Below are 144,179 nucleotides of genomic sequence, written 5' to 3'. Positions count from 1 at the left end.
ATGGAGAGCGCCAGTTCCCAGTATTGGGAAGTACTATGAGATGTTCCAGTATCAGGATAATGTTCTGGTCCCAGAAGGCGCAGGTTCCAGATAGAATTCCTATTCAGTACCAGTATGGGCCGGATACCATTACAGTTCCTTGGATAATACCATTCCCAGCATCACCAGTGGGTACCTGATAACGTCCCACTCCCCAGGATTAGTAGGCGAAGGGTTAATATCCGGTGCCCAAGACCAGCAGGCATTTGGTGCCACGGCAGTTCTGCAGAACCAACAGGCGCTGGGTGGTGTTGCTGCCAAGGATCAATAGGCACTTGATCCGCTGCACATTCCTGGGCAGAGAGAGGAGCGGGCAGTGCGGGCAGCTTGGTGCCCAGGGGAAGGAGGGCTCCTCGGGGACATGGGGACAAAGCAGCACTGGGATCCTCTGACAGAATGAGCTGCACTGCCGGGGGCTAAGGAGGGGGTAGGTGGGACTGGGGAGGGATCAGCTTACAGCACTAGGTGTCAGGTCTCCAGGTGCAGAGAGAAAAATGCCTCAACCTGGAGGGTAAAATATCAAGTGGGCAGAGACCTCAACCCAATCAAATGCCCCCTCCCCTCCTAATTCCCCCTAGAATTCCTCTTGGAATCAGCGCATTCCTCGGAGCTAATGAGTAACACTCTAATTAACCTGAATTCCTCCTATACAGAGACTCAGGCCAACCGGGGCTGCTTCTGCCGCTGCTGTACTACAACTCCCAGCATCCCTTGCCAGTAGAAGTCATTGCAGATTGTAAACCAAAATACATGGCCACATCTGCCCCATGTACCCAACTGGCACCCATATACCTCACATACAGGATCTTCCAAAATACCCCTCCGTTTTAAATCCAGGATTCGGTTCTGGATTCAGCCAAGATTCTGCCTTTTTCAGCTGGATTCGGGCTAATTCATGCTCCTGGATGCTTAAAGGGGTAGTTCACCTTTAAATTAACTTTTAGCACAATGTAGAGAGTTATTCTGAGACAATTTGCAATTGGTCTTCATTTTTCATTTGTTGCAGTTTTTGAATGATTTCACTTTTTGCTCAGCAGCTCCAGTTTGGAATTGGATTCTCTCCTCACTTTCTATCTCCCTAGTGTTCTTTCCCTTTCCATTCTGCCCTTCCTTCCTCTCTCACTCCCCTGGGGGTTCCTATCTGTGCCCCCAGTTCATTTTCCCACACATTATATCCGACCCCAACTTCCCCGTTCTTTACTTATGTGATATTAATGTTTTACAGCCAGTGACTAAGGATAATATTTACATTTATCCCCTTGCTCCCTCTGCCCCAAGCTACTTAAAAATGCCCCCTTGAAGCAAAACATGGAGTAGTTGCCCAGCTTGAATAGTGCAAATATGGACAACCAATCTCTTTGGTCACATGCTCGCCAGCTTTTGACCCATTGGCCAGCTATTTGGGGTAATTGGGTGATGCTGAAAGGTGAGGTTCCTCTTCATCCTCAGCTTCTGCTGGAAGGCTTTGTGCCCAGACCGATACTTGGCTATTTATGATTCCATCCACCTTACATAGATATTAGTATCCACCTTGACTAAAGCACCAGTTCCAGCTGATGAATAACTGCCCCGCAGGGGAATGCTGCTGCCCCATGTGTCACCGTGGGGATGGGGTGATGATGATGATGATATATTGGGTTATTTTTGCACCAAACATGCCTTATGAAATTATGGCCAAACAGTTCAACCTTGGTCTCATACATGTTCCCATTCGGCTGTGGGAGACTGGGGGTCGCTTACTGCAAGGTTTAGCCACCGGGGGCTTTTTTTCCTTGTGAGTAAAGGTTTTCCTCCTGCCCCCCTGCCCCACAAGCCTGACATATTAAGAACCCCAGTGATGTCCATGTAGGGAACAACCAGTACTTGGCGGGAAATCCTTCAGCTCCTACTGCTGCCGGCCCCTTTGGTGGCCCTCCTGCCTCTTTTCTCCTTCTCATCAGTCTTGGAGGGACCTGCTCCTGCCCTTCCTACAGTCACTGCGAGTGGGGAAAATAAGGAATTTATTCTTCATCTTTATATTCGGTCCCTCTTGTATTCATATCCCAGCCTCTCATTCCAACCACTGCATGGTTGCTCAGGTAAACAGGACCCTAGCAACCGGAGAGCTTTTGAAATGCCAAACTGGAGAGCTGCTGAACAAAAAGCAAAATAACTGAAAAAGCACAAAAAATGAAAACCAACTGCTTATTGTCTCAGAATATAAATGTCTATGTCATACTAAAAGTTAATGTATATCAGGACAAAATTCCCTAATATGATTGGTTGCCATGGGTTACTGCCCCTGGGCAAATTTGCCTAGTGTTGATGACCCCCAGGAAGATTTCTGTAGCTGTAGAAGGTACCAGCCCTCTGCCCAAACCAAGCTCCTGCTGCAAAGTTCGCTGCTGTAGGGACCAACCGTCATCTCATATCACTGAAAAAGACACGGAATTCGGGTAAAACTGCAACTTTTTATAAATACCCCCACTTTCAGTTTGTAGAGCATTTAGGCCCAAGAAACCCCTCGTGCCGGAGCCTGAATGGCGGGGGGGTTGCAGATTAAAGAGGCCTTTGGACAACAAAGCAGAAATAAAACCAGGAATTCCACTTCAAAGGCAAAGTTTGCAGGTACCGGATAGAAATAACGGCAGCTGAAATAAATAAAAATCATTTAATTAAAGGGTAAGTAAAGATAAAACATATTTCCAGAAGCTCCCATGTCCCTCTTTGAATGGATATTCTTACCCTGGCGCCGCGGGGCATTACATGCGCTGGGTCTCAGGGGCTGGGGCAAATTGGGTAAAATATCAATTTCTGGTTATTGATAGAAATGAATAATGAAGATTTCCTGTATAAGATCTGGGGAAATAGAATTGAATGGATTCGATCATGGCAAACAAGTTTTTCTGTCTTGCAGTGACCCGTGTCTCATTGGGCAGCTTCCGACAGGCCTCCCCGACCTATGGGAAGGGGCCGTAGCTTGTTACTGCTCATTGTTACTATGGGAGGGGCTGTAGCTCGTTACTGCTCATTGTTACTTATGGGAGGGGCTGTAACTCGTTACTGCTCATTGTTACTATGGGAGGGGCCGTAGCTCATTACTGCTCATTGTTACTATGGGAGGGGCTGTAGCTCGTTACTGCTCATTGTTACTATGGGAGGGGCTGTAGCTCATTACTGCTCATTGTTACTTATGGGAGGGGCTGTAACTCGTTACTGCTCATTGTTACTATGGGAGGGGCCGTAGCTCATTACTACTATGGGAGGGGCTGTAGCTCGTTACTGCTCATTATTACTATGGGAGGGGCTGTAGCTCATTACTGCTCATTGTTACTACGGGAGGGGGCCGTAGCTCGTTACTGTTCACTGTTACTATGGGAAGGGGATGTAGCTCATTACTGCTCATTGTTACTATGGGAGGGGTCGTAGCTCATTACTGCTCGCTGTTACTATGCAAGGGGGCCATAGCTCATTACTGTTCACTGTTACTATGTGAGGGGCCGTAGCTCATTACTGCTCATTGTTACTATGGGAGGGGGCGTAGATCATTACTGCTCACTGTTACTATGGGAGGGGCTGTAGCTCATTACTGCTCACTGTTACTATGGGAGGGGGCCGTAGCTCACTGTTACTATGGGAGGGGGCCGTAGCTCATTACTGTTCACTGTTACTATGGGAGGGGCCGTAGCTCATTACTGCTCACTGTTACTATGGGAGGGGGCGTAGCTCATTACTGCTCACTGTTACTATGGGAGGGGCTGTAGCTCATTACTGCTCACTGTTACTATGGGAGGGGGCCGTAGCTCACTGTTACTATGGGAGGGGGCCGTAGCTCACTGTTACTATGGGAGGGGGCCATAGCTCACTGTTCCTATGGGAGGGGGCCATAGCTCACTGTTCCTATGGGAGGGGGCCGTAGCTCACTGTTACTATGCGAGGGGGCCGTAGCTCATTACTGCTCATTGTTACTATGGGAGGGGGCCGTAGCTCACTGTTACTATGGGAGGGGGCCGTAGCTCACTGTTACTATGGGAGGGGGCCGTAGCTCACTGTTACTATGGGAGTGGGCCGTAGCTCACTGTTACTATGGGAGTGGGCCGTAGCTCACTGTTACTATGGGAGGGGGCCGTAGAGCTCACTGTTCCTATGGGAGGGGGCCGTAGCTCACTGTTACTATGGGAGGGGGCCATAGCTCACTGTTCCTATGGGAGGGGGCCGTAGAGCTCACTGTTCCTATGGGAGGGGGCCGTAGCTCAGTTACTATGCGAGGGGGCTGTAGCTCATTACTGCTCATTGTTACTATGGGAGGGGCCGTAGCTCACTGTTACTATGGGAGGGGGCCATAGCTCATTGTTACTATGGGAGTGGGCCGTAGCTCACTGTTACTATGGGAGGGGGCCGTAGCTCACTGTTACTATGGGAGGGGGCCGTAGCTCATTACTGCTCATTGTTACTATGGGAGGGGGCCGTAGCTCACTGTTACTATGGAAGGGGGCCGTAGCTCACTGTTACTATGGGAGGGGGCCGTAGCTCACTGTTACTATGGGAGGGGGCCGCAGCTCACCGTTACTATGGGAGTGGGCCGTACCTGCCCCCCCAGTAGCTAAATCAAAGGCCGAGCCAAGGAAGCCGCACATCAAAGGGCTCAGACTTCAAAGTGCAATTTGTATTGTGAATCCCGTGCCCCATTCACAGACAGGGGGGGTCTGTCGGCTCAGACACAACATTGCAAAGAATGTGATTACTGAGCAGAACTTTATTATTTCAAGCAAATTGTTTGTACAGAAGAGAATTTTACACAGACACATCCCACTCTAATGCTCTGCAATTCACAATCTAATTTTCCTTGTGACTCCCCCCCATTAAATGTAATAGTCATTGTAAAGAAAACAACAAAATGGCCATTGGCAAAGACTTTTACATCCCAAAATAAAGAGGAAACCTTTAGGGCGGTGCCAGGGAGCTAAAACTGAGCCCCAACCCATCCTTCCTATAGCAACTGTCTGTGTGGCCAGTCCCATAGAATACAATAAAACCAATTCAATGCAACAGTAATGAAGCACCCACTGTCTGGGGCGGGGGGAATACAGCGCTGTGGAATATGTTGGTGCTTTATAAATAAATATTAATAATATCAGGGGCAGGGCTATGATGAATCATAAACAAAAAAAACCCAAATGCAATTAAAGGCAGTAAGTTTGCCCAGGTGCAGTTGCCCATAGCAACTAATAAGATGTTTGCTTTTAAACAGGTGACCAGTAAATGCTTGCCATTGATTGGTTGGTGATTAGACCGCTAGCAAACTTTGCTCCTTTTATTACATTTCCCCATTTTCTGTTGTGAGAAAAAAAAAGGTATCTTATGATTGGCTGTTATGTATTACTATATTTTTCTGTATCAGTCCCTACTATGGCTAATGGCCCACGGAGCAAGGCCAGCTGGAAGAAAAGCACCCATAATCACCTCCGTGGCAAGTGCTTGTCATTCTAATGAATGGGAGGAGACAGAGGGGGGGGTTAATACTAGGGGGCAATTAGATTAGGGGCAAACGTCCAAAAATATTTTTTTACCTGATTCCCTTAAGAATCATTCCTCAAGTGGTGGATTCTGGGACTTACCGTTCCTCTGCTCTCATTCGTGGGAGGGGCACAGACTGTCCGAAAGCATAAGGACTTCAAGTCCCAGAATCCTTCACTTCACAATGGAACAAGGCGAGGGAGTGGTTTTATCTAATGGGAAACAGATCATCAGACTATCGTGGATTCCTTTCAATCTGTGGAATCAGTTATGTCTATGTAAAAAAAAATATATATATATATATACTTTGTTTTGAAAGTTCAAACAATGTTTATGGGACTTTTCTATATAAATCCAACTAAATGACCTCAGGATATACTTTCCCTTTAAGAGCAGAGCATCAGGGAGTTGGGGAGAGTCCCACACAAGGATTAATTTGCACCCAACACAGTAATGACTGATGAACACTATTTGCTGATTGGTTGCTATGGGTGCAGAGGGGGGAGATAAAGATCCCAAATGGGGGTTTTATGATAAAAAAAAAAGCATTCCCTGGTACAAACCAGAGAGCGGGACATTATTCACCGGCTGCTTTTGTCTCCCTATTCTTGTTTTGTATCCTAAAGGCTAACTATCATGAATATATATAATAATAATATTTTCGATAATCTCCCCAATATGTTGGCACTATATAAATGAAGGATGCGGATATAACCACTGACGGACATATCCACGGCAAATATTTGATTTAAACTTAAGTGATGCTTCCCTAAATGTACAAGAAATCAGACCCGGGGGGGGGGGGGGGGGGTAAAGGGAGTCCAGAGGCCCAAGTATGGCTTAACTGAGCAGCAGTGGCGTAACTATATATATATATATATACAGCAGACCCCGGAGTAGCGAGGGGCCCAGACCAAAGAACTAAGCTATAAATAATGGACGTTATGTACAGGGAATACTGTACCAGGCCAAAAGTGAAAGGCATAGGCCAGGCCTCTGTTTGGTGCCTCACAGATCTGCATTCTCCAATCATACTGGTGTCTGTGGCTCTGCACATGCTCAGTATGCTCCCAGCTGCTGTAGGTCACCTGTTGGGTCTGGATAAAGATTCCATGAGATACAGGACTTCAATGGGACATATAACCAACAGTCCCATCAGTAAATCCGTATCCGCTACATGCCACCTAAAGGATTCTGGGAATTCAGCCATGGCCAGAATACCTCGGGGTAATAAAAAGCACTGGAACCAAAATAATATTCCCTTTTAATCCAATCTTGTTCCAGATCCATTTCTGTTTATTCACACAGACATTATATCAACTGTATCGAGAGAGTTTAATGCACCCCCCCCCAACCGGTAATGGAGGAATTGCTGTTATTTCGGCACTAATTACCCATTATGGGGAGACAAATGCCGTGACGCCAGACTGGGGGGTGTGACTGCAGGTGAAGGAAATGAAGCAAATCAGGGGTAATCCCCATAGAGACAAACTGTCGGAAGCACTAGGAATGTACAATAGTATTTAAACGATGCCAGTAATTAAGGCTTCCGCTCGTTTGCAACTGTAACCACTCTGTTTTTAGACTTCAATTCCCAGAATCCTTTGCCAGGCAATGTTTGCTCAGGTTGGACATCCACGTTACACCGAAGGATACAGAATTTTAAGATATTCCCCGAAAGAAGGATCTTTCATTATAATAGAGATGATGGTGATACCTGCAGTGGTTATTCATAAACTGGGGGCAATAAAGTTAGGGTGGCCATACACGGTAAGATTTGCTTATTTGGGGAGGTCGGCAAACATGTGGATCTTCTCCCGATATGCTCATGTAAGGGCTCTGGCACACGGGGGAGATTAGTTGCCCGCGACAAATCTCCCTTGTCACAGGGACTAATCTCCCTGAGTTGTCATGACCCGCCATCCCACCGGCGAACATGTAAGTCGCCGGTGGGATGGCGGGTCATGACAACTCGGGGAGATTAGTCGCCCGCGACCATGGAGTTTTGTCGCGGGCGACTAATCTCCCCGTGTGCCAGAGCCCTAAGGGGGAAGACACATGGGGCTACTAGTAGCAGCTACTAAAACAGACAATGCTGATCATTTACTGATAACGGTCTCTACATGTGTTTAGCAGAGGCAATTCTCAGTATTGTCTATGGCAGGGGATTTTCTGGCATTTTGTAGCCATGGCAAGTAGCTGCTACTATCCATGTGTCTTCACCCTTAGGGAACCAGCTGGGCTATGTATGAAGCCAATAGCCTGCAAGCCTCACCAATGGACAGCTCTGATTTATAGCAGTCTGGGAGCTCAGTGACACAGAAAAGTGCAAATAGAAAGGAGAAAAGGGGTTAGGACTAAAGACAAATAAAACCCAAAGCTGAAAATGGAATTAGAGAAAATAAATATTAATCTCCAGTTGAAAGCAACAGACAAATAGAAATGTTTCTGCCTCGGTATAACCAACATGGACAAGGTTGTGCAGGTCCCAAGGTTTCCCCCATTGGGCAGGGAAGTATAACAGTCCCAAATGGCAACTCCATTATTTGCCCTTTTTCTTACCCACTATGAACCAGTGGCAAATTCTCTCCCACAAACAATAACAGACAAACTTAAACACAACAACATAGAAAACTGCCCAAAATGCTTCTTTGGAAGGTTCTAATAACAAGGATGAGAACTTCTGCCAAGAACAAAAGGAGAACTATTTTCAGAGCCTCGGACATTCTAACTCCCCTCGGGCTGCGCATTCTTAGCCAAATTCTTAAAGCTCTGGCAGTTGTACATCATAACGTACATAAAATCCTTAGTATTTCTTTAAAAAAAAAAAAAAAAAAAGGAAAAACCCCCGGTTTGAAGTGCAGGATCAGAGCAAATGTTGCATTTTCTGAACAGACAGGGTCCTGAAAAGCTGAAAGTTCTTAGTTCCGGGGAGCCTTCAGTTCCAGCTCATTCATAAGGTGCTGAAGGATCGCTTCCATTTTCTCAACCTGGGGAGAGAGTGGGACAGGCATTTCAGGTCAAAAGATCTACTATGGGTTAATACATAGAAAAGCACAGTTTTTTTTTATTCCTTCCTTGTCCTGATTGATTCAGTTCAGTATTCGGACAAATCATTTGCAAAGGATTCGGGGTTTGGCCGGATCCCAAAATTGTGGATTTGGTGCATCCCTAATATACTTATACACAAATGACTATTTGACTTGCCTGGGAAGAGGCCAATGCTGATGACACAGGGAGAAGGACTCCACCCTGCCAGCTCAGCCTCCCTTTCCCCTGAATGGGGTATATATGTGTGGCAGTGCTGGAGAGAGGTGAGTTTTAGCAAGAATATTCTCACGTGAAAAGCACCAATTCCTGGGAAATGCCACACGTCTGAGAGATCTGGGTGCTTTTTTTGGCGAGAAGAACATGCACCATCGGCCACAGACTCTTTCCAAGCAACCCAAACAGCTCTACCCCCACTGCGCCTCTACCCCATCTGCGGTCCTACCCCTACTGAATCTCTATCCCCACTGCGGCTCTACCCCTACTGAATCTCTACCCCTACTGAATCTCTATCCCCACTGCGGCTCTACCCCTACTGAATCTCTATCCCCACTGCGGCTCTACCCCTACTGAATCTCTATCCCCACTGCGGCTCTATCCCTACTGAATCTCTACCCCTACTGCAGCTCTATCCCCACTGCGCCTCTACCCCTACAGCGGCTCTATCCCTACTGAATCTCTACCCCTACTGCGGCTCTACCCCTACTGCGGCTCTATCCCCACTGCGGCTCTATCCCCACTGCGGCTATACCCCTACAGCGGCTCTATCCCTACTGCGGCGCAGACAAATGTGTTCCCCTCAGCTAACAGAAGCCAAAGGCAAACAATATCACTAACAATAATCACATTTGCACCTCTAACCGTGTTCCAAAACTGTCACATCCCCTGTCCCAACTCCCCCATGAACCGGCTATATAAGGGCTAGTTACCCTATAGGTCCCAGGCCATCAAACATATCCGAGCCCTTAAAAACAAATATGTGAACATTCCATTCTGATCCGCAGATTCCTGCCATTGGGTTTTGAAACACCTGATGGTAGCAATAGAACAGCTGCAGCCTGTAGGGCTTAACATATTTCTCTTTATGTCCTTTCCTGCTACTGGGTTACAGCATTACCCAAACATCACCCAGTTACAGCCCACCCCCCCCCCCCCAGAGATGGAATTCTTGTTAAATCCTTATCTGACAATAACATTTACAACCATCTCTCCAGTGTTTAAATAAGGTGGCCACACATAGCAAGATTTGCTCATTCAGCGACGTCGCCAAACAAGCAAATCATTCCCCCAATATGCCCACCTTGGGTCAGCGATATTGTGCTAATGTGATAGTTGCATTGCAATGAAGGGGATAGGAAACGTCAGAGCAAGGCCACATCAATGATCCGATGTGGCCCCAATCAGACAAAAAAATCAAGCCTGTTTGATTGACATCTGGCCAATTCTTGGGGTGAGGAAAACATGTTTATTTCAAACCCCATCAGTTAATAGAGCTTCACTGGCAGAATCCTACATTGTAATCTGTTTTTCCCATGGGGCTAGCCATATTCTTCATTTCCCAGGGTGCTACAGCCATGTGACCTGTGCTCTGATAAACTTCACTTACACTTGCAGCGCTGCAGTAAAGTTGGAGTGATATCCCCCCCCCCTCACCCCCCAGCAACCGATCAGCAGAACAATGGGAAGGGAGCAAGATAGCAGCTCCCAGTAGGTATCAGAATAGCACTCAGTAGTAAGAAATCCAAGTCCGGCTTGGGACTCCTCCAGTTACATGGGAGTAGGAGAAACAATAGGTTAGCTGTAAGCAGTTCTAATGTGTAGCGCTGGCTGAAAGCTCAGACTCAGGCACACTTTACTGCTGCGCTGCAAGTTGGAGTGATATCCCCTCCCCTCACCCCCAGCAGCCGATCAGCAGAACAATAGGAAGGGAGCAAGATAGCAGCTCCCAGTAGGTATCAGAATAGCACTCAATAGTAAGAAATCCAAGTCCGGCTTGGGACTCCTCCAGTTACATGGGAGTAGGATAAACAATAGGTTAGCTGAAAGCAGTTCTAATGTGTAGCGCTGGCTGAAAGCTCAGACTCAGGTACAAGGCACTGAGATGGCGCCTACACACCAATATTACAGCTACAAATACATTTGTTGGTTCAAGAATAAAAGGTTAAATGGCAGAGGGAATTATTTGCTGTGTAACAGGGTCATTTAGAGATAAAAAGTGCCCCATAAATATCATGGTTGCCCAATACATCGCCTTTAGATGCACATCAATTATACGTCACATTGACTCACTCGTATCCTGAGGTCCTGGCAACAGCAGCACTCATCTCTCTCTGAAAAAGGGACACAGATACGTGAGCTTACATGATTGGCTTGTGTTCCATTACTAGATTTCCTGAGATAATTTGCCAGTCACAAAACATATTAGAGACATATTAAACAAAGATGCAAAGAGAGACCAAAAGAAATGGCAAAATTGTTTTGACCTTGCCCATTTTTGTGACCACACCCCCTAAATACCACTCCCATTTTACAAAATTTGGCAGGTTATGTCACGTTTGAACACATTTCCTGCGAGTCTCAGTTCCCCCAAGAGACTTGTTTGGCTTATTAGTAACAACTGTATCTCAGTGCAGGGGGTGAGTATTCTGGGCTCTGCCAAAAGCCTCCTTATCTAATTAAGTTTGAGAAACGTTGTATCTTTTTTGGTGCAGGAGATCAAAGGGAAATGAGGGAGTTTTCAGTAAGAATCCGGGACTGCGGCCTGAGGTGTTACAATCGTGACTGTAGGTAATTACAAGGCAGATGATTACAAACGGCACTTGTTATAACTGCCAGCTACAAAGGCATAATGAGGGCGGGCAGTATCCCCCTTACAAGATTTACGTTCAGACGGATATTGTGGATAGTGCACCCCATAATCCTCCCAGACCTACCTTTGCACTGGCTCTTATTGACCCCCGAGTTGCTCTGCCTGGCCATTCCTTCATTAATTAATTTATCTTGTACCAGCAGAGCCCCCGTTTCCTTCATTATTTCCACAGCCACAGAGTGTACCCCGGCCTGCAGGGCCATCGCGGTGACAGTAAGCTGACATCCCAGCAGTATGTGCCGAAGAAGCCGAGTGGCGGCTGGGATCCATTCCGCATCGAGAGGCTTCACACCTAGGAAAACAGGTATCAAGGTGTAAGCGGCCTGCTGAGCAAACAAGTGATGTAGCAAGTTATAAGCACCTTTACATGGCACCGCAAGGTGGGTGCTTACCTGTGAGACGACATTTAATGATCTGGACTGGAGGATCCAGGAAGCTCTCCTTTATGGCAACAAGGGAAGAATATGGCAGGCTTTCTGTATTGCCATAATCTGCATAGGCTACTTCAGCCTCTGTTTCTGAGGTGCCCAGCACTATGGCTCTGTACCACTGCCCGTCCCCTGGAATAGACACACAAGGCACGACCTAGTAAGAAGGGTTTTAGTCCACTGTCTGCATAAAACTAGATTTTGAATATATAGGCCAACCCAGGTACAGCTTATTGTGTGCCCAGAACATTCCTTCTCTGTATATTTGTATTTATACATATGGGTAGGGGGTGCCATAGTGTTTCCCTTAGACAGTACAGTATGGGGGTACAGCTTATTGTGTGCCCAGAACATTCTTTCTCTGTATATTTGTATTTATACATATGGGTAGGGGTTGCCATAGTGTTTCCCTTAGACAGTACAGTATGGGGGTACAGCTTATTGTGTGCCCAGAACATTCCCTCTCTGTATATTTGTATTTATACATATGGGTAGGAGGTGCCATAGTGTTTCCCTTAGACAGTACAGTATGGGGGTACAGCTTATTGTGTGCCCAGAACATTCCTTCTCTGTATATTTGTATTTATACATATGGGTAGGGGGTGCCATAGTGTTTCCCTTAGACAGTACAGTATGGGGGTACAGCTTATTGTGTGCCCAGAACATTCCTTCTCTGTATATTTGTATTTATACATATGGGTAGGGGGTGCCATAGTGTTTCCCTTAGACAGTACAGTATGGGGGTACAGCTTATTGTGTGCCCAGAACATTCCCTCTCTGTATATTTGTATTTATACATATGGGTAGGGGGTGCCATAGTGTTTCCCTTAGACAGTACAGTATGGGGGTACAGCTTATTGTGTGCCCAGAACATTCCTTCTCTGTATATTTGTATTTATACATATGGGTAGGGGGTGCCATAGTGTTTCCCTTAGACAGTACAGTATGGGGGTACAGCTTATTGTGTGCCCAGAACATTCCCTCTCTGTATATTTGTATTTATACATATGGGTAGGAGGTGCCATAGTGTTTCCCTTAGACAGTACAGTATGGGGGTACAGCTTATTGTGTGCCCAGAACATTCCTTCTCTGTATATTTGTATTTATACATATGGGTAGGGGGTGCCATAGTGTTTCCCTTAGACAGTACAGTATGGGGGTACAGCTTATTGTGTGCCCAGAACATTCCTTCTCTGTATATTTGTATTTATACATATGGGTAGGGGGTGCCATAGTGTTTCCCTTAGACAGTACAGTATGGGGGTACAGCTTATTGTGTTGTTGGAAATGTTCTCAGACTGGCCACACATGCCAGGATGGACTGACAGATTAGTCAAAATCATCCAAACTGCCTGTATGGGCAGCTTTATGTGCCAATCAGTAGTACAGGTAATAGACATCAATTGGTGCCACATTGGGCAACAAAACTTTCAGACCCAAGAAGCTTCTCCTACTGACCTGTAAATCTGGCGCAACAAGCATCCCCGACGGCCGGCCTGAAATTCTGACAGTCAGACTGGATGCTGCAGTAAGCGGCCATCTCTATCATTGTCTGCTGGAGTTTCCCAACATCCACTGCAAGGACAGAAATGGTCTCAGTGCCGCCACAACTGCACCTAGCATTGGCTATTTGTGTCCTTGCTAACTAGAAGTAGCGAGCATGATGGGAAGTAATGCCAAGGAGCCATTTTTCCTCCCTGTTTCACCAATAGCAATATCCCACTCACCTCGGTTCTCTTTGGGAAAGGCGTAGAACAAGTCGGGACTTATGACACAAAGCACCAGTGCCTGTGCGGCTTCATGTAACGGCAGCTCTATGGAGGTCCAACAGCGAGCCACGCCGGCTTCTATACAGAACAGAGGGATTCGTCATGCAAATACCAGAACATTGAGCAGATTTACATTAAACTGTGTGTTTGGTTTGCCCCAAATGTGGCGTCTACAGCGGCTACAAAGAGCTAATGAGCCGTGTATCAGCATTTCCTTGCGTGGGAGCAACAGGAATTCACCTAAGACCCTCTCCGTGACTGACAGGTTGAATGGATGCACCAACGCACACCCTACACTCCCCCCTCCCATGGTCCCAGCACCTACACCGCCCACACGCAAATCGTGAATTTTTCGAGCCAAAAGTATTGTTTTAACTCGAAAAATTTGAATTTCACGTACGTTTGTTTCCATGAAGCCTCTTTATTTTTTCCTAAACAGGAAGTGCTCCAGCAGCCATTTTAGCAGCATTCGGACTCATTCTTGGAAAATAATTTGTTTAGGTTTCACTTTAAACTGGGTGAAAACAATGATGGGATTAATTTCCCATTGACAGTGTGTGAAATAGAAAACAATGATGGGATTAACTTCCCCATTAAACTGGGTGAAATAGAAACCAATGGGGGGATTAACTTCCCCATTAAACTGGGTGAAATAGAAACAAATGATGGGATTAACTTCCCCTCGAAACTGGGTGAAATGGAAAACAATGATGGGATTAACTTCCCCTTGAAACTGGGTGAAATGGAAAACAATGATGTGATTAACTTCCCCTTGAAACTGGGTGAAATGGAAAACAATGATGTGATTAACTTCCCTATGAAACTGGGTGAAATAGAAAACAATAATGGGATTAACTTCCCCTTGAAACTGGGTGAAATGGAAAACAATGATGTGATTAACTTCCCTATGAAACTGGGTGAAATGGAAAACAATGATGTGATTAACTTCCCTATGAAACTGGGTGAAATGGAAAACAATGATGTGATTAACTTCCCCTTGAAACTGGGTGAAATGGAAAACAATGATGTGATTAACTTCCCTATGAAACTGGGTGAAATAGAAAACAATAATGGGATTAACTTCCCCTTGAAACTGGGTGAAATGGAAAACAATGATGTGATTAACTTCCCTATGAAACTGGGTGAAATGGAAAACAATGATGGGATTAACTTCCCTATGAAACTGGGTGAAATGGAAAACAATGATGTGATTAACTTCCCCTTGAAACTGGGTGAAATGGAAAACAATGATGTGATTAACTTCCCTATGAAACTGGGTGAAATAGAAAACAATAATGGGATTAACTTTCCCTTGAAACTGGGTGAAATAGAAAACAATAATGGGATTAACTTCCCCATGAAACTGGGTGAAATAGAAAACAATAATGGGATTAACTTCCCCATGAAACTGGGTGAAATAGAAAACAATAATGGGATTAACTTTCCCTTGAAACTGGGTGAAATAGAAAACAATAATGGGATTAACTTCCCCATGAAACTGGGTGAAATAGAAAACAATAATGGGATTAACTTTCCCTTGAAACTGGGTGAAATGGAAACCAATGATGGGATTAACTTCTCCTTGAAACTGGGTGAAATAGAAAACAATAATGGGATTAACTTTCCCATGAAACTGGGCGAAATGGAAAACAATGATGTGATTAACTTTCCCTTGAAACTGGGTGAAATAGAAAACAATGAGGGGATTAATTTCCCCATGAAACTGGGTGAAATAGAAAACAATAATGGGATTAACTTTCCCATGAAACTGGGCGAAATGGAAAACAATGATGTGATTAACTTCCCCTTGAAACTGGGTGAAATAGAAAACAATGATGGGATTAATTTCCCCATGAAACTGGGTGAAATAGAAAACAATAATGGGATTAACTTTCCCATGAAACTGGGTGAAATAGAAAACAATAATGGGATTAACATTCCCTTGAAACTGGGTGAAATAGAAAACAATGATGGGATTAATTTCCCCATGAAACTGGGTGAAATAGAAAACAATAATGGGATTAACTTTCCCTTGAAACTGGGTGAAATAGAAAACAATGATGGGACTAACTTCCCCATTAAACTGGGTGAAATAGAAAACGATGATGGGATTAACTTCCCCATGAAACTGGGTGAAAGAGAAAACGATGATGGGGTTAACTTCCCCTTGAAACTGGGTGAAATGGAAAACAATGATGGGATTAACTTCCCCTTGAAACTGGGTGAAATAGAAAACAACTATGGGATTAACTTCCCCATGAAACAATTTATGATTGACAGGTCAGATTTTTAAATACGTTTATAACAGGTTATGGACGATTTAATTAATAGAAGTCAATAATAAAAAATCAGTGACGGGATCTCATGGGACCTGTAAGTAGAGAACTAAAGGCATGTAATTGCATGGCCCCCATCTGATGTGACTTTCCCTCCTTCTACATATCTGACCAATCAAGCCCTTGAGCAGTTCCAGGCTTTCCCCAATGGTGCAGGTTCTGTTGATGATTAAGTGGGAAAGAAACCCAGACCCACAGAACATGCACCACTGAACAGTGCAGCCGTATTATTCTTACCTTCCATCTTGGTTCCTTGGGGGGGTCCATTGGTCTTGCTTGGCGAGTCTTCTCTTGGGGGGGTTCTCACACAAGCTTCTTTCTCCTTGGGAGGAGCAGGACTGGCCTGAAGAGTCTCTCTCTGATCCGGAACCTTGGGAGTGTGCGTTTTGGTGCTCTGAGGACCTTTATCCCCTGATCCATCCATAGAGATATTTTCAGCCCTGCCTGTAGGTTTCTGCCTTGGGGGGTGGCTATCCCCGGCTTCTCCAGCCTCCTGGGCCGTATCATGCACAGCCACCTTCTCTGCAATCAAAGCTTCACTCACACTGCTCCCACTCTCACTGGCCACGAGTTCCACCCTGTAGCCATTGTCATTCTTGCCGACAGCTTTTGCTTTGAGCTTCACTCCTGCTACGCTGCTCTGAAAGGCAATAATGGCGTCTCTGTCCCACTTCTCTCCGATGGGTTTCACACCTACAAACACACAATGGGTTACAAAGAACATCCAGTGAATAAATGGAAGATTATTGTACATAGGTGCATTTCTGACTGCCCAAACACTGCATATGCCGACATGTTCTCTCCTTCTCTCTCTCTCTATAGGGCACATTTACACCAATGACCTGTTTGCAATTTCCCTTTTCCTTTAGGAAACACGATGATAAGGTGCCCGAAGGAGCAGCCATTGAGTGCACTACCACTAGGTGTCAGAGCTGAGCAAGATTTGCTGTAGAATGAACAAGTGAGCTTTATTTCCAACAGAGATAATGAAAAGACATCAGCAGGGTTGGACTGGGGGGGTGCAGGGGCCCCTTAGGCAAAAGCCCCCAATGGCCCAAGCCACTATCATCCCCCCCCCAACACCCTCTGACCCCCTCCCCCAGGCACTCCTAAACAACACTTACCTGCGGCACGTCTGGGGAAGGAGATGGCGGATAGTGGGATTGCGGCACCCTGGGGGGGATCAGTTCTGGGCCGCCGGGGCCCACCAGGTTGTTTCCCGGTACCCCGGTGGCCCAGTCCGACACTGGAAATCAATAGCATAATAAACTTCGCTTACACTGTATAAATGATGTAATTCTTGCTTCCTTCAGTCATGGAAGTACACAACTACAGCAAGCCGCCATTTTGTTAGTAAGGAAAGCTTTGCATCATTCCAAAATCTTGTCTATGTGCCAGAAGGGGGCACCTGATGCCCAAGTGCTGGCTACATAATTAAGATGGTGAGGAGGGAGGGGGAAAGTGAGAAGTGCAGTGACATCTAGTAAGTGCTGAATGGTAAGTGAAACTGTCTGCCCCGCCTCTATGTTATGCCTAAGGCATAGAGGCGGGGGCAGGGAAAATATGATTGACAACTGGGATTTTTAAATGCCTCTAAAATGGGAATGGATGTGTTAATAACAGGTCCCCTTTAACTGTTGCATGGGGCTCATTACTAACCCATGGGCAAGCCCTACATTGCCTCCAAACACTATTCCCTAACATACACGCATCAATGCTCATTTCCCAAAAAGGTGCTCGTGACAAGGAAGCCCAAGGAATTGAGTAGGGACTGAAGCATCTGAGAGAGCAAATGGCAAGTCTACCCCTAAAGCTTAGCAACTCCAACATTAGTTCAGGACTCCAAGAGGGGGAGCTAATATTTAAAGAAGGAAAGGAAAAAACTAAGTAAGCTTTATCAGAAAGGTCCATGTAAATACAGCCATAAGCACTCACAGAGTGAGTCCTCTATCAAAAGAAACACAGGATTTCTTGTCTCCTGTTTTGTAAACATGTTCTTCTGTGTCAGACGTCCTCTCTTTCAGGGCTCCTTCAGGTTTGGGGCTTGAGTCTGCTCAGTTCTCTCCCTTCTTCTGCACCCCCCTCCCATAAGAACTCACTCCCCCCACCCTTAGGAATGTGTCATCTGAGTTTCCAATAGCTGTAACTGCAGCAGGAAGCTCCCAAGACCAAGCAAAAATGGCAGCTGCTATCAGGGGGAGCTTCTTGGGCTCTTTACTCAGGTATAGTAAAGCTTTCTGCTGAATATAGTGTTCTAGGTGGCACTAATGTGGCAAATCTATTGGCAAGATAGAACTCTATTCATTCTGTAGAAAGCTTTACCATACCTGAGTAAACAGTCCTAGAAGCAACCTCTGATAGCAGCTGCCATTTTAACTTGGTCTTTGGAGCTTCCTGCTGCAGTTGTAGCCGTTGGAAGCTCTCTGCGACAAATTAGAGAGGCTTCAGATGGGGTTTTTTGCCTTCCTCTGGATCAACTAGTTAGGCAGGTTATATATAGGCATTACGGTTGAACTTGATGGACGTATGTCTTTTTTCAACCCAACTTACTATGTTACTATGTTAGATCACACATTCCTAAGGGTGGGGGGAGTGAGTTCTTATGGGAGGGGGGAGCAGGAGAGGGAGAGAACTGAGCAGACTCAAGCCCCAAACCTGAAGGAGCCCTAAAAGAGAGGAAGTCTGACACAGAAGAACATGTTTACAAAAAAGGAGACAAGAAATCCTGTGTTTCTTTTGATAGAGGACTCACTCTGTGAGTGTTTAATATAGCAGCTGCCATTTTAGCTTGGTCTCAGTAGCTTCCGTGCTGCAGATCTGACTGCTGGTAGCTCAGATTACACCAGCACAGTTGGGAGGGGGAGAGAGGAGAGATGGGAAGGGGAGAGAGGAACAAACTGAGCAGACTTGTGCCTTGCTTTGAAGGATTTTTTGAGAGCAGGGAGTCTGAGACTGAAGAACATGTCTACACAAAAGAAGAAATCCTGTGCTTCTTCTGACAGATCATTTAGATCAGCTTTTCTGTTTATGGCTTTATTTACATACAGCTTTCTGATAAAGATTTCATAGTTTTTACCTTTCCTTCTCCTTTAGGAAACCATAGAGATCGGATTATTTGTGCAAGAAGCCTTATTTATCTGCACAACTGACCCAAGAATAGTTGCTTGGTTCTGCAAAGTAATACATTTAGATACAAACATCTTGAAGATGACGGGTTAGCAGAGAATTCGGATCACAGTGGCGCCCCCTGGAAAGGCCTCAGGTATTAAAAATTATTATTTTCCTTTCCAATAAACTGGCACGAGGGTTATACATGCAAAGCCAACTTGTAGTTTGCCGTTTGGCCCTTCTCGCTCCCCTTCCTGCCGATCTGCACTGAGGAGACAGGTTCTATGGAATGTTTTGCTGGAGCTGACAGGCACTAATAATTATCTTGCCGACAGGAGGAAAGAACAGAGATCTCATTATTCCGAGAGATTAACTTCTCTGAATGTGGCTCAGTGCGAGCTGTCAGCGAGGGGGGAAACAGATCTCAGAGATGAAGGGCTGCTCCTAAATGACGTTATTCTGTCTGAAACAGACAATGGGGTAAGAATGTATCCCTGTCATTTATGCACATGTACTGAAATAAAGGGGGAGTGAGACGCTGAAACACCAGCACTAAAGCAGCGTTGGTTCCTAAATGATATACTGTGGGTCCGTCAGGGTGTATATACTATTGCGTACAGAGCTGCTGACACACAGAGTAACCCTGAGACTTGAGTAAATTCACTGCTCAAATATCAAACTCAACTTTAGCTGCTCTTAAAAAGGATTCTGTCATGGGAAAATATGTTTTATGCACTTAGTATTGCTCCTCCAACAGAATCTGTTTTTTTTACTATATTACTAGACATATTCTTACTTTCCCAGGTGCCCACAGTCATGTGACTTGTGCTGATAAACTTCGGTCACACTTTTTATAGAGGCCTACATTGTTTGGGGGTATAGTTTGCCTTTAACTTGCAAAGTGCTCCCTGAACAGCAACACCCACATACCTTACAATGTCATTTATACTAGGAATATCAAAAGGCCACACTAGACCTGTCCTGTCTCTCTAATTACTGCCCAGCTGTAGTTGGTCCCTCGTTGTTGTTGGGAGATCTCATCCAGTCATTTGGCTTAAAAAATAATCGGTTTGCTGATATCCAAATATACTTTTCAATCCCTTCATTTAGGCTGATGCCACACATGGCGTTTTTACGCTGCGTATTTTCTAATTCTCTCAGCGGCTGAAAAACGCCCGATATCATCATCCATAGAAATAACTTGAAAAGACTCGAGGCAAACCACACAAAGCGTAAATCCGCTAGAAAACGCCTTAGCACGGATTTTTCAAGCGTTGGCTGAAATACGCCAGTATTTGCAAAGCAAGCTATTCCTATGTATACACAGAGGCAGCTGCCAGACCTAGCGGAAATACGCAGCGTTTTTTACTATTTTCCACTATTAGCACCATGGAAACGGGATTTGCTACGTCACCAGTTCTAGGCTGAAAAACAGCATAGTCAGGGGCTGCGTGGCTTGTGCGGCGTTTTTAGGCTGAGAAAATACGCAGCGTAAAAACGCCACAAGTGGCATCAGCCTAAGAGCTGAGACTCCTAGAAATCACCAACTGGATGAACCAACCCTCAAACTGAAACCCAACAATTACTTTACTGATCATCTTTCTGCCTAAACATGGTCCCAATCCCCCCCTTTATTATCTTTATCAATGGCATGATCATTAACCCTGTCAGTCCAGTACATTTTTGACCCCTCCCAATCCTTTTCTGACCATATTAACACCACAATATGGTTGGATGTTTCTCCTTCAAACCAGGGAATTTCGGGTTATTGGTAAGAATGATAAACAGTTAAGTTTTTTGAGTTTCCATCAGTGCTAACCTGTTAAACTGCATCTGATTGCTTGGAAAGGAAGCTCCAGTAATTGGGATGGGATGTCGCAGAGCTCGCCTGCTTCCAGCTCCTCTGTGTTTCCATAGTCCATAAAGCGCACCTTGGTGCCTTTCTGTTCAACACCCATCACCATGGCTCGGTACCAATTCCCATCACCTGCCCAAAATTTGGGAAGCAAAGTTATTCTCAAGTGACCCCTCCCAAAGAGGGCAAGGGGCAAACCAGCTGTACATTAAATTATAATAACATTTTGATTCTGGGAATGTGATAGGGACCTTAGATTGTAAGCTCACTGGGGCAGGGACTGATGGGAATGGGATAGGGACCTTAGATTGTAAGCTCACTGGGGCAGGGACTGATGGGAATGTGATAGGGGACCTTATGATTGTAAGCTCACTGGGGCAGGGACTGATGGGAAAGGGGATAGGGACCTTAGATTAGTAAGCTCACTGGGGCAGGGGCTGATGGGAATGTGATAGGGGACCTAGATTGTAAACTCACCTGGGGCAGGGACTGATGGGGGAAATGTGAAAGGGACCTTGGATTGTAAGCTCACTGGGGCAGGGCGATGATGGGAATTTGATAGGGGACCTTTAATATTGTAAGCTCACTGGAGCAGGGAACTGATGGGAATGTGATAGGGACCTTAGATTGTAAGCTCACTGGGGCAGGGACTGATGGGAATGTGATAGGGACCTTAGCTTGTAAGCTCACTGGGGCAGGGACTGATGGGAATGGGATAGGGACCTTAGATTGTAAGCTCACTGGGGCAGGGACTGATGGGAATGTGATAGGGACCTTAGATTGTAAACTCACTGGGGCAGGGGCTGATGGAAATGTGATAGGGACCTTAGATTGTAAGCTCACTGGGGCAGGGACTGATGGGAATGGGATAGGGACCTTAGATTGTAAGCTCACTGGGGCAGGGGCTGATGGGAATGGGATAGGGCCCTTAGATTGTAAGCTCACTGGGGCAGGGACTGATGGGAATGGGATAGGGACCTTAGATTGTAAGCTCACTGGGGAAGGGACTGATGGGAATGTGATAGGGACCTTAAATCAAAAGCTCCATTGGGGCAGGGGCTGATGGGAATCAAGTATAAACTCTGTAATATGAAGGCACTATATAAAGGATAATAACAAGTATCCTATTAATCACCATGTTTTGTTGGCCCTGTTTTCTTACAATATTGAGCCAGGTGGATAGAAGGATAATAAAACTAAATAAGGGCTACAGAAGCTAAAAATGAAAAAGACTAAGCCTGAAAATACAAGCTAATAATGTATAATAGAACCTGGGTAAAACAAAGTATAGGAAGTCATTCTACATTCAGCTTCTAGAATTTCCATTAGAAATTGACGGTTAAATGGTCAATTAAGTCTGGTAACTGCGGTTAATTTCTGAGTTCCTTATGATATTTCTGGGCTGCGGCAATATAACAATTGAATAGGTTATAAGCATCTACAATGCCGAATTAAATATACAAACATAAGCACCTGAAAAGAAGGCGCAACAAATCTTCCCTGCTTTTGGGTTATATTGTGTTGCCGAACCCTTCTGGCAATGCTGTCCCAGCGACCGGTTCAATTCCGTAAGAGACTTGGCATCTGAAAAACATGAACCAATATGTGACAGATAACTTGAATAATTTCCTAATTTCACTACAGATAGAATGGCTCAATCATTTTACTGCCAATAGATTAGCCACAATCGTGCAATATTTACCCTGCAGAAAGCTTTACCATACCTGAGTAATCTCCCTCTGTTTGTTTAAGATTGGAGCCGCAATTATAGCTTGGTCTCAGAAGCTTTCCTGCTGCACCTCTAGATGCTGGTAGCTCAGATTATAGAGTGTAGTTGGGAGGGGGGGGGAGCAAATTATGAAGGGAGGGGGAACAAATTCTGATGGGAGGGGGTAAAGGAGAAGGGAGCAAATTGAGCAGAATCCTGTCTGTGCCCTGAAGGATTTTTCTGAGAGAAGAAGTCTGCTACCAAAGGACATGTGTACAAAAAAGAAGACAAGAAATCCTGTTTCTTTTGATAGAGGACTCTCTAAGTGCAGCTTTTCTGAGTGCTTAAGGCTGTATTTACCAGACCTTTCTGATAAAGCTACTGAGTTTTTACCTTTCCTTCTCTTTTAAGTATATTGCTGGTCAGATCTTGCTACCAGGAGTCATATCGCCTACAGTCTGCTTGCTAGGGCTGGTAGGAAACCAGGAACCTGATGAGATCGGTACTGCTTTATGCCAAAAAACTCATGGCAATTCAGTGGATGAGCCCCCGACCCCCTACGGTAAAGGCCTGGGTTAAATTAAGGACAGACTTTTAGTAATAAAACTTACATACTTGGCCAGACACTGTCCCCAGAAATTTGATGTAATTTAGGGACTTTGGCTGGAAGCCCACCCAGACTCAAGCCCCAATGAGATCTGATAATCACATGAGATTTGATAACAATCATATGCCTTATAGATCTTTATTTAAAATAAAGTGCACCTAATGAAACTTCTAAGCTGAGCTTAAATGATGAAGCAGTAAAGGGAAAAAAGCAGAGTCGCTACAGCAATTCTGCTCTCTTTCTGTTTTATCCTTTTCTGCATTAGTACTACAGGTACCTGGTCAGTTACACCTTTAAACATGGAGGCAGTGAGAAAAGTTTTGCTCAACTGTTGTGTACATATTTTTACATAAAGCCGGGGCACCTATAACAGGCCCGATTGCGTACCTTTCTCATTACAGAGTTGGCAGAAGAACTCTCCAGGACTGTACAACATGCACACAGAAACATCCACGGCACGCCCGAGAGGCAGCTCTGCTGATGTCCACTGTCCGGGTTTAGCACCTTTAGGAAAAGAAAAGTCAGCATTTGTCTGAATCTCACAGTACATTATATAGTCCATAAGAATATCCAGGGGCATTTAGCATGACTTACCACTATCATCCATCAGCTCTCCACCAGTGCCAGCTAGAGCACCGCTTGAACCTTCGTCCATGCCAACACCTGCCTCTTTATCCACAGCTAACCCTGCCAATATGAGTTGTCTGGCAATGTCCAGCTCAGGGTTTACAGATCCATCCAGCAGCTCCACCATTAAACTTCCTTCACTCTCAGTAATAACTCTAACAGTAATCATCTTGTTTGCCACGAGTGATGCCATTTTAGTCGTGGCTTCCTTGGTCCAGGTCTTGGAGGCAGGTCTTACCCCTGCAGAGACAGCGCAACGGCTTGTTCTTGGAGTTTCAACAGACTAAAACACTGTATTTCATTCAGGGAAGGGAACACCAAAACCCTACTCACCTTCCAGGCTGCACTGAATCGCTTGTAAAGGAAATGCCAACATTCTGGCCGGAATGGGCCGCAGCCTGGAGACCGGCAAGTGCTCCACATTCCCAAAATCGACGTAGCCGACTAGGGCTGAATCCTCCGACACCCTGTCCAGGACTGTGGCTCTGTACCAGCGATTGTCTTCTGAAGAAAGAATAAACATAGAAAGCTTCAAAGTGATTGGCAAATGCTAAATGCAACCTAAAGCCCACGATCACCTTGTGAAAATGAGGATAATTGTGTTTCTTTAGTGATAAAAACATGCATTTTTCTTTCTCTGCCTGCAATTCGCCTTATAAGATGCAGCTTCAGTTTTACCCTCGAGGGGGGGGGGAAACATTATAGCCCGTAACAAGAAGGGTGTTCCTTCCCATCATAATGAATGAATAAATAAATATATTTTCTCTGCTTGCACTGTTACACTTATGTGTTGAATTTGCACATACACAACAGTATTGGCTAACTGTATAATGGCTTGATGACGGGCACTTTTTCCACTTGTTGAAATTGAAATTGTATTTAGATTTGGTGTGGACACTATTGTTTTATCCTTGAGAAAGGTCCTACGTCGGATTCTTTTTAACAATATGTCTTAAATAAACTTTTGGCAAATTTTAAGGGTGTGCCGGCCACGGAATATTTATTGCCATATATATATATAGTATAAAAAAGACCAGCAACTCCGGGATTTCTTTTGAAAAATCAAAACATATATTCAAAGTAGCATAAACAGCCTGGTCTTTTTTTTATACTATTGGAACCCTTTACCGATGTTATGTAGCGGTGTGCCATCCTTTGTGTATATATATATTTAGCACTCACGGTAAGGTATAAAAATAAAACAATTTATTAAACAAAAAAGTCTACGCGTTTCGATCCATATAGGATCGTCCTGATGACGATCCTATATGGATCGAAACGCGTAGACTTTTTTGTTTAATAAATTGTTTTATTTTTATACCTTACCGTGAGTGCTTTCTAAGAGACTATGGGCCTGATTCACTAAAGGGCGATAAAACGTGCGCTATTTTTATTGTGCGCTAAAATTTTTACCGCGTCTTAATTTTGGCGATTTTTCACACGATTCACTATAAGCATACTCGTGCTTTTTTACGCGCGATATTGCATGCGTTATTTAACTCGCGAAAGGCTATTTCAATGTGGTATTTGCCGGTACATGCGCTAAATACGCGAATAATCGCCGCATACGAATGGTAGCATAGAAATAGTGTATAAAAATTGTTGCCGCATATAAATGGTGTATATAAATATTAGCCACATATAAATAGTAGCATATAAATGGTATCATATAAATAGTAGCATATAAACGGTATCATATAAATAGTAGCATATAAATAGTAGCATATAAATGGTATCATATAAATAGTAGATGCTTATAAATAGTAGCCACTAGTGATGAGCAAATGTGTTCTGGTTTCTTTAGTGAAAAATTAGCAAATCTTTCGAAAGATCCACGAAACGGCAAAAATGTTGTGCGGGCAAAAAATTTGTTGCTGTGACTATTATTTTTTGACACTTGTATCAATTTTTGGATGTGCGGTGAATTTTTGCGTGGCAAATTTTTTCATGCGTTTTGCCATTGGCGGATTGTTTTGAGAAACGCATGAAAAAATCCGCCGCGAAAAAAATTCAACGCACGTCCAAAAATTCTCTGCAAATCCATGCCTGGCGAAACATTTCATCACTTGTAGCCAAATAGAAATAGTCGCGCAAATGAACGCACGCCATGTTAGCCATACACGCCAATACTTGCAGAAAATTACTGTATTAAAAATGAACATTTCGCTGCAAACTGGCGGCTGCGTCACTCTAGGGGAAACACAGACTTGAATAAATAACACTGTAAGTCCATATTTTATTGCAAAAAATCATTTACTGTACTTTTGTATAATTTTTCGCCTGCCTGTAGGTGTTAATTTTCGCATAGCCGAATGCGATATTTAGCGCGCAAAAGTTATAGTGAATCATGCGATCGTATTCTTTTCAGCGCGGAAATTAACGCAAAACGGTAAAACTAGTGCGAGAAATACCGCATGCGAAAATGGCGATTTTCCGCATGCGATAATACTACGGTGAATCGCGCGCAAATTATTTTGCGTTTTTTTAACGCGAAAAAGCGTGCGATAATTTTTATCGCCCTTTAGTGAATCAGGCCCTATATATGAATTTATGGTAAGCACCCCGGACATTGGCTACTAGTTTGGTAAGTGCCGATATTTGGATACTATATATATATATATATATATATATATATATATATATATATATATATATATATATAAATATCCTTGGCTAAATTTATATATTTTGTATCTATATTTAGAAAACAAACATGACTTTTTACCTGTAAATAGAGCAGAACAAATCTCCCCGGCAATTGGAGAAAATCCTGGACTGACGGGTGCTGTTTTGTAATGCTTTTCCATGCTCTCCATTAACTCTGCCAGTTGCTCTGTAAAACGGTAAGATTTGGGTGAAAGCCGGCAGGGCGGTTAGTCAAAATACATCTCATACATTCTTTATCTTTAGTCAAATCGTTGTGGATGAGCCTTGGCTCTGTCTCGCTTCCTTTCATTGCTGCTAATTTGGGGCATCTGCCCAAACGGAGGAACAATGGTATCTGGTTAGAACCATGTATGGCCTAACTGCTCAAATAGCCATTTGTTTGGCCCATGGGCCGATCTGTAAGCTAACACAAAAACTGAGCCGCTATAAATAACAAGTCCTTCAACTATATACCAACTATTTACATCAGTTCAGCTCCATTCAAAGGAGAAAAGGCACAGGTTACATAGCAGATAAAGCCCCACTATATTCTACAGAGCTTATCTGTTATATAACCTGTGCCTTTTCTCCAGCCTGAATGGCTGCCCCCGGGGCTACACAGCGGGGTATTTATATAAACTATAGTAGGGTTTCTGTAGCAAACACCCCAGCTGTACCAGTGCAGGAACGGCTGCCCCCGGGGCTACACAGCGGGGTATTTATATAAACTATAGTAGGGTTTCTGTAGCAAACACCCCAGCTGTACCAGTGCAGGAATGGCTGCCCCCGGGGCTACACAGCGGGGTATTTATATAAACTATAGTAGGGTTTCTGTAGCAAACACCCCAGCTGTACCAGTGCAGGAATGGCTGCCCCCGGGGCTACACAGCGGGGTATTTATATAAACTATAGTAGGGTTTCTGTAGCAAACACCCCAGCTGTACCAGTGCAGGAACGGCTGCCCCCGGGGCTACACAGCGGGGTATTTATATAAACTATAGTAGGGTTTCTGTAGCAAACACCCCAGCTGTACCGGTGCAGGAATGGCTGCCCCCGAGGCCCTAAATTTGGCGTCAGATCAGGGACCACTTTGGCTCGTTAATGTGGCCCATGGTACGACGGCACCTATGCCTGCTGTTGTAACCACCTAAAGTGAACATATCGGTATAAGATGCGCTCTTTAAGCGACCTCCCTAGTTTAAAATGGAATGTATAAAAACAGAAACTAAAAAAGAAAAAATAGAATTGCACTAAACACATGAGGGGTGACACCTACGTCCATTTTGCAACTGCTGGCAGAAGAACCTGCTTGGGGTCTGGATATCTGTGATCACTGCATTGAAAATATCGCCAGCAGATACCGACACTACTTTCAGGGTTGGTGGAAGCTCTGTGGAAGTTTCTTCTGGATTTGCAGCTTTGTCCAATATGGAATCTGTTGTGAAACAGGAAGAATGAGATTCTGGAGCAGTGAGGAGCCATTGGGAATATAATATACAGGCATAAGGCTGATGCCACCCAATGCTGACGAGCCCCTATGCTGGCATTAGCCATGTTTCTTGCCTGCACCTGGAACCACTGTGTCAAAATTATGCATAATTCCCCTTACATAAACAATGTTACAAAGTTGTTGTTTGCAGCAGCAAACCACAACTTCTGGATATTATACAGGCCCAGACTGGCAATCTGTGGGTTCTGGCAAATGCCAGAAGGGCTGCAGTAAGATAAGATACAACAGACATTCACTATTTATTGGCCTGCTGGGGGGGGGGAGCTGTTTGGGCCTCTGAGTACTTGCCATACCAAGGCCTATTCTGAATCCCAGTCCAAGACTATTATTGTCCAAGATAGCAGCTCCCAGTAGGTATCAGAATAGCACTCAATAGTAAGAAATCCAAGTCCGGCTTGGGACTCCTCCAGTTACATGGGAGTAGGAGAAACAATAGGTTAGCTGAAAGCTGTTCTAATGTGTAGCGCTGGCTGAAAGCTCAGACTCAGGCACACTTTACTGCTGCGCTGCAAGTTGGAGGGATATCCCCCCCCCTCACCCCCAGCAGCCGATCAGCAGAACAATGGGAAGGGAGCAAGATAGCAGCTCCCAGTAGGTATCAGAATAGCACTCAATAGTAAGAAATCCAAGTCCGGCTTGGGACTCCTCCAGTTACATGGGAGTAGGAGAAACAATAGGTTAGCTGAAAGCAGTTCTAATGTGTAGCGCTGGCTCCTTCTGAAAGCTCAGACTCAGGCACACTTTACTGCTGCGCTGCAAGTTGGAGTGATTACCCCCCCTCACCCCCAGCAGCCGATCAGCAGAACAATGGGAAGGGAGCAAGATAGCATCTCCCAGTAGGTATCAGAATAGCACTCAATAGTAAGAAATCCAAGTCCGGCTTGGGACTCCTCCAGTTACATGGGAGTAGGAGAAACAATAGGTTAGCTTCTCCTTTAAATAAGGTTAATAAATAGTGCTAATGCAAAGCCAGAGTAAGGAAAGGCTGCAGTGCAGAAAGGAAGGAATCCCCTAGATCCAAACTCCCTATTTTGCTTTCTTCTCCTCCCCTACCTGCCCCAACCTGCCGGCCACATTCCCATGCAAATTGCCCCTCTCGTGATGTCAGAGCAGACACAGGCATAAATAGCATGTAGGAAACAGCGTCATGTCACACACATTCCAGGGGTAGGGGTCAGCGCAGCCACACACAGTATATTCATCATTAATGTTGTTTCTATAAAAGTCACAACATATCCCTGGATTACATTTATTTTGACACAAAGACAATAGCATGGGGCAGGGCTGAACCCAGACTTTTATTTTTCGGAATATTTAGGAAAGTACAGACAGTTACAACTGGTCCTTCAGAGCGATTCGGCAGCTTATCTGCCCGTGTTTGGGCAACCCCAATGGCCTAAAATTGGCCAAATCTTGATCGGGCAGGTTTGATGTAGATGTGGTCCTCAGTTCAATGGCGCCTATGCTCGCTGATGTCATTCGATCATTCGGTCCTAGTTTCATTATAAAGATATATAGTATTTTTTTGCAATTGGACAGTGCTGTGTTATGGCCTCTTGTCCTTTCTCTACAACCCTCTAAACATAGAGACTGAGCAAAATAAACAGAAGTTGTTTTAGAAATGTGCCCTTTTCATATTAAGAAAGAAACAACAGAGAGAAAGGTCTCATCATGTCCAAGATTCTGTTTAAAGGTCACAACCGGCCTCCTCCCGAAAATTCCTGTCTCTTCTACAAACAGCACTCCGGCCTGCCACTTAGCGCTTTGATTCATCTAGTATGCCAAAAAAGAATTTTCATAAACAAACAAGTTAAAGCAGAAGAATAACAGGCCCTCAGTCATTCTGCATGTTAGTGGCGCCCCCTTGAGGTTAAACTATAAGACAGCAGCTGCCATAGAGCCAAAACAGTAAATGTCCATTTTCAACAACATAAGGAAAACCTTATATTTAGCCATTTTCTCACTTTCTCCGTGCACTTCAGGTCCAGTGGGAAGCACAGGGCCCAAAGACACAAGACAGCCCTGGATTTAATATCTGCCTTATGGAAATGCTACTTCCAGGGACCCATTTGCACATTGTGCCTAAACGAGCAACTTACTTGCCCCTAATGCTCTATTCTTATTTATGACAACGCAACAGCTTTGTGGGTTACAGATAAGAGAGATTTGTGCAGATTTGTTGCACAGGCTCAGTAAACAGAGCTATAATGTGTGACGCTAAATATTATAAATATATATAAATATTGTGAGTTTGGTGAGGTCGACAAGTGAGCGGATCTACCCCCGATATCGGGCTAAATGGATCATTTGACCCCAGGGCGGGCATAGGCACCATTGATTCGGGGACCACATCAACTCCCAATTCAACTGAAAAATCAAACCTGCCCGATTGAGATCTGCCCAATTGCAGGCCAGATGTCGGTCGGGGAGCCCAGTCATTGGTGCCCATACACAGGCATATAAGCTACTGAATTGGTCTAAAGGACCCATAACGACAGCTGGAATCGTCCCATATATGGCCACCTTTAGCCATTACTTTCTCTCTGGAAAACCGCAGCCCCTATCTTGTTCATTGCACACATTGTAGATAGACAATCTCATACTAGTGCATCGCTTTAAAGGGGTGGTTCACCTTACCTTTTAGTATGTTATAGAATGGCCAATTCTAAGCATCTTTTAAATTAGCCTTCATTATGGGTTTTTTTTGTTTTTTTTTATAGTTTTTGAATTATTTGCCTTCCACTTTTCCATCTTTCAAATGGGGGTCACTGACCCCGGCAGCCACAAAACTACTGCTTTTTGAGGCTCCAGTTTTATTGTTATGGTTGCTATTTATAACTTATCTTTCTATTCAGGTCTACTCCTAATCATATTTTAGTCTCTCATTCAAACCACTCCCTGGTTGATAAGGTAACTTGGACCCTAGCAACCAGATCACTTTAACTGGCCTACCAAAAGCCTTATCTGCTAGTTGTTGTGACTTATAGCCTGGGATTAGATTGCCAGCAGTATGCACAAACACATTCTTAGTAAGAGAACTGTTTTCTTACCGGTTTCAGAGCTGCACCTCTTCATCTTGCTTTTTACTTCTGGAGAGAAGCAATAGCCCTTATCAAGCAGATATTTCCCAACACGGTCACCTGGAGTGGAAAATACAAACTTCCAACAAAAAGCTCTGATCTGAATCGGCTGATTACTGAACTCAAAAAGAAGTGAAGAGATTGTGAAATTATTTGTAGTGAGTGGAAGAATAGTCACAGGCCAAGTCAATACTATTGGGCAGAATCATGTCTGAGCCTTCCTAATGACTTTTTTATCCTGTTATAAAGATAAAGGGCAAGTAAAGGCACAAGGCAACCTCATTATATTTTCCCTTTATGGATGTCAATTGTAATGTGTAGTATAATCACTTATTTTGTTCCCTAGCTTCTAAAAAAAAAAAAAAAAAAGACTGGGCTTGCAGGTTCAGTATTGCCTAAGCCTCCATTGAATTACCCCTCTGGTCAGGCTTTATTACCCCATCCCATAGACCTCCAGAAATATGATACTCCATTACAAGGAGTCAGTAAGCTGTATAGTTTAGTGGTCCAATATAAAGGGGGGCAAAGAAAGAACCAAATGATCAGTAATGGAATTTTATATGCCCAGCTTACAGTGACAGTAATAGACTCCTTGCTAAAGGCTAAAAGGGGACAGACAGCCCAGTGATAACAAGGCAATATATTTCAGTATGACAGCATGTATCTCTGTTCTTGTTCAAATATAGTGGCACAACTAGGCTGGACCTAGCCCCCTAGCTCTTTGGGGGTTGCCGTGTACCTCAGCACCCCTAACCACATATCTCCCTCCCCTTCCGTTTTGTTGCAGACAGCGGAGTTTATGTCTCATAAGTGGCTGGGGATCTACCATACAGCATGCTCCACCATCCAGGCACCCATGGTCTTTGGGTCTGCTATATAAAAGTTAAGCCAGTGACAAAATCATTTTATTTTGAACATTGTGTTCATTTAAAAATAAGTATTTCCTCCAGTAAGGCACCACCCACCATTTCTTGGGTGGTGCCTTAAGGCGCCCATACACCTTAAGATCCGCTCACTTGGCGATGTTGCCAAGCGAGCGGATCTTCTCCCGATATCCCCCACCTACGGGTGGGCGATATCGGGAGAATCCAGGCTAATTCGATCGTTTGAACGATTAGCTGCCGAATTGGTCTAAGGGACCGATATCGGCAGCTAGAATCTGCCCGTGTATGGGGAACTGTATTCTTAAAATCTATCAGTGCCATAATATAACCATGTTCCCAACCAAGAGCAGAGAAAACATTCAACTGACCTGAGCTCGGCAAAGTAACATCCACCCCATATATTGGGGGTTCTTCCTGCTCAATTCGAAGGACAGTGAAGGTGACCTTCTTCCCCAAGAGCAGTTTTCTAACATCTACGAGGCACTCTGGGGTCCAACCACATGGAGGTGCCGCAATATTAGCCAAGAAGCACTTTATTGCCTGTGGAAACCAAGATCAACTAACCAGTAATGCTGGCATTCACAGGAACTTATTATGTGTTTGTATATATAAATACTGTTCTTACAGAAGGGGGAAACAGCTCTACATCTTTGTGCATTTGCTGCACATCATCAATAGAAACGGCCTCCGTATTCCCATAGTCAAGATACAGGACCTGTGCCATCTTCATCTGAGCATCAAGACTGTGCACCATTACTCTGTACCAGTTCTGTTAAAGGAAACAAAGATAAAGGGCTGACATCAATCTGATAACAACCATGGCATAGTAATATAACAGACATTAATGTTTCTAATCTCCAAGAAGGTAATGAATAATTTCATATATATCCTTATGGATTTACCTGATCTTGAGCATATCTGGCCACACAAACCTCCCCAATGGCGGGCGTGTAACCTTTCTTTAGGTTCTCGGGTTTTGTGTAGATTTCTTTCAATAATGTTGATACTTTGACGAGCGAATCAAGTGATTTAGTGTTACAGACTTGAATGTTGAACTTACTGGGGCTTAGGAAATCCAGTACAAAGCCCTAAAACAAGAGCAAAAGGAAAGCATATGACCTGCATTAGGGACAAATCAACTCCAGACTTCTGTACTGTGGCTAGCTAAATCTTACGTGGTCGTATGTGTTACTTATTAAATATACTATAATAGAATATTTATTAGCACAAAAATAATATAATTGGGTTCCAGAGTATCCCGATTTTTTATACTAAGCCTCTTGTTTCTCAATCACAAGTGCTAAATGTGGTTCAGTGTTCTCCCCGGGCCCTTTTTGTCAGTTGAAATGCCCATTTTTTTTTTCCTGCCACCCAGTTCTGCAGAAGCACAGAGTCCTGTGGGCTTCTGTAAAAATGGTTATATTAGGGTGGGGAGGCCTGCAATTATTTATGTTTCCCTGCCTGGTTTCTTGGATCACTGGCCCTAGCAACATGGCTGCTGTTTCAATATCAACATGAAGGTAAAAACAGAGAGGAACTTAAAGGGGTCATTCCAGCTTTCTGTTCATCAGCTTTTTAGTTTGGAATTTCAGTAGCTATCTGGTTGCTGGGGTCTTGTTTACCTAAACCAGGACCGCCATCAGGGGGGCCCAGGAGATTTTGACTTTTAAAGGGGGCCCGGAGGTGCTACAGTCTTCTGACTAGCTCAGGCCCCCTGTCATCAGTATTCCGATTGGTTGCACCCCGTGCATACGTGTGATGTCAGTACGCACGGGGCGCAACCTTATAAAAGGCCTGTCTCCTTTTGCATGGAGACACAAGTGAAGAGGCGTCTTTCGGGAAGTATCTCGCCGGTGGAGCCCGAAGTTGCCAACAGAGGAGGAGCCTGAAGAAGCCAACAGAGGAGGAGCCCGAAGAAGCCAACAGAGGAGGAGCCCAAAGAAGCCAACAGAGGAGGAGCCCAAAGAAGCCAGCGGAGGAGGAGCCCAAAAAAGCCAACGAAGGAGGAGCCCAAAGAAGCCAACGGAGGAAGAGCCCAAAGAAGCCAACAGAGGAGGAGCCCAAAGAAGCCAACGGAGGTGGTGTATGAGAGGCACTGTGTATGGGGGGCCCTGGCCACCATAATTAGGGGGCCCTGACCAGCATACTTAGGGGGGCCCTGGCCAGCATAGAGTATGGGGGGGTACTGTGTATGGGGGGCCCTGGCCAGCATAATTAGGGGGCCCTTGCAAGCATGAGTATGGGGGGCACTGTGAATGGGATTGGCCATTGGGGGAGGGGGGCTCAAAAAATTTTGTTGTGAGGGGCCCTGTGATTTCTGATGGTGGCCATGACCTTAACAACCAGGCAATGGGTTAAATGAGAGACTGGAATATTAATAGGAGAGGGGCTGAATAGAAAGAAAAGTAATAAAAAGTAACAATAACAGCAGAACTGTAAGATCACAAAGCAATAGTTTTTGGCTGCCGGGGTCAGTGACCCCCACATGAAAAATGGAAAGAGTGGATGGCAAATAATTCAAAAACTTTAAAAAATAATGAAGACCACTTGCAAAGTTGCTAGGATTCTATTACATACTAGACGTTAACATAAAGGTGGACCACCCCTTTGATAGAAAAATAAGCAGAAAAAAAGGATCATTTAAATATACAAATCTGTTAACAATATATGAATGGCAATTCCAAGTTGTTTCGATTACACGGCTCCATACACAGCTGCAAGTCATTGCTAAGACTCCTATGCAACAAAGAATATCACTAAAACAAGGTTTACAGAGTGTTCCAGGCTGCACTGAAACATGTAACTGCATGGGGTGGGCACACCTGAGATTCCTTGCCCTCTCTCAGTCCCGATTCCTGCAGATCGGAGAACATGATTTTCTTTACAAGCTCCTCAGTCTTAGGGGAGTTGCCAACAGGCGATGCTTCACCCTAAGGAGACGGTAACAAAGAGTTAATTCATCACTAGGGCGGTGAGAAACAGAGAACATTTTCTCTACTTGTAACATATCCTATTCTATTGGGATGGATAGTTCCATGTGTAAAGCTGGCCATCCGTGTAATGATCTGCTAGTGTAACGAGGCTGCCGAAGGATCTTTGCAGACAGATGAAGACTGCATTGGGATGCTGATGAAATACTCTCTCCATGCGATTTTTCCCCCAAATCTTTATTTAATTTTATTAATGGGGATGGGGGGGGGGGGGGTACAGAAAAGAAGGGGAAGGTAAAGCAGATTTTATCTAATTGTAAAATATTTGCGTTCCTGGGTCAAAACAAGTCATTACTACACACTAAATGCAAAGTACATATCATTTCACATCTTATTTAAGTTAATTACCAATACATGTTGTTCCTGTTTGTCTTGCCCTGATATATTATTATGAAGCAAATAATTTCCTCTTTCCATTCCTTATCCATTCAACCTCTAAAGGAAGGTTTTACCGTCTTCCATCTTTTTGGGATCACAGCTTTTGTCGAATGTAGAAGAGAAGGTGAAGTGTTAGGCTGATGCCAGATGAGGCGTAGGGCGGATATTTTCGGCAAGCGGAAAAACGTTTGCCAAAAATTTCCGCCCTACGCCTCCTACTTGTGCCTGCACCCGAATGAATGGAATACGCTCAGGTGCAGGCACATGTAGCGGAAATACACATCAAAACGCAAGAGTTTGAAAGTCACAAGTTTTTATGTGTATTTCCGCCACATGTGCCTGCACCCGAGCGTATTCCATTCATTTGGGTGCAGGCACATGTAGGAGGCGTAGGACGGTATTTTCAGCAAGCGCTTTTCCGCTTGACAAAGATATCCGCCGTATGCCTCGTCTGGCATTAGCCTTAACTGGAATTTTAACCTTCCTGACCCTTATGTGACTGATACCGAGGTTATTGGGTGGGCAGGCTATTGTTTTGGCCCCATGTACCAAGTAAGTCGATCATGTTGGCCCATGTATGACCATCATTAATCCTGACTAAAGGTGAAAGAAAGGCATTTTGGCCAATAGATTAGTGCAAGATAGAACTCTCTTTTGTTCTGCAGAAAGCTTTACCATACCCGAGTAAAGAGCCCTAGAAGTTCCCTCCATTTGTTTAAGATAGCAGCTGCCAATTTAGCTTGGTCTACGTAGCTTCCTGCTGCAGCTCTACCCGTTGGTAGCTCAGATCACACATTCTGATGGGACGGGGGGAGTGAGTTTTCTGAATTCTTATTGGAGGGGGGAGCAGGAGAGGGAAGAGAGCTGTGCAGACTGTGGCCCAAGGAAAGAAGGATTTTTTTGAGAGATGAAATCTGACACTGTTTATACAAATGAAGAAAATAAATCCAGCGTTTCTTTTGATAGAGGACTCAGGGCAGCGTTTCTGTGAGTGCTTACTTAGTTTTTACCTCGGTAAAATTGGTTCAGATCCTTATTACCCACCATAATCTCAACGACTGATAGGTAAAATGCTTATTGTCATTATGTGTTACACAAACTGAAGTGTTTTATTTAGAACCTTACCCTGCGTGGCACAATCTGTTCTCCTCCACCCGTGGGAGACCTGCAAGCACCCTGCTCTTTCCTGAAATGAAACAAATTTTCTAGCCAGGCCTCGTTATATGGAACTTAATAATGTGCAAATACAGAATGATGCCAAATAAACTAAGGTTAATGAGTCTGATTAGGACTAGAAAGGCCCAAAAGTATGAAAAAAAAGCTTCTCAGACAATGTGCCACTGTGAAACGCAAGAATAAAAAAAGACTTACGCAGCCAATGGTTTGCAGAATATGGAATGTGCTGACCAATCCTTCCTCTGGCAATCAGCAGAGCAGTAATATGCCTGTCTGCACTGGGAGCATCTCCTAGCGCCTGTCACACACATACCAACAAGAGTCACAGTGGGAATCGCTTAATGCATATACAGCTATCATTTATAGGAACAGGAAATCCTACTTTGCACAAGGTGTTATTGGCTTTAATTCCACAACTAAGATAATAAGAGCTCTTATTTGTGCCCTGGGTACCCCTGGAACTATAGCGGGATGACTGTTACCCCAATGTTTCTATATATCTGTAACCTTGTTATGGGCTAAGGGGGCCCAGCCTGAAGGCCAGTTAGGGGGGGATTTGGGGTGAGTGCTTATTTGTGCCCTGGGTACCCCTGGAACTATAGCGGGGTGACTGTTACCCCAATGTTTCTATATATCTGTAACCTTGTTATGGGCTAAGGGGGCCCAGCCTGAAGGCCAGTTAGGGGGGGATTTGGGGTGAGTGCTTATTTGTGCCCTGGGTACCCCTGGAACTATAGCAGGGTGACTGTTACCCCAATGTTTCTATATATCTGTAACCTTGTTATGGGCTAAGGGGGCCCAGCCTGAAGGCCAGTTAGGGGGGGATTTGGGGTGAGTGCTTATTTGTGCCCTGGGTACCCCTGGAACTATAGCGGGGTGACTGTTACCCCAATGTTTCTATATATCTATAACCTTGTTATGAGCTAAGGGGGCAGAAAAGGAATGTTATGGGCACTCAATAAGCTGCACCCCCATACTGTACTGTCTAAGGGAAACACTATGGCACCTCCTACCCATATGTATAAATACAAATATACAGAGAAGGAATGTTCTGGGCACACAATAAGCTGTACCCCCATACTGTACTGTCTAAGGGAAACACTATGGCACCCCCTACCCATATGTATAAATACAAATATACAGAGAGGGAATGTTCTGGGCACACAATAAGCTGTACCCCCATACTGTACTGTCTAAGGGAAACACTATGGCACATCCCTTATATATAAATATAAAGAGAAGGCTGGTTTTCAAATTATAATATTGAATATTGAACACCGCTAAACATAAATACAGAAGGCTATACCAGGTTTTTCAGGCACAGGGAAATAGAAGTGTGGGTAATGTGTATGCCTAAATTTTGTATGATTCCCAACCAGTATAAAAAAAAAAAGTATTAGGAATTGGTGGTTAGGCTAAAGCCATGTGGGCAGAGATGTTCACTGATTGTAAGGTAACAGGTTTGTGGGTTTTTTTTTCAGCCTCAACTACTACATAACAATTTAACAAGATGATTATTTATTTAAAAAAGTAATCTGATTGCTGCATTGCAAAAAGTACATTTACCATACAAACCACAGTGATTACAACTGGTGGGTCGAGCGACGGGCTTTATGGAATTAAAGAGAGTGGGTTCGTAGCCAATAGACAGGATACTTTCAGAGGATGACGGTGAGCTTCTCGGCTTTAACGCAGGGCCCTTGACATCCATATCTGAACCCTAAAATTAAATTTTTTAAATAAATTTTTTAAATAATGTAACATGGCAGAACATATGCTCAGCCGTTACTATGATTTATACTTACAACAATCTTCTTTATCTCTTTTCCTTTAGAATTGTCTACAAAGAAGAACAAAAAGCAAAATTAAAAAGAAAAGACACTGCAATGAATCAAAGTAACACAGTGTAAAGATGATACTCAAGATGAGCCCCCACAGCTATGACGTTTTCAGCATAAATGTATCACTTTACTCCTTTGTGGGGCTCATACACATAGGTCTCACTGTCTGACTCTTCTAACCATTTACCTGATGTTGGGGCAACGGTACAAGGGGGGCAAGTCTGCATGTTTTGCCTTCCTGCCGATAGGGGTATCGGATGCACTCAATCCATGGGGCAGATTTCCCATAATGCACGGGAACACAGGCAGCATAGAGTACATTACATTATTTTCTATGTATTATAACCACACAGATATAATGTTAAAGGGGAAATGTTGACAGTAGATGTAAAAGTGCGAGCTTTGAGATTGTAATATAACCTAATACTCAGCTGGCCAATAGAATGTATCAGTTAACCCTTACATTTCCCTACTTATTCAATGCCTAACTGGAATAACTTTTTATAGGATTTGTATATAATACCCCAGAAATAACCAGAGGGCAAAAGTAGACCTTTTTGTGCAGAGTTATCCCCAAAATGCATGCATTATATCATACTGAATAGTTCTGAGCAGAGTACCCCCCCACCCCAGACAAACAAGTTAGTGCACATTACTACCAGATAAGTAATACAGAGAAGGTGACTTTTTTGTGCAAATTACCCACAAATAGGCCAGAAACACTTCACTTCGATGAAGCTCGAAGAAGCCAACGGAGGAGAAGCTCGAAGAAGCCAACAGAGGAGGAGCCCAAAGAAGCCAACAGAGGAGGAGCCCAAAGAAGCCAACAGAGGAGGAGCCCAAAGAAGCCAACAGAGGAGGAGCCCAAAGAAGCCAACAGAGGAGGAGCCCAAAGAAGCCAACAGAGGAGGAGCCCTAAGAAGCCAACGGAGGAGGAGCCCAAAGAAGCCAACGGAGAAGGAGCCCAAAGAAGCCAATGGAGAAGGAGCCCAAAGAAGCCAATGGAGGAGGAGCCCAAAGAAGCCAACAGAGGAGGTGTATGGGAGGAACTGTGTATGGGGGGCCCTGGCCAGCATTATTAGGGGGCCCTGGCCAGCATACTTAGGGGGGTCTTGGCCAGCATAAGTATGGAAGGCACTGTGAATGGGATTGGCCACTGGGGGAGGGACCCAGAAATTTGTGATTTCTGATGGAGGCCCTGAATGCCCTAAATATATATTGCTATATATTCAGTGCCTTTCAACTCCAGGCTGATCAGAACTCTTGGTCTGAACTTGCACATAAAGCCCAGAGGCAAGTGAAACAGCACAAAGGATTTGGGGCTTAATACAAGAGGCTGACAGTGCAACTGGCTTTGTGATCATTACCCCCAGACATAACAGTCTGTCAACTGTGTGTGTGTTACCCAAAGCCACCAAATAGTATCATGCTTTGTGCAACTGCCCCCTACATAGGCCAGAGATCCAGTGCAAATGACTGTGATTACTACTCTCCGTGGTGCAAATTACCATCAATACAGGGATTTGTGCATATTACCCCAAACAGACCAGCAAAAACATCAAATGTGCATTGTGACTGGGCCAGTGACACAGGCAGTGGTGCTTTCCCTGTATACAAACCAGTATAGTTGGAATAAAAACCACAATCTTTATTTCAAATAATAAAACCCTGCCCATTGGATAAAAAGGTGACCCACTCCCTGAAATAAAAAATAATAAAATAAAAGAGGTGGTTCACCTTTAAGATCACTTTTAGTATGTTATAGAAGGGTTAATTCTAAGCAACTTTTTAACTGGTCTTCATTATTTATTTCTTAGTTTATTAATTATTCTTCTACTTCCTCATACTCTGCAGCTTTTAAATGGGGGTCACTGACCCCGGCAGCCAAAACCTATTGCTCTGTGAGGCTCCAGTTTTATTGTTACTTTTTATTACTTATCTTTCTATTCAGCCCCTCTCCTATTATATACCCGTCTCTCATTCAAACCACTCCTTGGTTGCTAAGGTAATTTGGACCCTAGCAACCAGATTGCTGCTGAAACACAAAACAGGAGAGCTGCTGAACAAAAAGTGAAATAGCTTAAAAATGACAAATGATAACAACTGAAGACCAACTGCAAATTATCTCAGAATATTACTCTACATCATACTAAAAGTTAACTCAAAGGTGAACAACACCATTAAGGGAGAATCTCATGAAAATTCATATTTGCATCTGACGGAAATAAGTAACCAAGTTACGAAAGACAGTTAGCTCTGATACATTATCTAGGCAAAGAGAGTGCAGACCAATGATCAGTAAAGGTCCCCATACACGGGCAGATTGTAGCTGCCAATATTGGTCCCTTAGACCGACTTGGCAGCTTATCGGCCCATGTATGGGCACTAACTACAGGCCTCCCCGACCAACATCTGGCCTGAAATCGGCCAGATATCTATCAGGCAGGTTTAAAAATTTAGTTGGATCGGGGACCACGCCTATACCAGTCTTTGTAATTTGATCGTTTGGCCCTGGGAATTAGCCTGAAATAGCCCAAAATCGCACACCCGTAGGTGGGGATATAGGGAAAAGATCTGCTCGCTTGGCGACCTCATCTTAATGTGTATGGCCACCTTTAGAGCTAACTGTCCCTCAAAAAATCCAACACCGACACAAGCCCTGCTTGTAGAGAGACAGACTGTGAATAGTGAGCAGTCACATGGCTTGGTTCAATAAATTAATAAGCTAATGGTCATAAGGGTCATGTTTTTACCGTTCCAAAGATGTCGGGCAGACAGGACCTCCAGTTAGATGCAGTAAAGGAAGATTTCACTCCTCCTGGTGCATTTCACAGGAGGCGCAAAATGCCCTTTTCCAGAAAACAGGAGCACGGCCCCGGATCTCAGGTAAGCGCCAATAAGTACTGGGGATCTGGGGGTTGCCTAAGAACACCCCCAGTAAAAATTCATTTTCTTCTCTGTAATAATCACCAGATCTTATATGTGCCTTCATAGATTTAGGGGCCAATTCATTAAAGTACGAATCTGAACCACAAAATCCGATCATTTCTGATGATTGCAAAAGTCACGAAAATTCCGTTCCTTTGAATACGAAGGTTTCGTACTTATGATCTGAAAGTTCCGAAATGTTTGTACTGAAACGATCGTTTACGATTGGCGATACTAAAGTCACGAAATGATCGTATCCCAACGATAAATGGCGCAAAACTCTTTCTGACTTTGAACCTTCGGTGCATGTTTTTGGAAGCCTCAATGGCATTCTGCAGCTCCAACATGGCCCAAGGAAGTCACGATACCGGAGCTTGCGCAAATTAACGGAAATATCGTAAAAAATACACAAAAGTTCTAAACTTTAGAAAAAACACAATTTTTTTTGTAATCGGACCTGTCATACTTTAATGAATGTGCCCCATAATCAGTGACCTGCATCTATTTCCCCATTACCGGATCCACTGATACCCCCTTTCACCAGGTCTCCCCCTGAGGAGGCAGATTGTGCACCACCATCACCGCCCACACATAACGAATGGACTCTTGCCTGGGATTCCTTCAGATCCATCATTTTTTGCAGCCCCGTCGGTAAACAGAGGGAATGGGGGGAAAGATCGGGGACACCTCAAGGAAGGTTGCGGAGCTCGAATTTGTATCTCGTTGGCGCGATGGACCTTTTGGGTCATCCTGATACCACGGCCTCTCCTTTCACCAACACCTCCCAGTAGAACACTGGAAAGAAAGGCCTCTCAGAAAACAGAACAGATTGCAAAATATTGTACCTTTTCTGACTTTACCGACAGATCTGACCAGAATCGGGTTTCCAGTGCCAACACAAAGGAAGACGTTGGACATATTGGTTCAGCAATGGCCAACTTCATCTCCTAATAGCCACCTTATAACTAGAGTTTCACCTTTGCACACATGCAACATGGCTTCACATGTACAGCTCCATGACATCCAGGTCATTCCATCTGACTACATGCGACAAACCATCTGTATTTGTTTGGGACAGAAAAACCTAAATGTTCAATCCCAAGATTCAGAAGAAATTGCCCCAAAGTTGATAATGGACTACAGGAAACCCAGTTTTCCCACAGTCCCCACTGCCATGTTATGGGGGTTACTGGAATAATAGAAAAAAAATGGCCCCACAGTTCTTCAAGAATGTGATTGGTCTGGTAGCTTCATGTTCAGCAAGTTGTCCAATCATCTGTGCAGCTATAGTACATTGTTCTGGAGACCCTGAGGTTTGGGGACAACTGTCCAAAAGTTAAAAACTCCATGCCAATAAAAACATTTTCTAATTGGTCCTGGTTTTTAGAGTTAATAGAAAAACTTGTTTATTTCAAAACACATCAGTTAATAGAGCTTCACAAGTAGTAATCTGTTTTCCCATGGGGCTAGCCATATTCTTCATTTCCCAGGGTGCCACAGCCATGTGACCTGTGCTCTGATAAACTTCAGTCCCACTTTACAGCTGCGCTGCAAGTTGGAGTGATATCACCCCCCTCCCCCCCGGCAGCCGATCAGCAGAACAATGGGAAGGGAGCAAGATAGCAGCTCCCAGTAGGTATCAGAATAGCACTCAATAGTAAGAAGTCCAAGTCCGGCTTGGGACTCCTCCAGTTACATGGGAGTAGGAGAAACAATAGGTTAGCTGAAAGCAGTTCTAATGTGTAGCGCTGGCTGAAAGCTCAGACTCAGGCACAATGCAGATGGAGATGGCGCCTACACACCAATATTACAGCTACAAATACATTTGTTGGTTGAAGAATAAAAGGTTAAATGGCAGAGGGAATTATTTGCTGTGTAACAGTGTCATTTAGAGATAAAAAGTGCCCCATAAATATCAGTCTCCCTTTAAACATTTATTATTACTATTAACACAATCTTATAAAGCACCAACAAGAAATGGGTGTATCCACAGAACATACAGATTACATATAAAAAGGCAACCAATAAACTATACAAGAGGTAGAGAAGGCCCTGCCCAAAAAAGCTTACAATCTAACAGTGAGAAACCATACGCGGCTCTTTGTTTTTCCCAAGTTGCCCAACGTTTTCTCACGAGGCAACTTTCCCAACAGCGATTATTGCCCGCGGGAAAGCATTTGCAGATTTATCATGGGCAACAACTTTCAGGTGCAAAATAATCAATGGTACAGGTATGGGACCTGTCATCCACAATGCTCAGGACCTGGGGTTTTCCAGATAAGGGATTTTTCCGTAATTTGGATCTCCATAACTTAAAGCTGCTAAAAATCATTTAAATATTGAATAAACCCAATAGGGCTGTTCTGCCCCCAATAAGGGGTAATTATATCTTAGTTGGGATCAAGTACAGGTACTGTTTTATTATTACAGAGAAAAGGGAATCATTTAACCATGAAATAAACCCAATAGGGCTGTTCTGCCCCCAATAAGGGGTAATTATATCTTAGTTGGGATCAAGTACAGGTACTGTTTTATTATTACAGAGAAAAGGGAATCATTTAACCATGAAATAAACCCAATAGGGCTGTTCTGCCCCCAATAAGGGGTAATTATATCTTAGTTGGGATCAAGTACAGGTACTGTTTTATTATTACAGAGAAAAGGGAATCATTTAACCATTAAATAAACCCAATAGGGCTGTTCTGCCCCCAATAAGGGGTAATTATATCTTAGTTGGGATCAAGTACAGGTACTGTTTTATTATTACAGAGGAAAGGGAATCATTTAACCATTAAATAAACCCAATAGGGCTGTTCTGCCCCAATAAGGGGTAATTATATCTTAGTTGGGATCAAGTACAGGTACTGTTTTATTATTACAGAGAAAAAGGAATCATTTAACCATTAAATAAACCCAATAGGGCTGTTCTGCCCCAATAAGGGGTAATTATATCTTAGTTGGGATCAAGTACAGGTACTGTTTTATTATTACAGAGAAAAGGGAATCATTTATCCATTAAATAAACCCAATAGGGCTGTTCTGCCCCCAATAAGGGGTAATTATATCTTAGTTGGGATCAAGTACAGGTACTGTTTTATTATTACAGAGAAAAGGGAATCATTAAACCATTAAATAAACCCAATAGGGCTGTTCTGCCCCCAATAAGGGGTAATTATATCTTAGTTGGGATCAAGTACAGGTACTGTTTTATTATTACAGAGAAAAGGGAATCATTTAACCATTAATAAACCCAATAGGGCTGTTCTGCCCCCAATAAGGGGTAATTAGAAAATTGGTATACTTACCACTGGAATTTTCTTTTCCATTAGTCCGTAAGGCAGCACAGACAGGGTTAACTCCCGCACCCCCTGATAGGACAGGTAGCATCAACAAATTATTAGCCAGCCTTAAAACCCTCCATAGACTCCTCCCCCAGCATGTTATTTTTCTAGCATACCAACAAACAACAAAACACTGCTTGCTATCCACACAATTTTATTTACAGGGAGGGTTGTTATTGTGCTGCCTTACGGACTAATGGAAAAGAAAATTCCAGTGGTAAGTATACCAATTTTCTAATTCCATTACGTCCTACAGGCAGCACAGACAGGGAAATTGCTACCTTCCCTAATTGGGAGGGTATGTCTCTTTCGGAAGTGCTGCTTGCAAAACTTTGCTGCCAAAGGCTGTATCACATCTGGACAAGATGTCAAGTCTGTAATGCTTCGCAAATGTATGCAGGTTGGTCCAAGTTGCTGCACTGCAAATCTCTTGAGGTGTTGCACACGCTCTCTCTGCCCACGATGTTGCCATGCTCCTTGTAGAATGAGCATTGGTAATAGCCGGAGGTTCTCTGTTTTCCAACTCATACGTAAATCTAATGGATTCTCTAATCCATCTTGCAATTGATGTCTTAGCAGCTTTATTTCCTCTATTTCTCCCATTAAGGAGAACAAAGAGGTGATCAGTCTTCCTGAACTGTTTAGTTCTCTCTAAATATATCTTCAAACATCTTTTCAAATCCAGATTGTGAAGTAATCTTTCCGCATCATCTTTTGGATCCGGAAAAAAAGTTGGAAGACTAATGACAGCATCTGCACACCATGAAGTAGGCACGTTTGGTATGAAAAAAGGCAACGTTCTTAAACATACTTTGTCTGGGAGAAAGACAATATATGGCTCGAAAGCTCCTAAGGCTTGAATTTCCCCCACTCTTCTTGCTGAAGTCATTGCCGTTAGGAAAACTGTTTTAAGTGTCAACATCTTTAATGATACCTCTTGCAAAGGTTCAAATGGAGTCACACACATTCTGTTAAGGACAAAATTTAGGTCCCAAGGTGGAACGTATGATTTAACATGTGGTCTCAATTTCTTAGTCGCTGTCAGAAATCTCTTTACCATGGGATCCAAGGACAATCTTACATTCAGGTAGGCTGACAAGGCGGATACCTGCACTTTCAGGGTGTTTGGTTGCAAACCTTTATCAAACCCATCTTGTAAAAACTGCAAAATCTGAGCAATTCCTTTATGAAGCGGTGTCAAATTCTTCTGGGAACACCATTTATTATATATTCTCCATACCCTTTTGTATGACAATGATGTAGATTCTTTCCTTGCCAACAACAAGGTTTCCACTACCTCTTTAGACAGACCTTGTTCTATCAATGTTGTCCGCTCAACATCCAGGCTGTCAACTTGAGTCTCTTCAGGTCTGGAAACATCATTCCTTTCTGAGTTATCAGGTCTTTCCTCAGCGGCAGCCTCCAAAACCTGCCCCTGGACAGGTGCAAGAGCTCCGGGTACCATGACCTCCTGGGCCAACTTGGTATAACCGCTATCACCTTTGCCTGATCCTGTTTCACTTTCTTGATCACTTTCTGGATCATGGGCACTGGAGGAAATACATACGCTAGTTGAAAATCCCAACTGATAGAGAATGCATCCAGAAATGTCGGTCTGTCCTTCCGGTACAGCGAACAGAATTTCTTGCATTTGCGATTCTCTTTGGTAGCCATCAGATCAATCTGAGGAAATCCCCATAGTTCGACTATCTCCTGGAAAATCCTCTGACTCAGCGTCCACTCTCCCGGAGTTACCATCTGTCTGCTGAGCCGATCTGCCCACCAGTTGTTCACACCCCTTATGTGGATCGCTGCAATATGTGACAATCTCTTCTGAGACCATGTCATGATCCTGGCACATAACTTGGCCAGTTTCTTTGATCTTGTTCCCCCTTGATGGTTGATATAAGCCACTACTGATATATTGTCTGATTGGATCAGAACATCTTTGGCCTTGATTCTGTGTCTGAATGTCCTCAGAGCTTTCCAAACTGCTTTCAGTTCTCTGTAGTTTGAGGATTCTGCTTTCACTCTCCAGGACCACAGCCCCTGAGCAGTGTGTCTCCCCAGATGTGCCCCCCAGCCTTGGAGAGATGCATCTGTTGTTATCACTACAGAACATTTCGGAAGAAACAGTTTCCCCCGGCTCAAATTGTAATGGTGTGTCCACCACCTCAATGACTTCCTCAGTTTCTCTGTAATCTCCAAGGTTCTGTGTAATCCTGAAATCTTCCGATTCCATGTTCTCAATATACGGGATTGGAAATATCTCATTTTGGCTTTGGCCCATGGCACTGCCTCTATTGCCGCAGTCAACAAACCTAAGACCTTCATTGCTCTGTGGATTGTAATTCTCTTTTTCCTCATTACTGTGTTCACTTCTTGAATGATCCTGTCTGACTTTTCTTGGGGTAGAAAAATCTTCATACACTGGGAATTGACTTGAAACCCCAAGAATCTTACTGAGGTTGATGGATGCAAACTTGATTTTTCTCTGTTCACCAGCCAGCCATGTGCTTCCAGAGCATGTAGAGTCATTTGCAGATGTTTTCTCATTTCCTCTGGGCTTGATGCCTTTAACAGCCAGTCGTCTAGATAGGGTACAATGTAAATGCCTTCCCTCCTTAGGGCTGCAGCTAGCACCACAACAATTTTGGTGAACACCCTTGGCGCGGATGTGATGCCAAAGGGTAACGCTCTGAATTGGAAATGTCTGAGACTTCCCTCCAGAAACACTGCCACTCTTAGAAATTTCCTGCTTTCTGCGTGAACCGGCACGTGTAGGTAGGCATCCTTTAAATCGATGGTGACCATCAGATCCCTTTTGTTGAGAAGGTTCTGGACTGAACGAATTGTCTCCATTCGAAACTTTTTCTTTTCGATATACTGATTTAAATATCTCAGATCGATGACCAGTCTTACTTTGCCCCCAGCCTTGGGTACGAGAAACATTGTGGAGTATACTCCCTGCTGTTGTTCCAGAGGATTTACTTCTTCTAATACTCCCATCTCTATGAATTCTTTCACCGTATCTTGAAATTTTTCCCCTTTTTGAGAGGAAACCAAAAACCTTTCTACAGGCCTTTGACAAAATTCTATCCGATATCCCTCTTTTATTGTACGAAGAACCCATTTGTCCGTCGTTGTTTTCTGCCATTGATGGAAAAAGAGAGATAATCTGCCTCCAACTTTGTCTTGTTGAGGCCTGGCGTCAGAAATCCAGCTTCTTGCTCTTCGCATCTTTGCCCTTGGCTCTCTGTTTATCGTCTCTATTTGGTCCAGAGTATCTTGTCCTTCTGGAACCTCTGAAAGATTCTCTATTCCGAAATGCAAATCTAGAGCGCTTGGATCTTGGTGAGAAGCTTCTTGATCTCTGTCGAAAAAAATTTCTCTTTGACGTCCTAGGTCTGTCTTGTGGTAAAGTCTTGGATTTTCCTCCTTGAAGACTTTCAATTAGAGCATCAAGTTTTGATCCAAATAATTTACCTGGTTCAAAGGGCATCGCACAAAGACTGTTTTTAGACGATAGGTCCGCCTTCCATGCCTTCATCCACAGAGCTCTTCTGCCCACTATGTATGTATATCTTTATTTATAAAGCGCTACTTATGTACGCAGCGCTGTACAGTAGAATTCATTAATACAGACAGGGGGGTTAAAGATAATGGATAAATACAAAGTACAACAATAAATACAAATACAAGGTACAGTTGCAATAAGAGTCAGAAACACAAGATGAAGGAGGTCCCTGCCCCGTAGAGCTTACAATCTATATGGGAGGGTAACTAACAGACACAAATAGGCAAATATAAGTGCTATAGGTCACAGTGGGTGACATTACAGTATAAGTGCCAGTTTCCAGATCAGGTGCTGGGCGAGTGCTCCATAAGGTAGTCTTTAAGTTTAGTTTTAAAAAGACTGAGGGAGGATTCTCTCTGGAGGACATCAGGGAGGGAATTCCAAATGTAAGGGGCAGCCAGGCAGAAGGATTTAAGGCGGGAAACAGCAGTAGTAGTGGGGGGCGCAACCAAACGGTTGCTCTGCGAGGAACGAAGGAGTCGGCCAGGAACGTGCGGAGACACCAGGGAAGAGATGTAGTGAGGAGCAGAGGAATGGAGGGCTTTGAAGGTTAAGAGAAGGAGTTTGTAAACTATTCTTTGTTTAACAGGAAGCCATGATAAGGCCTTTAGCAGGGGAAGGGCCTGAACTCTCCTGGATGAGAGGAGGAGAATTCTGGCAGCGGTGTTTAATATAGACTGTAGGGGGGAAAGATGGGAATTAGGGAGGCCGGTTAGCAGCAGGTTACAATAGTCAAGTCGGGATAGGATGAGGGCATGCATGAGCAGCCTAGCTGTTACAGTAGAAAGAAAGGGCCGGATTTTGGCAATATTGCGTAAGAAAAAGTGACAGGTTTTGACAGTGGTGTTAGTATGGTCAGAAAAGGAGAGACTGGAGTCAAAGATCACCCCCAAACAACGCATGGAATTGACAGGGTTGATGAGGGTGCCTTCAATAGAGATAGAAAAGGGGGAGTAGGACCAGGTTTAGGCGGAAAGATCATTAGTTCAGTTTTTGTTAGGTTGAGTTTGAGGTGGCGTTGGTTCATCCAATTGGAGATAGCCAGGAGGCAGTTAGAGATTTGAGTCTCAGTTTCAACTGTTAATGAAGGGGTCGAAAAGTAAATTTGGGTATCATCAGCATATAGATGGTATTTGAAGCCAAATGAACGGATAAGATCTCCCAAAGACAGCGTGTAAAGGGAGAACAGCAACGGCCCAAGTACAGAGCCTTGGGGTACCCCCACATTAAGAGAAACTGGAGATGAGATTTTGTTAGCGTAGGAGACAGTGAATGAGAGGTAGGAAGAGATCCAGGATGCAGCCTGACTACGGAGACCAATCGAATGCAGAATTTGCATTAGGAGGGAGTGGTCAACCGTATCAAACGCAGCCGATAGATCTAGGAGGATTAGTACAGAAAAGTGACCACTGACTTTGGCAACCTGAAGATCATTCGTAACTCTGCACAACGCTGTCTCAGTAGAGTGCGCAGGCCGAAAGCCAGATTGCAGCGGGTCCAGTAAATTATGTGCATTAAGGAAGTTAGTGATACGGGAGAAGACAATGCGCTCTAAGATTTTGGAGGCAAGCGGTAAAAGTGAGACAGGACGGTAGTTAGAGAGACAGGACGGGTCCAGCGTGGCCTTTTTAAGGATGGGCTTGACACAGGCCTGTTTGAAAGAAGAGGGGAAAATTCCAGAAGACAGAGAAGAGTTGAAGATGTGAGTAAGAGCCGGAGTAAGCTCAGCAGCACAGTGTTTGAGAAGAGAAGAAGGCATGGGGTCTAGAGAGCAAGTGGTGAGCGGAGCTGACAACAGAAGCCGGGAGACTTCAGAGCCAGTTACGGGACCAAATGAGCCAAGACATGCAGAGGGGGGCTGAGGAAGGAGGAGCTGGTTAGTATTAGAGGGGGGAATTTGATTGCGGATGGACTCCACTTTGTTCAGGAAGAAATCAGCAAAGTCCTGGGGGGAGTGCATAAAGTCAGGTGATTGAGTCTGCGAGGGACGCAGAAGGGTATTGAATATGGAAAATAGGCGTTTTGGGTTGGATTTATTACTGTTTATGAGGGTGTTGTAGTATTCCTGTTTAGCCTTCGACAGGGCAGAATTGAGGCAGGCTAATAGGAATTTATAGTGGATAAAGTCTGCTTGCGTACGGGATTTCCTCCACATACGTTCTGCAGACCTCGCACAGGAGCGTAGGAATTTGGTCTGCACATTCAGCCAGGGGCGGGGGTTTTGCACCCGAGTGCGCTTAGGCTGAAGGGGTGCAAATGAATCAATAGTGGAGGCTAGTATTCTGTTGTACTCACAAACCAGGGTATCAGGGTCAGACAACTCATTGAAGGAGGAGAGACTGGACCTGAAAGAGCGAGCTAAGGCCGGGAGATCTACGCCACGTGTGTTTCTAATTAATACAGCGGGGGAAGGAGCAGGTTGGGAAGGAGAGTGAGAGACAGAAAATGTAACGAGGTGATGGTCAGAGAAGGGAAAGGGGACGCTGTTAAAATCAGACAGGGACAGATTTTTAGTAAAGACTAAATCCAGAAAGTGGCCATCCTTATGAGTCGGAGCATTTGTCCACTGCTGGAGTTCAAAGGAGGAGGTTAGGCATAGAAAACGCGAGGGCCAGGGTTGCGAGGGATCATCAATGTGGGAGTTGAAATCCCCAAGGATGATTGCAGGGCCGTCAGTAGAGAGGAAAAAGGAGAGCCAGGTTTCAAAATCAGAGAGGAAGGTAGCAGGGGAGGAGGCTGACGGGGGTCTGTAAATGACAGCCACTCGTACAGAGAGAGGGTGGAAGATCTGAATGGCATGCACCTCAAATGAATTGAACAAATAAGCAGGGGGAATAGGAATAGGTGCGAACCGGCAACGGGAGGAGAGGAGAATTCAAACTCCCCCACCGCGTCCAGTGGCCCGGGGGGTGTGGGAGAAAGACAGACCGCCATGAGAGAGTGCTGCTTCAGTGGCAGTGTCATTCTGTAACAGCCAGGTTTCAGTTAGTGCGAGGAGATGAAATGAGTTAGAACAGAACAGATCATGGATTAGTGTAGCTTTGTTAGTTAAAGGAACAGTAACACCAAAAAAAGAAAGTGTATAAAAATAATTAATATATTATGTACTATTGCCCTGCACTGGTAAAAGTTGTGTGTTTGCCTCATAAACACTACTACAGTTTATATAAATACCCTGCTGTGTAGCCCTGGGGGCAGCCATTTAAATTGAAAAAAGGAGAAAAGGCACAGGTTACTAAGCAGATAACAGATAAGTAGTAGATTCCCATTGTATTCTACACAGTTTATCTGTTATCTTCTTATGTAACCTGTGCCTTTTCTCCTTTTTTCAATTTAAATGGCTGCCCCCATGGCTACACAACAGCTATTTCTATTAACTACAGTAGTCTTTCTGAAGCAAACACACAACTTTTACCAGTGCAGGGCAACAGGACACTATATTTTAATTATTTTAAAACATTTTTATTTTTTAGTGTTACTGTTCCTTTAAGGAACGGACATTAAGAAGGGCACAGGAAAACGGAAGGCAGGAGGAGGGAAGAGTGGGAACCTGAATAAGGTTAGAAGCAGCAGAGGTACGACAGGCTTTGGGCATGGGGACAGAAGGACGAGGACGAATATAAGTAGGTATGGAGCAGGGCCCGGGGTTTGGAGAGATATCCCCTGCAGCCAGTAATAGTAGGAAAAAGAGTGAGAAGATATGAGCAGAGGATTTAAAATGATTGCACCTCAGCGTACGAACAGAGACCGGGGAACAGAGGTGTAGGTAATTATAGAGGGTAAAGGAGCCGGAGTATGTAGATGGGAGCAGGGAGGAGGATATGTGTATGGAGTATGGACAGGCAACAGGAGGGTTAAAGGAAGAGACTACCTTAGGGAGCACCATGCATACAATCAACAGGAATACAGTGATTGTAGTCATTTTCAGGCGAAGTCCCAGATGGAATATGTTCAGTGCTGTTCCAACTGCTGTCCAACTCTGTCTAACTCATTAAAGTATACTTAAATTTGCTATACTTTAAGCTGCTATATTGCCAAGCTGCACCCCTCAGCCAAGCTGCTCCCAGTGTGATCCCAAAGAAATAGTTCAAGAGAGTCACATGGTTCTAAGGGGAGGGCCCAATTGGCTAAACATCAAATACATCCAAATTCACACCTTTTGCCTGTTATCAGATAACGAGTTACCCTTACACAGAGCCAGGAGATGTGATTACACTAGGGGTATGATAGTGGAAGCTACTGATAAAGCCAAACTGAAGATAATGCCATTAACCTTGCCGATAATTTCACAGATTCCACCGCTGTATCACATAAAAAATCTGTTGCCAAATTGATGTATTTAAATGCATCCAATAAATCATCTCTTGACACCCCTGAGTCAATATCTTCTGCTAAGTTATTCAACCAGCATTTCAATGTTCTTGACACCGAAACAGCAGATATGGAGGGTTTTGTCAGCTCCGCCGCTGCGACATAAGACCTTCTCCATGCCGTATCTGCCCTTCTGTCCATCGGATCCTTCAATCCTGAAATATCTTCTACTGGTATAGTAGTTCTCCTCGACATCCTAGAAATCGGAATGTCTACCGCTGGAGGATCCTGCCAGGTTGTTATCTCTTGCTTATGAAGAGTGAACATTTGCTTAAATCTTTTAGAAATATCAGGCCTTCTTGATGGATCCTTCCACTCTGTTTGCATTAACTCTTTAATAATCGGATTGACTGGAAAAGTATCTGTACTTTGTCGTGAAAAATACAACAGTGTATCTCTTGCTGCTTCTTTTTTCTTCTTCTTCCCCTGATCCTCCATCACCTTGTTAACAGCTTTTATTAACTTCTGGATTTTATCTGGTTGAAACAAGAAAATACTTTCTTTAGCCTCTCCTTTAGTGGAAGTGGAGGAAGAAGACAATTCGCCGGAATCAGAATCTCCAGACACCTGATCAATCACAATCAAGTCATCTTTGTTTACATCAACAGGTGGTCCTGAAGCTTGTTTCATATCCTCAAATGTCTGGGACATCATATTCTTAAACCAATCAATGAAGACTTCAGATTGTTGCGCCTGATCTTCACCTACCGCAGCTCTCATGCATGACATACACATCTTCTGAACATGCTCGTCAGGTAAGGGTTGTTCGCAGGATATACAACATCTATGTTTCAGCTTTTGTGTCTTCTTAGAAGGAGACCTAGACATCTAAATGCATAAAATAAAATCAGACATGCAAAACCCCCAATAAAATAGAGATGGAGTTATATATGTATTTATATACATATATCTACCTTGTCCCTGGATACCAGCACAAAACAGCCTTGCAGCACAGAGATCCTTCCGGTGCACCGTTCCTATATACCAGTGATTATACACAGAGCCTACCTAACAAACATAGGCACAGATCCCAGCAAAATTGGAGGTATAAATACCTTTTTTCTTCTTCCCCTCGGGTAGAAATGCCGGTCCTGCGTTCCAAGCCCCATTCTTCCTGGTTCGCGCGCGCTGATGACGTCACGCAAGCGCGACTTCCGGTCCTTCGTGTATCCTGCGCATCACACTGCGCTCCCTGCTTCAACGCGTCCTGCTGCCTTCAGTTCCCCCACCGGTGAGGACCTTGGCCAGCTTCCTTGATCGCTTTTACTTTCCTTTGCGATCAGCATGCCTAGGAAAGCTTCTCTTTCCCCCAGGGCCTCACCCTCAGGTAGTCCCCAGTCGGCCTTCAGATCCCTCAGGATCCGGATCTTCCTTTCTTCACCACCATTCCTCAGGTAGGACAGGAAAAAAACATGCTGGGGGAGGAGTCTATGGAGGGTTTTAAGGCTGGCTAATAATTTGTTGATGCTACCTGTCCTATCAGGGGGTGCGGGAGTTAACCCTGTCTGTGCTGCCTGTAGGACGTAATGGAATTATATCTTAGTTGGGATCAAGTACAGGTACTGTTTTATTATTACAGAGAAAAGGGAATCATTTAACCATTAAATAAACCCAATAGGGCTGTTCTGCCCCAATAAGGGGTAATTATATCTTAGTTGGGATCAAGTATAGGTACTGTTTTATTATTACAGAGGAAAAAGGTAATCATTTAAAAAAAAAAATTGAATTATTTAATTCAAATGGAGTCTATGGGAGATGGCCTTCCATAATTTGTAACTTTCTGGATAACAGGTTAGTGCTGGGCGGTATACCGGTAAAAACCGAACACCGTTTTTTTTAAAAAAAACGATATAAATTTTTTACATACCCCCATACCGGTGTGCGCGCTTCCTGGCAATTTTTACAAATACTTCCGGGTGCGCGCGTGATGTCAGCGCGCACGCGACGTCAGCACGCCCGTGACGTCAGCGCCATCGCTAGGACGCATCATTCAGAGTCGGATACCAATGTGAGCTGTCGGGGGTGCCTGCGGCTGCCTGGCCAGTAATTATATTTTATGTGAAGGGGATGGGGGGGTGTTTGGGGTGGGGGGTTATATTTATGTGAAGGGGATGGGGGGGTGTTTGGGGTGGGGGGTTATACTTATGTGAAGGGGATGGGGGGGTGTTTGGGGTGGGGGGTTATATTTATGTGAAGGGGATGGGGGGGTGTTTGGGGTGGGGTGGGGTGCGTGCGGATGGGGGGGTGTTTGGGGTGGCGGGGGGGGGATGCGGATGGGGGGGGTGTTTGGGGTGGTGGGGGGGGGTGCGGATGGGGGGGTGTTTGGGGTGGCGGGAGGGGGTGTCTGGGGTGGTCACCTAATCATGCATGGGGAAAAAAAAAATACCGTCAAATACCGTGATACCGATATAATTTTGAAAAATACCGTGATATAAATTTTTGGTCATACCGCCCAGCACTATAACAGGTTTTCAGATAACATATCCCATACCTGTTTTAGTATCCCATTAGGGCATGATTCACCCCAAAATCTCATCTCCCTATATTAGAAAGTTACATAGTAACATAGTAACATAGTAAGTTGGGTTGAAAAAAGACATACGTCCATCAAGTTCAACCATAATGCCTATACCTAACCTGCCTAACTACAAGTTGATCCAGAGGAAGGCAAAAAACCCCATCTGAAGCCTCTCTAATTTGCCTCAGAGGGGAAAAAATTCCTTCCTGACTCCAAGATGGCAATCGGACCAGTCCCTGGATCAACTTGTACTAAGAGCTATCTCCCATAACCGTGTATTCCCTCACTTGCTAAGAATCCATCCAGCCCCTTTTTAAAGCTATATAATGTATCAGCCAGTACGACTGATTCGGGGAGGGAATTCCACAACTTCACAGCTCTCACTGTAAAAAATCCTTTCCGAATATTTAAATGGAACCTCCCTTCTTCTAAACGGAGTGGGTGCCCTCGTGTCCGTTGGAAGGACCTACTGGTAAATAAAACATTAGAGAGGTTATTATATGATCCCCTTATATATTTGTACATAGTTATCATGTCACCTCTTAAGCGCCTCTTCTCCAGTGTAAACAGACCCAACTTGGCCAGTCTTTCTTCATAACCGAGACTTTCCATACCCTTTACCAGCTTAGTTGCCCTTCTCTGGACCCTCTCTAGCTCAATAATGTCCCGTTTGAGCACTGGAGACCAAAACTGAACAGCATATTCTAGATGGGGCCTTACCAGTGCTCTGTAAAGGGGAAGAATAACCCCCTCCTCCCGTGAATCTATACCCCTTTTAATACAGCTCAAAACCTTGTTTGCCCTTGCAGCTGCTGCCTGGCATTGCTTGCTACAGCCAAGTTTATTATCTACAAGGACTCCAAGATCCTTCTCCATTATGGATTTGCCTAGTGCAGTCCCATTAAGGTTATACGGGGCTTGCATATTTTTACATCCCAGGTGCATGACCTTACATTTATCCACATTAAATCTCATCTGCCACTTAGCTGCCCACATCTGCCACTTAGCTGCCCAGTTGGACCTTAATACTAATAAGCCATTGTAACATTACCTTATGTACATGCCCCAGAGTGCTGAACCTGAGCGCCCCCTCATACTAAACTTGCTGCACAATATCCCCCTCCTGTGTCCAGGGTCCCCCCAATATTCCCTATATTACTGGACCAAATGATCCCAGTTCAATGTGCTACAGTCTATACCCCCGACCCAATATATTCCAATTTACACCCAGCCTCAGCTGTAAATAACAACACACAAACAATACACCCCAACACACCCCCCTAGAACAGGGATCCCCAACCAGTGGCCCATGAGAAACATGTTGCTCCCTAACCCCTAGAAGGCTGCACCCAGCGGCCTCAAAGCAGGAGATGATTTAAAGGGGTAGGATCACCTTTGAGCTTTTAGTACGTTATAGAATGGCCTATTCTAAGTAACTTTTCAATTGGTCTTCATTATTTATTTTTTATAGTTTTTGAATGATTTGCCTTCTTCTTGCAACTCTTTGCAGTTTCTAAATGGGGGTAACTTTCTTTTCTATTCAGCCCCTCTCCTATTCATACACCACCCTCTCATTCAAATCACTACCTGGTTGCTAAGGTAACTTGGACCCTAGGAACCAAATAACAGCTGAAACTCCAAACTGGAGAGCTCCTGAACTGAAAATAAAATAACTAAAAGACTACAAATAATAAAAAAATGAAGACCAATTGCAAATTGTCTCAGAATATTACTCTCTACATCATACTAAACGTTAACTCAAAGGTGAACACCCCCTTGGGAATCTAACCACTTATTTCGAGCCTTCAAGCTTTTGCTGTTATAGAGATGGCTTAGGAGGGCTTCAGGTTTGATATTCCTGATTTATACAATAAATATATATATTAATTGTCAATACAATATGCCCTTTGTGTTTGTAACTTCTTCCCCTCCCGACCCTGGGAATAGTTCATATAAATAGTCCCGATGAAATCAGCTCTGCTGCGGGATACACAGCCATACGCTGTGCTGGCCAAGTCTTCAGCCTATGAATTTGATTCTGCAGGGGTTGTACCGTGCCTCGCAGGGGTTCCTTAGTACCGCTCAGAAGTGGGTTGTTTGAATTACAGGTAAATGTACAAGTGGAGGATGATCTAAAGGGGGCTATGGGCACAGGCCATCTATCCCTTTAAAGGGGTGGTTCAACTTTCATTTAATTTTTAGTATGTTATGGAATGCCAATTCTAAGCAACCTTTCAATTGGTCTTCATTATTTTTAAATTATTTCCCTTCTTCTTCTGACTCTTTACAACTTTCAAATGGGGGTCACTGACCCCGGCAGCCAAAAAATATTGCTCTGTGAGGCTCCAGTTTTATTGTTATTGTTACTTTTTATTACTTCTTGTTCTTTTTAGGTCTTCTCTTATAAACATATCAGTCTCTCGTAGAGCTGGGCGGTATGACCAAAAATTTATATCACGGTATTTTTCAAAATTATATCGGTATCACGGTATTTGACGGTATATAAATAAAAAATAAATAAATATTGGTGGCCCCCCCCCCCCACAACCCCAAACCCGACCCCCCCCCAACCCCAACACCCCCCCCACAACTCCAACCCCCCCCACAACTCGAACCCCCCCACAACCCCCCCCAACCCCAACAGCCCCCCCAACCCCCACAACCCCCCCCACAACCCCCCAGCAGAACTTACCCAACTTGTGGTTCCTCCAGCGATGCGTCCTAGCGACGTCGCGTGCGCGCTGACGTCACATGCGCACGGGCGCAACCCGGATATAATTGAAGAAAAATAGCAGGAGGCGCGCATACCGGTGTAGCGGTATGTTTAAAAATCATATCGTTTTTTTTTTTAAAAAAACGGTATACCGGTTAAACCGGTATACCGCCCAGCACTAGTCTCTCGTTGAAACCAATACCTGGTCGCTGAGGTAATTAGGACCCTAGCAACCAGATAACGGCTGAAACTTCAACCTGGAGAGCTGCTGAACAAAATGTGAAATAATACAAAATCTACAAATAAAAAAAAATGAAGACCAATGGCAAATTGTCTCGGAATATTATTCTCTACATCATACTAAAAGTTAACTCAAAGGTGGCCCTTTTAAAGTTGGCGACTGGATCTTTTGAAAATTCAGGGGCTAAAAAAATCTATCTGAACTGATTGCAATCAGTGCTGCCCTGCAACATGTATTTATTAGACATGCCCCTGAATTTTCAAGAGATCTGATCACCCAACTTTTAGGATACGCCCTTCCTAATAGGACTTGGACAAAGCTATTTTTTCCTATGTATAATAATACAGGTATGGGATGTCCATACTCTCCTTGAAGGGGTTAATGACAGGTTTATTTGGGTTGTCCATCTTTGCGTTTACTTTTAGTATGATGTAGAAAGTAAATATTCTGAGACAATTTGCAATTGGTCTTCATTCTTTATTATTTGTAGTTTAATTATTTCAGTTTTTGTTCAGCAGCTTGGATTTTCAGCAGTTATTCGGTAGCTAGGATCCAAATTTCCTTAGCAACCAGGGTGTGGTTTGAATGAAACACCGATATATGAATAGGAAAGGACTTGAATAGAAAAATAAGTAAGAAAAAGTAACAATAACAATTAAACTTTAGCTTCACAGAGCAATAGGGTTTGGCTGCCGGGGTCAGTGAAATTTGAAAGCTGCAAAGAGTCAGAAGAAGGCGGCAAATAATTGAAAAACTATGAAAAACAAAGATCAATAGAAAAGTCGCTTAGATTATAACATACTTAAAGTTAACTTGAAGGTGAACTTCCCCTTCAGCCCCAGGGACACCCCTGAGAGACTAAATGACCCCCCTTCAGCCCCAGGGACACCCATGAGAGACTAAATGACCCCCCTTCAGCCCCAGGGACACCCCTGAGAGACTAAATGACCCCCCTTCAGCCCCAGGGACACCCCTGAGAGACTAAATGACCCCCCTTCAGCCCCAGGGACACCCCTGAGAGACTAAATGACCCACCTTCAGCCCCAGGGACACCCCTGAGAGACTAAATGACCCCCCTTCATCCCCAGGGACACCCCTGAGAGACTAAATTACCCCCCTTCAGCCCCAGGGACACCCCTGAGAGACTAAATGACCCCCCTTCATCCCCAGGGACACCCCTGAGAGACTAAATGACCCCCCTTAAGCCCCAGGGACACCCCTGAGAGACTAAATGACCCACCTTAAGCCCCAGGGACACCCCTGAGAGACTAAATGACCCCCTTCAGCCCCAGGGACACCCATGAGCGACTAAATTACCCCCCTTCAGCCCCAGGGACACCCCTGAGAGACTAAATGACCCCCCTTCAGCCCCAGGGACACCCCTGAGAGACTAAATGACCCCCCTTCAGCCCCCAGGGACACCCCTGAGAGACTATATTACCCACCTTCAGCCCCAGGGACACCCCTGAGAGACTAAATTACCCCCCTTCATCCCCAGGGACACCCCTGAGAGACTAAATTACCCCCCTTCAGCCCCAGGGACACCCCTGAGAGACTAAATGACCCCCCTTCATCCCCAGGGACACCCCTGAGAGACTAAATGACCCCCCTTCAGCCCCAGGGACACCCCTGAGAGACTAAATGACCCCCCTTCAGGCCCAGGGACACCCCTGAGAGACTAAATGACCCACCTTCAGCCCCAGGGACACCCCTGAGAGACTAAATGACCCCCCTTAAGCCCCAGGGACACCCCTGAGAGACTAAATGACCCCCCCTTCAGCCCCAGGGACACCCCTGAGAGACTAAATGACCCCCCTTCAGGCCCAGGGACACCACTGAGAGACTAAATGACCCCCCTTCAGCCCCAGGGACACCCCTGAGAGACTAAATGACCCCCCTTCAGCCCCAGGGACACCCCTGAGAGACTAAATGACCCCCCTTCAGCCCCAGGGACACCCCTGAGAGACTAAATTACCCCCCTTCAGCCCCAGGGACACCCCTGAGACTAAATGACCCCCCTTCAGCCCCAGGGACACCCCTGAGAGACTAAATGACCCCCCTTCAGCCCCAGGGACACCCCTGAGAGACTAAATTACCTCCCTTCAGCCCCAGGGACACCCCTGAGACTAAATTACCCCCCTTCAGCCCCAGGAACACCCCTGAGACTAAATGACCCCCCTTCAGCCCCAGGGTTGGGCCCCATGGGTGGGGGGAGGGGGTTAGTAGCTTTTCAGAAAATGTAGTTCATTTTTTTTCTTTGCTTTGAATGAGAGGCAGCTTTATGACTTCTGACTGCAAAGCCACAGCCCAACTTTCATCCACATTGAGAAGACCCGGCCCTACCTGCCTACCCTCCCTCCCTCCCAAATCGTTGAAGCGAAATATCCTCACCCCAACATGAGATAAACTTCATTAACCCATTCCCCAAACCCACTGCCCCTAATGACCCCAGGCAAGAGCCCTATCTGCCCCACACACGCACCTCTCCTCAGTGCGCACTTCCGCTCTCCCACCGCGCCAATTCCCAGCCGCCCCTGCGCAACAGCCGCGCCAATCACTGTACGCATGCGCAGTCGGACTGCTTCCCAGAGTTCTGTGCGGGTACGGGCAGGCTTTGCTGCTGTTGTAAAGTTACTTCTACACGGAGGGGAATGGTGCCCCTGAAAGAGTAGATTGGGCACAGAGGTGCCTGGGAAACTGGATTGCTGGGTGGAGGCCGCCAGGAGAGACTGTGAGAGAGGGTTGGATTGACATGGCGGGAATTTCCATTTTATTTAAGTGTCTTCTGCATGGCGGCGGGAAACCGGCCATTCTGTAGCATGAAGGTGTTTTAATTGTTGTTTAGCCCTGACATGGGAAGAGGGAGAGTATGGCTTATGGCAGGGGTAGGGAACCTTGGCTCTCTAGCTGTGATAAAACTACAAATCCCAGCAAGCATTTTCCTTAATTAACCATGACTGTGGCTGTCAGACTCCTGCAATGCATTGTGGGACTGGTAGTTCCATAACAGCTGGAGAGCCAAGGTTCCCTACCCCTGGCATATGGGAACAAGGGGGAAGGAGCAGAAAATGGCAGGTAAGGGAATAAAGGCGGCCATACCCCGCCAAGCCAGCAGGTCTTACATAGTAACATAGTAAGTTGGGTTGAAAAAAGACATACGGCCATCAAGTTCAACCATAATGCCTATATATAACCTGCCTAACTGCTAGTTGATCCAGAGGAAGGCAAAAATCCCATCTGAAGCCTCTCTTCTCCAAAGGTGGGCGATATAGGGAAAATAAAGGCCCCAGGGCCAAACGATCGAATTATAATGGGATCCAACTAAATCTTTTAACCATCTTTTAAATGGGTAGTTGGGTGGGGGTAATGGGCATATCAAAGGCTGGCCTCTATTTAAAAAGGGACAAAACTGACACACCTATTATAGTTAAAATATAACTTTTACTTCTAAGTAATTAAAACACTTAAAATAGATAAAATAGAAAGTGTTTTAATTACTTAGAAGTAAAAGTTATATTTTAACTATAATAGGTGTGCCAGTTTTGTCTCTTTGTGTCTATAACACGATATACTACATGTCAAAACCCTAAATACTGTGCACCCAAAACAGATCACTGTAGTGCGAGGTTCTCTATAATTTATACATATCTATTTAAAAAGGGGCTGATCAGCCATGGAATGAGTCAGGGAAGGGAGGTATTATGGGGTTGCCACCCTTACAGATTTATCGCCATTTATGTTGTGGGGAAATTAATAATACTGGAACAAGCCCTAGCTGTCGATTTGGTGGCTAGGTTGGTCAAATATGGGCTGGGTAGCACTGGCAATACCAGGTAGTTAGTAGAGCAGTCAGAGGCCCCAACGACAGGACAGATTTGTGGTGAGGCCACACAGGCCCGGGCCTAAGGTGGCACAAATTTAGGGATATGGTTGCCAGCCCAATTTTCTGAAGGGTTATCCGGGTCAAAACCTCCTGCCCGGTTTCCCAAGTTAGGAAAACCGGGCAGGACTCAGGCTGATCGCCGCATCATGCCACCCAGCCGCACCTAAACTTCGCTTGCATAGGGAGCACTGGGAAGAGAATGCACAGAAAACTTCAGCCCGTCCTGTCCCCAGTGCTCTGTGCGCTGAATGGATGCAATACTCCAAGATAATCAAATACACAGTCGACAACTTGGAGTTCCCTAATATCACTGGCTAGGACCATTTTATATTATGCAAAGAAAGCGATAATATAAAACTGGATGGGAAGCAACGGTCCCTCAGCGAAAATATGGCAGACCCCTATCAACTCATCCCTCCTCTCCATCAGACTCACATAGGAAGCTTGTGGCTGCCCTTAAATCCAAACCAGTGGACATGTAACCCTAGTACAAAGTACAGAGTATGATAATATTATTATTATGGAAAGCCACAGTATGTAAACTTGATATGTGTCACAACTACTGTGTATTTCCGTTGCTCCCTCTCCTCCCTATCTTTTTCCTCTTTCTTTAAGCTATACTAAAACAATAAAAATTATACTTTAAATTTTTTTTTTTAAAAATGGATGCGATACTGAGGGGAGGGCGGCCTATGGGCACCGTCATTACAAACCGGCACTGTCCAATGAAGAGACCAGCAAAAGTTAATACCCTGCGGTGACAAGGCTGACAGTATAGGGCCTGGCACACCCCAGTACAGGTATGGGACCCGTTATCCAGAATGCTCGAGACCTGGGGTTTTCAAGATAAGGGGTCTTTCCATAATTAGGATCTCCTACCTTAAGTCTGTGAAAAAAAATTATTTAAACAGTAATTAAACCCAATAGGATTATTTTGACTCCAATAAGGGTTAATTATATCTTAGTTGGGATCAAGTACAGGTACTGTTTTATTATTACAGAGAAAAGGGAATCATTTAACCATGAAATAAACCCAATAGGGCTGTTCTGCCCCCAATAAGGGGTAATTATATCTTAGTTGGGATCAAGTACAGGTACTGTTTTATTATTACAGAGAAAAGGGAATCATTTAACCATGAAATAAACCCAATAGGGCTGTTCTGCCCCCAATAAGGGGTAATTATATCTTAGTTGGGATCAAGTACAGGTACTGTTTTATTATTACAGAGAAAAGGGAATCATTTAACCATGAAATAAACCCAATAGGGCTGTTCTGCCCCAATAAGGGGTAATTATATCTTAGTTGGGATCAAGTACAGGTACTGTTTTATTATTACAGAGAAAAGGGAATCATTTAACCATGAAATAAACCCAATAGGGCTGTTCTGCCCCAATAAGGGGTAATTATATCTTAGTTGGGATCAAGTACAGGTACTGTTTTATTATTACAGAGAAAAGGGAATCATTTAACCATTAAATAAACCCAATAGGGCTGTTCTGCCCCCAATAAGGGGTAATTATATCTTAGTTGGGATCAAGTACAGGTACTGTTTTATTATTACAGAGAAAAGGGAATCATTTAACCATGAAATAAACCCAATAGGGCTGTTCTGCCCCAATAAGGGGTAATTATATCTTAGTTGGGATCAAGTACAGGTACTGTTTTATTATTACAGAGAAAAGGGAATCATTTAACCATGAAATAAACCCAATAGGGCTGTTCTGCCCCAATAAGGGGTAATTATATCTTAGTTGGGATCAAGTACAGGTACTGTTTTATTATTACAGAGAAAAGGGAATCATTTAACCATGAAATAAACCCAATAGGGCTGTTCTGCCCCAATAAGGGGTAATTATATCTTAGTTGGGATCAACTACAAGGTAGTTTTATTATAACAGAGGAAACCAGAGGAAATTATTTAATTAAAATGGAGTCTGTGGAAGATGACCTTACAGTAATTTGGAACTTTCTGGATAATGGGTTTCTGGATAAGGGGTCTGATACCTGTACTACCCTGTGTGTACCCTACCAGGAGTTGAGACCAATTTGACTGAGCCTGAAGTGTGTCAAGCGGTATCAGTTATACATATGCCTGCCACACACATAATATAGTTATAGAATAGTGGAATAATATAACAGGGAGATTGAAGGCTTTTTGTGCTGCTGACCTTTATCTCCCTTTCTAGACTGCAGCTCACTCAGGAGTTCCTCTCACGCCCCCAGCAGGGAAGTGGTTAATCTGCAGTCACCTTGCAGGGGCGGGGGAAGGTGTGCTCTGACGTCACAGGTAGGGAGCCGGTGATTGGTTGAACCCCGTGCGGCCGCTGACGGCATGGCGGCCATCTTTGTTGATGTGTCAGTGAGTGCTGCTGCGATGGATCCGCAGTGAGCGGCCGAGCCGGGACTGGAAAGCCCCAAGGGGGAAACGGGAAAGGGAAACCCGAAGGTACCAGGCGCTTAACAGCTTTATACCCGCGTTTGTGCTTGTGTTGCCGTCCGGTTTTGTCTGAGACACCACAGGGCTGAGTGTGTATTAGAGACACTATACGGCTCACTGTGTGAGAGAGAGATACCATAGGGCTCACTGTGTGAGAGAGAGATACCATAGGGCTCACTGTGTGAGAGAGAGATACCATAGGGCTCACTGTGTGAGAGAGATACCATAGGGCTCACTGTGTGAGAGAGAGATACCATAGGGCTCACTGTGTGAGAGAGAGATACCATAGGGCTCACTGTGTGAGAGAGAGATACCATAGGGCTCACTGTGAGAGAGAGAGATACCATAGGGCTCACTGTGTGAGAGAGAGATACCATAGGGCTCACTGTGTGAGAGAGAGATACCATAGGGCTCACTGTGTGAGAGAGATACCATAGGGCTCACTGTGTGAGAGAGAGATACCATAGGGCTCACTGTGAGAGAGAGAGATACCATAGGGCTCACTGTGTGAGAGAGAGATACCATAGGGCTCACTGTGTGAGAGAGAGATACCATAGGGCTCACTGTGAGAGAGAGAGATACCATAGGGCTCACTGTGTGAGAGAGAGATACCATAGGGCTCACTGTGAGAGAGAGATACCATAGGGCTCACTGTGTGAGAGAGATACCATAGGGCTCACTGTGTGTGAGAGAGATACCATAGGGCTCACTGTGTGTGAGAGAGATACCATAGGGCTCACTGTGTGTGAGAGAGATACCATAGGGCTCACTGTGTGAGAGAGAGATACCATAGGGCTCACTGTGTGAGAGAGATACCATAGGGCTCACTGTGTGAGAGAGAGATACCATAGGGCTCACTGTGTGTGAGAGAGATACCATAGGGCCTCACTGTGTGAGAGAGAGATACCATAGGGCTCACTGTGTGTGAGAGAGATACCATAGGGCTCACTGTGTGAGAGAGAGATACCATAGGGCTCACTGTGTGTGAGAGAGATACCATAGGGCTCACTGTGTGAGAGAGAGATACCATAGGGCTCACTGTGTGAGAGAGAGATACCATAGGGCTCACTGTGTGAGAGAGAGATACCATAGGGCTCACTGTGTGAGAGAGAGATACCATAGGGCTCACTGTGTGAGAGAGATACCATAGGGCTCACTGTGTGAGAGAGATACCATAGGGCTCACTGTGTGAGAGAGAGATACCATAGGGCTTCACTGTGTGAGAGAGAGATACCATAGGGCTCACTGTGTGAGAGAGATACCATAGGGCTCACTGTGTGAGAGAGATACCATAGGGCTCACTGTGTGAGAGAGAGATACCATAGGGCTCACTGTGTGTGAAGAAGAGATACCATAGGGCTCACTGTGTGAGAGAGAGATACCATAGGGCTCACTGTGTGTGAGAGAGATACCATAGGGCTCACTGTGTGAGAAGAGATACCCATAGGGCTCACTGTGTAGAGAGAGATACCAAGGCCACTGTGTGAGAGAGAGATACCATAGGGCTCACTGTGTGAGGAGAGATACCATAGGGCTCACTGTGAGAGAGAGAGATACCATAGGGCTCACTGTGTGAGAGAGATACCATAGGCTCATGTGAGAGAGAGAGATACCATAGGGCTCACTGTGTGAGAGAGATACCATAGGGCTCACTGTGGTGAGAGAGATACCATAGGGCTCACTGTGTGTGAGGAGAGATACCATAGGCTCACTGTGTGAGAGAGATACCATAGGGCTCACTGTGTGAGAGAGATACCATAGGGCTCACTGTGTGAGAGAGATACCATAGGGCTCACTGTGTGAGAGAGAGATACCATAGGGCTCACTGTGTGAGAAGAGATACCATAGGGCTCACTGTGTGAGAGAGATACCATAGGCTCACTGTGTGAGAGAGATACCATAGGGCTCACTGTGTGTGAGAGAGATACCATAGGGCTCACTGTGTGAGAGAGATACCATAGGGCTCACTGTGTGAGAGAGATACCATAGGGCTCACTGTGTGAGAGAGATACCATAGGGCTCACTGTGTGAGAGAGATACCATAGGGCTCACTGTGTGAGAGAGATACCATAGGGCTCACTGTGTGAGAGAGAGATACCATAGGGCTCACTGTGTGAGAGAGAGATACCATAGGGCTCACTGTGAGAGAGAGAGAGATACCATAGGGCTCACTGTGTGAGAGAGAGATTACCATAGGGCTCACTGTGTGAGAGAGAGATACCATAGGGCTCACTGTGTGAGAGAGATACCATAGGGCTCACTGTGAGAGAGAGAGATACCCATAGGGCTCACTGTGAGAGAGAGAGATACCATAGGGCTCACTGTGAGAGAGAGAGATACCATAGGGCTCACTGTGTGAGAGAGAGATACCATAGGGCTCACTGTGTGAGAGAGAGATACCATAGGGCTCACTGTGTGAGAGAGAGATACCATAGGGCTCACTGTGTGAGAGAGATACCATTAGGGCTCACTGTGTGAGAGAGAGATACCATAGGGCTCACTGTGAGAGAGAGAGATACCATAGGGCTCACTGTGTGAGAGAGAGATACCATAGGGCTCACTGTGTGAGAGAGATACCATAGGGCTCACTGTGTGAGAGAGATACCATAGGGCTCACTGTGGTGAGAGAGATACCATAGGGCTCACTGTGTGTGAGAGAGATACCATAGGGCTCACTGTGTGAGAGAGATACCATAGGCTCACTGGTGAGAGAGATACCATAGGGCTCACTGTGTGAGAGAGAGATACCATAGGGCTCACTGTGTGAGAGAGAGATACCATAGGGCCTCACTGTGTGAGAGAGATACCATAGGCTCCACTGTGTGTGAGAGAGATACCATAGGGCTCACTGTGTGAGAGAGAGATACCATAGGGCTCACTGTGTGAGAGAGAGATACCATAGGGCTCACTGTGTTGAGAGAGAGATACCATAGGGCTCACTGTGTGAGAGAGATTACCATAGGGCTCACTGTGTGAGAGAGATACATAGGCTCCTGTGTGAGAGAGATACATAGGGCTCACTGTGTGAGAGAGATACCATAGGGCTCACTGTGTGAGAGATACCATAGGGCTCACTGTGTGAGAGAGATACCATAGGGCTCACTGTGGAGAGAGAGATTACCATAGGGCTCACTGTGTGAGAGAGAGATACCATAGGGCTCACTGTGTCAGAGAGATACCATAGGGCTCACTGTGTTGAGAGAAGATACCATAGGGCTCACTGTGTGAGAGAGATTGATACCATTAGGGCTCACTGTTGAGAGAGAGATACCATAGGCTCACTGTGTGAGAGATACCATAGGGCTCACTGTGTGAGAGAGATACCATAGGGCTCACTGTGTGAGAGAGAGATACCATAGGGCTCACTGTGTGAGAGAGAGATACCATAGGGCTCACTGTGTGAGAGAGATACCATAGGGCTCACTGTGTGAGAGAGAGATACCATAGGGCTCACAGAGAGAGATACCATAGGGCTCACTGTGTGAGAGAGATACCATAGGGCTCACTGAGAGAGATACCATAGGGCTCACTGTGTGAGAGAGATACCATAGGGCTCACTGTGTGTGAGAGATACCATAGGGCTCACTGTGTGAGAGATACCATAGGGCTCACTGTGTGAGAGAGAGATACCATAGGGCTCACCTCACTGTGTGAGAGAGACCACCATAGGGCTCACTGTGTGAGAGAGATACCATAGGGCTCACTGTGTGAGAGAGATACCATAGGGCTCACTGTGTGTGAGAGAGATACCATAGGGCTCACTGTGTGAGAGAGATACCATAGGGCTCACTGTGTGAGAGAGAAAGGGCCCTGGAGAGGATACCATAGGGCTCACTGTGTGAGAGAGATACCATAGGGCTCACTGTGTGAGAGAGATACCATAGGGCTCACTGTGTGAGAGAGATACCATAGGGCTCACTGTGAGAGAGAGAGATACCATAGGGCTCACTGTGTGAGGAGAGATACCATAGGGCTCACTGTGTGAGAGAGAGATACCATAGGGCTCACTGTGTGAGAGAGATACCATAGGGCTCACTGTGAGGAGAGAGAGATACCATAGGGCTCACTGTGTGAGAGAGATACCATAGGGCTCACTGTGTGAGAGAGATACCATAGGGCTCACTGTGTGAGAGAGATACCATAGGGCTCACTGTTGAGAGAGAAGAGATACCATAGGGCTCACTGTGTGAGAGAGATACCATAGGGCTCACTGTGTGAGGAGAGATACCATAGGGCTCACTGTGAGAGAGAGAGATACCATAGGGCTCACTGTGTGAGAGAGATACCATAGGGCTCACTGTGTTGAGAGAGATACCATAGGGCTCACTGTGTGAGAGAGATACCATAGGGCTCACTGTGTGAGAGAGAGATACCATAGGGCTCACTGTGTGAGAGAGAGATACCATAGGGCTCACTGTGAGAGAGAGATACCATAGGGCTCACTGTGTGAGAGAGATACCATAGGGCTCACTGTGAGAGATACCATAGGGCTCACTGTGTGAGAGAGATACCATAGGGCTCACTGTGTGAGAGAGATACTGTGTGAGAGAGATACCATTAGAGAGATACCATAGGGCTCACTGTGTGAGAGAGATACCATAGGGCTCACTGTGTGAGAGAGATACCATAGGGCTCACTGTGTGAGAGAGAGTAGGGCTCACTGTGGAGAGAGATACCATAGGGCTCACTGTGTGAGAGAGAGATACCATAGGCTCACTGTGTGAGAGAGGATACCATAGGGCTCACTGTGTTGAGAGAGATACCATAGGCCTCACTGTGAGAGAGAGATACCATAGGGCTCACTGTGTGAGAGAGATACCATAGGGCTCACTGTGTGAGAGAGATACCATAGGGCTCACTGTGTGAGAGAGATACCATAGGGCTCACTGTGAGAGAGAGAGATACCATAGGGCTCACTGTGTGAGAGAGAGATACCATAGGGCTCACTGTGTGAGAGAGAGATACCATAGGGCTCACTGTGTGAGAGAGAGATACCATAGGGCTCACTGTGTGAGAGAGATACCATAGGGCTCACTGTGTGAGAGAGATACCATAGGGCTCACTGTGTGAGAGAGATACCATAGGGCTCACTGTGTGAGAGAGGATACCATAGGGCTCACTGTGTGAGAGAGATACCATAGGGCTCACTGTGTGGAGAGAGATACCATAGGGCTCACTGTGTGAGAGAGAGATACCATAGGGCTCACTGTGTGAGAGAGAGATACCATAGGGCTCACTGTGTGAGAGAGATACCATAGGGCTCACTGTGTGAGAGAGAGATACCATAGGGCTCACTGTGGTTGAGAGAGATACCATAGGGCTCACTGGTGTGAGAGAGAGATACCATAGGGCTCACTGTGTGGAAGAGATACCATAGGGCTCACTGTGTGAGAGAGAGATACCATAGGGCTCACTGTGTGAGAGAGAGATACCATAGGGCTCACTGTGTGCGAGATACCATTAGGCCCTTGAGAGGATTACCATAGGGCTCACTGTGTGAGAGAGAGATACCATAGGGCTCACTGTGTGAGAGAGAGATACCATAGGGCTCACTGTGTGAGACGAGATACCATAGGGCTCACTGTGTGAGAGAGAGCTACCATAGGGCTCACTGTGTGAGGAGAGATACCATAGGGCTCACTGTGTGAGAGAGATACCATAGGGCTCACTGTGTGTGAGAGAGATACCATAGGGCTCACTGTGTGAGAGAGATACCATAGGGCTCACTGAGTGTGAGAGAGATACCATAGGGCTCACTGGTGAGAGAGATACCATAGGGCTCACTGTGTGAAGAGAGAGATACCATAGGCTCACTGTGTGAGAGAGAGATACCTAGGGCTCACTGTGTGAGAGAGAGATACCATAGGGCTCACTGTGTGAGAGAAGAATACCATAGGGCTCACGTGTGAGAGGAGATACCATAGGGCTCACTGTGTGAGAGAGAGATACCATAGGGCTCACTGTGTGAGAGAGAGATACCATAGGGCTCACTGTGTGAGAGAGAGATACATAGGCTCACTGTGTGAGAGAGAGATACCATAGGGCTCACTGTGTGAGAGAGAGTACCATAGGGCTCACTGTGTGAGAGAGAGATACCATAGGGCTCACTGTGTGAGAGAGAGATACCATAGGGCTCACTGTGTGAGAGAGAGATACCATAGGGCTCACTGTGTGAGAGAGAGATACCATAGGGCTCACTGTGTGAGAATAGGGGGGAGAGATACCATAGGGCTCACTGTGTGAGAGAGATACCATAGGGCTCACTGTGTTGAGAGAGATACCATAGGGCTCACTGTGTGAGAGAGATACCATAGGGCTCACTGTGTGAGAGAGATACCATAGGGCTCACTGTGTAAGAGAGAGAGACCATAGGGCTCACTGTGTGAGAGAGATACCGTAGGGCTCACTGTGTGAGAGAGAGATACCGTAGGGCTCACTGTGTGAGAGAGAGATACCGTAGGGCTCACTGTGTGAGAGAGAGATACCGTAGGGCTCACTGTGTGAGAGAGAGATACCGTAGGGCTCGCTGTGTGAGAGAGATACCGTAGGGCTCACTGTGTGAGAGAGATACCGTAGGGCTGGCTGCGTATGAGAGAGCACAGAGTTTCTGAGTGGGTTCTTGCTTGCATGTCATTCAGAGCAGGTAACCCAGAAGCCCTGGGCCCTGTGCGTATGTGAGTGACACCCCTCCGTGAGTGAGACAAGTGGTCTGGTTGTGGGTGACACTGTGCGGTTGAATGTGTAACACTATTAGATGTTTTGGTTCTTCTAACAAAAATGTGGAGCAGTGATAGTGCCTTGTCATTGTAGCCAAGGTCGGCTCCACTGCAGTTTATTAGTCCTTTACAGTCTCCTTGTAACCCTGGCGCTATCACATATGCACATACATCCCTGCACGGTTGTACGCACACAGCCTGACAATGTCACAAGTGTGCGCACAGGTCTCTCCCTATAAGCCACATACACAATGTCAACAGTCGCACAGCACCAGATGATGGGGATGTTGGTCTCAAACAAAAAATATGTAGAGTTTTTTCTTATCCTGACCTGTTTTGAGTAGTGTTAGGGTGAAGACAACTTTGTTGCGGCTACTAAATGTCCCCCGGACACTCTATTCTACTTCCGACATCTTAGAAACTAAAGTAACTTCTTTATTTGTTTTAACTGTTATTTACTTTCCAACTATGGTCACTCGCAAGGATACGTGGGCAAGGGAGTTACAGAGCCTTTGAAGGTCGCTGGTGAAGAAAGTGTCTGTGCCCCAGAGTCATTTAGCAGTGTGCCCTCCTGTGTGAGTGTGCCCTCCTGTGTGAGTGTGCCCTCCTGTGTGAGTGTGCCCTCCTGTGAGTGCACCAGGTGAATGGTTCGGGTGCTTAGGGCTAACAGTGCAGCAGAAGTGCTAGTATAATAACAGACTGCATGGTGCTTTACTCTGTATTTTGTCGAGAACTCCCGGCATAATGGAGGTCTGTACAGTGGAAACAGAGCGGCCTTGTATATTGTGCATAGTTGGGGAAAGCATTTATAGAGGCACAAAGTGCAGCTGCGCTACGGCACATTCCAGCCGGCTGGGCAAGGCAGTTTTACCATTGCGTAGCTGCACCGGTGCATTAAGGTGCGCAGTGTCGTTTTAGGGGTGTATTGGTTAACATTGGAGGCATCACCGCTGATGTTGCCCATAGCAACCAGTCAGATCTTTGCTTTTGTTTTCTAGCTTGTAGCTGGCCCTTTAAATGTAATTGCTGATTGGTTGCTATGGGCAACATCGCCGGTGATGTTTGTCTCCAATGTTAATAAATACAACCCATTGGCAGGCCAAGAATTTGCCCCGAAGCACCAAACAGCTGATGTGTCTGCACTCGGGGCCATTGCCTCGGCCTGGGTGCAGGGATACGGAGCGGATTTTGGCACCAAAATGCATAATTAAGTGTTTCCATGCCGATATCCCCTCTGTGTCCCTTCACCAGTGTTTTTGCAGTGGTATAGAACATTTAGCAGTGTGCTAAAAAATCAGAATATGTTGTTGACTACCATGCAACCTTACCCAGGATCGAATATTTCCCATTGTTGATATTTAAAGCTTAGTTGCCATCATTTCTGCCTATTTCCCCCCTCTATTCAGCTCAGCCCATACAATATACCCTAATACCCCCTTCCTGCTCCAAGCATGTTATAGGTGTGTGAATAGCTGTGTTTTACTCCCATGAGTCATTTATTGTTTTCTAGATACACAACTGCCCAGGGTTTATTGTCCTTGTAATTGGTATATGGTGATGTGTTTTGTCTCATTTTCTTTTCCTTTCAAAATTCCCCTTGATGTTCTGGAAATGTAAAGTTTCCCTGCAGCTCCTTAGTGACATCCTTGGCCTCATTTTTTCTCGTAACGTAAACAGTTCCTTGAAATTCTAATGAGATATGGGTATAGAACACCCTGTGCCTTGCTTTTAAGGAACCCAGTTTCAAGTTGTTCCCCAGCCCTTATGGCCCCAAAAGATTCCTAGAGTTTAGAGTTGGCATTGGACTGCAGTAGCTGGAGGGCCATGCCCAAATTACAATCATTTCTCCATTAATCTATGCCCCCCCCCCCCCATCTCCAAGACTGGCCCTGCCTATTGGAGTGTTTGTGATATGGTCCTTCACTGCGTATTCCCTATATAACTCATACCAAGTGTAAATGTGCCCATACACATGAAGATCCACTCGCTTGGCAAGGTCACCCAAGCGAGTGCATCTTCTAAAATCCCCACCTATGGGTGGGCGATATCGGGGCACATGTAGGCTAATGCTATCGTTTGGGGCCAAACAGTCGAATTATAATGGGGGCAGTCGGTTCGGGGACGGGGTTGCGGTCCCCAATCCAACTAAATCTTTCAACCTTCCCGATCGATATCAGGCCAGATATCGGTCAGGCATGCCCCTCGTTCCTGCCCCTACATGGGCTGATAAGCTGCCGAATTGCAGCTACAATTGGCCTGTGTATGGGGACCTTAAGACACGCTATCTGCTTTTTTCTTAGGGCTCTGGCACACGGGGAGATTAGTCGCCCGCGACAAATCTCCCTGTTCGCGGGCGACTAATCTCCTCGAATTGCCATCCCACTGGTGACAATGTAAGTCGTCGGTGGGATGGCACACGCTGCGCAGGCGATTTCGGCAAATCGATTTGCCAAAATCGCGCCACCGTGTGTGCCATCCCACCGACGACTTACATTGTCACCGGTGGGATGGCAACTGATGGCAACACGGGGAGATTAGTCGCCTGCGAACAGGGTGATTTGTCGCGGGCGACTAATCTCCCCGTGTGCCAGAGCCCTTATGGAGTTTAGTGGGAAGCCGCAGAGATAGTTGCTATGTGTCAGGCATAGTGACCTTTGGAGATATTATGAACTAGTGCAGTGATTACAAGCTTCCTGGATAATTAAATCCAGTATCTTATCAAGGGCCGTGTACAGTAAATAATTACATTGTTTACACACTCTCTATTCCACATTGTTTTCACAGCACCCACAGGCATTATGGAACATACAGTATAGTCTCTGTACCATTAACCTGAGCTTGATATCACGCTCTCTCTCTATGTGTGTATGTGTGTGTGTGTGTGTATGTATATATATATATATATATATAATATATATCGCTAAACCCCCACTATGAAGGGTTCAATGCAAAATTGTGCAATGGGCCCAATGAATGTCTTAATGGTTTTTTCAGTTTGCATTTTGTCTTCCTTTTATATTATTTGCAGATTTTTAATTACTTTAGTTTGTGTTCAGCAGCTCTCCTGTTTGAAGTTTCAGCAGCTGTTGGTTGCTAGGATCCAAATTACCTTAGCAACCAGGGTGTGGTTTGAATGAAAGACTAGAGGAACACTTGAATAGACAAATAATTACTAAAACGTAGCAATAACAAGCTGTAGTTTCACAAAGCAAATGATTCAAAAAAAATAAATAATTAAGACCAATTTAAAAGTTGCTTAGGATTGGAGATTAACTTAAAGCTGAACCATCACTTTAAAACCAGAGTTTCAGTAAAAGACCAACAATTGCATTGTGTTGGGTATTAAATGGGTCATATTATGTTTTATTACTGGCTAGGCTGGGCAGTGCTTTGATTGGCTGCCCTCCTTTTTTTTTTTTTTTTTTTGTAACAAGGATGCTGACTAGGGGGCAGATTCATTAAAACACGAGTTCGAATCCCGAATGGGAAAAATTCGGATTGGATACGTTAATATCTGAAGATCGCAAATATCACGAAAATGCTTACGAAAAAATCGTATTAGTCACAATAATATCGTGTTGGCGATCTGAAAGTCACGGAATTTTCGTACCGAACGATTGTAAACAGCGGAAAAACCTTTCCGATTTTTTCACGCAAGCGTATTAAAAAGTCGCGGGGGTGTCCGAAAAAGTTGTTCGAACTCCGAGCGTTCATGTCTTAATAAATCTGCACAGTAGGCTTGGAGGCAAATGTTGGGCCCCAGTGATTATAGCTACTTTCCTGAGACCTTAGGCGGAAGAAGAAGAAGGAAAATAGATAGCATACGCTAATTAGGATTTGGAAGGGTTAAATGTGACCGCGTGAACACAGAAGTGGAAAATTTTCCGGCGCGCCGCAACATTTAACCTTTCCATCGGTTCGGTATTTGCCCGAATCCCTTACTATGGATTCGGGGATTTTAAAAACTGGGTTCGGTGCATCCCTACTTTAAAATCCGCATCACCTTTAATTTTGACATCAAATTTACAAGCCAATTCTAAAATGCTTTCCTCTGCATGATGGTTATCTTTGGGATACACATGGTTATATTTCGGGACACATTTAACCCAAGCATACTGTGAATGCTTTAGGCAAAATAAAATAAATTATATAGAAATAGAATGTTCCCTTTTCTGAGCAAAGCTAATACAGGTATAGGACCCGTTATTCAGAATGCTTGGGACCACGGATATTCCGGATAAGGGGTCTTTTCGTAATTTGGATCTCCGTATCTTAAGCTTTTTGTGCAGCGTAGGAACCGGCCCCTTCTGTCCGCGGCTCCGTGTCTGTGCCAGATTTCAGACGATGACATTAATGATAGACCTGAAAAGTCAAGAGAGAACAATGCACCTGTTTCATTTTTTCCATATTTTCCTGTAGGCTCAAGAATCATTAATGAGGCTCGGAAATTGTGTCAGCGAGCCCATTCATCACCTGACATACGGGCCTCGTGTTGTATTTGCTCAGCATTAGCCTGAGTTAACTCTGCACGGTCTCCTTGCCATAAGCCGACTCGTCCGGAAGTTACACGGAACTTTCCTCATTTCACGAGATGTTATTATTGTTATTTAGGGATGCGGCGATTCGGTTCCATGATTCTGGCCGAATCCTGTAAATCACGTGACGTTAAGATCCGCTCGCTTGTTGATGTCGCCAAGCGAGTGGATCTTCTCCCGTTATCCCCCACCTACTAATGGACGATATCGGGCGAATCCAGGCTAATTCGGTCATTTGGCCCTTGGGCCAAACGATTGAATTAAAACAACGGTAATAGGTGTAGTCGTTTCGGGGCTGATGCGGTCCCTGATCTGTCTAAAGGTGGCCATACACGGGCCAATTGTAGCTGCCGATATCAGTCCCTTAGACTGATTTGGCAGCTTATCGGCCCTTGTAGGGATACAAATGATAGGCCTGCCTGACCGACATCTGGCAGGTTAAAAAATCTAGTCGGATTGGGCAGGTTAAAAAACCAATAGGATCGGGGACCGCATTGGCTCGTTGATGCAGTCCCTGAACCGATTGCGCCTATTACCGGCATTTTAATTTATTGTTTGGCCTCAGGGCCAAATGACCGAATTAGCCTAGATTCGCCCGATATCGCCCACCAGTAGGTGGGGGATATCTGGAGAAGATCCGCTCATTTGGCGACTGGATCTTAACGTGTATGGTCACCTTAAAATTTTTAACCTGCCCGATCTATATCTGGCCGATTTCAGGCCCCTCGTTGGTGCCCCTACACGGGCTTATTAGCTGCCGAATCAGTCTAAAGGTCCCCATACACAGGCCAATTCTAGCTGCTGATATCGGTCCCTTGGACTGTTTCGGCAGCTTATCGGCCCATATAGGGGCAGAAACAACGGCTTTACCCGATCGATATCTGGCCTGAAATTGGCAGGTTTAAAGATTCAGTCAGATCGGGGTCCGCATTGGCTCATTGATGCAGTCCCCGAACCGACTGTGCCATTCCCGCCATTAGAGTTCAATCGTTTGGCCCCAGGGGCCAAATAAGCCTACATTTTCCTGATATTGCCCACCCGTCGCCAAGCGAGCGGATCTTAACGTGTATGGGCACCTTAAGGCTCCAATATCGGCAGCTAGAATCAGCCGTGTATGGCCACCTTTATTGTCATGTAAACACGGAAGTAGAAAAGTTTTCAAATCGTGCTGCGCACGGCGAAAATTTTTTTGCTGCCCATTTAACCCTTTCCAAATTCTAATTAGCATATGCTGATTTATGCTAATTATGATTCAGTTTGCCCGGGACTGCAGATCAGATATTTTAATTACTTTTAGGTACTTTCATCTTTTGGCATTACTGTTTCTTTAAACAAGGGTTTCTCTGTATAATAACAGTAATGGAAAAAGTATCCGATCTACTGTTGGGGTGATGTGGTGGGAACAAGCACAATTTTTATGATTGTTTGCACCCCATCAATGTAACAATAATTAGGAGATTTTATCAGATCGTCCTAAAATTGGTCATTTAATACAACAAAATCTGCTTGTGTATGGCCACCTAAAGTCAGATCAGATCAACACAGAGAAAAAAGCCAGTGTGGCCTTTAGTATTGCACTTTGTAGAGAAGTGGGTCATTAGAGCATAACAAGTGGTTTGAAGAGTACTTGGCTATAAGTTCAGAGATGTAGGGTGGGGCAGAGGTTTGAATGGCTTTGAACGTCTGGGTCAGTAGCCAAGGGAGCAGGTACATCTCCCCAACAGGGACAACATGATACTCCATTGTGATTTGAATGGAGATAAAACATGGACAAAAAAATGCCAGGAGAATGGAGAAACTGGGAGAGGAGAAGAACTACTGAGTGATATGTTGAATTCAAAACAAATATGTCCATTAAAAGCCTTTTGTTTGTGAGAGAATGGAAATCAGACACAATAGGCTAAATATATTGCATTTCTCAGACAGGCGTAGCTTTAAAAGACTTGTTGAAGCGACAGTAACACCAAAAAATGAAATTGTTTTAAAGTAAAATATAATGTACTGTTGCCCTGAATGTGTATGGCCGGCTTTAGTGATCTGTTTCACTGGGGGTGGGGGGTGAAGTAGAATTAACATGACCTTAATGCTGGCCATACAAGTACATACACATTTTTGTTCAGTTATTGGTATGTCAATATGTGTATGTCAGCCCAGTGATCCTAACCAATTTCAGCTAGCCATATTTTTCATTTCCCAGGGTGCCACAGCCATGTGACCTGTGCTCTGATAAACTTCACTTACACTTTACTGCTGCGCTTCAAGTTGGAGTGATATCCCCCCCCCCCTCACCCCCAGCAGCCGATCAGCAGAACAATGGGAAGGGAGCAAGATAGCAGCTCCCAGTAGGTATCAGAATAGCACTCAATAGTAAGAAATCCAAGTCCGGCTTGGGACTCCTCCAGTTACATGGGAGTAGGAGAAGCAATAGGTTAGCTGAAAGCAGTTCTAATGGGTAGCGCTGGCTGAAAGCTCAGACTCAGGCACAATGCACTGAGATGGCGCCTACACACCAATATTACAGCTACAAATACGTTTGTTGGTTAAAGAATAAAAGGTTAAATGACAGAGGGAATTATTTGCTGTGTAACAGTGTCATTTAGACATAATAGTATTATATCCAGCTGGCCAGGGAATGTAGTTTTAGAATCATCTGTAAAGAGATACTTGTACTAACAGATACAACCTGTACATGGCATTTTTTGCTCATTAGTAAATAAATGATAAGCTTTGCTGCTGTGTAAACTAAAATCCTTGGATGGCAGACAGGGTGGATTGTGGGTGTTTCTCGGTACAAGGCAAAATGCCGGAAATTGCCTCCTTCCGCATTGTATTGTACTGACTGGCAATTTTCAGTGCCGGTGCTTTTGGGTAATTGCCATTTAACTCTATGGGAGGCGAGAGGGTAGATCTTTGAGCATTTGATATCCACATTTTGTGCCATTGCCCTTTATGGTGCGACTGCAAATATTAAGACATGGCATTTACTGCTGTTTGTGTTTCTGGCAGGTTCTAGAATTTTAAAACTTAGATTTTTATTTGTGTATGAAAGAGATAAAGGTTTGCACTGCAGGCTTGTTGTGTAAATGCTGATTGAAATGTAGGTTGGAATTCAGCATTAAGAGATAGGAACGTGACTGCTTATTTAGATATCTGAGGGAAGATTCCACTTGCTATGAATACAGGTATGGGACCTGTTATCCAGAATGCTCGGGGCCTGGGGGTTTCTGGATGAGGGATCTGTCTGTCATTTGGATCTCCGTGTCCTAAGTGTACCGGTATGGGGTCCGTTATCCGGAAACCCGTTACCCAGAAAGCTCCGAATTACAGAAAGGCCATCTCCAATAGACTCCATTATAAGCAAATAATTCTAATTTTTAAAAATGTTTTCTTAATAGTAATAGTCTTAATAATCTTAATAGTAATAAAACATTATCTTGTATTTGATCCCAAGTAAGATATAATTACCCCTTATTGGGGGCAGAACAGCCAAATTGGGTGTATATAATGGTTAAATGATTCCTTTTTCTCTGTAATAATAAAACAGTACCTGTACTTGATCCCAACTAAGATATAATTACCCCTTATTGGGGCAGAACAGCCCTATTGGGTTTATTTTCATGGTTAAAGTTTACTTAAAGGTGAACCACCCCTCTATTTTTTTTTTTGTTTTGTTTTTTAATTGAAATGTTGATAGTATTCTATACAAGCTTATTGATATTTCTCATGTTTCTTTTTGCCTACTAGCAGTTAAGCGAGTATGGAGGTTCCTGTCTCAGAAGAGCCAGACCGGGTTCCTCAGGGGACGCTGCCCGAGAGTGACCAGGTGACTGCTCCGCCATCTTGCAACGAACACACGTCGGAGGAACCAGAAATGGCTTCAGAGGAGAAAGTGGAATCGGACTCTATTCCGCCTGTAACAGATGGGATAATGTGTAATGAGTCACAACCCCAGGAAATTGTACTTAGTACTACTGAGTCCATACCGGAGGTACCAGCAGCATCACAAGACATCACTCCACAAGCATCTGATCTGGATGGACCTAAGGAACCGGTCACAGAATTTCCCCAGGATCCCGATATAGCAGGATTAATAGACAACGCTGTTAAAGACATGGTCACAGGGAGCCATTTTGACACGGACTGCACTAAAGATTTGCTTTCCAAGATCCAAAGCTCATCTTCACATGAAAGTTTGTTGGAAGAAATTGAGAATGAGCTTAGCAGCACAGAATTGGATTATAAGAGGCCCAATGGACTGAACAAAGCAGAACTGACTCTTAATATGCTGGAAAAATGTGTCCAAGATAAATATCTACAGCAGGAACAGACCATAAACAGGTAAGTGCTGCTCCTATCATGTGCAGAGGGGAAAGGTCTAACATATACTGTAGAATTGTACTAGAGATGCCAAGTACAGAGTGCAAAAGATATGGCTAATTTGCTTATTGAAATGTGAGAAAAATAATAAAAAGTATTTTTGTAGCCGTGAAAAGTAGCTGCTACTAGTAGCTGTGTGTGTTTTCACAGACGATGCTGATCAGTTACTAATAATTGTCCCTACGTGTGTTTAGCAGAGGCAATTCTCAGTATTGTCTATGGCAGGGGATTTTCTGGTGTTTAGTAGCTGTGACAAGTAGCTGCTACTATGTAGCTCTGTGTGTCTTCACCCTAAAGGTGGCCATACACGCTAAGATCCGCTCACTTAGCGAGGTCGCCAAACAAGCAGATCTTCTCCCGATATCCCTACCTAAGGCTAATTTGATTATTTGGCCCTGGGGCCAAACGATCGAATTAGAATGAACAGGTATAGGCGTCCTCGGTTCGGGGATCGCATCAAACGAGCCAATGCGGTCCCCAGTCCTACTAAATTTTTAAACCTGCCCGATAGAGATCTGGCTGATTTCAGGCCAGATGTCGGGCAGGCCCATCGGACTGATAAGCTGCCGAATCGGTCTAAGGGACTGATAGCAGCAGCTAGAATCGGCCCGTGTATGGCCAGCCTAAGGCAGTGATCCCCAACCAGTGGCTCGGGGGCAACATGTTGCTCACCAACCCCTTGGATGTTGCTCCCAGTGGCCTCAAAGTAGGTTCTCATTTTTGGCTTTCTGGCTTGGAGGCAAGTGTTGATTGCATAAAACCCAGTGTAAAGCCAAACTAAGCCTTATATAGGCTCCCAGTCCACATAGGGACCAAATAGCCAATTATAGCTCTTATTTGCACCCCCCATGAACTTTTCCCATGCTTGTGTTGCTCCCCAACACTTTTTCCATTTGACTGTGGCTCACAGGTATAAAAGGTTGGGGATCCCCTGCCCTAAGGGTTATATTTTTCAAAGAGTGAAGTTAGAGCTCCACTCAGTCCGCTAGAGTGAATTTTTTAAAGTCATATTTATCAGTGGGTGGACTTTCAATAATATAAATATTCTTTTAAAAATCCACTAGAAATGGAAGGTGGAGGAATTTCACTCTAGTGGACTGTGTAGAGTTCTAACTTCACTCTTTGCTAAATATACCACTTAGGGTGAAGACACATGGAGCTACTAGTAGCAGCTAATTGTCTCTTTGTGTGTTTTAGCAGTAGGCGATTCTCAGTATTGTCTATGGCAGGGGAATTTCTGACGTTTAGGGCTCTGGTACACGAGGAGATTAGTCGCCCGCGGCAAAACTCCCTGCTCGCGGGCGACTAATCTCCCCGAGTTGCCTTCCCTCTGCCATCCCACCGGCGAACATGTAAGTCGCCGGCGGGATGGCAGACGCGGCGGCGCGATTTCGCGCAAATCGCCGAAAAAGACTCGCGAGGCTTTTTCGGCGATTTCCCGAAATCGCCCCGCCGCGTCTGCCATCCCGCCGGCGACTTACATGTTCGCCGGTGGGATGGCAGAGGGAAGGCAACTCGGGGAGATTAGTCGCCCGCGAGCAGGGAGTTTTGCCGCGGGCGACTAATCTCCCCGTGTACCAGAGCCCTTAGTGGTCGTCACAAGTAGCTGCTACTAAGTAGCTCTGTGTGTCTTCACCCTAGAGCAGGTTGTATAGTATTATATAAGTAAGAACACATGAGGAGGCCATATTTTTTATCATTTGGTGGAATAAGGGGTCACGCAGATAGGAAGGATGGCAATAAGTCCAGAGTTTGGGAGAGATTTGTAAAGGTGCGTTACAATGAGAGAGTTATCATTGGGTCTAAATCTGTTAAATCATCATTAAACATTACTGTTATAAACTTTAGCTTTTTTTTTTTTTAAACCCTTTTATAATGCTGGCACAAGCTGATTCTGACAGATAAAATGTGCAGTTAATTTGCTGTATAATCAGTCCTCTGACTTGTTTTGATGCCACTAGACTGATAGAAGAGAATAAGAAGCACCAAGAACTCATCTTGGAAATCTGTTCTGAAAAGGATAATTTAAGGGAAGAGGTGAAAAAGCTGACCGAGGCGGAAAAGAAGTACGTTGGCTCCATCCGACAGGTAAAACTGATGCTTGAGTGTAGATTACATGAACTGTTTTGTGCTTCAGGCAATTCTTGCTCAGAGTGGCATAATGTGATACCCTTTATTGTCCAGTTGCAGAGAAATATCGCAAAGGAAGCTTTCCGGACTCCCTTCAGGCTATCACTTTACAAAGTACTGGTCGTATACATTTATGTAGTCGTTTATACACAGTTAGTTGCCTTGATTTTTAAAAACCCGATCATGGCGACCAATCGCCATGGCAAAAACAGTAGCAATTTGTCCTGCTATAGTTCTTGCCATGGCGATAAGTCTCCAAAATCCCTTTCTTCCGGCAACGAAAGGGAATCGCCAGTGGAAAGGTCTATGCATCACTAGAATGTAAATCGCCGGTGGGATGGCATACACGTCGCTACGATTTCCCAAAGTTGTCTTGAGAGGAAACTTCGGGTGACTTTGGAACATCGCAGCGACGCATCTGCCACTGCCCTAAGGGTGAAGACACGGAGCTACTACTGTAGTAGCAGCTACAGAAACAGACAATGCTGATTATTTACTCATAATTGTCTCTACGTGTGTTTTAACAGAGGCAATTCTCAGTATTGTCTATGGCAGGGGATTTTCTGGCATTTAGTAGCTGTGACAAGTAGCTGCTTCTAAGTAGCTCCATGTGTCTTCACCCTAAGATCTTTCCTTCTCTCTGCTTTAATTTCACATATAAGAGACAAACAGAAACACTTAATAATCTCATCTCATTGTCTATTATGTAGCAGTTTAGATTCATCCTCTTCCTCAGTTTCTGTCCTGTGCCTCCCTTTAGAGGCCCCTGTGGGACAGTATGATGTAGATAAAATTACATTTGGCACCGGTAGCTGTAAGTAGAGTAATGTAACCCTGCTGCCTAGTGTTCCAACCTCTCATATAAGCCAGTGTTATGCAGAACTCACAGTATGGGTAACTGGTGCATCTCTTTTATCCTAAACTGGTGTGTTTACTTTAGGAACACTACTATAGTTTATATAAATGAGCTGCTGTGGGGCAGCCATTCAAGCTGGAAAAAAAGGCGCAGGTTACATAGGTGACAACAGATAAAATACCATTGTATCCTACAGAGCTTATCTGTGTATCATCCATGTAACCTGTTATCTGTGTATCATCTATGTAACCTGGCTAAGGCAAGGCAGATGTGTATTTGTTAGGCTATAGTTTTTTGCCTGAAGGCCAAATGGTCAGATCAGCCGGATATTGACCGAGTGTGTAAACTGTACATATAATTCTGGTTCCTGAGGAAGCGTGGCGGTTCTTCGCGTGAAACGCATTAAACAATTTACTCTGCAAAGCTGTATACATCTGCTAATTTGTGAGTAGCCATTTGGTGGCATTTTATTTATTTTTAATAATAAAAAAAAAACCTCTTGCTAAAGCCAAGAGGTTATATTTTTGTCATTTACACTTTAAATACTACACCATGTAAATTTTATTGTAGTTCCACTACACCGTTTCACAGTTCTAAACCCTCTGTTCTTTGTTGAAATTGGCTTTTATGCCTATTACGAAAAGGAAATCATGAGTAATTCTTATTAAGGACCAGTCTCGAAGTGGAAATTAGTATCTAATTAGTCACAGCTATTTTCTGGTGTTCGTACTGGAATAATGTTATGTAGTGTTCTCAAAGGCTTCCCTCTGCATTAATAGGAGGCTTGTTTAGGTTTTTTTCATGGCTTTTGTGCTTATAGCTACAGGCAATGTCTTTGTTTTATACTGGCAATACATTGCACTCCATGCCCCATGCAGATAAGGGAATTTCTTGCAGTTAGAATGACAAATACACCAAACTAGTTTCTATGTATAATAACTGAGTAGATAAACAGTGCTATCATGTAATAACAAACAGTCATGGTGCGCGTGTTTATTCTAAGCCGAGGTCCCCATTTGCCAGCCTGTTAGCCAAGGATACCCTGACCGGCTGCCACTTACTTATAAAGGGCACACCTAAATCTTGTATTGCTGAACTGCTGCAAGCATTGAAGCCAAAGGTTAACAAGGCAGCGGGCAGCTACCCAGCAAGTTGCAGTTGGGTAACTTATGATGTTTGCCATAATATAGACTTGGACTATTTACTGTATGAGGGTTAGCTAAACACGTAAACGCTAAGGCTAATGGCACATGGGGCCGATTCTTGGTTTGTGCATAAACACCGGCCAAGGATCTGCCCCTATGCTGGTATCAGCCTGTCCCTGTGCCACCAGGTGTAGGCACAGGGACAGACTGATACGTAGGGGCTGATTCTAAGCACTATTAAATATGGGTGTTTTGCCCTGTGTTCCTACACGGTAGATTTCTCCAGAGTTCCACAAGGCGAAACGCAGCCCATTCCTTCTTATCAGCCGGTACAAACATGCATCATGTTAAGTTTGGCGCTTAAATGTGCCTGGGTCAGTAGAGGCAGAAAAGAATGAATAATTTGCGGTTCATTCTGCTCTCCCGTGCCGTAGAACGCAGGAGGAATCCACAGCAAGGGGGTACGCAGGGTGAAATGCCCAAGTGTAAAGGTGGCCATACACTGGCCAATTCTAGCTGTTGATATCGGTCCCTTAGACTGATTCGGCAGCTTATCGGCCCATGTATGGGCAGTAACGATGGGCCTGCCCGACCGACATCTGGCCTGAAATCGGCCAAATATCGATCGGGCAGGTTTAAAAATGTAGGTAGATTAGGGACCGCATTGGCTCGTTGATGTGGTCCCTGAACCGACAGATGCCCATACCCATCGTTCTAATTCGATTGTTTTTCCCAAGGCCAAACAACCGAATTAGCCTGAATTAGCCCGATATAACCCACCCGTAGATGGGGATATCGGGAGAAGATCCGCTCGCTTGCTGACCCCGCCAAGCAAACAGATCTTAGCGTGTATGGCCACCTTAAGAGCCCTTAAACATATTGTGCTAATAGATGCTTATCCAGATTGCTTCCTCCTATGTAGTCTATTTATATGTCTTTTCTATTAAAGGACAAGGAAAGCCTGTTATTACAAAGTGGCCAATAGTTCAATAGTTGTTCCCCTCTCCCAGATCGTGTTCTGGGTAGTGCTTGTTCTGTTCTTCCCGTTTTTGGGAAATCACAGATAAGGATCTTTTTAACAGGGGCACGCTTCAGCGAAATTACTGCACTGATAGTCTGTAATGTGGGGTACGCCTTTCCCTGGACTCCTTATTATATTTAGCCTTTCCTTGTCTTTTAATATAAGGTGAACATAGCCATAGATATTCCACAATTGATCTTACTTTTTATTTTTTTGTGGTTTTCCGGTTATCTAGCTTTTTGGTTCTGTAGCTCCCTAGTTTGACATTTAAGTAGCTCTCTGGTTGCTAGGGTCTTTTTAACCTTAGTAACCAGGCAGTCGGTTGAATGAGAGACTTGAATAAGAATCAAAAGATAAACAATGAATAGTAACAACAACGGCAACAGTGTAAGCTCACAGAGCAATAGTTTTGTGGCTGCCGGGGTCAGCGACCCCCATTTGAGAGCTGGAAAGCTATAGAAAGGGAAGGCAAATAATTCATAAACTATAAAAATAAATGATGAAGACCAACTGCAAAATTGCTTGTTGGTTTGCCAGGTAGGGTGTCAGTAGGGATAGGCTGTTCCCCTCAGTGGCCCCTTAATGCTACTCTATCCATGTACCATGGGCGCAACAGTCTGCATCAGATAGGCCTCTTTCATAACAACTTTCTGTATTATTGGGGGCAGTGGGAGTTGTAGTCCAACACAGCCTGCAATGCCCTGGTTTCCCATCAGTGATTTTTATTGAATTCTGTTTTCTTAGCCCTGTGCCTGAGCTAATTTTTGAAAATCAACTTAGAGGAAGAGGAGTTTTATTGGGGATTTTTGTTGGCTAAATGGAGGGTAAATAAGTAAAATGCAGATGGGTATTATTTGGAGGGTATCGTTTCATTTTTTTTTTTTTTTATATATATAATTTTTGTATTGTTACTGTTCCTTTAAACTCTGTTAAGCAGGACCCCCTACACATAGATATATAGATGTTTATCTTTGAGTCGGTCTTCATTTTCTATTTGTATTTTTTTTAGTTTTTTCACTTTTTGTTCAGCAGCAGTTTGGTGTTTTAGCAGCTATCTAGTTGTCAGGGTCCAAATTACCTTAGCAACCAGGGAGTGGTTTGAATGAGAGACCTGTATATGAATAGGGGAGGGGCTGAATAGAAAAATTAGTTATAAAAAGTAACAATAACAATAAAACCTCACAGAGCAATAGGGTTTGGCTGCCGGGGTCAGTGACCCCCATTTGAAAGCTGCAAAGAGACAGAAGAAGAAGGTAAATAATTAAAAAAAAAAAAAAATAACAAATAAATAATGAAGACCAATTGAAAAGTTGCTTAGAATTAGCTGTCCTATAACATACTGAAAGTTAACCTTCCCTTTAATGATGAATGCAGAGACCCAGGGCATTTACAGATAAACTTTGTGCAGAAATCTCGCCAGTGACCCTCCTCCATCTTTCCACCACTTTTGTCTTTTTCTGCTTGTTTTCTCTTTGCTTTTCCCACTGCCTCGTTACGTCTCTTGCTTATTTCCACGTCATTTGCAATAGCAGCTCCTTGGCCTCTTTCCTACATTGTCATTGACCATAAATTGCCTTTCAGTCTGCAGTTTGACTGCTACGGACTCTATGCATTATGGGTATCTGTATGTTTAACATTATATATATATATATATATATATATATATATATATATATATATATATATATATATATATATATATATATATATAATATATTAAGGAAAAGCTTTGTATCCCCCCCAAAATCTTATGCATTTGCCATCTAGGTGATATCTACTGTAGGAAGTGCTGAATGGAAAGTTAAATAGTAATTAAAAATCTGAGCTGTCAATCATATATTGCCTGCCCTGCAGGTTTCAGGTTTAATTTTTAAAGGACTTTTATTACACAGCTTTGTATGTGTGGGCGACAGGTCCCCTTTAATCTTTAGGGTAAAGTCGATACAGTTAATTGTAAATAGACAACATTTTTGGGTTTATATCCCCTTTAACTTGTGATCATATGTATTTTTTGAGGAATGAATGGATATTGGGGAGTTGTATCAGGAGTCAGAACCAGCAGTGCAGGGAAGGGAAAGGGACAGACACAGTGACAGTTACACATAACTATAAACCCAGTGAGAATGAGGGATGAATGGGTATTGGGGAGTTGTATCAGGAGTCAGAACCAGCAGTGCAGGGAAGGGAAAGGGACAGACACAGTGACAGTTACACATAACTATAAACCCAGTGAGAATGAGGGATGAATGGGTATTGGGGAGTTGTATCAGGAGTCAGAACCAGCAGTGCAGGGAAGGAAAAGGGACAGACACAGTGACAGTTACACATAACTATAAACCCAGTGAGAATGAGGGATGAATGGGTATTGGGGAGTTGTATCAGGAGTCAGAACCAGCAGTGCAGGGAAGGAAAAGGGACAGACACAGTGACAGTTACACATAACTATAAACCCAGTGAGAATGAGGAATGAATGGGTATTGGGGAGTTGTATCAGGAGTCAGAACCAGCAGTGCAGGGAAGGAAAAGGGACAGACACAGTGACAGTTACACATAACTATAAACCCAGTGAGAATGAGGGATGAATGGGTAATTGGGGAGTTGTATCAGGAGTCAGAACCAGCAGTGCAGGGAAGGGAAAGGGACAGACACAGTGACAGTTACACATAACTATAAACCCAGTGAGAATGAGGAATGAATGGATATTGGGGAGTTGTATCAGGAGTCAGAACCAGCAGTGCAGGGAAGGGAAAGGGACAGACACAGTGACAGTTACACATAACTATAAACCCAGTGAGAATGAGGAATGAATGGATATTGGGGAGTTGTATCAGGAGTCAGAACCAGCAGTGCAGGGAAGGGAAAGGGACAGATACAGTGACAGTTACACATAACTATAAACCCAGTGAGAATGAGGAATGAATGGATATTGGGGAGTTGTATCAGGAGTCAGAACCAGCAGTGCAGGGAAGGGAAAGGGACAGACACAGTGACGGTTACACATAACTAAATAAGTAAATGATCAGTATTGTCCGTTTCTGTAGCCATAATGAGTAGCTGCCGGTAAAGCCATTTCCCTGGAAATCTCACAGCGGTGTGTATCCCTTTAACCAGCAGACAGTGCGTTGGTGACAGATCCGACACGTGTAACCTGTTCATGGAATGTGACCTGACCCTGCCCCGGCCGCTCCCCTTACAGAATAAAAATAGCTGATTTAAACGTAGCATTTAGCTATTTCCCAATATACAGTCATTAGAGAGAAAATATGCTGCTGTAATGTTACGTGTGTAAACTTCATCCTTTCATGTTCTCTGCTTATCATTTCTCTGCTCTCATTTCCTCCTCAGTGTATATTAAGAGCTTACAACTTATTGGTTACAGTGTGTATATATATATATATATATATATTAAACATTAAGAAATTTTGTGTACCAAAATTGCCCCTCCTTTAAACATTGCAGTATATTCAAGATGGCCAACTATGTCAGTCACCCCCAGTCTGGCCAGTCCTACACTCACCCCTGGTCTGGGCTGTCCTACACTCACCCCCGGCCTGACCTGTCCTACACTCACCCCCGGTCTGGGCTGTCCTACACTCACCCCCGGCCTGACCTGTCCTACACTCACCCCCGGTCTGGGCTGTCCTACACTCACCCCCGGCCTGGCCTGTCCTACACTCACTCACCCCCCGGTCTGACCCGTCCTACACTCACTCACCCCCCGGTCTGACCCGTCCTACACTCACTCACCCCCCCGGTCTGACCCGTCCTACACTCACTCACCCCCCCGGTCTGACCCGTCCTACACTCACTCACCCCCCGGTCTGACCCGTCCTACACTCACTCACCCCCCCGGTCTGACCCGTCCTACACTCACTCACCCCCCCGGTCTGACCCGTCCTACACTCACTCACCCCCCCGGTCTGACCCGTCCTACACTCACTCACCCCCCCGGTCTGACCCGTCCTACACTCACTCACCCCCCCGGTCTGACCCGTCCTACACTCACTCACCCCCCCCGGTCTGACCCGTCCTACACTCACTCACCCCCCCGGTCTGACCCGTCCTACACTCACTCACCCCCCCGGTCTGACCCGTCCTACACTCACTCACCCCCCCGGTCTGACCCGTCCTACACTCACTCACCCCCCCGGTCTGACCCGTCCTACACTCACTCACCCCCCCGGTCTGACCCGTCCTACACTCACTTCCATCTGATATATTAAGGATTCTACTCCTTCATTATACATTTTTCACAGGGACTGAATTTTACCTGCAACTTGCTTTGCAAGGTTAAGGTTTGCTTTAAGGAGAGGGTATTTTTGGTAGGCTATTGCACATAAATGTCTTAATGTCCTTAGCATATCGATTATGGGTGCAGAGGACTTATTGTCTCTTGTATGAATTTTGTGGGCAAATGCATTGCTCCCCCGTCTAATGGTTTAAAATTTAGTGGTGAACACAACTTTCCCTTTTTTGTGTGTGTGTGAAGAATATTTATTCTGTAAGAATAGAAAATATCTGCTCTGTTTAGAACTGACCAGAGAAACATCAGATGACTCTTTGTTGCTCAATAACTTAATTTTCTAAGCAGAGGAACTTTACAAGATGGTGCCAGTCGGCCGAAATACACAAGGAGAGTGCTTAGAATTTACATTCATTTGTTAATGATAAAATAGCAGGTTGGCATGCACTGACTTGGTTTGGCCGGTAACTGGTTTTCTGCTAGTCTGGCCGAGCCCCTCAAGGAGCTGTTTGAACATCCCATCCTGGGCAGCTGATATGGGCCATTCAATGGATTTTCTACTGGGACTAAACTGGGGAAATACTGTCAAGGGTTAAGGTCATCTCTTCAGAGAAAAGGCACTTGTGAAGGGGCTTAATTACTTCCTACATTAAAGGGCATTACAGACACATAGTGGTGGGGTTCACATAGAAAAGATCAAAGAACCAGAGCCCCTGCCCTTTGGGGGGAACTGAATTTTCATCTAAAGGAACATAGGGGGGTCTCCTTGGTGAGGGGACTGAGATTGGGGGATTTGATGGCAGATTCTATTAATTCCTTTGGGAGGGGCTTTGATGATTTCTTGGACAAGCAGAATATCCAGTGCAAGAGAATTTTCAAATCTACAGCTGTTTCAGTATAGGCATCTGTTTGTGTGTGGGTAGATAGATGGGTGGATAGGTAGGTGGGTGGGTAGATAGATTTTCTATCTATCTATCTATCATCTATCTATCTTGTATATGTTGGTGATGCTGGTCCTTTAACATTAAGCCCGTACCCAGCTCGAGTATGGGTGAAACAGAGGAGTGGTTTGAAGTTACATTTCACAAAGAGGAGTCGGAAGGAAATATTAACCCCATTATTTCTGTACTTAGTCAGTTCTCCTCTATATAGGTCAGGCCTTATGTTACTGCTCGCTGGCACACCTTCTATTGGAACACAGGCCGTGGGCTGTTAGGACTTGTTCTGTCTCTGTGCAGAGTTCAAAGCCATATATTGTGCCTAATAAAATCCTATATTAGATAGGGCCGGTGTTACTCCCTTGCCGTGGCCTCGTTCCCAGGGGTGCAGCACCCTCATACTCTACTCACCCATGTTGTTCCCTCACATGATCCAGTAAAGACTTCCTGGGGGTATGGGGGGGCCATGCATGTCTAAAGAAAGGTGGGCCTTTCTAACTATGGGCACTGCACAACATGCAGGAAAGTAAGTCATATGAAATCCACTTGATAAAATAGCACCTTACGTTTAAAAATGACGAATGCACCAGTGCATTATACTCCTCTAAATATATAAGAATTGTGCTAAATAGTTGTTACTAGTCCCGCCCATCTGTCCCACTTCCTGCTGACTGATGTGCTGGGGGGCCGGCGGCACTGTAGCATAGGAACCAATCGGCAGCTAGGCTGGCCTGATAGGGAACTGAAGCCTGTCTGTGCTTGTGTGACTGCAGGGCTGTGATTGGCTATCCCCCTCCTAATGTGCTTCTGGCAGCGACCGTTAGGACACGTGAAACACAGACAGGGACAATAAACCTCTAGTCTAATGCATATTTCTATACTTTTATTTTTGTTCTTATTGACATAGTTGTGTGTGGACTTGCTCTTGCTCCTTCCATTGTTCCCAACTGAGCAGGTTGTAACCGTATCCGATTGTCGTTACAGCTGGAAGGGAAAATCGAAGAACTCAACACTGAGCTGAAAATCTCCAAAGATAAACTCCTGGCACAGGATGCGTCCGCCAAGAACGCAATTCAGCAGCTTCATAAGGAGATGGCCTTCCGGACTGAGCAGGTAACACTCACCTTCTATGTGCAAGATATACATTTTAATCTACCCTTTTTTTTTTTTTCATATGATTATAAAAGAGTTTGAAACCATACTTAGATTGAGGCTTTCTATACCGCTTATTATATATATATTATATTACCATTTATGACCTGTGTTGTCCCACACTAAGCATCGACTTCCAGCAGCCTGCCTTCTCCCTAGGCAAATATTGGCTACAGGGCTCCACAATTCACTTCCAAAAGAAAATTAAGTAGTAGTCTTGGAGAGACATGAAAGGCAAACAGGAGTATGCAAGCAGAGACTGAATCATTAAATGTTAATGAATAGTGAATGCACCATGGTCGGCTCGTCCTACTTGCCATGAAACTAGATAAGCAAGTCCTGACACTGACTGGGTGTTTTATACCATAACCAGAACCAAGTGGGACTTATTCACTGCAATTAGTAATACGTTGGCATTCCTCAGCCGCTGTACATCCCAGCGCAAATGCTGGCAGAAATTGCTTAATTATTAATAGGAGGAAGCACTGATACTGGAAGTAATAAATACAGATGCTCAGGATGTGAATAAGACTATAATTAGAATTAATTACAGCAGTCATTTTTCTGAACTGATCATTAAACTAATCATCTTAATTTAGAAAGCAATACAAGGATGTTGTTGCTCAGTAGTTATTTAGTTAAACAAGGCAAGTCTGTTTGTGGGTTCACCCATTCATTATAGGGATTGAATTAGATAAGTGCATCTGTGTGTACTTTCTAACCATCAGTAGCTAGAAGTAAAGGTGCCCATACACGGGCAGATTTTAGCTGGCGATTTGGGTCCTTTCCGTACATTGGTGCCCAGCAGCAGTGCCCCCCTAGTACATTGGTGCCCAGCAGCAGTGCCCCCAGTACATTGGTGCCAAGAGCCAGCCCCCTAGTACATTGGTGCCCAGCAGCAGTGCCCCCATAAGTCAGTGTGCCCCGTGGCCCCCCTAATACATTGGTGCCCAGCAGCATTTTACTTCTGCTCTTCGGCGGCTTCAGCAGCATCTTCCCCTCACTCGCGCCGCCTCTGCACTTCTGCCTACACGCGACCGCACACAGGCCCTTTTATAACATTGCGCCCCGTGCGTACTGACGTCACCCGTACACACGGGGCGCAACCAATGACAGGGCCCGGATTTTATTAAAGGGGGCCCGAGCTACTAAGAAAAACTGTAGCATCGCCGGGCCCCCTTTGAAAGTAAAAATTGCGGCCCTGCCTACGGCACACCAGGTGTGCAGGTTGAAAAACGCTGCTTTAGACCACTTCGGCAGCCTAACTGCCCGTGTATGGGCACCCCCGACGGTCATACCCGACCTAGAGCTATCCTAAAATTGGCCAGATCTCGATTGGGCAGGTTTAATTTAAGGTGGCCGTACACGCCAAGCGAGTGGACCTTCTCCTGATATCCCCACCTACAGGGGGCCAAATGATCAAATTAGAACAACAGGCATAGGCACAGTTGGTTCGGGGACTGCATCAACGAGCCAATGCGGTCCTTGATCCGACTAAATTTTTAAACCAGCCCGATCGATATCTGGCGATTTCAGGCCAGATATCTGTCGGGCAGGCCTGTCGGTAGTGCCCCTACGCAGGCCGATAAGCTGCCGAGTCAGTCTAAGGGACCAGTATCGGCAGCTAGAATAGGCCCGTATATGGCCACCTTTAGGGATGCACCAAACCCAGTTCTTCAGGTTCGGCCAAACCCCCGAATCCATCCCAAGGGATTCGAGCGAATACCAAACCGAAAATTAGCATATGCTAATTAGGATCTGGAAGGGGTAAACTTCGCACGCGCACCCTTCCAAATCCTAATTAGCATTGGCTGAATCCAAACCCTGCCAAATAGCGAGCCGAATCCTGGTGCAGCTCTAGTTTGATCTTCTGTTGGATTAGGGGCCGCATCAGCTCATTGATACTGCCCTCTGTGCGCCAGTGGACATATCGGGAGAAGATCTGCTTGTTTGTCGATCTTGCCAAAAGAACGGGTCTCACAGTGTATGGCCGCCTTTAGACTTGGATCCTGGCAACTATTTTCGGCTTCCTGCAGCCTTGACATATCTGTACACTTCCAACATGGACTGTCAGATGTATTTGTGCAAGTGTTTATAAACCAGTGCTGTACAACTTACTACACGTAGTGGGCCAATTATATGTCATGTACACGTTGGAGTACCAGATTCTAATAAATGATCATGTCCTATAGTGAAGTCTATAAAAGCCTCTGAGCGGATTGAGGGCCATAAACATTCTTTGGGGGGGCCACATCTGGCCCACAGGCCTCCAATTGGGCATCCTTGATCTAAACAACCATCTGATAACTCAGTAACACCTATAAAACTGACATTTTATCAACTGTTTATTTTAGGCAAATAAAAAATGCGAAGAGGCACGCCAGGAGAAAGAGTCCATGGTCATGAAGTATGTCCGAGGGGAAAAGGAGTCTCTGGATCTCCGGAAAGAGAAGGAAGCACTGGAGCGCAAACTCAGAGAGGCAAATAAGGAAATTGAGAAGAGCAGTAACCGAATCAAACTTCTCACTCAGGAAAAGGGACGATTGCACCAGCTCTGTGAGTCCAAGGTAGGTGCCAACTGAACCCCATAATTGTACCAGGGACAATCAGCGAGTTCGGGGCTCGGCTGGAAATTAGGTATGGAAAGCACTCGGGAGTGCAACAGTAGGAATAGCAGACTCACTAACTGCTGGGGCACAACGCAATTCCATTTTGCCTTCCCATTGATTAGTAGCTCTTTTGTCATAGGGAAACTTGACCAGGTTGGCAGTTATCAGCTGTGTGGGCGGCGGGCAAAATGCTGAAAATCAATCCCCTTTTATTTCAATGGCACGTCAAACAGTTGCTTCTCAGAGTGCTGCAATTCCGATGCACAGCCATATGAGATTACAGGGCATTGTGGTTTAAATACATGGGAAGTAATTCTGAACCTTTTTCACCCGCTCATTACAAAGCTACTAATAACTGGGCCAACATTATGTTAGAAATTGCCATATCCGGTGCCATTAAGCAGCGACCTGGCCAGATAAGCAGGTCTAGGCAACTGGTTTGTCAGGAAATAAACTGCAAATAGTATTTGCCTGTTGACATCCTGTGGCAGCTAAATGGAATTGTGTTTGTAGAAAACAATAAACATCAGTGATAGTTTAACAAACCAGAGATCAAAACATTACAAAGTAAAACAGTGGATAATGTTGTGGCCAAATTCTCTAAGAGCAGTTAAAGGGGATGTAAACCCTGCTGCACAGCGCTGCTCAACTGAACTGTATCCAGTGGTTGCTGGACTGCAAATACCGGAATAATGTAAAATAAAATGAAGGTTAGGGCATGCTGGGAACTGTAGTTCAGCAACATGAAGTTTGTATTCTTAAAGCAATTTTGTACAATAAAATTTTCCAAAACTTTACCCCAAATCTTCAGTTACCTACTGCTTTAAAATGCAAAAAATACTCCAATGAGAGTCCCAGCTGATCTCCCTTTTCTCTGTTCCTGCAATTGGAGTTGGGAGCAATAAGCACAGTTTCCCAGCACTGAACAAGTCTGTCCCTTTATCCCCATGTCTGATTCCTGTGGAACATAATGAAGGGAAAAAGGACATCATTTTATATGTAAGATTACAGGAAGATGCCTGACACCGTGCTGGGAATCTGCATTCTCATTGGTCAGTTCTTTTGCATTTATAATGAAGGAAAATTCTCATTGGTGAATTTTCTTGCATCTGTAATTGTTTTTCAGCAACTTCTATGGCAAAGTTAGGGGGCACAGTGGGGCAATTTTATGGTTTTAGGTTTCCAACCCCTTTAAAATTAGTATATTCTCTAGTTGCTATCTTTATTTCTTCTTATTTATGTTCTGTATTTACTCTCCTCTGACATCCTGAATGGGAATTCAGAACTCGCAGTGGGAGTGGAGTTCAGTAACTGGTACAGCCAACTGTGCCTTCTCAGGAATGATAAAGCTGTATCTTTTTTTTTTTTTTTTTTTCTTAAATAAAGGAGAGCGAGACAAGTCGACAGAATCGTGACATTGAAAAGCTTAAAGAAGAAGTGAACAATTATGCCATTAAAGTAAAATGGGCCAACAACAAGTTGAAAACAGAACTGGATTCCCACAAGGTCAGTATTAATAGGCCCAAACACGGCAGATAAGCTGCCAAATTGGTTTAAAGGACCCAGATGAGCAGCTAAAATCTGCCTGTGTGTGGCCACTTTAAGATTCCTTTTTTTTTTTTTTTGCCATGAAACAGAATACGGTTTCCTTTTTTAAGCAATCAGTCATCAGATGTATTAGCCTTATGGGTCTGTATATTTAGGAAGGGCTTTATTTAGATTTCGGCGCAGGGCTGTTTCTAAGAATGGCACAAGGGGAAGTCCTGAATGGAGGGATAAATAAACCTTTTGGTGCAATGCTGTTATAGAGGTATACATTACTAGCTTTATCTTTTTTTTTTTTATTTGAAATATTTGTGCCTGCCAATAGGGAGCTGTGGTACATGATTGGACAAGGCACACCAGTGAGCCTTATGAGCCTAGTGGGTTGGCAAGTATCTCTTGTAAGCTTAAGGGTATCCTTACATGGTACCTACCTACACCTCCTTACGTGCCCAGATAGTCGGGCAGTATAATCAAAATCTGCCAAACTCCTTCATCATATCTGGGCATCTATGGGCTTCATCTATTTCAATATAGCTTGTGAGCATTGAGCTGTATACTGGGGCTCAGTATATAAGTAACCAGTCTCTATGACTAAGGCTGTTGCCACTTACCAGATTATCCAACACCAGAGTTGAGCCCGCATTGCCATCCCGTGGCTTCCATTGTCTTCAATGAGAAATACACAGAATAGGCACAAGCATAAAACTTGTTTATTAAGAACAATTACAACAGCATCAGCGTTAAAACATTACACCATTGAATACAACTGTTGAGTATGTTAGTAGGCTTATTGCAGGAAGCACATCATACAAATAGAAGTCTAGATTGTATTACAACGGTAAATACATGACTTGTATTATATATAGTCAATAACATTGTCACCTTATTGCGTTTCCATACCATAGGAAAAGAAAAAGCAACCCGCTCGTTATTTGGATAATGCTAGCCATTTTCTCCATGGTTTTTTTTATGTTTCTTATTCCTCTAGTTTTTTTTTATATCAAGCTTCCTAATGTACATAAATGAGAACCATTGTGCATATATAGGAGGTATTGGGGCTTTCCATTTTTTTGTTGTCAATTTTTTGGCTATAAATAAACATTCACTGACAAATGACCATTGGTGTTGTATGAGCAATTCTTCAAGACCCACACTTAACAGGCATATATGAGGGGTTTTGGAAGGTCTACCTCTAGGACTAAAGGGGGCCATACATGGGCGATTCTAGCTGTTGATATCAGTCCTTTAGATCGATTCGGCAGCTTATCTGCCTGTGTATGGGCACGAACGACTGGTCTGCCTGACCGGCATCTGGATTGGATCAGAGTCCACATCGGCTTGTTGATGCGGTCTCTGAACCGACAGCACCTATACCTTCCGTTCTAATTTGGCTCTGGGGTCAAATGATCAAATTACTCCCCCTCCCACATACGGGTGGGCGATATCCAATTACCCCCCCTCCTAAGGGTGGGCGATATCTGAAGAAGATCCGCTCGCTTGGTGACCCCGCCAAACTAGCAGATCTTACAGTGCATGGCCACCTTAGGTCTAATTTATTTAGAACTTTAGTCCAATATGTCAGTGGTTCCCAACCTTTTTTGCACCACGGACCGGTTTCAAGCAAGACAATTTTTCCAAGGACCGGGGATGGGGGGTGCAGCGCAACTAGTGCTAGTTAAATTTTATATTATGCACTTTACTATTAATATTATTATTAAATACAGCTTAATAAAGTACTTTGGTCCTTGTCGTAATCGGTAGAAATCTTCCTGGGCTTCGCATAGCTATTATCATGGCTGTGTAACGCATCAGGGAGTTGGGATCACAAGTAATTGGGACCAGAGGTGGCCCGGTGCAGCACAGCCCACGGCCCGGCACCAGTCCCCGGACCGGTGGTTGGGGACCCCTGCAATATGTGGTTAACACTGGACAGTCCCATACCATATGTATTAATGTGGCGTTTACTGATACACTCCCTTTATCCCCCCTTATACGGCTGATTAAAACGCAGCTCTTGTTTTGTTTTCTCTTATCGGAAACAAAGTGACTTGTGGGACATGGGAAACATTTGCCTATTTTCTATTTATGACTACGCTTTTGTTTCTTTTCCTCTACAGGAAACCAAAGATCGTCTCCAAAACACCTCGATAAAACTCAATCAAGCAAAAGAAGAAGCAGATCAAATACGCAGGAACTGTCAGGAAATGATCAAGTCATATAAAGTACGGGCAGTTTTATTAACCCTTGAACTGTTTAAAGAAATGTAACTTTTAAAGAACATGTAAATCCCCCACAAAAAAAATGTAATCAGTGACCAGCCTCATTAAAATCTTTAATTACCTGCTACTCCTGTTGTTTAAAGGTTAATAGAAAGGTTGCAGCATCCCCTTAATCACTTAGGATTCCTTCTCCCCCTCTAACCTGCTCAGCCCCCTCCTTTAGGAATTGAATGGCTCTTGGCTTACTGAGCATGTTCCATTCTCCTAAGCTTAGGTTACCTCCAGTCTAGCAGCCAATGAAGAGATGGCACCACTGGTTTCCATTAAAAACTTTGCTCTAGCTGTGCACTCTACTGGAGAATAAAGTTTTTTTTTCTCCTGAGCTCAGTTGAGCCATTACAGTGCTCAATTCCAAGCAGGACGTTTTATTAAAGTAAGTTCTGCCTGTGTAAAGGTCCCCATACACGGGCCGACTATAGCTGCCGATATCGGTCCCTTGGACCGATTCGGCAGCTAATCGGCCCGTGTATGGGGTGAGCAGAGCGGTCTGGCCGACCGATATCTGGCCTGAAATTGGCCAGATCTCGATCGGCCAGGTTAGAAAATCCGGTCGGATCGGGGACCGCATCGGCTCGTTGATGCGGTCCCCGATCCGACTGCCCCATTGCCGCCCACATAATCCGATCGTTTGGCCCCAGGGCCAAACGATCGGATTATTTTTTTTTTTACCTAAATGCTCCCTGATATCGCCCACCCGTATGGCCACCTTTAGCCTGCATTCTTCACTGCATGAACTTTTCAGCACGCAGTTCTGTTTGCAGATGTAAATGTCACTGCTGATGAGGGAAAATGGCCGCTGGGTGAAAGCTGCTTTTTGTTTTAGGAAAATGTGATGGTGCTGGCGAATGGAGAGGATAAATGCAATACAAATAGTGGGGTTTGGATGGGGGAGAAACACCCAACTTATATACATGGTAATGTAGTGTTAACATGTCCTTTAATGTTAATTTATAGGGAAATTATCTCAGTCTCCAACAGGGTAGTTTTATCAGTTCATTCACGGGGCTTAGCAGTGACCAGAGCTCTATCAGCAATCAGAACTTTGATTTAACATCTGCTCTAATCCTTCGCTGTCAGCTGCCCTGTATCTGTGTGTTTGTCTTGGTAAATAGAAAGCATTTAAATGCTGCTATGTTGGAGCCGTGCCAGTGAAATATATAATACCCTCCCTAGTGCCTAGGAACCAGAGCGTTAAGCTGAAACTAACTCTCCCATTAGCAAATAACCAGCAATGCTTTGCGTAAGCCCAGTAAAAGGAAAAAAAACTATAATGAAAAGATATATTTCCTTTTTCTTTAATCCTCACTGCCAGAGGTTAGACGTTTGGTTTATTTCTATTTAAAAAAGTATCCAATTTTCACTAGGCTTTTGCTAGATATGGCTATATAATGCTTGTATTTGTATGCCGTGTCGGCATTATGTTTACCGCCCTGTCTATTGCATTTCTCGTTGCCTCCTCAGCACCTGAAGACACACAGAGCTACTTAGTAGCAGCTACTAAACCCCAGAAAATACCCTGCCATAGACAATACTGAGAATTGCCTCTGCTAAACACACATAGAGACAATTATCAGTAAATGATCAGCATTGTCTGTTTCTGTAGCCGTGACAAGTAGCTGCTACTAGTTGCGCCTTGTGTCTTCACCCTAAGGGTAAGGACCCACGGAGCGGTTCACATATATATCGTGTACGACTAACCGCTCCAAAATGGCTTTCCACCAGCAACAATAGGAGTCGCCAGTGGAATCTGGAAAGGACACAAAGGGCTTTCCACTGGCGACTCCTATTGTTGCTGGTGGAAAGCCATTTTGGAGCGGTTAGTCGTACACGATATATCTGTGAACCGCTCCGTGGGTCCTTACCCTTAGTGTGAAGACACATGGAGCAACTAGTAGCAGCTACATTTTCACGGCTACTAAACTCCAGAAAATACCCTGCCATAGACAATACTGTGAATTGCCTCTTCTAAAACACGTAGAGACAGTTATCAGTAAAGGATTGGCATTGTCTACTTTAGTAGCCACAAGAAGTAGCTGCTACTAGTATCTCCGTGTGTCTTCACCCTAAGGGCTCTGGCACATGGGGACAAATCTCCCTGTTCACAGGCGACTAATCTCCCCGGATTGCCATCCCACCGACGAAATGCCTCGCGAGGCAACTTCGGCGATTTGCTGAAATCGCCTGCGCAGCGTGTGCCATCCCACCGGCGACTTACATTTTCGCCGGTGGGATGGTAGTTCGGGGAGATTAGTCGCCCGTGACAAGGGAGATTTGTCATGGGCGACTAATCTCACCGTGTGCCAGAGCCCTAAGGGTGAAGACACACAGCTACTTAGTAGCAGCTACTTGTCACGGCTACTAAACGCCAGAAAATCCCCTGCCATAGACAATACTGAGAATTGCCTCTGCTAAAACACATGTAGAGACAATTATCAGTAAATGATCAGCAATTGTTTGTTACTGTAGCTGTGACAAGTAGCTGCTACTAAGTAGCTCCATGTGTCTTTACCCTGATAGCTTGTAGTGGGGCAGAGATTGCATCTAGCACTGTATGCACAAAACTTGTGCCCAATTCTTTCCCTAATGATAACTGCTATTACTACAGCATTTTGAGCTGAGGATCTGTAAGGACAGATAAAAAGTGCTTATAGCAATAGGCCATGTCCTGATGTCCTGTGAAGTCTAGCCAATCACGTGCCTCCACTGACTTTCCTTGGGCCCATATCTGGTGCTGAAGCATTTGGCTTCTGTCGGGCAACTCTGTGTGACCTAGCAAGAACACTGGGCTGATTAATGTCCCTTTAACCCTATATAATTTGCATTTCTCTTATTATTCATGGATGCAGGTCTCTGCCCCGTAGCGCTTACAATCTAAATGGGAGGCTTGTATGCTTACATTAAACACCCCACGTATTTGTCTTGTGACTTTTTCCTTTTTATGCTGGTCAGTGGCATAACTGGGCCCCCCTGCAAAAAAATCTAAGGGGGCACCAACCGGGATGCAGGTATTTAAAAAAGAAAAGGTAGTAGAGGAGTGGGGTTGGGGGGACTACAATACAGCAGACCCCGTGGTCCGGCCCCCCTTTTCACCCAGGCCCCGCCTCCTGGGACCACAGGGTCTGCTGTATAGCGATTTACGCCACTGGTTATGTAGGGGTGTGTGGCTGTACAGACAATGACCTATATGGCATTATGTTGCTAGAGTCACGTAGCCAGAGAAGCAGTCACAGTGCCAGTTGGAAGGAGCTGTAGTGTTTATTCACTGACTCAGGGAATACCTGCTGCGGTTTCCTCCTTTCATCCCCTGCCCAAACTGCTCGGCCCCTGAGGGAAGGGACACTCTCTCCTTAAGGGTAAAGACACACAGAGCTACTAGTAGCAGCAACTTTTTACAGCTACTAAATGCCAGAAAGTCCCCTGCCATAGACAATACTGAGAATTGCCTCTGCTAAAACACATGTAGAGACAGTTATCAGTAAATGATCAGCATTGTCTGTTTTAGTAGCCACGACAAGTAGCTGCTACTAGTAGCTCTGTGTCTCTTCACCCTAACAGGACAGGTTACACTTTTATTTTCACTTCTTTGCATTTGCTTTATTTATTTTTTAATTTGGCAGTTGTCACTTCCTACTTGAATGCTCAGTTTATGCAGTTTGACTGATTGATTTTTGAACTTCATGCAATAACGGATACTTCTAATCCGTAAGAATGTAGAGCATTAGACACAGTTGCAACTCTTTTATGGATAGTTTGATGGAGCGAAGCACCAACCCGCTTTATTTTGTTTCATCCAGGAGTCTGAAGAGGTGAAATCCAATGACCTAGATGCAAGGCTGAAAGTGACCAAAGTGGAACTAGAGAAGCAAATGCAGGAGAAGTCGGACCATCTGGAGGTGATTATAGCTCCCTGCTGAATGGGTTCAGTTTGTCAGTATGATTGGCCATTTACAGGTCTCCTCTTGCCTTTGGCTTAGATGTTAAATCAACCTGCCTCATATCGTTTTAGTTTCTGCAATTGTATTTTTTTTCTGTTTATGGATAAAGGTGCATCAGGCAAAGATAAAAGAGCTGGATGACCTGAAAAGGACATTTACAGAAGGCATGGATGAGCTCCGGACACTGCGCACAAAGGTACCGGTCTTGTCCTGAATCTGGGGCTGGCTGCACAGAGGTGATGGGAAATTAAATTCACTTCCTGTGCTCAGTTTTACTCCATGAGTTCGTGAATGCTGTCACTTCCTTCTGAGCCACCCTTTATTCAGCAAACCCCTTCCACCTACCTTCTGCCCACTGTGCCACAAAGATCATAATTGTAATGTGTATGGCCACCCCAAGCACTCCTCATTACAGTCAAGCCATTCGTTAAGGTAACTATACAGGTCAGATTTAAGCCACTGATTCGAGTCATTTAGGATGATTCAGCAGCTTATCTTCCCATGTATGGGGACCCCCAACGGCCTACCCAACCACTATCAGGCCGAAAATCGCCCAGGTGTTGATCAGAAAGGTGTGATTTTTTTTTTTAGTTGGATCAGGGACCCCATTGTCTTATTGCTGCAGTCCTCACTATGACCGCTCCTATCTCTTGTAGTTTTAATTTGGTCATTTGGCCCTAGGGCCAGCGGTGGGCATATCAGGAAATGATCCGCTTGTCTGGCAACAGGGTCGGACTGGGGGGCGCAGGGCCCTCCGGGGCTTCTGCCTCACCCCAGTCCTCACCCCCCCAATGGCCCCCGCCACCTTCACACCGCCCCTCCCTCTGCAGCGTGTTGAGGGAGGAAGACCAGCGGATCGTGGGAGCGCCCTGGGGGGCGGCCCAGTCCGATGCTTTTTGGCAGTCTCACCAAACGAGTGATTTGTATAATGTATGGCCACCTTTACCCGTATTCTTCAGCACTTAGGCTGCTCCATCTCTATGTCCTGTATTGTCATGTCCATTTGCTCAAGCATGGAAGACTTGGTGGGACTTTGCTTAAAGGAGAAGGAAAGGTAAAAACTAAGAAAGCTCAGAAAAGGTCTATGTAAATACAGCCATAAGCAGTGAAAGTCCTCTATCAAAATAAATGCAGGATTTTTCGTCTCCTTTTTTGTAAACATGTTCTTGGGTATCTGACTTCCTCTCTCAGAAAAATCCTTCATTCCAGGGTCCGGAATTTGCGCAGTTTTTTCCTCTCTCCCCTCTCCTGCTCCCCCTACCCATAAGTATTCATAAAACTCACTCCTCCCACCCTTAGGGATGTGTGATCTTAGCTACAAGGGCTAGAGCTGCAGCAGGAAGCTACTTAAAAAGGCAGCTGCTATCTTAAACAAACAGAGAGAGCTTCTAGGGCTCTTTACTCAGATATGGTAAAGCTTTCTGCAGATTAAATATAGTGTTATAGGTGGCACTAATGTGGCGAATCTATCTAAAAAAACATTTTTTTATTTTACTAACAAAAGACAATTCTAAGAAACTTTAATATACATTCATTCATGCTTTTTAAGTTATTTGTATATATAAAAACAGTGTTTGTCCTTTTCTATTTTCTGCCCTGGGGGCTTTGGCTTTTGAAACAATGTAACACAAGGCAGGCAGCAGCCTGACAGACCTGGCTCGGGGAGACTGACCTTTGCACCATTGTTGAAGAAGTCATAACCAGACATTCAGCGAATACTACTCTCAATAACAATTACATTTACAAAACTTTCAATGAATTCATATTGGAAAGTTGTTTAGAATTATGTTTCCCCATCTTGGATCTCGTTAGGCCGTCTTTTGTGTGTCAGTTTGGTTGGAAATCATTAAGCAGAAATTGAGGCCACATCTGTTATTGAATCTGATGGTCCAGGGATGATTACTAAATTCTGATGGTTTCTGTGCAGCCGTGTAATATCAATCTACATGAGCCTTGTATTGTGAATGTTAATTTCTATACATATTGAATGTTGTCTGTCCCTAAGGTCAGGTAAGTGACAGTAGCCCAGAGCTGTGACAGAAAAGTATAAAAGTCAGGTAAGTGACAGCTGATACACAGAAAAGTATATGGGGAGCTACTGGGGGCAGAAGCACAGATCTTAACAAAGCACTCAGAATTGCCCTTATTTATTTTAATAGCAGTTACCTGGACCTGCAAGTGCAGCTTGGGTTCCAGACAATTGCAATTCAATGAATAAGGGGTGATTGTAAGTGATTTGTCACTTGCCATGAATTCACCGGTGTGGCCCTGCCCTTAAAGGAGAAGGAAAGTCATTTTGCCATTTTACTGCCAATAGATTCGCCACATTAGTGCCACCTAGAACACTATATTCAGCAGAAAGCTTTACTAGACCTTAGAAGCTCCCTCTGATAGCAGCTGCCATTTTAGCTTGGTCTTGGTAGCTTCCTGCTGCAGTTATAGCCCTTGGAAGCTCAGATCACACATTCCTAAGGGAGGGGGGAGTGAGTTCTTATACATTCTTATTGGAGAGGGGAGCAGGAGAAGGGAGAGGAACTGAGCAGACTCAAGCCCCAAACCTGAAGGAGCCCTAAAAGACACAGAAGAACATGTTTACAAAAATGGAGACAAGAGATCATGTGTTTCTTTTGATAGAGGACTCTGTGCAGTGTTTCTGTGAGTGCTTATGGCTGTATTTACATAGACCTTTCTGATAAAGCCTGAAGTAGGGTTGTGATACAGAAGATCCTAGCTGTTTTATTTATAGGCAGGATACTGCCTAACAAGCTCATCTCCTTACACAAGAATAACAGATTTATACTTTTTGAAGTTAATTATCAGTGATGGCCACAAATAGTGTTGGTTTCCCTTTAATAATCCTTTCGCTTGATTTGTTATATTGCATACACATATAATGGACCCAGAACAGAGCCAGGAAGAATTTGTGCAGCCCGCAGAGTGATTAGTTCCCCCCCACTCTCTATTTAATCATTCCCTATTGAAAGCAGAGTGTTTGTACATCTCTGAAATTTTCCATCAGGCCTGTAATAACAAACCATGAAATGCTCCATTTAGGGCCTGTCACTTGTCAGTCTCAGGGAGCCAGGAGAATTACACTTATTAACTACGCTTTGTCACTCAGGTGAAGTGCCTGGAAGCAGAGCGTCTGAGGACGGAGGAAGAATTATCCAAGTATAAAGAACTGATTAACCGGCAAAAGGCTGAAATCCAGAATCTACAGGACAAGGCCAAAGTTCTGGATCAGCAAGAGGAGCAACATCAGAGGTACCAGACCCGGAACTGTCATTGTCAGTGTTCCCTTTGGGCGCCCCAAATGTGCTTTTGTACTGTTTCTGGTGTGCGCATATCAGAATATGTACTAAGATATAATTGCCCCTTATTGGGGGCAGAACAGTCCTATTGGGTTTATTTAATGGTTAAATGATTCCCTTTTCTCTGTAATAATAAAACAGTACCTGTACTTGATCCCAACTAAGATATAATTACCCCTTAGCACTCAATAGTAAGAAGTCCGGCTTGGGACTCCTCCAGTTACATGGGAGTAGGAGAAACAATAGGTTAGCTTAAAGCAGTTCTAATGTGTAGCGCTGGCTGAAAGCTCAGACTCAGGCACACTTTACTGCTGCGCTGCAAGTTGGTGTGATATCCCCCCCTCCCCCCCCCAGCAGCCGATCAGCAGAACAATGGGAAGGGAGCAAGATAGCAGCTCCCAGTAGGTATCAGAATAGCACTTAATAGTAAGAAATCCAAGTCCGGCTTGGGACTCCTCCAGTTACATGGGAGTAGGAGAAACAATAGGTTAGCTGAAAGCAGTTCTAATGGGTAGCACTGGCTGAAAGCTCAGACTCAGGCACAAGGCACTGAGATGGCGCCTACACACCAATATTACAGCTGCAAATACATTTGTTGGTTCAAGAATAAAAGTTTAAATGGCAGAGGGAATTATTTGCTATGAAAACAGTGTCATTTAGAGATATAAAGAACCCCATAAAAATATATATTTTTTTTGCTGCACCCAAGTCTTGTAATTGATAGAGCAGCAGAGAGAGTGTAACTTTATGTGACAGAGAGACAGAGGCGTTTATGGAACAATAAGTAAGTGCTGCCTCAGTGACCGTATAATGGAGATTGTATGAAAGTGACCGGAAAGCACTGGAAAAGGGACACTCTGCCAGATGTATAAAAGCTTTGCTTCCAAGTTTCCATGTCTGATATAATCCCACTGACAGTATCCAGATGATTGAATCTCAGGCGATATCCGTCCCAGTGTTCATCTGTCACATCGTGTCCCATTTCCTTCTTTATTATTACTGATTGTTTTGGCCAGTGTGGAAAATGTTAGAGCTTAAAGGAGAAGGAAAGGCATGTTGACATTTTACAGTCAATACATTAGCCACATTACTACAAGCTAGAAACACTATATTTACTCTGCAGAAAGCTTTACCATACCTGAGTAAACAGCCCTAGCAGCTCCCCCCAGTTGCTTAAGATAGCAGCTGCCATTTTAGCTAAGTAGCTTCTGTGCTGCAGCTCTATCTGCTGGTAGCTCAGACTACACAGAGTTGGAGGGAGGTGCAAATTCTGATGGGAGGGTTGAGTGAATTGTGATGGGAAAAGGGGGAGGTGAATTCTGATGTGGAGTGGGGGAGCGAATTCTGATGTGGAGTGGGGGAGCGAATTCTGATGGGGAGTTGGGGAGGGAATTCTGATGGGGAGTGGGGGAGGGAATTCTGATGGGCAGTGAGGGAGCGAATTCTGATGGGGAGTGGGGGAGCGAATTCCTGATGGGCAGTGGGGGAGGTGAATTCTGATGGCAGTGGGGGAGGTGAATTCTGATGGGCAGTGGGGGAGGTGAATTCTGATGGGCAGTGGGGGAGGTGAATTCTGATGGGCAGTGGGGGAGGTGAATTCTGATGGCAGTGGGGGAGCGAATTCTGATGGGGAGTGGGGAGCGAATTCTGATGGGCAGTGGGGGAGGGGGTGAATTCTGATGGGCAGTGGGGGAGGTGAATTCTGATGGGCAGTGGGGGAGGTGAATTCTGATGGGCAGTGGGGGAGGTGAATTCTGATGGGCAGTGGGGGAGCGAATTCTGATGGGCAGTGGGGGAGCGAATTCTGATGGGCAGTGGGGGAAGCGAATTCTGATGGGCAGTGGGGGAGCGAATTCTGATGGGAGGGGGAGCAGAAGAAGGGAGAGAGGAGAGAGAGTGACTTGTGCCCCTGCCCTGAAGTATTTTTCTGAGAGCAGGAAGTCTGACACCGTAGAACATGTATACACAAAAGAAGAAAATAAATCTTGTGATTCTTTTGATAGAGGACTTACTTTTCCTTCTCCTTTAAAGCAGTTGAACGTATTTCTGAGCCACTTATCTGGTGTTGCTTTGTATCCGGCATTTTACACTACTTTTCATACCCCTATGTTCTTTGCCCCTTGAATCTCTTCCATAGATGTGTACAGCTATACTTTTCTGTAATGGATTTTTTTCTCCACACCATATAAGTGTTGTTTTTCTTTTACATTTAGGGACAGACAAGAAATGGAAAGCTTGCGGGACGAACTAAGCAGCCTGAATTCCGTCATCTCCGACCTGCAAAGCGACATTGAAGGCAGCAGGACAAGGGAGTCAGAGCTTTTGGGATTCACAGAGAAGCTGACCAGTAAGAACGCTCGGCTCCAGTCTGAGAGCAACTCCCTGCAGGCCCAGTTGGACAAACTGACATACAGCGAGAGTGAGCTCCGCAGCCAACTGGAGCAGCTCAGGCGCGAAAACACTGATCTGGTAGGAACAATGCACTATGTTTATTCAAACTCTTTTTTTAATGAAATCATCCATACCTGTTATAAGTGTATTTAAAAATCTGAGCCGTCGATCATATATTGCCTGCCCCGCCTCTAGAAGCAGGGCAGGCAATACAGTATATGATTGACGGTTCAGATTTTGAATTACAATTACGTTAACTTTCCATTCAGCACTTCCTAGATATCGCCTAGATGGCAAATGCATAAGATTTTGGGGGGATTCAAAGCTTCCCTTAATAACAATGTACCCAGAATGGCGCTGGCCTGCTGGCTGTGACTGTAAATTCCAAGACTGAAGGGAAAAAAATAAATAATTTTATATAGTGTTTAATAAATAAATATAAAGCAAATAAATAAATATAAAGTTTATTCTGCTCAACTAACATGATAGAAAAGGATTTGGCATTATGTTTTAGGGTGACAGGTCCCCTTTAAACATGAAACCAAATAACTATTGCTCTGTGAGGCTTCAGTTTTATTTTGATTGTTACTTTTTATTACTTATCCCTCTGTCTTGGCCATCCTTTATTAATAACCCTGTCTCTCTTTCAAACCACTGCCTGGTTGCTAGGTTAAACTGGACCCTGGCAACCAGATAGCTGCTAAAATTCCAAACTAGAGAGCTGCCGAACAAATGCTAAATCATTCATAATAAAAATGATAAAAAATGCAGACCAATTCAAATTGTCTCAGAAATCATAATAAAAGTTAATTTAAAGTTGAACTACCTCTTTAACATTCTGCTTAGTGTAATGTAATCCAAGTTGGCTTTTTCTTAGAAAGTCAGAGAATTTAGGATTATTGGCTTTATTTTCTTGAAAGGATCAGTGTTCCATGTGACATAATGTTACACACCCAGCCCCACATGGTATACGGATCTGAGTAGATTTCCATTGGAACAAAGCCTATCTGAGCAACAGAAGGTAAATACGAATGAGCAGACATAGCCTTTGCTTGTTCTGAAACACACAGGGGAGGAAAGAGAAGCCCTGTTATGCACTATTGGCGAGTGCGGTGGCGCCGCCCTGCTGAGCAGATTCTCAACATACTCGGGGATTATTTTCTAAATCCGTTACCAAATGAGTTTTAGGAACAATTTTAGGATCCATCTGTATACCAAACCGACTCCAACAACTAATTTGCATATGCAAAATAGGATAAGGAAGGGCTAAAGGGCACAACTTCCATGTTAATTGGCTGAATCCAAATCCTGCTTAAAAAGGCCCAATCCTGGATTTATTGCATCCCTTATACACTAATAATACATCCTGATTTTTTTCTTCTATTTCTTCGCACAGAACGGGCGACTCATATCAGAGGGAGCACAGCAGAAAAAGGAAGTGCAAGCTCTTCAGACAGAGTTGGAAGAGCAACAGAAATTGGTCGCCTCTTTAAACACCCGAGTAGATGAGCTAAAGAATGAGCTGGCGTCCCAGAAACGGAAACACGCCGTCAACCTGAAGGACCTCACCAAGCAGCTCCAGCAAGGTAATGTCTGCGGGTCCTTGTCCTGTCCTGTTAAGGTCCCCATACACGGGCCGATTGTAGCTGCCGATATGGGCCCCTTGGACCGATTCGGCAGCTTATCAGCCCGTGTAGGAGCAGAAACGACGGCCATAACTGACTGATATCTGGCCTGAAATTGGCCAGATATCGATCGGGCAGGTTAAAAGATTCAGTCGGATCGAGGACCCCAAAGCAACTGCCCCATTGCCGCCATTATAATTCAGTCATTTGGCCCGAGGGCCAAACGATTGAATTAGCCTACACATTCCCCGATATCGCCCACCCGTAGGAGGGGATACCGTGTGAAGCAAATCTTCACGTGTATGGGGATCTTTAGGCCACATAATACAATAAACAGCTCTTTATTTTGGGGGGTTCTCTCCCACCGGCGTGTGGGATATGTAGGCTCTTAGGAAAAAGATTTGTTCTACCCATTATGGGAAAATTAGGTTGTTTCATATCAACTGTAGGTAAGTTTGTCTGCATTTAACTTTATGGGTCGCTTTGAGACTTAAGTTGCAAAAAGAGCAACATTTTTAGCTACTCAACTCCACCCTATCAATTTACAGCTAGGCCCTATATATATGTGGATTGCCCTGAGTAAAATGGGGTTTCAGATTGGTGCACCCTGAACATGAGTATATGAGGGGGGACACACTGTATGGCTGCCTTCTGGTCTGGACTCTGAGCCAAAATAGCTCCTGGCATTTCAAGTACCCAGAGGCCCAAACAGCCCCCCCACCAGCCCAATAAATGACTTTGGCATCTTACAGGAACCCCTCTGGCATTAGCCAGAATCCACATTAATTAAATCCAAAATAATTGTTTTGCCCCCACTAGGATTAATTATAGCCTAGTTGGGATCAAGTACAGGTACTGTTTTATTATTACAGAGAAAAGGGAATCATTTAACCATTAAATAAACCCAATAGGGCTGTTCTGCCCCCAATAAGGGGTAATTATATCTTAGTTGGGATCAAGTACAGGTACTGTTTTATTATTACAGAGAAAAGGGAATCATTTAACCATTAAATAAACCCAATAGGGCTGTTCTGCCCCCTCTAGGATTAATTATAGCCTAGTTGGGATCAAGTACAGGTACTGTTTTATTATTACAGAGAAAAGGGAATCATTTAACCATTAAATAAACCCAATAGGGCTGTTCTGCCCCAATAAGGGGTAATTATATCTTAGTTGGGATCAAGTACAGGTACTGTTTTATTATTACAGAGAAAAGGGAATCATTTAACCATTAAATAAACCCAATAGGGCTGTTCTGCCCCAATAAGGGGTAATTATATCTTAGTTGGGATCAAGTACAGGTACTGTTTTATTATTACAGAGAAAAGGGAATCATTTAACCATTAAATAAACCCAATAGGGCTGTTCTGCCCCAATAAGGGGTAATTATATCTTAGTTGGGATCAAGTACAGGTACTGTTTTATTATTACAGAGAAAAGGGAATCATTTAACCATTAAATAAACCCAATAGGGCTGTTCTGCCCCCAATAAGGGGTAATTATATCTTAGTTGGGATCAAGTACAGGTACTGTTTTATTATTACAGAGAAAAAGGAAATTGTTTTTAAAAATTAGAATTATTTGCTTACAATGCATCACTGAATCCATTTCATGTAATTTCCGCAGCCCGCAAGAAGCTGGAACAGGTGGAGAACGGTAGCTACGAAAAGGAAGTCAGCAGCATGGGAAGCCGTTCCAGTTCCTCAGGTAAAATCCCTGGTTTCATTAGATTCATAATTGCCTTGGTTTCTCTTTTCCTTTTGAAGCTTTGAAGGCAGATTTTTTTTTTTTTTGCCTGAATAAACGTTTTTATTTGCACAATTCTGTGAGTGCTGAGTGACAAATCACAAGTCATTAGACCCAGTCTTTTATTTGTACAGTTTGGCCGTGTTGATTCACAAATAAAACTGATTCAGCCTTTTGGCTCTTGGATCAGTTGGTGAGATTGCCACATAAATATCTTTGTTCTACTTTGTGGCCACAAAGGTCCTTATTGGCAATATATTAGTCATAATTTTGCAAGCTGGAATGCTATATTTATTCTGCAGAAAGCTTTACCATACCTGAGTAAAAAGCCATAGCAGCTCCCTCTGTTTGTTTAAGATAGTAGCTGCCATTTTAGCTTGGTCTCAGTAGCTTCCTGCTGCAGCTCTGCTTGCTGGAAGCTCAGATTACACAGCACAGTTGGGAGGGGGAGAGAGATGAGGTGGGGTGGGGGAGAGAGGAACAAACTAAGCAGACTTGTGCCGTGCCCTGAAGAATTTTTCTGAGAGAGGAAGTCTGATACAGAAGAACATGTGTAAACAAAAGAAGAAAAGGAATCCTGTGTTTCTTTTGATAGAGGACTCAGTGCAGTTTTCTGTGAGTGTTTATGGCTGTACTTACATAGACCTTTCTGCTAAAGCTTTCTTAAGGTGGGCGTACACAGTAATATTTGCTCGTTTAGCAAGGTCGCCAAACAAGCAAATCTTTCCCCCTTATATGCCTACCTTGGGTGGGCGATATCATGCTAATGTGATTGTTTGGTCCTTGGGCCAAATTATCACATATCAGTAAAGGGCATAAGAAGGGTCAGAGCCGCTGTAGTCTAGCCTGTCCAGTTGCCATTTGGCTCATTTTTGTCCACATATCAGTCAGGGGGCCCCATACACGGGCAGATAAACTGTCGAGTCGGTCTGCCTGTGTATGGCCGCCTATAGTTTTTCCCTTTCGTTCTTTTTTATGATTATACCGTTGAGTGACTGCATTTGATTGAATCTATAAATAACCATTGCAAGTAAGGGTAAGCTGCTGGGAGTTGTTAGCTAACCGCTATCGAGAACAAAAACCTACTCTTAGCTGCATATAAATTGGCAGCTTCCATGTTCTTGTCAAAAGCGTATCTGCATGAAATAACTGCCATCAAGAGCTACATTAGGCTCCTAATTACCTGCTCAGTCACAGCTCGTTGTCATTTTTCCAGTTAATCCTCCTTTGCTTGTCTTGCCTTGAATAATGCAGTAATTACCTGCAGGCTGTTAATGCATAGATTAATACATTGCTATGCAGGGCCGCCATCAGGGCGGTACAGCTGTCCCGGGCCCGGGCAATTTTTACTTTTAAAGGGGGCCCGGCGGTGCTACAGTTTTCTTTGTAGCTCGGGCCCCATTTAATAAAATCCGGGCCCTTTCATTGGTCAGCTAGATGGTTGCACCCCGTGTGTACGGGTGACGTCTACGCACGGGGCGCAACCTTATAAAAGGGCCTGTGTGCATTCGCGTGTAGACAGAAGTGTAGAAGCGTCGACAGTGAAGGATACGAAGCCACCGGAGAAGCAGCCGAAGAGCAGAAGTAAAACTGCTGCTGGGCACCAATGTATTAGGGGGGGCCGCAGGGCACACTGACTTATGGGGGCACTGCTGCTGGGCACCAATGTACTAGGGGGGCACTGCTGCTGGGCACCAATGTACTAGGGGGGCACTGCTGCTGGGCACCAATGTACTAGGGGGGCACTGCTGCTGGGCATCAATGTACTAGGGGGGCACTGCTCTTGGCACCAATGTACTAGGGGGGCACTTCTGCTGGGCACCAATGTATTAGGGGGCACTGCTCTTGGCACCAATGTATTAGGGAGGCACTGTTGCTGGGCACCAATGTATTAGGGAGGCACTGTTGCTGGGCACCAATGTATTAGGGGGGCCCTGGATACCAATGTTTTAGGGGCACTGGCTACCAATGTTTGTGTGTCCTTTGCACTGATGGGAGAGGTCACTGGGGGAGGGGCCATTATGGGGCAGAGCGTGGGAGGAAGAGGAGGGCCCTGAAAATTTTGTTGTGAGGGGCCCCGTGATTTCTGATGGCGGCCCTGTTGCTATGTCCTTGACGTCCTGCTCTGACCCTTTGCACAAACGTTGGGAAGAACAGAAAGGAGGCCAATTACGAGATCCAAAAAAAAAAGTGTTGTCTTTATACAGGGTTCAGACTTGGTTGGGCACGAAACACCTCTTGAGGCCATGCAGTAGCCATGCAGTATCCATGTAGTATCCATGCATCCCTGGTGTCTGAATGATCAGCCTGTGGGCCCGATACTGAATGACTGGCCATACCTGCTTGGCCGCATTTCAGCATGCCATTAGTTCAGCCCAGGACCCTGAATAGTTCCAGCCACACAGAGTGAAGATGAACGTGAAGATGATGATATCACTCCAACTTGCAGCGCAGCAGTAAAGTGTGCCTGAGTCTGAGCTTTCAGAAGGAGCCGGCATTTCAAAATATAACTGCTTTCAGCTAACCTATTGTTTCTCCTACTCCCATGTAACTGGAGGAGTCCCAAGCCGGACTTGGATTTCTTACTATTGAGTGCTATTCTGATACCTACTGGGAGCTGCTATCTTGCTCCCTTCCCATTGTTCTGCTGATCGGCTGCTGGGGGTGGGGGGGGGGGGGGATATCACTCCAACTTGCAGCGCAGCAGTAAAGTGTGCCTGAGTCTGAGCTTTCAAAAGGAGCCAGCATTTCAAAATATAACTACTTTTTATTGTTTCTCCTACTCAATGTACTTTCGGTCGCGTAATAGTAGCAAAACAGGGATTTTCCTGCTTGGGTGCTATTCTCATGTCTACCACTAGGTGGGGTTTAGCAATGCAAATGATTTTTGAACTCATTTTGATGCTTATAATGCTGTAATCTTCTCCAGCCTTTAGGAAAGGTGATTTTTGGCAGGTTAAGAGGGTATAGGGTGCCAGAACGCATTGCCTCTCACTGTATTTAATGTATTTGTTCAGTCGGGTCACATGTTTCTATTTTGTTTTGAGTGCTCTCACCCAATCTCTGTATTTTTCCCTACAGGGTCCCTTAACGCTCGAAGCAGCAACGAGGACCGATCTCCGGAGAACAGCGGCTCCTCGGCGGCAGTGGACAGCTTCCCGGAAGTGGACAAAGCCATTCTAATCGAGAGGATCATCCGGCTGCAGAAAGCGCACGCCCGCAAAAACGAGAAGATCGAGTTCATGGAAGATCACATCAAGCAGCTGGTGGAGGAGATAAGGAAAAAGACAAAGTACGTATGACCGGCACCGCCGGTTCCGACTCACAACCCATCGGCCGTGCATTCTAACACCAATGGTTCTCCCCCAGCTGGCTGCTTGCACTCTCACTGCTCCTGTTTCCACCCTGACATCTCAGCAAATAGGGATTTTTTTTTCCCACTTTACTAACAGTGTAAATCTCTCATGGTGACTGTGCCCTGATTGGCTCTCAATTCTTCCCAGTTCCACTCACTAATCCGTACGGAACCTGAGCTTTCTGCACTAACTTCATGGGGATCTCCGGGCTTCTTGTAACTTTGATTCTAATCCTGTTAATTCAGTTTGTCTTCCTTCATGTCCTGTCACTTATACTGTATCAATTTCATCTCTGTATGTTGATTTTATTTTGTTTTATAATTTAAGAATGTCATTAGCTGTCATGGTTTTATTTATTTCACTTTGTTATAATTTGCGGAATAGTTTTATGGTGTCTCTCTGTACAGGCTATGAGCAAACTTAGGGGGCTGTTCCTGCTGAATTGTGCTTAGTACAGGGGAATCCCTATGTGCCATAGTTTTATGGTATCTCTCTGTACAGGCTATGAGCAAACTTAGGGGGCTGTTCCTGTGAATTGTGCTTAGTACAGGGGAATCCCTATGTGCCATAGTTTTATGGTATCACTCTGTACAGGCTATGAGCAAACTTAGGGGGCTGTTCCTGCTGAATTGTGCTTAGTATAGGGAATCCCTATGTGCCATAGTTTTATGGTATCGCTCTGTACAGGCTATGGGCAAACTTAGGGGGCTGTTCCTGCTGAATTGTGCTTAGTACAGGGGAATCCCTATGTGCCATAGTTTTATGGTATCTCTCTGTACAGGCTATGGGCAAACTTAGGGGGCTGTTCCTGCTGAATTGTGCTTAGTACAGGGAATCCCTATGTGCCATAGTTTTATGGTATCTCTCTGTACAGGCTATGGGCAAACTTAGGGGGCTGTTCCTGCTGAATTGTGCTTAGTACAGGGGAATCCCTATGTGCCATAGTTTTATGGTATCTCTCTGTATAGGCTATGGGCAAACTTAGGGGGCTGTTCCTGCTGAATTGTGCTTAGTACAGGGGAATCCCTATGCTGCCGCAGTTCCTTGGCATCCATGGCTCACATTCCCCTATCCTGGGCTAGCAGCACCTGTTCTAGATAAATGTCAACCTGAAAAACTGGAGGGAAGTTACATTACAGCCATAGGCCTGTGTATGTATGTATGTGTATATGTATGTGTGTGTGTTTGTACATGCGTGTTACTGTCGTGTTGCAGTCTGTGAGTCTTTGCTTCTGTCTGTGTCGCAGGCTGATTTGTTGTTCTGCATGGAGCTGTAAGTTATTATTATATTATATAGGGGCCACATGTCCTGCTGCAATTTAGATATTTTGTACCAATCGGAAGCACCAGTATTTTATTTACAATCATTTCATATTATTATGTTTATTATGTGTTCCTATGTATAATAAATCTCACAGGATTCTGGGTGTGACTTATATTAACCCCACCCACAATCCCAGCAGTCTGATATAATGCAGTGGGTGAGGCTTCTGTTGGCTCCTCCCACGCAGAACCAAGCAGCCTGGGTTGCCTTCTCTCTGCCCCTGAGTGTTACATTTTTTTATAGAAACGAATAAAATGATTATTTATTTAATAGTAACGAGCTTCTATTTTGATATATATGTGTTTGCTGGATATACATGAGCCCAGCCCGGGGGATTGTGGGTAATGCTGGCGTTCTCTATTAGCAGCAAATGCTAACAGCTACTGCCTTATTATTATTATTATTATTATTATTATTATTATTATTATTATTATTATTATTATTATTATTATTATGGGAAAACAGGCTGCCAGCTGGCTTGTACGTAGCAGTGTAATAAGTTACATACCCATTGCACTGGACATAGAGTGTAAGCTCCTATGAGCAGGGGCAGCTGCTTCTATGGGCACAGTATAGAGCTGTAAGGTATGTCCCTCCAAAACCCCCAGTGACACCCATATTGGCTGTATATGTCACATGGCATCAGGGAGGGCAGTGCTTGTAAAAAGCTCCACCCACTTACCCAGCATTCTTTACAAAGCCCCCCGATAATGTTTACTTCGGCGGGACTGATAAACACTGGGATCTACTAATAAAGCCTTTTCCTCCTTGAATTAAACACGTGACCCAAAGCATTTCTCTGCCCCCCAGAATATAAATATTAAGATGGTAATGTAATAAAAGGCACTAAGTTTGCCCGGGAGCAGTAACCCATAGCAACCAATGAGAGATTTGTTTTTAAATAGGTGACCAGTAAATGCTACCTGATTGGTTGCAATGCGTTACTGCTCCTTGGCAAACTTTCTGCCTTTTATTACATATGGAGGTAAGATTCCTTAATAAGGTCACATGACTGGATCCCATCCTGCCTCATTCTGGTGATCATTTCTTATATTTATCAGAAATATCTGTGCCAATCGGAGCAGGGGGGTCTGTTAGGGGCTTATAGTGCAGTGATCTCTGCTTTGACCCTCAGCTACTGTGTCACTGTGGTACTGATGTACTAATAACTATTAGTGAATTGGGCTTAAAAGACATAAATCCAATAAGTTCGGCCTTTCAAAAACAAAGGAAGACATAAGAACCTCCGACAAGGGCACCAAAGCGGAACTTTGCCCCTACAGTGGCATAAATAGATGTTACTGGGACCACAGCAAGTTCAATTTATGGACCCAAATTATTGGTAAGTTCATCTGTTCTACCGCCTTATATTTAAATTGCTCATTAATTAGGGGTCACTAGGCCCTTTATCATCCTGGGCCCCCCTGCAAATGCAGGGTCTGCTTCCTCTGTAGATATGCCCCTACCCATATGTATAAATACAAATATACAGAGAAGGAATGTTCTGGGCACACAATAAGCTGTACCCCCATACTGTACTGTCTAAGGGAAACACTATGGCACCCCCTACCCATATGTATAAATACAAATATACAGAGAAGGAATGTTCTGGGCACACAATAAGCTGTACCCCCATACTGTACTGTCTAAGGGAAACACTATGGCACCCCCTACCCATATGTATAAATACAAATATACAGAGAAGGAATGTTCTGGGCACACAATAAGCTGTACCCCCATACTGTACTGTCTAAGGGAAACACTATGGCACCTCCTACCCATATGTATAAATACAAATATACAGAGAAGGAATGTTCTGGGCACACAATAAGCTGTACCCCCATACTGTACTGTCTAAGGGAAACACTATGGCACCCCCTACCCATATGTATAAATACAAATATACAGAGAAGGAATGTTCTGGGCACACAATAAGCTGTACCCCCATACTGTACTGTCTAAGGGAAACACTATGGCACCCCCTACCCATATGTATAAATACAAATATACAGAGAAGGAATGTTCCTTTTTTCTTATTGATTTTCTTTCAGTTTCCTGATGGGATAGCCATAATATTAATGAAGCGGTACTTATTGTTATTACTATATACAGACTTACTCCTCATTGCATAATTCTATTACATTTGCAGTCCACGCTTTAGGCCCATCTCGTGCCGCCGCTAATTTGTCTCCCAGGGGATTACAGAAATCTTCGCTGTCTCCAATAAGGCAATTAGGGAAATCCCCAGATCAATACAACGTATAATAACAGTATTAACCCTTGCTGTTCTGATTTCTGTCAGTAAATTTTCCCAGGCCTTTGTTTATAATACCCACTGTATCTGCCATTACTAAATGGGGAAACAAAACCCTTTCTTCTTATTTCTTTATTAGTTCATTGTCCTTTCATATAAATTGATGGTTCTGCCTTTGTATATGGGCAGTGAATGCTCCTCTTTCCGACATGAGTAAAGGTCCCCATACACGGGCCGATTATAGCTGCCGATATGGGTCCCTTGGACCGATTCGGCAGCTTGTTGGCCCGTGTAGGGGCAGAACCGAGGGGCCTGGCCGACCCATATCTGGCCTGAAATTGGCCAGATATCGATCAGGCAGGTTAGAAAATCCAGTCGGATCAGGGACGGAATTGGCTCGTTGATGCGGTCCCCGAACTGACTGCCCCCCTGTAATACACCAGATCCATTATTTTTGGGTCCGGCCGAACCCTGAATTCTTCATGAAAGTTTTGGCCAAACCGAATCCCAGTTTGCATATGGATATTCGGCTACAGAGGGGTTAAATAGAACCGCATAAAAAATTTTTTTGCTCCCCTGTTCATGTAACCAAAAGTCACGTGATTTTAAGTAGGGATGCACCGAATCCACTTTTTTTTGGATTTGGCCGAACCCTTCATAAAGGATTCGGCTGAATACCGAACCGAAGCCGGTATTTAGGTTTTGGAAGAGTTAAATCTGGGGAAAATGGGAAAAATTTTCAACTTCTGTGTTGACGTGACAAAAAGTCGCATGATATTTCGGATTCGGTTTGGCTGAATCCGAATCCTGACGAAAAAGGCAGAATCTTTGCCCAATCCCAAACCGAATCCTGGATTCGGTGCATCCCTAATTTTAAGGATGTGGTGCGCCCAGAGGCATGGAGTCGGCCCAATCCTGCCAAAAAATGGCAGAATATTCGCCAAATACCGAATCCTGGAATTCGGTGCATCCCTAGAATTAACCTGTTGAGCTCTGCTGTATGTTTTCCGGGGCTTACGGGTGAGCAGACGTCCGTTATGCAGGGAATTCTACCTGTACTCATAATCTCATAAACTGCCAGCTTTCCCTCTCTCAATTGCTCGCAAGAACCAGGAAGTTGGAAAATGAAACCACTTATTTGCCTGTGTTTATCATAGTTTTTCTTACTTTTTTGCCTAGATTATTATTTCCAGCTCAAGTCATGTTATACTCTCTGTCCTTTAGATTAGCAATCCAACCTCTGCTAACCAGTCATTTATTTCTATTCAGTCTGCTGGTACAATTGCAGCCTCTCGGGGTCCCTGGCCGCCCCAGGCATTGAGCATCATCGGCTTCTTTAGGGGACATGGTCCTTTGAGCTCATTGTTTGTGTATGTGAAGTCATATTGATCAGTGTTGTTCTTACAGAATTATCCAGACTTACATATTGCGGGAGGAAGCTGGGACTCTGTCGTCTGAGGCCTCCGACAACAACAAAGCCCACCTCAGCAAAAGGGGGGGAATTATGGCTTCCCTGTACACCTCCCACCCGGCCGACAGCGGCCTCACCTTGGATCTGTCCTTAGAGATCAACAGGAAGCTGCAAGCGGTGCTGGAAGACACGTTGCTAAAGAACATTACCCTCAAGGTGAGCAAAAAGAAAGAGAAAGATTGTCAGTGCTTAGCTGGGCTACACAGCGGGGTATTTATATAAACTATAGTAGGGTTTCTGTAGCAAACACCCCAGCTGTACCAGTGCAGGAATGGCTGCCCCCGGGGCTACACAGCGGGGTATTTATATAAACTATAGTAGGGTTTCTGTAGCAAACACCCCAGCTGTACCAGTGCAGGAATGGCTGCCCCCGGGGCTACACAGCGGGGTATTTATATAAACTATAGTAGGGTTTCTGTAGCAAACACCCCAGCTGTACCGGTGCAGGAATGGCTGCCCCCGGGGCTACACAGCGGGGTATTTATATAAACTATAGAAGGGTTTCTGTAGCAAACACCCCAGCTGTACCAGTGCAGGAATGGCTGCCCCCGGGGCTACACAGCGGTGTATTTATATAAACTATAGTAGGGTTTCTGTAGCAAACACCCCAGCTGTACCGGTGCAGGAACAGCTGCCCCCGGGGCTACACAGAGGGGTATTTATATAAACTATAGTAGGGTTTCTGTAGCAAACACCCCAGCTGTACCAGTGCAGGAATGGCTGCCCCCGGGGCTACACAGCGGGGTATTTATATAAACTATAGTAGGGTTTCTGTAGCAAACACCCCAGCTGTACCAGTGCAGGAATGGCTGCCCCCGGGGCTACACAGCGGGGTATTTATATAAACTATAGTAGGGTTTCTGTAGCAAACACCCCAGCTGTACCAGTGCAGGAATGGCTGCCCCCGGGGCTACACAGCAGGGTATTTATATAAACTATAGTAGGGTTTCTGTAGCAAACACCCCAGCTGCACCAGTGCAGGAATGGCTGCCCCCGGGGCTACACAGCGGGGTATTTATATAAACTATAGTAGGGTTTCTGTAGCAAACACCCCAGCTGTACCAGTGCAGGAATGGCTGCCCCCGGGGCTACACAGCAGGGTATTTATATAAACTATAGTAGGGTTTCTGTAGCAAACACCCCAGCTGCACCAGTGCAGGAATGGCTGCCCCGGGGCTACACAGCGGGGTATTTATATAAACTATAGTAGGGTTTCTGTAGCAAACACCCCAGCTGTACCAGTGCAGGAACGGCTGCCCCGGGGCTACACAGCGGGGTATTTATATAAACTATAGTAGGGTTTCTGTAGCAAACACCCCAGCTGTACCAGTGCAGGAATGGCTGCCCCCGGGGCTACACAGCGGGGTATTTATATAAACTATAGTAGGGTTTCTGTAGCAAACACCCCAGCTGTACCAGTGCAGGAATGGCTGCCCCCGGGGCTACACAGCAGGGTATTTATATAAACATTACGAAACTGAGTGTCCCCTTTTTCTCTCCCCATCAGGAGAACCTTCAGACCCTCGGTACGGAAATAGAGCGGCTCATTAAACAGCAGCATGAGACAGAGCGCAGAATGTAGCCATTGAGAGACTCCTTTGACCTGTTGCTTCCCAGCAGAGGCCTGTGAGGATCGTATGGGTTGTTTTTCCTCCTCTTCACCCCTGAACCTTAACCCTCTCAGCGCCGGAAAACACTCCTCTTACCAGGTGTATGGAATAACGAGTGGGGGGCATCGCTGGAGGTCTGAACAGTCGCTGGCGCTCTTTGCGCAGTCGCCCTCCCAGCGAATAAATCGTTCACCCTGGAATGGAATTATCCAAACAAAAGCACTTGCACTACCACTCACGCTTCCACATTTAGTTTGTCTGGTTTTTTCCCTGCAAAATAGCAGAAATGGGGGCAAATCTTTGGCAGCCAGATGCCCTCGCAAGTCTCGTGACTACTGTGCAGCACCTTTGGCCACAAACAAAAGCTTAAAAAGCCTTGGGAAAGGTACATAAGGGCTGATAGGGATGTCCCTTATCTGTGGGGATTACAGCTCCCTGTAGCCGCCGGCTGTGCCGCCCTGGCCTCCCTGCCTGTGCCCGTCGGTGCTGGTACGTGAGGCCTGAGCTGTAACTGCCATAGAGGCTCGGGATAGGGATGTCCCTTATCTGTGGGGATTACAGCTCCCTGTAGTCGCCGGCTGTGCCGCCCTGGCCTCCCTGCCTGTGCCCGTCGGTGCTGGTACGTGAGGCCTGAGCTGTAACTGCCATAGAGGCTCGGGATAATAACGTTACACACAGCCAGGTCTGTCGCACAGACACAAAGGCACCGTATTAGACTTCATTATTCTCTGAGTGCCACAAAAACCATCAAAGGGGACTGCTGTTTGCCATTGGCCGTGATTTAATTACACCCTTGATCTATTGAAAAGTCTTTCGTTAACTCGTGCTCTGGGTGTTTTAATCTGTCTCCCTAGGGATCCTTTGATGATTTCCTGCTCTCTCCATGGATACTGCGTTAGACGTCACCTACCTGTCTGCCCGGCAACTGCCTACAGTTCCGCTGCGGCTACTGAGCAGAACCTTCGGGCTAGTCGGTGTTCCCCCAAGCCAAAGGGGTAACCGCCAGAGCAGGGTGAAAAAAAAAATGTTTTCATTTTGCAACGTTCCCTCCTGGATGTGAATCATTGTTTTAATATGAATATTTTATGGGTGTATAATAAGAAAGAGAATATTTTTCCAAGTGCATTTATTTGTATTTATAGATTTGTGTCGGTTTCGTCGGTAGCTGATGGCGGCCCCGGCACCTTCCCCTGCCTGTAGCTGGAATGTGCCCAGTCTGCATCGGAATTATGGCCCAGTTTATAAACAGTATATTTCACTCTAAATAGCCGGCAAGGTATGCGGGGATGGAGTTATGTGCGCAACAACGGGCCAGCCTATGGACTTTTAAATCTAAACAGAACTCGTGGCATTCTCCCTCGCGTGATTGCAAACATTACAGTGTTGGGGTGAAGACACACGGAGCTACTTAGTAGCAGCTGCTAAATGGCAAACAATACCGAGTATTGCCTTTGCTAAACACACATAGAGACAATTATCAGTAAATGATTAGCGTTGTGTGTTTCTGTATCTGCTACTAGTAGCCTTGTAGCTCCATGTGTCTTTACCCTTAGGGTGAAGACACATGAAGATAATTAGTAGTAGCTACTTGTCAAGGCTACTAAAGGCTCTGGCACACGGGGAGATTAGTAGCCCGCAACAAATCTCCTGTGTCTCGGGCGACTAATCTCCCCGGATTGCCATCCCACCGGCGAAAATGTAAATCGCCGGTGGGATGGAATACGCGGCTCGAGAGGAAACTTGTGCAATTTCAGTGAAATCGCGCCGCCGTGTATGCCATCCCACCGGCGATTTACATTTTCGCCTGTGGGATGGCAATCCGGGGAGATTAGTCACCCGAGACACAGGAGATTTGTCGCGGGCGACTAATCTCCCCTTGTGCCAGAGCCCTAAATGCCAGAAAATCCCCTGCCATAGACAATACTGAGAATTGCCTCTGCTAAACCCACGTAGAGACAGTTATCAGTAAATGATCAGCATTGTCTGTTTTAGTAGCTGCTACTAGTAGCTCCGTGTGTCTTCACCCTAAGGGTAAGAGGCTTTTCTTGCCTGCCTGTTATAGTTTCCCTTGGGTACCCCAGCAATAAAGGCACTTCGCTAAAGGGTCAGTGTGCCAATGCACTTAAGTTTAGTTGGTGACAAATCCCTAATGCTTATGGTAGAATATTGGGCTCTGTTGGTAGCCGGCCTGGTCCCTGTAATGTATTCTGAATTTAAGTGTTGCAGATAAAGGGTAAGTTAATAGGGTTCTGTGTGCTCATTGGACAGAAGAAAAGCCATCAGGAAGAACGTGATTTAAACAGTGTCCCTTTCTAGTTCCCCGTGGGGCCCCAGGTAGCACATATGGCTGTGTCTTGGGGGGGGGTCCCACTCTATCAGAATGCACAAAGCAGCGACAGATAGACATCCAATGGGGTGCTTATATGCTAGTGGCCCATTACCCCACACCCACCAGTAATACAGCTTGGGCATGGGTAGTTTGGGGGGGGAGGGGGTAAAGTGGTGGACAAAATGCCCCCCTACCCGTGCCCTGGCACTTATACTGGTGATTGCAAAGCTCCTTATTGGACAGATGTGGTTCTGTGAGCGGGGGGAGTTTGGACTCTGGGGGTCCCCCCTCCATGTGTGCCCAGTAAGGGGCTTTATTACTTTAGTGGCTTTAACCCTTTGCAGTGACTCCAGCCATAGAACTGGGGCACATTTTATTTCATTTGCCCACGTTTAGCACCAATTCACACCCTGGGTGCTACGTCTTGCACCTACACGTAGAAATCCATTTAATTCCGGCGTCAGAATCTCTCTCTCTGTTAATAACAATCCGATTGGCCCAATCCCCAAGGGAAAAGGCTCCTAATAAAGGGAAACGCTGAGGGCACGGGAAATACATGGAACATATTGTTTCTGCCGACCCCCCCCAGAGCCCAACCCGAGAACAAATCACATTCTTTCATTTGCACTTCCATTGGCCGCTCCTCTGAGGGGGGGTTATTATTGACTGTGGCAATGGTAGCGGTTGTCTTTGCTCCCCCCCCCCACACAATCATGGTTTGAGGTGATCTGCAAAATGGCAGCCGTGCATTCTGATGGCTCTGCAGGGTTTCAGCATGTATGGGGGGGGGGGGGGTCAAACTGTGACCCCTGCAGCCCCCACTACTGGCAATAGGGCTGTTGGGGGGGGTACTTGTAGCCCAATGTTAAGAGCATCTGGGTGCCAGGTGTGCCCGTGCCCCAACTGTCAGCCATTTCCTACGGATTGGGGGGGGGCGGGGGGGGTAATTAAACACTGAATTTCTTAAATTAAATTTCCTGTATATTAAAGATGTATTTTTTTCAGAGCAAGTGTGTAAATGATTTGTATTTCTCATAGTGAAAGGAAATGCCCAGTGTCCCAGGAACCCCCCCCCCCTCTCTCTCCTCTTCTCCCATGGGCAAAAATATTCTAGAATGTTCTATATGGGGCAGATTTAGCAAAATGCAACTTTATTTCTCCAATGGAGCCGCCTTTATTCCTGTAAATAATGATAACTTTGGTCACTTTAATGTACTCGCCGTACCTTAAAGGGGAACTAAAGCCTTGATATTCACAGACAATTTGCAATTGGTCTTGACTTTTTATTTTTTTGGGGGGGGGGATTTTCAATTATTTAGCTTTTTATTCAGCAGCTCCCCAGTTTGACATGTCAGCAAGTACATGGTTGCTAGGGTCCAAATTACCCTAACAACCAGGCAGTGGTATGAATGAGAGGCTGCAATATGAATAGGGGAGGGGCTGAATAGAAAGATAAGGAATAAAAAGTAACAATAACAATAAAACTGGAGCCTCACAGAGCAATAGGGTTTGGCTGCCGGGGTCAGTGACCCCCATTTGGAAGAGGAAAATAAGAAAAAATAAGTCTATAAAAAGTAAAGACCAATTGAAAAGTTGCTAAAAATCAGCCGTTCTATAACGTACCATACTTACTGTAGCAGCCCTATAACAGTAATGATTCCGGCCTTCCCTGTAGCCTCCCATCTTGGATTTGGTTAGGCCATCTTTTGTGTGTCAGTGGCATTGCACATGCTCAGTGGGCTGCAGGGGAGGAGCTAAGAGACCAATCATGTGCCCACTCCAGTGTCTGCCAGGCCGGCGCGGCCATCTCTTTGCACTTTATATGGGTCTTTATAATGAGTAGAAGGTCTCTATAGGGGGCTGTGTGTATAGACGGAAGCTTCTGGGGTGCAGGGGGGCCCCATGTTAGTAAATACACTCCTCTACCCCCAGGGACACTCCCCCACACGTATGTGCGCAGTAATGTGATGCTAACAGCTCGGGGTAAGTACCGCGGGGCCCCTGGGTGATTGGCTGCCGACCGGCGCTATGGAATGTACTTTATCTGTAGATATATCTGTATAAATATAAATTTGCCCTCCTGTTCATACAATGCCTGGCTCTGTATATCTTGTCATTTGGAATAAATTCTGTACAGATCGACTCCCAGCAGCCCGTGTTGTGCTTATTGTGGGGCGTCCGTACCGGGGATACAGGGGAGCTGGGTCCTGTAGCGCTGACCCAGTAATAGGACTAATAGTGCTGATTGCAGTAAGTGCCTATAGGAGCAGTGGGAAGGGCTCAGTTCACAAGCAGGGACATGATTCCCAGCCTCTTTATAAATTCAAATTATTGGTCTGCCGTAGTTTTATGGTATCTCTCTGTACAGGCTATGGGCCAACTTAGGGGGCTGTTCCTGCTGAATTGTGCTTAGTACAGGGGAATCCCTATGTGCCATAGTTTTATGGTATCTCTCTGTACAGGCTATGGGCAAACTTAGGGGGCTGTTCCTGCTGAATTGTGCTTAGTACAGGGGAATCCCTATGTGCCATAGTTTTATGGTATCTCTCTGTACAGGCTATGGGCAAACTTAGGGGGCTGTTCCTGCTGAATTGTGCTTAGTACAGGGGAATCCCTATGTGCCATAGTTTTATGGTATCTCTCTGTACAGGCTATGGGCAAACTTAGGGGGCTGTTCCTGCTGAATTGTGCTTAGTACAGGGGAATCCCTATGTGCCATAGTTTTATGGTATCTCTCTGTACAGGCTATGGGCAAACTTAGGGGGCTGTTCCTGCTGAATTGTGCTTAGTACAGGGGAATCCCTATGTGCCATAGTTTTATGGTATCTCTCTGTACAGGCTATGGGCAAACTTAGGGGGCTGTTCCTGCTGAATTGTGCTTAGTACAGGGGAATCCCTATGTGCCATAGTTTTATGGTATCTCTCTGTACAGGCTATGAGTAAACTTAGGGGGCTGTTCCTGCTGAATTGTGCTTAGTACAGGGGAATCCCTATGTGCCATAGTTTTATGGTATCTCTCTGTACAGGCTATGGGCAAACTTAGGGGGCTGTTCCTGCTGAATTGTGCTTAGTACAGGGGAATCCCTATGTGCCATAGTTTTATGGTATCTCTCTGTACAGGCTATGGGCAAACTTAGGGGGCTGTTCCTGCTGAATTGTGCTTAGTACAGGGGAATCCCTATGTGCCATAGTGTTATGGTATCTCTCTGTACAGGCTATGGGCAAACTTAGGGGGCTGTTCCTGCTCAATTGTGCTTAGTACAGGGGAATCCCTATGTGCCATAGTTTTACAGCTAGCAAGGCACTGCCGCATAGTTGCTAACAAAAAGATCTAGCGCTTGCCCTGGGGGTGGGGCCTGGGCGGGGTCATCTAACAGCTGCCTTATGGGAAAATATTTGATTCCAACTCATATTTCATTAGTTACAGTAAACAGCAAATGGAGCAACCGACACACCCCTCTGTACTGCAGCCCCCCCCCCCCCCCCTTTCTGTACTTCTGCCCCACTGGGACCGGCCTGAGAGACAGGGAAGTGGGGTGGGGGGAGTCTCACTGCTGAGCTTGGGATGTATCCCGGGTGTGGGGGTACCTGCTACTGACCAATCAGACAAACAACCTGACAGCCCCACCCCACACTGGAATAACAGACACCCCCAATGAATCACTTATTCCCCCTCTCTGGGTAGGGAATCCCATAACCTGACTGCCCTTACAGTAAGGAACCCCTTCCTATGCTGATGGTGAGATCCCCTTTCCTCCCCACCCCCAATGTATCACTCATTCCCCCTCTCTGGGTAGGGAACCCCATAACCTGACTGCCCTAACAGTAAAGAACCCCTTCCTATGCTGATGGTGAGATCGCCTTTCCTCCCCACCCCCAATTAATCACACATTCCCCCTCTCTTGGTAGGGAACCCCATAACCTGACTGCCCTTACAGTAAGGAACCCCTTCCTATGCTGATGGTGAGATCCCCTTTCCTCCCCACCCCCAATGAATCACTCATTCCCCCTCTCTGGGTAGGGAATCCCATAACCTGACTGCCCTTACAGTAAGGAACCCCTTCCTATGCTGATAGTGAGATCCCCTTTCCTCCCCACCCCCAATGTATCACTCATTCCCCCTCTCTGGGTAGGGAACCCATAACCTGACTGCCGTTACAGTAAGGAACCCCTTCCTATGCTGATGGTGAGATCCCATTCCCTCCCCACCTCCAATGTATCACTCATTCCCCCTCTCTTGGTAGGGAATCCCATAACCTGACTGCCCTTACAGTAAGGAACCCCTTCCTATGCTGATGGTGAGATCTCCTTCCCTCCCCACCCCCAATGAATCACTCATTCCCCCTCTCTGGGTAGGGAATCCCATAACCTGACTGCCCTTACAGTAAGGAACCCCTTACTATGCTGATGGTGAGATCCCCTTCCCTCCCCACCCCCAATGAATCACTCATTCCCCCTCTCTGGGTAGGGAATCCCATAACCTGTCTGCCCTTACAGTAAGGAACCCCTTACTATGCTGATGGTGAGATCCCCTTCCCTCCCCACCCCCAATGAATCACTCATTCCCCCTCTCTGGGTAGGGAATCCCATAACCTGACTGCCCTTACAGTAAGGAACCCCTTCCTATGCTGATAGTGAGATCCCCTTTCCTCCCCACCCCCAATGTATCACTCATTCCCCCTCTCTGGGTAGGGAACCCATAACCTGACTGCCGTTACAGTAAGGAACCCCTTCCTATGCTGATGGTGAGATCCCATTCCCTCCCCACCTCCAATGTATCACTCATTCCCCCTCTCTTGGTAGGGAATCCCATAACCTGACTGCCCTTACAGTAAGGAACCCCTTCCTATGCTGATGGTGAGATCTCCTTCCCTCCCCACCCCCAATGAATCACTCATTCCCCCTCTCTGGGTAGGGAATCCCATAACCTGACTGCCCTTACAGTAAGGAACCCCTTACTATGCTGATGGTGAGATCCCCTTCCCTCCCCACCCCCAATGAATCACTCATTCCCCCTCTCTGGGTAGGGAATCCCATAACCTGACTGCCCTTACAGTACCTGCCCCGGGCTGGGCCCCCACCCTGGCACCCCAACAGCAGCTACACCAGGGTCCCATGGGAGGGATGAGCCCAGGCCCATACACATTACCCGGAGCGGAACTAGCAGGGATGCATGGAACCCGGGATTGGGTTCGGGAGCGGGTTTGGGAGTGGGTCGGGAGTGGGTCGGGATTGGGTTCGGGAGCGGGTTCGGGATTGGGTTCGGGGGCGGGTTCGGGGTCGGGTTCGGGGTCGGGTTCGGGAGCGGGTTCGGGAGCGGGTTCGGGAGCGGGTTCGGGAGCGGGTTCGGGAGCGGGTTCGGGGTCGGGTTCGGGGGCGGGTTCGGGGTCGGGTTCGGGAGCGGGTTCGGGAGCGGGTTCGGGGACGGGTTCGGGAGCGGGTTCGGGAGCGGGTTCGGGGTCGGGTTCGGGGTCGGGTTCGGGAGCGGGTTCGGGATCGGGTTCGGGAGCGGGTTCGGGGGCGGGTTCGGGGCGGGCGGGTTCGGGAGCGGGTTCGGGAGCGGGTTTCGGGAGCGGGTTCGGGAGCGGGGGGGGTTCGGGATCGGGTTCGGGAGCGGGTTCGGGAGTGGGTTCGGGAGTGGGTTCAGGATTTGGCCCAATCCACGCTCCCGGCCGAACCGAATCCAAATCCTTTTTATCTTCGCTCTTTAACCCTTCTATATCCATATTTACATATATAATTGGAATTCGGATTCAGTTTGATATTGGGCCAAAGGGTTCGGAGTTCGGCCCAAACCTACAATAGTGGATTAGGAGCATCCCTAGTTTATAGTTATACTTATTGCCCCCCATGTCCCCCCACATTGCGGCACAGACCCCCGAGCCTGTGGCCCCAGCGCAGATGTGAGTTCTGCACATTCTTCAGAACCGGCGCCAGTCTCATCCCTGAACCCACTGAACCCTCTCTCGTTCCCTCTCACTTTATCAGCCGCACACATTCCCCCTATCAGCTCCCGGCCCCCCATCCCTCTCCCAAATGGCTCCGGGGCCAGTTTATTAATAGCCGTTCCCTTCATGTAGTGCCTGGGAGATTTCATGTTCATCCCGGAGAACTCAACACTTTCCAACAGCGCCCCCCCCCCCTCGCACCTCATTATTCTCTGTCCTGTCCGCCGGGGGGTCTCACAGAACCTCGGGATACTGGGCTGGGAGTGCCGGCAGATCCGCTCTGTTCCCATGTCTGTGCTGTCTGCACTGCTGGTTCTGACTCATGGAACAACACTGAAAAAGCCCCCAAGGCATTGTGACTTCTGCTACATTGTTTCAAGAGTCAGAATCAGCAGTGCAGTAGGGGAGACACTTCCCTCCGTAGCAATCACTTTTGCAAATAATAAAAGCAGTGAAAATGCTGTTTCTAGGGGTTTCTCCCATAGCCCCCCTAAACGCATACAGGTAGGTTAAATGGCTCATTACAAAAAATGTCCCTTGTGTGTCTGTGTTCATGGTAGGGGCCTTAGATTGTAAGCTCACTGGGGCAGGGACTGATGGGAATGGGATAGGGACCTTAGATTGTAAGCTCACTGGGGCAGGGACTGATGGGAATGTGATAGGGACCTTAGATTGTAAGCTCACTGGGGCAGGGACTGATGGGAATGGGATAGGGACCTTAGATTGTAAGCTCACTGACTGATGGGAATGGGATAGGGACCTTAGATTGTAAGCTGGATGATGGGAATGTGATAGGGACCTTAGATTGTAAGCTCACTGGGGCAGGGACTGATGGGAATTGGATAGGGACCTTAGATTGTAAGCTCACTGGGGCAGGGACTGATGGGAATGGGATAGGGACCTTAGATTGTAAGCTCACTGGGGCAGGGGCTGATGGGAATGGGATAGGGACCTTAGATTGTAAGCTCACTGGGGCAGGGACTGATGGGAATGGATAGGGACCTTAGATTGTAAGCTCACTGGGGCAGGGGCTGATGGGAATGGATAGGGACCTTAGATTGTAAGCTCACTGGGGCAGGGCTGATGGAATGGGAATGGATTGTAAGCTCATGGGCAGGGACTGATGGGAATGTGGGACTAGATAGGACCTTAGTTGTAAGCTCACTGGGCAGGGACATAGCCCCCCTCAAGGGACATACAGCTCACTACTGGGGGGACCAGGGGCACAATAGGGATCAAGACTGGCTGAAATGGTCTGTAAGCTCACTTGATAGGTAGGACCTTAGATTGTAAGCTCACAAGGTCACTGGGCAGGGCTGATGGGAATGGATAGGGACCTTAGATTGTAAGCCTCACTGGGGCAGGGCTGATGGGAATGGATAGGGGTAAGCTCACTGGGCAGGGGCTGATGGGAATGGATAGGGGGCTCACCTGATGGGAATTAGGGATTGTAAGCTCACTGGGGCAGGGACTGATGGGAATGTGATAGGGATTAGATTGTAAGCTCACTGGGGCAGGGGCTGATGGGAATGGGATAGGGACCTTAGACTGTAAGCTCACTGGGCAGGGGCTGATGGGAATGGGATAGGGACCTTAGATTGTAAGCTCACTGGGGCAGGGGCTGATGGGAATGGGGGACCTTAGATTGTAAGCTCACTGGGGCAGGGGCTGATGGGAATGGGATAGGGACCTTAGATTGTAAGCTCACTGGGGCAGGGACTGATGGGAATGGATAGGGACCTTAGACTGTAAGCTCACTGGGGCAGGGCTGATGGAATGGGATAGGGACCTTAGACTGTAGCTCACTGGGGCAGGGTGATGAAATGGGATAGGGACCTTAGACTGTAAGCTCACTGGGGCAGGGGCTGATGGGAATGGGATAGGGACCTTAGACTGTAAGCTCACTGGGGCAGGGGCTGATGGGAATGGGATAGGGACCTTAGATTGTAAGCTCACTGGGCAGGGGCTGATGGAATGGGATAGGGACCTTAGATTGTAAGCTCACTGGGGCAGGGACTGATGGAATGGGATAGGGACCTTAGATGTAAGCTCAAGGCAGGGACTGATGGGAATGGGATAGGGACCTTAGATTGTAAGCTCACTGGGGCAGGGACTGATGGGAATGTGACAGGGACTTTAGCCTGTAAGCTCACTGGGGCAGGGACTGATGGGAATGGATAGGACCTTAGATTGTAAGCTCACTAGGGCAGGGACTGACATGACTGCATACAATGGCGCTCTGTCTGTCAGTCAGTGGCTCTTCCTGACAGCCAATCAGAGCTGCCAATGTTGCCCAGTGATGCAGGGGAAGGGGTGGGGCATTTCTGGGAACCTTATCTGTGCCAGTGAGGTGCCAGTTACATCTCCCAGAGAGCGACACTATCTCCCCAAACTGTCACCCTCTGAGAATTTGACCAAAAATATGTTTGTTCTTTCTTTCTGGGACAATCAGCAGGGGGACAACTACACGACTACTGCGTCAGAAAGGGGCCCCATTGGGTTATAAAGAACATTCTGTGTGGCCCTTGGATTGGCTGAAATGCTGATCAACTGGGAGAACTGAGCAATGATACCAGCAGTGCCCCATTTCCTCACTAGAGGGCAGTGTTTCACTGGTGTCTATGGGGGAATTGTAACTGGCAGCCCAGCAACGAACATGTGCAAATGATAAAAAGCTTCTATTATTCCAATGCCCACTGTCAGGTCAGGGAATGGAAAGGGGGTTCGGGGAGTAGAGAGACAAATGGGGGGAGATGGGGAAATATAGAAGGGGGAGAAGAGGGAGGATGGGGGGAGTAAGGCCAAACAGTTGGGGGGGGGGAATAGAAAAGGAAAGGAGAGGGATGAGAGACAGAAGGAGAGAGGGGAAGGGAAAGGGGGTTCGGGAGTAGAGAGACAAATGGGGGGAGAGGGGAAATATAGAAGGGGGGAGAAGAGGGAGGATGGGGGGGAGTAAGGCCAAACAGTTGGGGGGGGGGGAATAGAAAAGGAAAGGAGAGGGGATGAGAGACAGAAGGAGAGAGGGGAAGGGAAAGGGGTTCGGGGAGTAGAGAGACAAATGGGGGGAGAGGGGAAATATAGAAGGGGGAGAAGAGGGAGGAATGGGGGGAGTAAGGCCAAACAGTTGGGGGGGGGAGACAAGTAATGATAAGGAGAATAAAGGGAAGAGAGAGCAAATTTAAGGGGGGGATGTGGGTGCTGGGCCCCCCACTGGGCACTTCACCCACACTGTAAATAGAATTTGTGCAGAATTCAGTTCGGATCCTGGTGCTGCATTGGGAAGGATATTGGCCCCGTATCTGGGAGCCACACAGTGACGCTGATGCCCTAGAAATAGCCGCCCCCCCTAGCCCTGCCCCCCCCCCTGCCAGCACTACTATAAAAGGTAAGTGAGGGGGGATTGGCAGGGAAGGGACATGTATAGGATTCCTAGATAGGGGCAATTATCTGCTGCTTATGAAACCTTATTACATGGGATTCCTGCGCTGCCGGGGGCTCCTGTATGGGGGGGGGGGGGGTGTAATTTCCGACTCTACGGAGGTTGGTGCATCTGGGGCGGCTCAAACCATCACCAGATAAGAACCTGCAGATACAGACTGGGCCCCGTGACTCCTTCCCTCTGCCACTCACAGGCACAGGGGGGCTTGGCCCCGGCCCCCCCCCGGCATCAAGGTGCCCTGTGTGGGAACATACCCAGAAATACTATATTGTGTGTGAGACCAACAGCTGGGGGGCTGCACTGCGGCCTGACTCCCACATACCCACAGCCCCCCAGTGGGAGATAGGTACCCCTGGAACTATAGCGGGGTGACTGTTACCCCAATGTTACTATATATCTGTAACCTTATTATGGGCTAAGGGGGCCCAGCCTGAAGACCAGTTAGGGGGGATTTGGGGTGAGTGCTTATTTGTGCCCTGGGTACCCCTGGAACTATAGCGGGGTGACTGTTACCCCAATGTTTATAGGGGGGATTTAGGGTGAGTGCTTAACAATATGAGAATGAGGAATGAATGGGTATTGGGGAGTTGTATCAGGAGTCAGAACCAGCAGTGCAGGGATGGGAAAGGGACAGACACAGTGACAGTTACACATAACTATAAACCCAGTGAGAATGAGGAATGAATGGGTATTGGGGAGTTGTATCAGGAGTCAGAACCAGCAGTGCAGGGAAGGGAAAGGGACAGACACAGTGACAGTTACACATAACTATAAACCCAGTGAGAATGAGGAATGAATGGATATTGGGGAGTTGTATCAGGAGTCAGAACCAGCAGTGCAGGGAAGGGAAAGGGACAGACACAGTGACAGTTACACATAACTATAAACCCAGTGAGAATGAGGGATGAATGGATATTGGGGAGTTGTATCAGGAGTCAGAACCAGCAGTGCAGAGAAGGGAAAGGGACAGACACAGTGACAGTTACACATAACTATAAACCCAGTGAGAATGAGGGATGAATGGATATTGGGGAGTTGTATCAGGAGTCAGAACCAGCAGTGCAGGGAAGGGAAAGGGACAGACACAGTGACAGTTACACACTGCCGGTACCGACTCTCTGCACCCCCCGCCGGTCTCGTTGCTGAGTTGCCGGTAGATCAGAATGCAGATCGGGGCGGGTACAAGGCCCATAAATCACAGCAACACTAATTATGTCAAAACTGACAGTAGGCCGGTTCCCCAGCCAATCAGAGAGCAGCGTTATGCTTTTGGCTGGAAGTGTTACGGAGACAAAACAAACAAGGCCCAGTTGCCCGGATACTGGAAATACTGGTACAGATTGCGGCTGTGTATGTGGGAGCTGCCATGTACGTTACTGGGCCCATAATTACAGGGCAAGGTGGCTGCTGAGAGGGTCCCATCTGCCTCCATCCTGCCCTCCCGTGGGGCAGATATCTGTGACTGTATAGGAAGCAGGGCCCCAGCATTCCATAGGGAGTGCCAGGCATGCCAGCTATTGCGAGACAATGGGCACTTGAGAGTTATTAATAAGCGCAGGCTGATAAGGCCCGACGTCTGTACATAATGCCTCTTGTGCTCCTCACGCAAACACTGCCAAGCACCTTACTGGGTGCCCTGTTGTACCCCAAGTGCCCATCCCCTCTCCTGGCACAGTGGTACCTCCCTTCCCATTGCCCTTCCTGCCCCTCTCCTGGCACAGTGGTACCTCCCTTCCCATTGCCCTTCCTGCCCCTCTCCTGGCACAGAGGTACCTCTCTTCCCATTGCCCTTCCTGCCCCTCTCCTGGCACAGTGGTACCTCCCTTCCCATTGCCCTTCCTGCCCCTCTCCTGGCACAGCGGTACCTCCCTTCCCATTGCCCTTCCTGCCCCTCTCCTGGCACAGCGGTACCTCCCTTCCCATTGCCCTTCCTGCCCCTCTCCTGGCACAGCGGTACCTCCCTTCTCATTGCCCTTCCTGCCCCTCTCCTGGCACAGCGGTACCTCCCTTCCCATTGCCCTTCCTGCCCCTCTCCTGGCACAGCGGTACCTCCTTCCCATATGCCCTTCCTGCCCCCTCTCCTGGCACAAGCGGTACCTCCATTCCCATTGCCTTCCTGCCCTCTCCTGGCACAGTCGGTACCTCCCCTTCCCATTGCCCTTCCTGCCTCTCCTGGCACAGCGGGTACCTCCCTTCCCATTGCCCTTCCTGCCCCTCTCCGGCACAGCGGTACCTCCCTTCCCATTGCCCTTCCTGCCCTCTCCTGGCACAGCGGTACCTCCCTTCCATTGCCCTTCCTGCCCTCTCCTGGCACAGCGGTACCTCCCTTCCCATTGCCCTTCCTGCCTCTCCTGGCACAGCGGTACCTCCCTTCTCATTGCCCTTCCTGCCCTCTCCTGGCACAGCCGGTACCTCCCTTCCCATTGCCCTTTCCTGCCCCTCTCCTGGCACAGCGTACTCCCTTCCCATTGCCCTTCCTGCCCCTCTCTGGCACAGCCGGTACCTCCTTCCCATTGCCCTTCCTGCCCCTCTCCTGGCACAGCGGTACCTCCCTTCCATTGCCCTTCCTGCCCCTCTCCTGGCACAGCGGTACCTCCCTTCCATTGCCCTTCCTGGCCCCTCTCCTGGCACAGAGGTACCTCTCTTCCCATTGCCCTTCCTGACCCTCTCCTGGCACAGCGGTACCTTTCTTCTCATTGCCCTTCCTGCCCCTCTCCTGGCACAGCGGTACCTCCCTTCCATTGCCCTTCCTGCCCCTCTCCTGGCACAGCGGTTACCTCCCTTCTCATTGCCCTTCCTGCCCCTCTCCTGGCACAGTGGTACCTCCCTTCCCATTGCCCTTCCTGCCCCTCTCCTGGCACAGTGGTACCTCCCTTCCCATTGCCCTTCCTGCCCCTCTCCTGGCACAGCGGTACCTCCCTTCCCATTGCCCTTCCTGCCCCTCTCCTGGCACAGCGGTACCTCCCTTCCCATTGCCCTTCCTGCCCCTCTCCTGGCACAGCGGTACCTCCCTTCCCATTGCCCTTCCTGCCCCTCTCCTGGCACAGTGGTACCTCCCTTCTCATTGCCCTTCCTGCCCCTCTCCTGGCACAGTGGTACCTCCCTTCCCATTGCCCTTCCTGCCCCTCTCCTGGCACAGCGGTACCTCCCTTCCCATTGCCCTTCCTGCCCCTCTCCTGGCACAGCGGTACCTCCCTTCCCATTGCCCTTCCTGCCCCTCTCCTGGCACAGCGGTACCTCCCTTCCCATTGCCCTTCCTGCCCCTCTCCTGGCACAGCGGTACCTCCCTTCTCATTGCCCTTCCTGCCCCTCTCCTGGCACAGCGGTACCTCCCTTCCCATTGCCCTTCCTGCCCCTCTCCTGGCACAGCGTACCTCCCTTCCATTGCCCTTCCTGCCCCTCTCCTGGCACAGCGGTACCTCCATTCCCATTGCCCTTCCTGCCCCTCTCCTGGCACAGCGGTACCCTCCCTTCCCATTGCCCTTCCTGCCCCTCTCCTGGCACAGCGGTACCTTTCTTCTCATTGCCCTTCCTGCCCCTCTCCTGGCACCAGTGGTACCTCCCTTCCCATTGCCCTTCCTGCCCTCTCCTGGCACAGTGGTACCTCCATTCCCATTGCCCTTCCTGCCCCTCTCCTGGCACAGTGGTACCTCCCTTCCCATTGGCCTTCCTGCCCCTCTCCTGGCACAGTGGTACCTCCATTCCCATTGCCCTTCCTGCCCCTCTCCTGGCACAGCGGTACCTTTCTTCTCATTGCCCTTCCTGCCCCTCTCCTGGCACAGTGGTACCTCCCTTCCCATTGCCCTTCCTGCCCCCTCTCCTGGCACAGTGGGTACCTCCCTTCCCATTGCCCTTCCTGCCCCTCTCCTGGCACAGTGGTACCTCCCTTCTCATTGCCCTTCCTGCCCCTCTCCTGGCACAGCGGTACCTCTCTTCCCATTTGCCCTTCCTGCCCCTCTCCTGGCACAGTGGTACCTCCCTTCCCATTGCCCTTCCTGCCCCTCTCCTGGCACAGTGGTACCTCCCTTCCCATTGCCCTTCCTGCCCCTCTCCTGGCACAGTGGTACCTCCCTTCCCATTGCCCTTCCTGCCCCTCTCCTGGCCACAGTGGTACCTCCCTTCCCATTGCCCTTCCTGCCCCTCTCCTGGCCACAGTGGTACCTCCCCTTCCCATTGCCCTTCCTGCCCCTCTCCCGGCACAGCGGTACCTTTCTTCTCATTGCCCTTCCTGCCCCTCTCCTTGCACAGTGGTACCTCCCTTCCCATTGCCCTTCCTGCCCCTCTCCTGGCACAGTGGTACCTCCCTTCCCATTGCCCTTCCTGCCCCTCTCCTGGCACAGTGGTACCTCCCTGCCCTGGGCCACTCCTGGCTTACTCCTTGCCCATAGTGGGCAGATGTGTGGCCCCCAGCTGGCACCTCCCTTTTAATAACCTGGGCCTGGTGGGGCCAGTAGCCTAAAACTCTTATAGATTTGCAGCACTGCTGCCAGGAGAGGATCTTGTTCACTGAGAAGTGGGAGACAAAGCAGAGGTGAAACAAACAAACTGCAGAACTAGTGACGCCGGAAAGACCCCAATATGGGCACGAATCAGGCACATTCACCCTGTGCTTCTCTGGGTGTTGTTGAACTACAACTTCTGGAATAGTGGTACAGATATTGGTTGGTTACTGGCACAGGTGCCCAACGGGCTCATTTCTCTCCCCCTGAATCCTCAGTCACAGCGAATCTGCCCCTTTCCCTGCCCCACTCCCCTGTAACATTCGCTTCCCCCCAGTCTCTGTGCTGCCTGTGCTCTCAGGCCCAACCGCTGCTGCAACACACATTCTGCTGATGGGCTGCAAATTCCAAAACATCCAGTGTGGTGAGAGTTGTAGTTCAGCAACACGAGCACTGTCTTCCTGCCAAGGGCCACTTCCCAGAGCTACAGGTTGGGACACTGGGAACCCACTTTGGTACCAGTCACTCTTTCCTGAGGCAAAGTCTCTTCTTGGCCTGGGGGGTCTCTCAGCAGTTGCAGGGGGGGTAGAGGGGCAGTTGCAGGGGGGGTAGAGGGGCAGTAGGTGGGTTCAGTGACCAGGGCACCCAGTTTGTGTGGGTTCCTTCCCAGCCCAAAACCATTTCACTAGGTCTATTGGTTTCTGGCAATGCCGTGCCCTTGGTAGGTTAATTAGAGTGTAAGCTCATGGGGGCAATAGTAAAGAGTACGACTCGGTGGGGGCACCTACAGGGTTGAAGATATAGGCACCCCTGGGGCCCCCAGCAAAGTCTATTTCTATTACAGAAGAATTTTGCCCCCACTCTCGGACATCCCATTCGTTTCTGTGTAATTGAGGCAATTCAGCACATTTTGGGTAGTTCCCCCTATTGTAGGAAATGGGGGGGTCCATGGTCATGTGACATGAGAAATCAGTGGAAGCAAAAAATGTACCAAGACTTTGTACTGGCAAATCCCTTTATTTTGGCAGCAGATGAACAATATACACAGTATTCTCCTTAGTGCCCGCAGCCGGGGGTTGGAATCTGCATGGTGGGACAGGGACATGCCCATGTGACTTTTGGCCTTGGGGCACGTAACAGAATTAAGGGCAGTGCCACCCAAACAACCTGTAGCCAACAGCTGCTAAACCCTATGTGTGGCACGGCCCATAGACAGCAATGGAACCAATCTGTAGCTGGCTGCAAGTTGCACAAAGTTGCCCACAAAAGAAGTGGATGCAAGAGCGTAATATAAGGCATTTTATTGGGCACAATTCTGCCCCCATTATATGGTAAATAAGCCTCGCTGCTCCTGGATCCCTAGAGCACGGCTGCAACTCAGTCCAGTTTAACCCTTTACTTACAGGTACTTTTAAACCAGCGCCGTAGATTCTACAATCCCCAGGGCTGGGGGGTCGGATGTACATTGTGCAGAAAGAGTATGGCTGGTGGGTGGGGCCTGGGGCATCACTGAGGGACCCCCCCCCCATACTGCTGGCACTGCAGGAGTTAATGGGCAATAAATAAAGCTGGTGCAGCTGGAAAGCGAAACAATCAAATCCACTGAATAAAGTCTGTTTAATATAAACATATTAATCCCTGTGCAATATGCACTGACGCAGGCCTCGTTAGCCAGACTCGTTAGCCAGACTCGTTAGCCCCTTCCTGGTGGCACAGATTCTAATTGGGGGGGGGGGCAAGTTACAAAAGTGGCAAAATAGTATGAAAAGTTCATTTACACCAGAAAATCATCTAATGCGCAATTACCCCGCCTGTGGCAATAGAACTAATTCCAACCCGATCGAGCAGGAACTGCCAGTTACTCTGAAAATCCCAAAATGACACAAAAAGCCCTCGCCGTAACCCGTTAATGCCCCTCCCTGTGTGGCTAATTAGCAATTAACTGAGATGCCTATGAGATCCCCGCCCTGTGTGGCTGATTAGCAATTACTGGGGCTGCACTGGATTCCATAGAGCCCTGCAACAAGCTTCTTACATAACTGCCAACAGGTCTCTCAGTGCCGGCTGGAGTCTATACATGGTTTAAAGGGATTTGCTGGAATATAAACACATCCCTTTAATACCTACCTAATAAACAATCATCAGGCTGATATATGCTGCAGGCTGCACTGATTTCTATGATGCCATGCAAGTATCTGACTTGATTTATGGGGGGCCCCAGCATTCTTTCATTGCCCTGACCACCCCCCCCTTCCCAAGCACTTGCATTAGATGCTTCCTGCGCGGCTGCATAGAGAGCATTGCAGGCTGCAGCGCACACGTCCATTAACTATGAATAAGGCGAGCAGGATATGGGGTTAATGTATCCTGTGTTAAAGAGGTGGGGGGTGAGGCTGCAGATGTGCAATGTAAAGAAAAATTGGTTAAATAAATACCCCCCCCCCAGGGGCAACTGGTTCAAGTCCAAACCAGAATGGTCCCTGAGAAAAGCAAATCCCAGTACTATGTCTAATGCCGGCCCAACAGGACTGGTACTGGTACCGAACTACAGACAAGGGGGGGCCCAGGGATCATCCTCACCCCACACACTGGGGATCCATTTGCACTAACGGCCCAATCAGCCCTGATCTCATTCTATTACCCCTCCCTCCTGTTTGTCCTTATAAATCACTGGTTGCTAAGGTGTGCCCTTACCTAGCAACCAAAATAAAGCACTTTAAATAACTGGAAATCTACAGGACTGAAACAGTTAATGAAAATCCTCATCAATATGGGGGGGGGGGGTAGTTAGAGGGTTTCTGTATTTAGCGCAATAACTTCCCCTTTATATTCAGGAAACTGCTAATATTAAACTTGCGATTTCCCCAGAATCTGAATGGGCGGGGCTCTGGGCCAGGGGGCGGGGCTAACTCCCAAACCAGCTGTTATACAGGGGCGAACTCACAAGAACCCAATAAATTCACTTACCCTCTGTATAAAGCACAGGAACTGCCCCTGTGTAACAGCCCTCAGCCTCATGTTAGGGTTAAAGGGGAACTGCACCCAAACTCTGCTTTTCTGTGTCTGTCTGTCCCTTTCCCTTCCCTGCACTGCTGGTTCTGACTCCTGATACAACTCCCCAATATCCATTCATCCCTCATTCTCACTGGGTTTATAGTTATGTGTAACTGTCACTGTGTCTGTCCCTTTCCCTTCCCTGCACTGCTGGTTCTGACTCCTGATACAACTCCCCAATATCCATTCATCCCTCATTCTCACTGGGTTTATAGTTATGTGTAACTGTCACTGTGTCTGTCCCTTTTCCCTTCCCTGCACTGCTGGTTCTGACTCCTGATACAACTCCCCAATATCCATTCATCCCTCATTCTCACTGGGTTTATAGTTATGTGTAACTGTCACTGTGTCTGTCCCTTTCCCTTCTCTGCACTGCTGGTTCTGACTCCTGATACAACTCCCCAATATCCATTCATTCCTCATTCTCACTGGGTTTATAGTTATGTGTAACTGTCACTGTGTCTGTCCCTTTCCCTTCCCTGCACTGCTGGTTCTGACTCCTGATACAACTCCCCAATATCCATTCATCCCTCATTCTCACTGGGTTTATAGTTATGTGTAACTGTCACTGTGTCTGTCCCTTTCCCTTCCCTGCACTGCTGGTTCTGACTCCTGATACAACTCCCCAATATCCATTCATTCCTCATTCTCACTGGGTTTATAGTTATGTGTAACTGTCACTGTGTCTGTCCCTTTCCCTTCCCTGCACTGCTGGTTCTGACTCCTGATACAACTCCCAATATCCATTCATCCCTCATTCTCACTGGGTTTATAGTTATGTGTAACTGTCACTGTGTCTGTCCCTTTCCCTTCCCTGCACTGCTGGTTCTGACTCCTGATACAACTCCCCAATATCCATTCATTCCTCATTCTCACTGGGTTTATAGTTATGTGTAACTGTCACTGTGTCTGTCCCTTTCCCTTCCCTGCACTGCACTGCTGGTTCTGACTCCTGATACAACTCCCCAATATCCATTCATTCCTCATTCTCACTGGGTTTATAGTTATGTGTAACTGTCACTGTGTCTGTCCCTTTCCCTTCCCTGCACTGCTGGTTCTGACTCCTGATACAACTCCCCAATACCCATTCATCCCTCATTCTCACTGGGTTTATAGTTATGTGTAACTGTCACTGTGTCTGTCCCTTTCCCTTCCCTGCACTGCTGGTTCTGACTCCTGATACAACTCCCCAATATCCATTCATCCCTCATTCTCACTGGGTTTATAGTTATGTGTAACTGTCACTGTGTCTGTCCCTTTCCCTTCCCTGCACTGCTGGTTCTGACTCCTGATACAACTCCCCAATATCCATTCATCCCTCATTCTCACTGGGTTTATAGTTATGTGTAACTGTCACTGTGTCTGTCCCTTTCCCTTCCCTGCACTGCTGGTTCTGACTCCTGATACAACTCCCCAATATCCATTCATCCCTCATTCTCACTGGGTTTATAGTTATGTGTAACTGTCACTGTGTCTGTCCCTTTCCCTTCCCTGCACTGCTGGTTCTGACTCCTGATACAACTCCCCAATATCCATTCATCCCTCATTCTCACTGGGTTTATAGTTATGTGTAACTGTCACTGTGTCTGTCCCTTTCCCTTCCCTGCACTGCTGGTTCTGACTCCTGATACAACTCCCCAATACCCATTCATCCCTCATTCTCACTGGGTTTTATAGTTATGTGTAACTGTCACTGTGTCTGTCCCTTTCCCTTCCCTGCACTGCTGGTTCTGACTCCTGATACAACTCCCCAATATCCATTCATCCCTCATTCTCACTGGGTTTATAGTTATGTGTAACTGTCACTGTGTCTGTCCCTTTCCCTTCCCTGCACTGCTGGTTCTGACTCCTGATACAACTCCCCAATATCCATTCATTCCTCATTCTCACTGGGTTTATAGTTATGTGTAACTGTCACTGTGTCTGTCCCTTTCCCTCCCTGCACTGCTGGTTCTGACTCCTGATACAACTCCCCAATATCCATTCATTCCTCATTCTCACTGGGTTTATAGTTATGTGTAACTGTCACTGTGTCTGTCCCTTTCCCTTCTCTGCACTGCTGGTTCTGACTCCTGATACAACTCCCCAATACCCATTCATTCCTCATTCTCACTGGGTTTATAGTTATGTGTAACTGTCACTGTGTCTGTCCCTTTCCCTTCTCTGCACTGCTGGTTCTGACTCCTGATACAACTCCCCAATACCCATTCATTCCTCATTCTCACTGGGTTTATAGTTATGTGTAACTGTCACTGTGTCTGTCCCTTCCCTTCTCTGCACTGCTGGTTCTGACTCCTGATACAAACTCCCCAATACCCATTCATTCCTCATTCTCACTGGGTTTATAGTTATGTGTAACTGTCACTGTGTCTGTCCCTTTCCCTTCTCTGCACTGCTGGTTCTGACTCCTGATACAACTCCCCAATACCCATTCATTCCTCATTCTCACTGGGTTTATAGTTATGTGTAACTGTCACTGTGTCTGTCCCTTTCCCTTCCCTGCACTGCTGGTTCTGACTCCTGATACAATATCACAGAAGCCAGCCGATTAACAGACCCCGAAGAGAACTTACAGACACCTCTTTCAATTACAATTACGAAGTTTATTCCTCCGTACTGCCCCCCCCAGCTGGCCACAGATGCCCCAGATGGCCGGGGCAGTAATGGGGTTAAAGTCAGGCTGCCCAGACCCGGCCATGTAGGGGCAGTTTCACGCATGGGAATTTTACGCTATTAATCTAGTTTCCCTTTACTCCACCTTTGTGACAACCCCCCCCAGCAGCCGTTATAAACTACATATCCCAGAATGCACTGCTATTCAGGGGACCCTCTAGATTCTGCGGTGAGTTTGATAGGAACTTTCCATTATTTGGGGGCCCTGCGCCCCCCGTTATTCAATCTCTTCCCCAACCCACAATAAATTACCCGTTTAAGTCCAATGTCGGCCGCACCCCATTGCATTCAGACCACGTACCCAAAGCGTTGGTGTCTAAAGAGTTAACAAAGCCCCCCGAGTATCGGGAGAGCTCCCCGGTCGTGTGGAGGTGCCGCTCTGCCTTTTTGGGGCAACACAGGAGTCTCTTGAAGGCCTTCCTGAAGTCGGGGCTCCGGCAGTAGATGATGGGGTTGAACATGGAGTTGGCGTAGCCCAACCAGTTGAGGAACAGGAAGAGCTTGTCCGGGATAAGGTTCCGGTAGAAAACGTTGACCACGTTGGCCAAGAAGAAGGGCAACCAACACATGGTGAAGGTGCCCATGATAATCCCAAGGGTTTTTAGGGCCTTCTGCTCCTTGGCCACCAGGATTTTGGAGAGTATCCGGCGGCTGGAGCGGCCGTGGCTCAGCACGTGGCTGTGGGAGAACCGCCCCTCGCACTTGTCGATCTTCTTCATCTGCTTCTGCGCCTCCTTGAAGACCCTGATGTAGACAAAGATCATGACGATGAGGGGGATGTAGAAGGAGATGATGGACGAGGCGATGGCGTAGGCTCGGTTGGTGACGAAGTCACAGCAGCCGGGATCCTCGTAGCATCTCAGGGCCACGGGGTCCCCGGTGTCCCTCCACCAGTGCATCATGATGGGCAGGAAGGAGACCAGGGCCGATATGCCCCACACGGTGCAGACTATCCCCTTGGCTCGGCCCTTGGTCAGAAGGCTCTGGTAGCGGAAAGGGGAGGTGATGGCGATGTAACGGTCTATGGCGATGATGCACAGGGTCTCGATGCTGGCCGTAACGCACAGAACGTCCACTGAGGTCCAGAACTCGCAGAACGTAGACCCGTAGAGCCATGTGCCGCTGACCACCAAGGTGGCTCCCAGGGGCACAACAAACAGGCCCATGATCAGGTCGGCACAAGCCAAGGAAGTGATGAAGACGTTGGTCAGGGTCTGGAGCCTCTGGTTCTTGGCAATGGCCACGATCACCATGATGTTGCCAACGACGATGAGGAGGATGATGGCCGCCATAAGCATCGTCATGCCCACCGTCCACTGGTGG

General features: G+C 45.9%; 4 protein-coding genes across 8 annotated transcripts in view; 1 reads left to right on the top strand and 3 right to left on the bottom strand.

Annotated features, from left to right (window-relative positions):
* The window catches only part of vwa2 (von Willebrand factor A domain containing 2), a 19,507-nt gene extending 18,990 nt beyond the window's left edge, over positions 1-517 (bottom strand). For both annotated transcript variants that reach the window (XM_004919371.3, XM_004919370.3), the window contains exon 1: positions 1-517. This exon is cut by the window's left edge and continues 148 nt beyond it. The gene's annotated coding sequence lies outside the window, so the exon portion shown is untranslated.
* Positions 518-7,922: 7,405 nt separating this feature from the next.
* On the bottom strand, positions 7,923-60,846 carry tdrd1 (tudor domain containing 1). 3 transcript variants are annotated; one of them, XM_004919372.4, is made up of 25 exons: positions 60,567-60,648; positions 41,934-42,118; positions 38,360-38,394; positions 38,121-38,274; positions 36,750-36,852; positions 36,504-36,564; positions 34,833-34,940; positions 32,913-33,098; positions 32,636-32,779; positions 32,379-32,550; positions 31,097-31,186; positions 27,813-27,971; positions 26,616-26,723; positions 24,224-24,394; positions 23,858-24,130; positions 23,651-23,767; positions 22,422-22,532; positions 20,913-21,080; positions 16,223-16,678; positions 13,608-13,727; positions 13,339-13,455; positions 11,845-12,012; positions 11,517-11,744; positions 10,873-10,913; positions 7,923-8,525 (listed from the first exon to the last, which is right to left on the bottom strand). In XM_004919372.4, the coding sequence occupies exons 2-25, from the start codon at positions 42,070-42,072 to the stop codon at positions 8,457-8,459; spliced, it is 3,498 nt and encodes a 1,165-aa protein (XP_004919429.1). In that variant the 5' UTR covers positions 42,073-42,118; positions 60,567-60,648; the 3' UTR covers positions 7,923-8,456. The 3 variants fall into 3 exon arrangements, with proteins under 3 accessions (XP_004919429.1, XP_004919430.1, XP_004919431.1); XM_004919373.4 differs by having other exon boundaries at positions 38,130-38,274; XM_004919374.4 differs by lacking the exon at positions 41,934-42,118 and having other exon boundaries at positions 60,567-60,846.
* Positions 60,847-64,273: 3,427 nt separating this feature from the next.
* On the top strand, positions 64,274-122,099 carry ccdc186 (coiled-coil domain containing 186). 2 transcript variants are annotated; one of them, XM_031905516.1, is made up of 16 exons: positions 64,274-64,414; positions 79,404-79,994; positions 81,995-82,121; positions 91,351-91,479; positions 93,873-94,085; positions 95,514-95,633; positions 97,790-97,894; positions 101,746-101,844; positions 101,996-102,082; positions 105,008-105,150; positions 107,411-107,666; positions 108,985-109,174; positions 110,840-110,920; positions 114,041-114,251; positions 119,301-119,520; positions 120,872-122,099. In XM_031905516.1, the coding sequence occupies exons 2-16, from the start codon at positions 79,414-79,416 to the stop codon at positions 120,944-120,946; spliced, it is 2,637 nt and encodes an 878-aa protein (XP_031761376.1). In that variant the 5' UTR covers positions 64,274-64,414; positions 79,404-79,413; the 3' UTR covers positions 120,947-122,099. The 2 variants fall into 2 exon arrangements, with proteins under 2 accessions (XP_031761376.1, XP_031761375.1); XM_031905515.1 differs by having other exon boundaries at positions 79,401-79,994.
* A 20,666-nt stretch (positions 122,100-142,765) lies between these two features.
* Positions 142,766-144,179, bottom strand: part of LOC116412276 (adrenoceptor beta 1) — a 2,359-nt gene continuing 945 nt past the window's right edge. Inside the window, exon 1 of the mRNA XM_031906167.1 lies at positions 142,766-144,179. This exon is cut by the window's right edge and continues 945 nt beyond it. Within this exon, the coding sequence (XP_031762027.1) occupies positions 143,105-144,179 (1,075 nt within the window). The 3' untranslated portion in view covers positions 142,766-143,104.

The sequence above is a fragment of the Xenopus tropicalis genome, chromosome 7, assembly GCF_000004195.4.
Source record: "Xenopus tropicalis strain Nigerian chromosome 7, UCB_Xtro_10.0, whole genome shotgun sequence".
NCBI lineage: Eukaryota > Metazoa > Chordata > Amphibia > Anura > Pipidae > Xenopus > Xenopus tropicalis.
The sequence above is the reverse complement of the archived record's forward strand: the minus strand, read 5'-3'. Positions and strand labels throughout refer to the sequence as shown.

Coding starts and splice junctions, on each gene's coding strand:
- tdrd1 (XM_004919372.4), bottom strand. CDS start 42,072: ATGACCCAAAAGGTCCATCGCGCCAACGAGATACAAATTCGAGCTCCG. Junction 31,187..32,378: donor TGTTACTTTGCCGAGCTCAG/GTCAGTTGAATG, acceptor TTTCCACTCCAG/GTGACCGTGTTGGGAAATAT. Junction 23,768..23,857: donor AGAGCTGATGGATGATAGTG/GTAAGTCATGCT, acceptor CTTTTCCTAAAG/GTGCTAAACCCGGACAGTGG.
- ccdc186 (XM_031905516.1), top strand. CDS start 79,414: ATGGAGGTTCCTGTCTCAGAAGAGCCAGACCGGGTTCCTCAGGGGACG. Junction 82,122..91,350: donor ACGTTGGCTCCATCCGACAG/GTAAAACTGATG, acceptor TTGTCGTTACAG/CTGGAAGGGAAAATCGAAGA. Junction 94,086..95,513: donor ACCAGCTCTGTGAGTCCAAG/GTAGGTGCCAAC, acceptor TCTTAAATAAAG/GAGAGCGAGACAAGTCGACA.